Source organism: Cucumis melo, chromosome 10 (assembly GCF_025177605.1).
Source record: "Cucumis melo cultivar AY chromosome 10, USDA_Cmelo_AY_1.0, whole genome shotgun sequence".
NCBI lineage: Eukaryota > Viridiplantae > Streptophyta > Magnoliopsida > Cucurbitales > Cucurbitaceae > Cucumis > Cucumis melo.
In genome coordinates, this window is record NC_066866.1 from 26,534,614 (window position 1) to 26,678,792 (window position 144,179).

A 144,179-nucleotide genomic window follows, 5' to 3' on the forward strand; every position below is an offset into this window, starting at 1 on the left:
AGTCAATGAAGACATTCATGGAATCATAAATGTGTAAGTGTATTCACTTTATTACTTCTTATTTAACTTTCTTGTCTTCTAATGTTTCAAACTATTTAGAGGGTTGAAGACATGGCAAGCGAAACACGATCTACAACGCTATCGATCAACTCCAAAATGGAGACCTGTAAAGGTAATCTGCATTTACATGTAATTATTTTTTATGAAACATAAGATTAATTTGTTTCAATTTATATACATGCAGTGCCCTCGTCAATTGGATTCTGTAGGGTGTGGGTACTACGTGCAAAAGTACATACATGAGATTGTGCATAATTCTAGTACTTCTATAACTAACCTTGTAAGTTTCTACTTTAACTTTTTACATATTACAATTTATGATCTAAACTCATACTTTCCATATCTTTCTCTTTGTGTGTAGTTCAATACCAAAAATGCATATAGGCAAGAGGAGATTGATGAGATTCGAACTGAATGGGCAGCTTTTGTTAGCAGATTTGTGTAAGCTTTTAAATGTGTTTTTTGGTCGAGTTAAGTTAGTAGTTGCTTTTTGTAGTAAGGTTAGTAGTTGATTTTTGTAGTTAGGTTAGTAGTTGGTCGAGTTAAGTTTTTGTAGGGACGGGCAGTCCTATAGTTTTTTGAAGGGCAGGTGGTCCCGAACTAATGTCGGTTTGTTAGATAGTTTGTACATATACTTTAGTTAGTGAAGGAACTTTCTATTGTTACATATACATTGTTTATTAATCACGATCTTATATATTATCTTTATATTTTTTAGTTTTCACTTACAGTTGTTGGTTGTTTATTTAAATATGTGATTAGGAGTTAGATAATTTTATTTGTTGTAGTACTATGTAGAAGGGTGGAAAGGTGTGCTGATATTTTAGGTGTTGGATGATCGTATTTGTTGTAGTACTATATGGAAGTGTGGAAAAGTGTGCTTGTATTTTAGTGTTGGATCTTATGCATTGTAGGTGTTTATTATTAGTTTGCCATGGATGGCAGGATGTGTTGTTTGATATGTGTGATTAATGGATATATTGGAGGATTTGGATTAGTTGGACTTATAATGTTGAATATAGTTGTGTTTATTGATATGTGATTATATGTAGGTGTTGGATGATGTGTATTTGTTGTAGTTCTATATGGAAGTGTATGTTGGAATTTTAGGTATTATTGTGTGCATTGCAGGTGAACTAGTTATAAGGCATTGAGTAGTAGGCATTATAGCCAGTGTGTAAGCCATTTTTTTATTTTTTACAATATACGATGACGAACATTTCCGGACGTAATTCGACTCAAATAATATCGATTTTCCCGTCATAAAAACTATTATAAATACGACATTAAATGTATCTTTAACGTGGGTTTAAAAACGACATTAAATGTGTCGTTAATGTCGGTTCAAAAATTAAAGTCCTCTTTAATGTCGGTGGAAAAAAAACATTAAAGATGTAGCATAAGCGACATTAAAGACATCTTTAATGTCGGTCTAAAAACGACATGAAAAACAGCTTTAATGTCGGTTACCAACCGACATTAAAGATGAACCGACATTAAAGACCTTCAATAACACTCTCAAAGATGTCGGTTTATAACCGACATAGAAGGTCTTTAATGTCGGTTATAAACCAACATTAAAGCTCAACCGACATTAAAGGCCTTTAATAACGCTTGCAAAGATGTCGGTCGCCAAGTGACATTAAAGGCCAGATTTCTTGTAGTGATTGCATGCATATCATAGGAAGGCAATCATAACTATTTGACTTTTGTTTTTGCATGACATTTTTTGTTATGCTTATTTTGAAACTTATTAGACCTTTTTTAATGTTACTTAATTTAAACTTTCGTAAACCTCATTCAATTACATGACTAATTATATTTTTTGAATGGTTTGTAATATTCCTAATTATTAAACAATTCATTTAAATGCAACCATAATCAAAATTATTGTTATTGAATATTAAAATTTCTTACTTTTTATTATTGTCATGAAAATCAATAGAATCAAGAAATTGAATTAGAGATACAAAATATGAAAAAAAAATCAATTAAAAATTTAATGGGGGTCTTTTAAAAAAATAACAAAGCGGAAAAATATTTATATTGTATAAAACAATTCCAAAAACAGAAAAAACCAATAGGCTCATAATGAAAAATACAAAAAAAAATATCCCATCAACTATGCCGCCAACAATGCGTGTTATTACACATATAACCACTTGATTTGAAAGAAACAGATCTTTTATATTTGATACATGATCTGGAATCAAATAACAGTATGAAAAAAAAAAAGACAATGGAAAGAAAAAGATCGCATAGGAAGAGAAAAAGACGATAAAAAGGAATGACAAACCTGAAATATTTAAAAAAATACCAACTTAATGCGCTTTTTCATTTTGTTACACGAGCCATAAATATTTTACCCATTTGTTATATTTATGAAAAAATTTCAAATTTAATACATGATAAATTGGGATGTACAATTCAAAAAAAAACTAAACAAATTAGATAAACCCAAGAATTCAAAACCAGCACCCCAAACATAGGCATCAGAAATCCAGATTTCCAAATTTTGCATCCCAAACACTGGCATTTGTGATTCTCAAGCATTAGAACCTCATCAGATAACCTCATTAAATTCCCAGGCATTAGAGTTTTTTGGTACATGCCCCGCGGGAATTAGGAAAATTTCACAAGATGACCCAAAAGCTAAATACTTTTTTGCTAATTTATAAAAAAGACCCTCAACTTTATATATACTTTGTATAAAAAATGTTTCTAAAGTTTAAAAAATTTTAAAAATGCCACTAAAATTTCAAAAAGAGTTAAAAAATACTCTAAAAAGAAACTTCCAAAATGAGTTAGAAAATATACCATGTTCGCACGAGGTTTCAGATAAACGTGTTTTGTGGAGTTTAATTTGTATACATATTAAGTTTATGTTGATTTGATGTGATGTGTGCCACACTCCCCCAAGACCTTCTTATTTTAGCCCAAGAGATGGTGTGAGACCAATAACTATCATTCTACTTTTTGACACCTACTGACTATTTACCTTGTCGTATAACCTTCCTCGCTTGCTCTTAGTTGCATATCTCACCTTCATTGCTCCTTTTAGCTTGTCTCGACGCTTAGCACGCCTTGTTCTCAAAGCCTAGCCTTCTCACTTATGTGTGTTTTGGCCGTCGAGGACATGTCTTATGAGGTTCTCACGCACAACATATACTACACCTTGCCTTGGCGCCTAACATTTTCCAAAACATCTAGTCCTCTAACACTTGGCCAAAAACCATTAGTCTTCCTTTCTCTCCTTCACTTGGTCGACAACCTCTCAACTCCTCAATGCTTAAATTGTTGGAATAAAACCATCAGAGAAACATACAGCGGAAGACAAGGATCATGCTTTACTCTATATGCATCTAAACGATTTAGAAATTAACATGCTGTAACTAAATGATAGACCTAAACGAAGAAAATAGAAGGTAAACAATGAGCTTACCTTTGTAGTTCTCAACTTCTACTTCGTTCCAAAACTTCTTCTCTGCCTGAAGATCACGAGCAAAGGACAACCACTATGTTGACCTACTAATCTCAGGACTAAGAATCGAGTTGTGGGACTCGTTTTTATGAAGAAAATCTTTGAGAGATTGAAGGAGGAAGGTGTATCGTTTAGAGATTTTTCATAAAAATCATCATTCTCTTCTCATTCTGTAAATGGAAGTTTATAAAGAAAATTACATGTAAAATGCATGCAATTTATTTCATGAAATCTCAACATCTAATTAATCCATTAACTATTAATGGAATTAGTGGCTTCTAATTGCATTATAAGCTGTCATATTTCCCACTAACATTTAGTAATAAATATATTAGTCAAAGGACAATTTGGTCATTTGACCAATTAAGTCAAAGTCAAACTTAAACTTTGACTTTTCTTAGTCAAAAGTTAACGTTTTGAATTTTTGTTATTTTATCCCGTCTTGACTAATTTCAACCTTTCGAGTATGAATCTGCATTCATTATTCTTATATTCAAATCATATTTGAATATAAATCCGGTCAAAGTTTTGTTTTTCAAAGTCAAAAATCAACATCTTGACTTTTACAATTTTTTACCGTTTCAACTTTCCAAGCTTCTAAATATGAATCTATATTCATATTTATTTAGATCATATTTAAACATAAATATATACTTGTCAGTATCTCTCTCTTTTTCTAATTCGAACAATTTGAGTTACTTCAACATATCGTTCTTAGTTGAATCCATATGAGCTAGTAGGGAAACCTAATGGACCTATAGATCATGGGCTCCAACGATTCGAGATTAACTGGCTAAACTCTTTTAGACCAAGCTTAATCGACATTCGTTAACTAATGAGTCATTTTACTAAAGACTCAAAGTTGTACTCCCCTCACTATAGATATATTTCTGTCCAGCTAATATAACCATGATGAGTAAGTTGATCCTTCACATGTTGTTCGTAATCTTGATTGGGTCAAAATACCGTTTTACCCTCGAGATTACATCTTGCTCCTTAAAACCCATTGATCCACTATTGAACAATTGGTTTTAAGGTCCAACCTATAAACCTGAATCCTTCTCGGACCAATGAGAAGGTTGGGCCTCTTGTTCAAGACTTGGATTCAATCCTTAAGGGAACAATCTATCTACTATCTCAGAAGTGGGTAGGAGTGAATTCCGTCTTGCACCCTATGTCCCTAGCTATCCACTCGGTCTTATCCCTGAAATGGGAGGCTTATTAGGCCAGCGATGATGAGCTGCCATCACCTATGCAGATCTAAAGATACTACTGAATGAACAGAAGTCCATAGTTAGCTCAGGATTAAGATTAAGTTACCTAGGTCATTTAAAATAAAATAGTCAGTTTATAGTTTATGGCGTTATAACTAAAAGTGACTATTTCGTGGTTCCAGTCTTATACAAACCATTTACATAGGACATCCCCACTCCCATGTCTCTACATGAACGATTCAGGATTACATCGTTTGTACTAACTACGGAGCAGGCTGCATCCATAGTATTTTTCCAGAATAAGGCGCCCAACCTTATTCATACACTATAGACTATTTAAGCTATTAACTCGAACTTAATCCATGTTTATGTCTTTATATAAAGTTCAAGTGTATCGACAAACTTAGTAAAATAACCTCGAGACCTTAATTTATTGGTTTTAAGATTATAGCATTCAATAATAAATTTTATTGAATCAAATAACAAAGTCCAAGTTTTAGGACATAAATTCCGACATAAATTTTCCTTCAACACTTTCTTCAAAAGGGTAACCTAAACAACACATACAACAAATCAACACTAAACTTTGACACTCCTTTAACACTTAGAAATTCTTAAGGAAGGTTAGGTTTAAGGTTTACATTAAGTGTTGAGAACTTGAGAGGTTGGCAGCCAAGTGAAGGAGGGAAGGAAGACTATGTGGTTTTTGGCTAAGTGTTGAAGGACTAGGCATTTTGGACATGTTAGGGGGTCAAGAGGTGTTGAGAACCTTTACGAGCACGTCTAGGCACTAAGGCAAGACGTTCTGTGATGTCGCGCGTGAGAACCTCTCAATGTCAAGGTATAGATAACGGTGACACATGATTTGCATCAATATAAGGGTTTTGATGACAATATATTGGTGTCAGGTTATAGATAACGATGACATATTTATTGCGTCAAGGTAAAGGTATTAATGACATAATTTTTGTGTCATCTAAGCATATTTAATGACACGTTTTTCAAAGTGTCGTTAAATAGCCTTTCTTGACAGTGGCTTCAATGACGCAAAAATTGTGTCGTTGAAAGTCTTTATGACGCAAAACTTGCGTCGTTAAAACCCAAATTTGTAGTAGTGCAAGAGTTTAAGGATGAGTAAGCTTGCTTGGAGAATAGTATAAATAGGGGTTGAAGCCAAACTATAAGTTGTTATGTTGCACAATTCAAGAGGAAACCTAAAGAGCTGAAGTGCTGCCAAAGTGCCTAAGCGAGAAGAGGAGGAAGAAGAGTATTTTGGGTTTAAGGCTAAGTTTGTGAGTGTTTTCTTTAAAATGTTTAAATAAATTCCAGTTTCTTATTTATGCGTTGATGATTTTCATTGCAAATGTTTCTAAAGAGATTTATATAAAAAGCTATTATGTTTTAAAATGAAATGGTGTTCAAACCATTAGTTACATCTTTTTAAATGAGCAAACTATTATGTGCACATAAGGAGTCAAGGCCAACATGGGGTGAAAGGGGCTACATGGTAAATTGAGGCAAGATAATGTATAAAAGATGTCCATTGCATCTTAGCCTGAGCAAAAAGGACGAATCTGTGTATTCTCGAATGTTGTTATTACAATAGTCTAAACGCAAAGTTATGTGTCCTAGCGTAGAGAATGATTCAAGATCCTTGGCGAAAGGAATGTTTGGTAACTAATGTGTGTTATGCAAAATGAAATGTTATTAGAAATTGATGTTTTTACTTTATGTATATGAAATGGTATTTACAAAGGTATTGCGAAAAGGATTTCCTAAAACCTCACTAAGTCTCTTAGACTTATGTTTTAAATCTCATCTTCCAGGAATCAAGCGTTAAGGCCAAGTAAGAGGAGTTTGAAGGGCATGCTAGGTAAGAAGGCTACCAAGGCATTTTAGCTTAAGCTTTAAGAGTTATATTTATGTTTATGATTGTAAAGCTATTGTAAAACGCTTAGTGAAGTTTAATAAATTGTTAGTTTGGTTTACTTCTCTGTGTTAAGTATTTATATCGACTAAAAGTATTTGTAAAGTTATAAGTTAAGACAAAAGAAAATCTTTAGGCGATTAAGAAAAGCTTAAGGAACTCCAGACTGAGTGTCTTTGGCATTTAAACATGTCAAGGATGCTCAAGTCACGTCGCATCTCGTATACCAAGAAAGGGTGTGTATGGGACGGGGTGTGATAGGTCAAAAGTGCAAGAATAACCTTTAAATGACACTCATTAGGCAGTCAAATGGTGGTTGAAAAACCTCAAAGCTCTTGGAGGATGAGCTAGGTAGCCAAACCATGAGAATAACCTCCAAATGACATGTCATAGCGCTTAGTAGATAAAGGATGCTAGGCAAGAAGACTCTAAGAGGTTAGCATGACGCGTGTTGATGGTTAGACGAGAAAGCTAGTAGTTATGGAGGATAGTAGGCAAGACAATTGACAAGGCTATGTGAGAAAGGGCATGGAGGTTACTAGGTCAGAAGCAAGGAAACGATAGGACTAGGCATTTAAGGATGGTATGGAAAGAAGCCATGGAGTAATGCTTGACATTTTGGACAAGTTACGTGGCAAACTAATGGCTATCGGTTAAAAGTTTATCCAAGTGTCTTAAGCTAATCACATGCATTCTTGCGGCCAAGTAGGAGGTGAATTAGAAGCAGAAGGTAAATTAGAAGCAGGAAGTGGGTTAAGGAGATTTAAAATTGGATTAAGTAAGGTGGATGTGTCATTCTATTTTCATGCAAGGCTTCACTCTATTTTCATTCTATTTTCAAAATGTTTTCCCTCTTTCCAGGTACAAATTGTGAGGCTCTGCATGCCAGACATACTGTTGCCAGGTCAATCGATTTTCAGTCGTAGAAGGAAATGATTTACTAGAAATGTTGTCATGTTTGTAAAAATTATTCTTATTGCACTTTTATTGTTTACATAGTATTTATAAAAGATCATTTCGAAATGGGTTACACCATGCTTTTAAGTTTTATCAAGTTTAAAGATTTTCGCTCGCAATTGTTATGTTTTCATCTCGAGGGTTAACTGAAATTGTTCCAAAGGTGTATAGTTTTAGTTGACATCACATCACTTTTTAGGTTGAAGCAGTGATTCAGGAGGGGGTGTGACAGGTGACCGTTAAACACTTTAGTCATGAAGGACTTTGTAAAAAAAACCATAATTTGCTCAACAAGTATCGGGGTTACTCCAACATCACCACGATGCATAATTACCCGGATAAGATATTACAATTCAACTTTATACTTCTTCACACCACTGCTTCACTTAGAGTGAATATTGATTTTGATGTAGACTTTATAGCATCTTTATCGGTATAGAAATTAGAATTAGTGTATCCAGTAAGAATCAGATCTTTAGCAACATACACGAGCATGTAGTCTTTTGTTTTCTTAAAAAAATAGAATATTTTTAATTGCAATCCATCCCTTTTAAGTAGCCAATGTCAAGTCTCATACATAACATTTCATGTTTATAAGTCGATTGATCCTCGATGCTATAATCAGATATGACGACTTGAGTTTCTAGTAAACCAAGTAATGGCCAGGCTGATGAACAACTCTCCCACTACTTCGAGACACTCTCAACAGTTGAGAAGAGTGTGGCATAGCCAAGGCCATGCAGCCAACCATTCGTGTGGCATAGGCCAAGACCACGCGGCTAGCCATGCACGTGAAGCGACATGGCAAAGGGCTAAGGGGCACGCGACATGCACAAGTGCATGAGGTTAGCACGTGGCCAGGCCCCAAGACCCTGCATGACACATTATAAATCTGCTATCTAAGCTTGTGTGCTAGCCATGCCAAAATGCCATTTTGGGGCATTTTTTACATTTTTTAAACTTTTGAGTAAAGTTTGGATAGTTTTTGGATCCAAGGAATTATTTTGGATTTAATTATCATTATTTCAGGTTAAGAGAAAATTGGGCAAATTTATAAGTCAAGGACTTATCTCGTATCTGTGAGTGACAAAATAAATTTCAAATAGAGATTTCTATATGTATTTGCTAGCCAAAAGTTTTAGCTTGCTTTAGTTAAATCCGATTTATAAGTTATTTCTAAAGCATGTAAGGTATTTATAGCTATTTGACAAACATGTATTTACTGAGATATATTTCTAGACTAGTAAAAGGAATTTGATATGAATTCTGGATTTACGAGTTTGCAAATGTTTTAAAAGCATGAGTTATGGTTTGAAATTTGCTAAGTGCAAGAGGATCCTTAACATGTTGAGCTATTGTTTGAAAAGTTCATAATTTTAAGCATACTTTAGTCAATACCAAGTTATTTTGTTATTTTTATAGCCCTGCAGGATAGGTCATTATGCATAGAGGAATTTTAAGGTAGGGGCACATATCTCTAAGGATTTGAGTGGGGATGCCTATCCTTGAGGATGAGTTAGGGATGCCCCATCTCTGAGGTTAGTTCAATAGTATTGATATTACTCTGCTATTGTGGCTGAGGTTTGGATTTGGTATTTATTTAGCTCTGCCATCTCTTGAGGATTTGATTCTTAGGTTATAAACAAGGAAAAGCTAGTGTTTAAGAAATTATTTAAAAATGTTTGTTGAGTTGAATTATTAAGATATTTGCTAAGCTTATGGCTTAAACAGTTTATAGAACGCTTGTTTTAACACTGATCACTCGATGGGGTTTTCAGCTCACCCTTTCAAGTTGTTTTTCCACTTTCATGGTAGAGATTGTATTCTCAAGCCTGAGACACTACAATCACTCTACTAGAGAAGCTTGTCTTTTCTTCAGTATGTTTTCCAATCGCTTCGTACTTAAGTGTATATATGGTCTTCTGAATATGTCTAGGATATAGTTAACTTTGAGTTGTGGGTAGAGAGAGTTGGTTTTTGTAAGTAAGAGAAACTATGGTCTATGTAAGACTATCTTAATGTTCGTTACAATATGGGTTGTGTTCACACGAGATTTCTGATCTTGGTTAACTAGTTTTGAAGATGAACTTTGTAAGCTATTGTCTGATTATTTGACCCATTCTTGTATTGCAGGCTTCGTGAATTGAAACAGCTTGATGAGTACTTTTGTATGTTTATTCATTTTTGTGAATGATGTTCTGTATTCAATTGTTAGTTCTTGAATTTGAGGTCGTTACATTCACAAATATGAATATGTATTTAGTGGAGGAACCTTCTGTTGTACATATACACGTTGGTTATTAATCACGATCTTATATATTATCTTTATACTTTTGAGTTTTCACTTACAATTGTTGGTTGTTTATTTAATTGTATTTTATTATATATAATTCAAGCCAAATAATGTCAGTTTTGCCATCATAAAAACTAGTGTAAATACGACATTAAATGTGTCTTTAATGTCGGTTTAAAAACGACATTAAAGACATCTTTAATGTCGGTTAAAAAACAATTAAAGACATCTTTAATGTCGGTGGAAAAACGACATTAAAGATATCTCATAAACGACATTAAAGATCAACTGACATTAAAGGTCTTCAATAGCACCTTCTAAAATGTCGGTTTATAACCGACATTGAAGGCCTTTAATGTCGGTGTGTAACCAACATTAAAGATGCCTTTAATGTCGGTTATAAACCGACATTAAAGCCCAACCGACATTAAAGACCTTTAATAACGCTCGCAAAGATGTCGGTCGCCAAGTGACATTAAAGGCCTTTAATGTCGGTTTTAAACCGACATTAAAGGCCAGATTTCTTGTAGTGTGAAGAAATTTGGTTTGTGGAGTTGAACTTGTGTTGATGTTGTATTTATGTTGATTTGATGCGATGTGGTTCGATATCTAGGATTTGATCATCTGATTCTCTCTCGGCTGGATGCTTACGCTTGATTTGAGGAAGCGAAACACGTGATGTTCTTGAAGTTGGAGTCTTGGAATAAAGCTTGTATCTTCAAAGGAGCTTCAATCTTCGAGGGTGGTCGACTTCAGGAGTTTGGAAGTTTTCTTGCTCTTGGGAGAATTCTCTCTAAACCTTTTGAATTCAAAAATTTCCAACTCCTCTATTTATAGAGTTCCCTCGTGGGTTTTTATAGACTTGGGCTTGATCTGGTTCATGGACCATAGCCACGGGCTCAATCACATGGATTTGACTCATATTAAATTTTGGGCTAAATTAAGCTTATTTTTTGGCTCAATTGAATTTTAGCCCAAGTAAATAATATTTAATTGAACAAACGTAATTAATTTGATCCAACTGTCATAATAAAGACATGTGACATCATTAGAATCGTCCAACTTGTCTTTAGATTTAATTTGGGACACATGCCAATTTTTAGTTAATCCTAAATATAATTATTTTAGTGAATGACGTGACAATTTGTAATTGGTTTCAAAATTTCTTATTCAATAGGTTGCACTCGAGTTGTTTTAATACTTATTTTTTAGAATTTTGTTATTTTGCTTCTACGAGTTATTCAAGTAAAGATATTAGAAGTAGGGTTAGCATATATTGTTGAGTAGAGAACAATTTTTGTTGGCTTGACACCGTCTCTCGAACTAAGAGAGGAGGCGGTATGGAAAGGGGTGTGACATAGCATCTTTATATTGTATATGCATATGTAGATGTAGAGATGTATATATTTTATTATTTCAAACATCTCATCTACGATCAGACATATATAGTAGTCTTAAGTTATTATAATTTGATTAGAATAGTTTGTGTTTGAGGTGTAGATTATTTTAGTTTGGGTTATAATAATATGTGTTTAGTGGGTAAATTATTTTAGTTTGATAAGAACATAGTAAACATTATAGCAAAAAAAATTAATCGTATTTATCTTTAACAATATATGATTGTTATAGTTCTAGATAATCTTTCACCCAAATGTCACCCTAATAACTAAATAGCTAAATAGAAGAGATAAACTTATCCTCTCCTTAAACTAAATAGCACCGAGTTGAAAGCATATTGGAAAGAAAGGGTAATAAAGTAATTTTAGTGTAGTTGAGGAGAAGGCTGAAAACTGGGAAGAGTGGAAAGGGAAAGTCGGGAGTGGACAATTTGGATCTCTATACTCGAAGAAGGAAAAGGAAATCAGAGCAAGCAATCTTCAATGGCGAATAAGCCTTTGGGATCGACGGGAGAGTTCTTCAGGAGGAGAGATGAATGGAGGAAGCATCCCATGCTTACCAATCAGTTCCGTCATGCCACCCCTGGCCTCGGCATCGCCCTCGTTGCTTTCGGCATCTACCTTGTCGGCGAGCAAGTTTACAACAGGATCAATTCTCCCTCGTCTTCTCACCACCACCATTCCGATGCATCCTCCGCCACCCATTAACTCCTACCGGTGATTTCTCCATCTCCTCGCTTCCATTTCCATTCTAATACTTTCTTTCCCATGCCGTCACATGAAACTTTTTTCGTGTTTGAATTGAATCGTACATATTCATTTTCCTCTTATCTGTGTGTTTTAATTATAAATTTTGTCACAATGCCATCTTAATGAATGAAGAGAACAAATCTGTTCTTTTCCTTCATCTTCCTAGGTCAAGTTTGTCCATTATGTCGGGATGCTCTAAAAATTTGTGCCTCCTTCATACATTGCGATGTGTGATTATTATTTTTTTAAAACTATTGTTTGGAGCATTTTGTCTTTTTTTACAATCTTTGTATGTGGAGTGGAACTTCTTGGATAAAGTCCTAGAGGTAATGGGATTTGGGAATATGTGGAGGCTTAGATTTGAAATTGTATTAGGTTAGTAAAATTTCCGTTTTTATCGGTGGAAATCTCTGAGGCGAAATCTTTTCTTCAAGGGGTCTTAAGCAACGGATTCCTCTATCACCCTTTCTCTTTATCTTAGTGCTAGATGTTCTAACCATGTTCATGCTGTTATGCGTGGAGAATATGGTGGTAAAGGAGTTTAAGGTGGGAAATGATTTAATTCATCTATCACAATGGACAGGGGAAGATCTTTTTTTTTTTTTTGTTGATCTTATTGGTTTGATGTCTTTTTGAAGTTATTTCTGACCTTGGGATGGGCAATAGCTCCAGTGGCTTAAACTGTTGTCTTTCTAAGTTGAGTTCTTAGGCTTTTTGGAAATGAGTGGGGTGAGTCAGTTCCCTTCCTCTTATCTAGGACTTCTTTTGGGTGGTAATTCGAAGAATCAAACTTTCTTCAATCTTCTTATGGAAACAAATTCAGGAACAGTTTGCAGGGAAAATAACATTATCGTCTAAGACTCTAAAGGAGGAAAACTTACTCTTGTCCAGTTGGTTTTGAGTGGGATTCTCGATTTTTTTTTATCTTTTGTTTAGAATTCTGGTATTAGTTACCTAAAATATTGAGAGAGAGATGAATATTTTCTTGTAGGAAGGTGTCAGTGAGGGGTGAGGGTCCCCTTTGGTTAGGTGGGAGGTTGTGGTGAAGATGGTGGAACTAGGAGGTTAGAGATTGGAGCTTGAGATTACATAAGGACCATCTAGTAAAATGGTTATGGAAGTTCTTGGTGGAGCTTAATGCTTTGTGGTACAGAAGCCATTTTCAGTAGTTATGGTCCATACACCCTCTAAATGGGTTTCAATTGGTGGGTTTTTTTAAGGAAACAATACTTTTCATTGAAAATATGTCATGTACCGTTGCTTGTCTTGAAAAATTCATTGATTCTTTGAAAAACAGTACCCAGGGATAAGATATTGAAACCTTTCAATAACCACCAAACAAAGATAACAAAATGTGGGAGACTATAAGTGAGATGGAAGCTTTCACAAGACTTAATAGAGAAGTATATCCATTGGAGGAGAGGCAACCAAATGCTTGTAGTGAGAGTTATGGAAAACAGACTTCAGGTGCACAAAACATGGTGATCAACCAGTCTTTTACCCTCTTATGAACTCAATGAATGCTGAAAATCCAGTGCTTGATCATCCTTCAAATACCGTCTAGAAAGAGAGAAATTGCGACCCAATGGGCTGTTTCCAAGGCCAAGCTTAAACCAAAAAAAAAAAAAAAGAGATTCAACTTGCCATGGATGCTTTTTGCCATTTTGCACAAAAAATAATTATCTTTTGAAATATCCAGCCCCAACTGGCCTGTAATGCCAAATTAGTATTTTCCAAACCATTGAAACCGAGGCCTCAGCATATTCAAACTAAGACTTCCATCACGAACATTTGGATCTTATCCATCGATCCAATTTCTCCTAAATTAACTCTAAAACCAGATTTTGATTTTGAAGGAACTTTTTCAAAGAAATATGCTAGGAAAAGTCACCTATCCCTTAAAGGTAACACAAAATGAAAGTCGCGATGAGAATATCCAAAAATTTCATCGCAGAGTCAACAGGGAAGAAACTTTACACAATTGGAGCCCACAAGCTTCCACTATGGAGCAAAGATCAAATGGAATTTGAGAAGGTGACAGGAGAGAAAAACTTACTTTTGATTTGTGGACATCGAGTTTTTTAACTGATTTTTGAAATAGTTCACTTAAGCTTCCCCATATTGTTCTTCTGAGAACCATGCTTTTGTCACTGGTGTCAAAGAATGAAATTCATATTCCTCACTGCTCACACGAACAATTGAACCGTCATCAGACACAATGGGAGATGGAAGGAGTACCACGATCAAATTGAATAGATGAATTCATAAAAGAAATGGTTGAATGTCTAAATCTTTGAGAGGAGTGAAGCAATTTTTGCAGCTTGAATGAAGATTGTTACACTTTTATGTGTGAAACCTGAGCGCAAATGCAAAAAAACTTCTATTGAGTTATTATTGATCTCTCATGGTTTGGAGAAATGGTGAGAAGTTTGTTTACATGAGTAATGAAGTGGAAGAGCTGAAATGAACTTTTTATCTTTTTCAGTTTTGGTGCCCAAAAAATAAAATTACACAGATGTTCCTCTTCCAAGCGATGTGATAAAATGGATTGGTTATCTTTGAGTAAGTGAGGAGAGATAGGGTTTAACTGAAGTCTGTTGGCTTATAAATTAATGACCACAATTTTTTCGGAAGAGAGGAGAGGGAATAGTTTTTTCTTTGAAACTGGAGAGAAAAAATATTAGTGATAACAAAGTATTAGCAACAACCTTGGCCATCTGTGTTCATTGTTTCTTTTTGTGGTTATGCACTCTTCATGCATCAAAGAGACGGTTGGACTATCCTTCTAATATTAGACAATCATCTTCACGGACCAATATGCTATTTTCAACTAAGATTTCTTCATCTTTCAGTGTTCTTGGTAGTGAGGAAGTGGATCAATTGGATAGGTCAACAGGGCTCGAGAGAGAAAAATTTTGACCCTTTAGAAACAGATCTCAATGCCTTGTTTCATTGTGAGAAAGAGCCAAAATCTGTCAATTTGCCTTCTACAACTCGCTCTTATCCCCAGGTCTTGCGAAATTCCAGATCATTTAAAGTCAATAATAGCTGCTTATGGAATTATTCTAATGTGATTCTTCAGCCGAGGACGAGCCTCTTTTGGTTTTTGGACTACTATGGCATGATAGCTATGAGGCTGCCGGTTGCATCTTCTTGCAAGTCTTTAAATTCGAATGGGTTCCTTATGAGAGAGATCTTTTTGTTTTGATTTGTATTTAGATTACTTTGGTCTGGTTCTGTTTAGCTAAAAAACATCTGGAAAGCTATTACTTCTAATTCCCTTCTTTGTGATCACCATCTATGTTCATTGTTTCTTTTTGTGGTTTTAACGTCGCATGAACAATAGATTGCATCCATTGGCCTTGATACTTCCTTCCTCCAAATCTTTAGTCTTTGATTTTCTCTTTCTGATAGAGACAACACAAGTGGCTGTTCTTTTTTCCCTCTTTCCTAGTCAACACCCATCTCCTTGGTTGCACATGTATAACCATTCCTACAAGTAAGTTCAAATCTTGGGTTCTCTTTCCATTATTTTTCCACGCTGGCTACCCCTTTCTCTTCTCCATTCTTTGGAACATTAGAGTGGAACGTTAAAATTTGTTAGAAAGTCAGACTTTTGTGTGGCGTGTACTTTATATTGCATTGCTATGGCTGATTCTTTGTAGCCGACAGGAGGAGGACCTTTACCATATGCTGTGGGGTTGCGAGTTTGTGCAATCTATCTGGAATGATTGACAAGCTTGTTTGTTTTATGTTTGACCCGGATTAGAGCTGATTACTTTAAGTTGGAGGAGGTGAATCTTAGTTCTCTATTTCGAGAGAAGGGCAAAGTTTTCGTGGTATGCTAGTTTCTTTGTAGGCATTTGACTAGAGAGGAATAACACGATCTTTAGGGAGGTGGAGAAATCGTGTGAGGAAGTTTAAGAAGCTCTCAATAAAAAGCTTGGTTTCGTCAAAAAAAAAAAAAAAAAGTAGAAGTAAAATAAAATGAAATAAAGAAAATGGGAATTATATATAAAATAACATTTTACACTTAACTTCGATTGTAATTTGTCAATTGGATGGATTTTTATAATGATATAGAACTTTTTCTTGATATGTTAAGAGTTATATTCATAAGATGCTTCCTTCTTAATACGACTTTGCAGATGCATTCCTGTTAGGTGAATCCAAGCTTGGAGTTCTACAGCACTCGTTCTCTTTTACCTCTTTTTTTTTTTTTTTAATGTGCAATAAAAGTAAAACTTTTGCTGGACAAAACACTTGGAGCTTGTGAATGTTCTTGATGAGGTTGGGATTGAAATTTCCATCACAACTGAAATGTTTAATTTTATAATCTAGTGGTTCTGGCAATTCATGTTGCTCATGGTCGGTGATGAGGTTTTCTTTTTATTCCATTAAATATGTGATTTTTAACATATGTTTCCTGAGTTAATATCTACCAAAATGGTGAAACGTAGTTGAAATAGTTGCCAGGAAGCTTATTAGTAGTAGTACGTAGTTGAAACTTAGTTGGAAGGTCTAGTGTTTTTCACTTTCTTAACCCCATTTGGTCCAGCAGGACGAAAATATTAGTTCGTGTATTGATGTATCCGTAAATGGAAAGTTTTGATATCGATAATAAAATTATAAAATAAATGCTTCCAAACTTTTCCCTTTCTATAAAAATGTCTCTCAGATTTTGGAACTCATTCAAGATTAGTAAAAAGATACTCTTGCCATTAATTTAGATGGAAACTAGTAACGTTTTATTTCAAGTTTCAAAGTTTCAAATATTTTTGTTAACTATTTGATATTTAAAACTACGTAGTACTTGTTTATCTAAACCTTAATAGTATTGGAGCATTTGCTCATCTTTCTATATCTTTCTTTCTCTCTTAATGGAGTAAACTCCTCTTCTGTATTCGGAAAGGATGATAGTTAATTTTTAATAATATTTTTTAGTTCTTTCTCTAGTTCTAATTTTTTTCTTTATCAAAATTCTTTATCATGATTATCTCTCTAATTTGCGAAATCTTTTCATTATAATTTCTTAATGTTTATATTCATATCATTCTTTTGGATACGAGTGTGGCTTGGTTAACCCGTGAATTTTGAATGAGATGAACATAAATTTAAGGAAGTAATTTTGATTATGATTTCTTAAATTAGATCAATTGATATAAATGATTTTGAACCATGATAAAAGGAAAAAGATTAACATAGACAAAGAATTTTTAGAATTATATTAGAATGAGACTATTAGAACTTTTGGATTATTCCTCTCTTCCCATGATGTCTAAACTAAAAAAGAAATTGTCCCCTAATCCGTCCGTAATTGAAACTTTCTCTTCTTCTTTCGCAAACAATACTAGATTTAATTCTGAGAATTTGGAAGAAACTCTATCCAAAAATAATAGTGTAGAAAATTAGCAAGCCTAGCAAGCAAATGAGTCCAAACGCCCACCTAAAGTCCATGAAAATTTTCATCATCTTGCCATTCATTTAAGCGTTGCTCAAATATAGGTTTTCAGCCCAAAATAATTAAGGATATAGCAAAAAGTTAAAAAAAATTACAATAAATTTTCTCATTAAAAGACAAAAATGCCCCTACAAGCCCAAAATAATAGTCCAACGCTTAAGTTCCACACTTCAACGCTTCGTCTTTTCCATTTCAACACTTCAACGTTCCGTCTTCTCATTTCTTCTCGCTTACGCTTCGTCTTCTCGTTTCTTCCTGTTTCGTTTGGTCTTTTGGTGTATGATTGAATGTATTACATCGTTTTTTATTTCTCAATTTCATCATTTACGATCTCTTTGCTTTTCATGTAAGTTATTTCTATTACTCATAAACTTTAGTTAATGTGTAATTTTTGTTTCTCATCTGCCATTGAAATCGATTTCTTTTTTTTTTTTTTTTTTGAAATGGTGTTCTTCGTCATGCTCTGTTTTAGGTTCGTGTGTTATTACTTAGGGTTAAGGTCTATCAGTGATATGATGGTAAATTGTTAGGGTTTAGTTCATTGGGTTGATGTATTATTTTTGTTTCTCATTTGGTCGTAACTCCATTGAAATATGTTTCTTCCTTTTATGTGATATGTTTCTATCAGTAATATGTTCTTCATCATGCATTGTTTTAGGCTTGTGAATCATTACTTAGAGTTAGGGTCTATTAGTAATATGTTTGTATTACTGATGGATTGTTAATTAGTGTTTAGTTCATTGATTTAACGTGTTTATTGTAATTTTAACGAATGGATGACAAAAAAGACATCATGGAAAATGAACCAAAAGAAACAAGGGTAAAAAGAGCCTCAAAACATGAAGGTTCATCAAGCAAAATAAAAAAAAAGGAAAAAATAGAAGTTATCCCTGATATATATGACATTGTTTCTAAGTTGTTATGTTGTATAGTTGTAACAATTCTTCTGCATTAAACAGAAAAAAGAATAATTAATTATTTCCAAAGAAATGTGGAAGCCTACCTTGAGAATCACTCTCTACTTTAATCTACAAACTATAGACCATATTATTGAAACTTTATCATCTAATTGTCTATGTTTATTTAAAGAATGGCCATCTGGACACTTATTAAATCTGAAAATGACTAAAATACCTTTACAGCTACTTCACACTTGATTAGAAGACAGTTGTCTCGACGGACAAAATGTGCTTTAAAAAATTGAAGATAACACTGTGGAGTTTTGCTTGCAAGATTTTTGTTTGATTACAAGATTAAATTGTGGTGAATACCCTATTGAGAATGTTTTACATGCAACATAAGAAAATGAGTTGATGGTTAAACAATTATTTTTTTAGAAATAATACTTCCATTAGTAGACAAAAGCTGAAGACTGCTTTTATTATCACTGTAAATCCTGCAGCGATACACAAGAAACTAGTAAAATTAGCCGATCTTTACTTTCTATACAATGTTTTGATTCTTATGAAAAATCACAATATTTTAGATTTGAAACATGTGAAAATGTTGGATGATAAACAAGAGTTTAAGAATTATCCTTGGAGAAGGTTGTGCTACAATCTTACAAAGCAATTCATTCAGAATGCTGTAAAATCCAAATGAAAAACTAAAAACTAAAAATCAGAATCTAAATCGTGCACCTTTCTACAAGGCTTCCCTATAGTTCTAGCTTATTGGGTATACGAAATACTTCGTTAACTTGTTGGTGGATATGTGACAAGAATAGGAAAAGGATGCCCAATAATATTGAATCGAAAATTCAGTGTACAACTAGATTGGCAAGATCTTGAATGTAATGTGTTTCTGGAAAAAGATATGTAAGTTTCTAATTCTTTTTTTTCTTTCTATATTTGTTTTTAATAAAAGTTATCAATGATAGTTGTCAGTCTATCACTTGTAGACTGATATCAAGTGATAAATTCACATCAGTGACAGATTCATATTGACCACGAGTGTGGTTGATTAATCGCATGTTGCTCATTGTGGGCTTTTTCCGTCTTCAAAATTGCTCTATACAGCGTAAGTATTTTATCAGTTTTTTATATTTTTTAAAAAAACCATAAAAAAAACTTGTTGGAATTTAAACAATAAAAAATTCTCTTTGATATGAGTATCCGAAATCAAACAGAGTGAGGGAGAGAGAGAAGATGACACTTTCTTAAAAAAAAATGACATTCTCTAATTTGTTGGAATACAATTGAAACTATATTCCAAATTTTAAATCAGAGTTAGAGGTTTCAAACCAAATTTCATCTTGATGTCAAAACTTTGACATTATTCAATTGTTGTCTCAAGTCAAATTATGGACATACTCCAAGCTTCACTAAATCAAAATTGAAGGTAAGAGAAATCTCGGAGAGGTCAAATTTCTACTCTAGATCAAAGTGGAAGTAAAGACAACAATGAACTCAAAATTATAATTAAAATATGCATGAAGATGCTACTCAAAATTCAATTTACAATTAAAGTGGAGAATAAATTCTGCTATAGGTCAGATTAAAATCCATGTTAAAATTCATCTTTTCTTTGCTTGGGTTAAATGTGTCAAGCAAACAAAAAATTGGGTCAAGAAATAATGAGTATAAACCTGCTAAGCAAGTGGGCTTAAACCCAAGTCCACCGAACAAATAGGCTCAAGTCCACTTGAAGCCCATAAAAATTTTCTATAAATAGAGACGTAGCCATTCATTTTGGGCATCTTTGGTTAAAGGAATAAATGAAGCAAACTTTGAAGAATTGAAGTTTCAAACTTCTAAAATCTCTCAAAATGTGCAAGTTTTCATCAACCCATAAATTACTATCTTTTGAAAGATCATTGAATACCTGAAAGATTAAACTTTCCTTAAATTCTAAAAAATGAAAGCTCAAATTGACTTGCAAGTACAAATTCCTAAAGATTGAGGAACAAGAGTAAAAATTAGAGACTGTATCTACTAAATAAATTAATATACAGAGTTCAATTATACAAATTATATTTATGGGAAAATCTCGCCTAAACTGTGTGTAAATGTTGTGTCGATGATATTTTATTTAGAACAATGTAGAAAAATATAAGATGAAAGACATATATATATATAATCTTATTAAACATGCCTTTTACTTGAAAATGAAAAATACTTTGTATAAGTTGAAATAAGAGACTTGAGAATATAGAAAGCAATAAAGTAAACTTCAGAACATAATGTGCGAAGAATTTGTATCTTTTATAGAAAGAGAAGTAGGTATACGTTTATTACAAAATAATTTATTTGTAAACAATAGTTTTTGTGAAACCACCTATATATTGTCATGATCATTATCTGATCCAATTAATACTTTGGTTGATTTCATAAAAGTACCTATAGACAATATCTGTGCAATTGTCCATGTGAGAAAACATGGTGTGATAGATATGTTCCAACACGTGGCACTATTTGTCATTATGCATTGTTAATTGTCATAGCAAAATATAATCTAACGGGAAATTGTTTTCTTCTAAACTAAAATGGATATTCTTTGTCATTTATTGCGCTTAAGGGAACCCTTGGTAAGAAAACATGTCTTTTAACATGTTGGCCACTGCATGTATGACATGTTTTCTAGCATGTACATGTATGACATGTCTTCCAAATGCACGACATAACACTCTTGCTCCATTACACAATTCATTAGATGTGTTTAAATTTTGCAGCAACATAATAGATAGTTCACCTTCAAAGTTAACTCACGGGGAGGTACTCCATTTGGTAGTAATGTATTCAACAACTCCTCTTGGTAAGAATTATTTGTATCGTCTATTGCTTAATCAAAACTAAAAGATGCAATGCTTTCTCCTAAAATATCTCATGGTTTCTTCATAAAAAATGTATGTGATCAGGCTTGATTTTGTAATTTGGGACAAATATTTTTTATTAACTCTATTCCATCATTTTTTACGTTGTGTATCAGCATCTCATTTGGAAATTGTATGAAGTTAAAATTAAAACCTTTAATTAGGAATGTGTGTATTTATGAATTGTATGACGTTGTGTATCAATATCTCATTCGAAAAAGCATTACATCTTTTTAGAAGAAAGCATGATCATACCTTCTGAACCTTTAATTAAAATTTAGCGAAGCATATAACTCAATTTTAGAGAAAGAAAATTCAAGTGCAATCTATTTTATTTAAAAACTTTTAGATGATTCTTACAAAGACTAACAAGACCAAACTTTAAAATAAGTTCTCCGTACCCACACTGACTATATGTTCTAATACACTACCTCAAACATGATCACTTTACAAACTCCTATTTGTGTTATAGATGTCATGATTACTTTACAAACTTCCCTATTTGGTTTATAGATATTTGAATTTATAGATGTGTGTATTCATGGATATGACAAGTACAACAATTTTAAATTTAATAAACATTAGGAATGAAAAAAAAAACAATATAACCCAGCAATCGGTTGAGTTTTGAATACCACTTGGGTTGCCAACCCAACCAGTTTGAAAATTAAGGTTGTTCTCAAAATGTCTACCAATCCAATCGTTAACACTTCTATATTTCACAAATTCGACAACTTTATCTGTAATCGGAAAGGATCACGTATCCAAAATTAGGGACAAAATTGAAATATCAGAAAAGTTGGGGGTCATACTTTTTGCCAAAAATATTATTCTCCCTGAAATTTTTTTGTAAATTTCCAAATGCCACATTTTGTTTTTGCCATTCCAACACATTTATCGTATATTTATTTATATGATAAGATACAATTTGCTTACGGTGATATTTTGGTAATTTGGAAGTCATTTTAAAAGTTAATCTCTCTTTTTATTCCAAAGGAGGAATGCGCGGAGGGCAGTGTTGAGTTCTAGTCCTCTGCAAGAGCAGTCTGTTTTCTTGGGAGCTTTTCTCTTTTAAGTCCGGTGCCATGGATGAACCCATTTCATCCAACGCCGAAACTCCACTTCCGACCAACTCAGACCAAGGAAACTCCGTAAATGGAGACGAACCCATGCCCGACCTTCCTCAGAACCCCTCCGATTCTTCTTCCTCCGACTCTGATTCTGAAGACGACGAATCCAACCAAAACCTTCAACTCCACTCCCTTCAATCTCAGCTCTCCTCCAATGCCTCCGACTATGATGCTCATGTTCAAGTAATTTTCCTCTTCTCTCTTTAATGCCTTTCTTCCCCATCATTTCTTCACCCATTTCTGCATTTACTAACTTTTACTTTGTTTTTGACGCCCTTTCCTGGTTCTTCTACTCTGTCTTTCTCATTCTCACTACTTCAGTACATAAAGCTTTTGAGGAAAGTTGGTGACATTGACAACCTCAGGAAAGCAAGGGAAGCAATGAGTGAGATATTTCCCTTGTCCCCTTCAATGTGGCAGGAATGGGCCAAGGACGAAGCATCTATTAATACTGGGTAATCTCGTCCATTTGTTTCCTCTCTTGGTTGTTATACTGTTGCTCTCCAAATTCATTTCTGTTTCTGTGCCATTCTTAACGTCTTCTGGGTTGGATTTGTTCCTTAAAGAACTGTTAATTTCGAAGTACTAACAAGCTCTTGAAATTTTATGGAAAAGAAAAAAGGATTTCGGATTTCTCTTAATCCTTCTCTTGTTGGCAGTTGGCTATTTAACACTGGTTAATTCTGCTCTCTATGCTTTTGCAGACCTGAGGCTCTTGCTGCAATTGAGAGACTATATGAGCGAGGGGTGTTTGATTATCTGGTTTGTATTGTCGTGTCATTTGGAGATTAGCCCTTGGTCTTACGAGGCATGTTACATGTTAGACTGAAGAATGTTAGCATATTACCAATTTTACTTTTGCTGAGTATCAATAGTTTCTCCACATATGTCCTTTTATTCTTGAACGTAATGTGAAAATTTGGAACCTCATATTATAAATCTATAAACTTCATCTATTGTCGAATTTAACCAATTGGATTTTGGGCTTTTACGTCCAAACAGTTGTTTTCTTATTTATGTTTATTTTTATTTTCAACAGCTAATTAGTTGCTTTGGGAATAAATATGGTTGTCTTTGAAACTCAGTTTTCTGCCTGAGTTTCTACTTTTAATGCATATAACGAATCCTTTTAGAGGACAATGGTTTGCTTTGTAATTATGGCTGTTTTATGAGAATGATGATATTTTGAACTTTGGTTGTAGAGGGTGTCATGATGTTTTCAGTTTTATCTTGTTGATCATGATCACATGAGATGGTTAACTTTTCACTATGTTATGCAGTCAGTTTCTCTTTGGCTTGACTACTTAAATTTCATTCGAGAATATGATCCATTGGTGCAAGATTGTGCAACTTCTGGAATTAAAAAGGTTAGAGATTTATTTGAACGTGCTCTCACAGCTGCTGGTTTGCACTTCACTGAGGCTGAAAAATTATGGGAAGCATATAGAGATTTTGAGAAAGCCATATATCAAACCATTGCTGAAACTGATGCTCAGGTTTGAATCGCTTTCCTAATTTCTTTTAATGTTTATGGCATCTTCCAGTGTTTTACAAATCCCTCTTGGGTGTGCCTAGGCTCAAGGTGCCAAGGCGAGGCTCACAAAATAAGGCATGTGCCTTTTGTGAAGCCCCAAGGCTCAAAACCCTGGGCCTTGGAGGCTTTTTCATTATTAAAAAAAATAGTAATAATTAATGGTTTTCCTTCTTTATTAAGTAATCAAATGTACTAAGCCTAAATGCAAATTTCTTGTGTTTGGGATCTTTATTTTCTATATTTCCACTTCAATGATGCTTTCTCTTTTTAAAGTAATATTTTTTATATGTAGTGCACCTTACAAAATAAGAGTGCGTTTTATGTGCGCCTTGTGCCTAGGCTCTAGAGGGCTATTGCGCCTTAGTGCGCCTTGGGCATTTAAAAACACTAGTATCTTCTATGAGGTCTCATTTACGATGTAACTTAGTTATAGACTCAAAGCTAATATTGCCTAGAGCTATGTATGCATGTCATATGCTACATTTTGTGTAATAAATGATGTAGAGATTTGAATTCTTGAAATGCATTTGAATTTACCACCGAACAAAAGATATTCTGAAATATGGTGTTTCTTTTTTGATAGAAACAACTTTCATTGAAAATAGAATGAGAGAGTACAGGGACATCCAAAGTGACAAGCCCCAAAAAACAACCCCACTATATGAAGGTTTCCAACTAGGTAAAATTCTGCCTAAAAAGTAATAATAAAAAGAGTAATAATAAAACACCTTTGAAACGAAAGCCCAAAGAGAAACATGAAATTTCACTAAGGACCAAACCTCATAAGGGTCCCTCTTCATCCCCTTGGAAATCCCATTGTTTCTCTCACCCCACAAATCCCAGATAACAACACCCATTGAACAAACCAAAGGAAATAACCTTTCTCTTTGAAAGGTGACTGAAGAAGGAATTCCCCAATCATTAGACGAACATTCCTCTGACAAGCAAGTGAAACATCAAACTACAGAAAGAAGAAAAACCATAAAGATCTCGCGTACTGACACTTCTAGAGAAGATGATCCAGTTTGTCCTTTGCCTTTCGACAAAGAATGCCACAAAAAGGGCCCATTAATGAAGGAAATTTTCTCGAAACATTATCCATTGTGTTCACATGGCTAAAGAAAACTTGCTAGATGAAGAACCCAACTTTCTTAGGAATCTTGATCCTCCGAAGAACATCGAGAAGACCGATTTGACGACGGGAGAAAGGTCAACTAAAGCCTTAAAGAAAGACTTACAAGAGAAATCCTCCACCAGATTAGACTCTAAACAAGAACATCCCTGAGAACTTTGCTCGAATAACCTTTGAATTTTTCATCACCCATTGGCTCTGTTTTGCTATCTTCAAAAGAGAGGAAACCTGAGAACTTTCTCCTTCGTCATTGGTGATAGACTGATAATCAACTTTAATGGCACTTTGTTTTTTTTTCATGGGCTAAGTTACCATCCGATTAAAAAATTTATCTGCGAAGGTTGTTCTTTTAGCTTGTGTTGGATTAAAAGACGTGGCAATTTTACGTGAATACCAACTTATATACTCTACTTTTGAAGAAAATTCTCCAGCATTTTGTGAAATGCTAACCACCCTTGTTTGCCTTTCACACTCGAATGATGGAGTGTCCACCTGACTATGGCCAAAGGTCACAACATAACACCCATCCCTTCTTTGCCCTAGACTTCGAGAACTTCAGTCTTCCTTTGTCTAACTTCCCCTGTTTCTTTCCTGTTTCTAGAAGAAACGATCTTTCAAACCTCTTAATTACTCCGATAATGCCGATAAAGATCTTTGAGCTTCCACTTCTTCCACAAGGAAGCAAGCTACTGTCTTCTGAATAAGGCCCACATTATTCGTGAATCCTTTTTGTAGCCCGTGGATTTTTGGGGATAACTCATCTCCCTATTTTGTAAATGGCTTCTTCATTTAAATATATATTTTATTTACTATATACAATAAAGAAAGGATCAATTCCTAATTCTAGCTCAATAACACGATCATGGTATCAACCTAGGGGTAGAGAAAAATGGAGCAAAAAAATTATTGCAGAACACTGCAGTACCCGTTCTATTTCTAGTAGGAGCATCTCAAATTCTCGGACAATAGCCCTCCTTACTTGTTGGTCGTCTTAGCCTCCATTACATTTACTTCAATGAGCTTACCTGATCTTCGTTTGTTGTTGCTCTCATCGTATGCTCGATCAATATTTGGGTTTTTTCTACACTACGATCCAAAAAGTCCAGATAAGAGAGCTAACCTACACCAAAGGGGTCTGATTGAGGAAAAGAAGATTATTGGAGTTTAGATTATTTTTTGTTGGTTGTTTGCTTCCTCTCCCATACCATATGTCGTACTTCTTCTGTCTTTCTCCTTTTTCCTACCCTGGAAAACATGCCTTTTCGCGGCTAGGGCCTAAGACACCCGAAGATATCAGTGAAATCTGGCTTGGTGCCCCTCCTCCATCTGTGCGCTGTGGATATGAGTCGAAGGAAAGGCCATTTGTTTAATGGGAATCCAAGATTTTCATAGGATGGACATCTAGATTATCGTGTTTGTTTTGCGGTAACGTTGGATGCCCATTTTCGAGATTCCCATGTTGAGGGCATACTCTTTTACATTTTTGTCCTTTTTGTCTTCTCTTGTATATATAACAAAATCACTCATCTTTATTTGCATTTCATAACTAAAATCAATACTTTCAACCATATATACCCCTTTTTTGGTTATATTGTAATTATTTTTAAGAAAGATATTCAAATGCCAATTGATTTTTGTTTTATAAAAAATCTTAAATTAATATAGATTATTTTGTTTGAGAGTAGATATCATAATGAATAGGCATACGAGCATTCATAGAACATTATAGAAATCCAAGACATTCTCGAGTAGAAATCCTACAAAACAAGCACATGTATCTAAATATTCTCAGTTATTTGAAAAAATATTCATACATAACAAACATGGTTATCCAAAGATACCAAATTGTTGTGATTCTTTGTGTCTATACTTTTGGGGATCTAAAGATTTCAATTGTCTCCCCCCCAAAAAAAAAAAGTTTTAAGAGTATAATTACAAGAGGTCTTGGTCTCAAACATCTCTCAATGGCCTCGCTGGATCCCTACAGATTCTATCATTTCTCTTCGTCGCTGTTTCTTTGTATTTCTTTCACTTTTCTTTTTGTTTACTCCTTTTGGAGTTTGTATCTTTTGAGCATTGTCTTTTCATCTCTTCAACTTGTTGGAAAAAAATAGAAGTAATAACCAAATGAATGCAAAAGAGCACATATTTTAGTAGATCCGTATGGTAGGTTTATTATCTTTTTCATAAATATTTCAAGTTATATTCAAGAGCTGCATATTTTTCTGTAGGCAAAGGAAAAACAAATCCAGCTAATTCGAAGCATTTTCCATCGTCAATTGTCACTTCCTTTATCTAATATGAGTTCAACACTTGAGACCTATAAAGCATGGGAGTTGGAAGTGAAACAAGGATGCGCTCTTGATACGGAATCTAATTATTCTGATGGGGTTCCCACTCTAGTGGCCTCAACTTATCGAAGAGCATTGGATATGTATAATGCCCGTGTTCAATTGGAAGACCAAATATCAAAACAGGATTTAACTGATACTGAAAGACTTCACCAGTACATCGTATAACACTTGCAATTTATTATGCATACCATACTTTTTTGGATTTGATTCATCATAAAGCTTTTCCTTGCCAGTTTTGAATAGAACTTCTTAATTTCTATTTTTCCTCCAGATTTATCTAAAATTTGAACAATCTGCTGGAGATCCAGCAAGGGTCCAAGTTCTGTTTGAGCGTGCAATCGCCGATTTTCCAGTATCGGTTGATCTTTGGCTAGATTATACCTGTTACATAGACAAAACTTTGAAGGTTTCTTCTTCCAGTTTCCTTTCAACTATGGATATATCTTAAGATATAATTACAATTTATACATGGCATTTGGGTTTTCAGGTCGGCAATATTGTGAGGAACGTTTACTCCAGGGCGACTAGGAATTGTCCATGGATAGGTGATCTTTGGGTTCGATATTTGCTTGCTCTGGAACGTTCTCATGCTTCTGAAGGTGAAATTGCTTCAGTAAGCATCGACGACCATGCCCTTTATCTGGAGCTGTTTAATTAAGTACAATTTGGTCTGACTTCATTTGACATGATGATTATTTTACATTTGTCACAAGCAAATCCTCCCTATTTGGTCTTGGCTAACGTTGATTTACTTAATGCTGCTGTCATGTTTCTTACTGAAGCTTCAGAAGTTTGCCTTGCTTTTATTGGAAAAGTAATTGAGAGCAGTGAAAAAAATTGAAGTAAATAAGGGAAATTTGAGTGCTTTATTCAAGAAGTAATTTTATCTTTTTGGCTTTTGCCTGATGTTTGGTTCCTCTCCTCTTAGTTTGATCTGATTTGTTTTACATCATAAATGAAATTGTAGTTGTTAGGTGGATGACATCTTGCTGCTGGAGTTTGTACCTTCTTTTTTGTATTTATTTATTTCTATTTTCAGTGTGTGAATAGCTGTATAATAAGTTCTACTCCTACATGATTTGAGATCAGAATCATGTTAGGCCTCCGATATTGCTGAAGTATTTCCAAAATGGTAGAAAGGGGAGTGCAGGGTGAAAGTAGAATGTGGGAAGGGGTTGTTTCCTTTTGTTCCTTATTGTCTTGTTTTATTTGGTTCATTATTTTGTACTTCGAGCCTTAGTCTCACTCGTTGCTCATTATATCAACAAAGAGGATTGTTTCTGTTTGGAAAAAAATGTGGGAAGGAGACTGCTGAGATAATATATGGAGTAAGAGTGGTCAGTATATATTTAGTTGTCAGTAGGGTTATGCTGTTTGTAATAGGAAAGTAGTCGTGAGGAGGGAGAGAACCAGCTCTCTGCTATCGGCTGGAGTGTAAGCCTTAGGGCTATCTTTTGATTATCGAATATTAGTAATAGTAAGGGAATACCTTACGAATTATTTTTCTTGATGCACTGTACAGGTCTTTGAGAAGTCTTTGCAGTGCTCATTCTCAACCTTGGATGAGGTATGTAGTTATTTTTCTGGATATATGCCTAATTATTCTTGTTGTCCTAATGCAATCTATGGGGGTTCCTATATAGTAGGTCTGCAGTACTCCCTCTAAAGGATGGGCTTTTAGTTTTAGGAGGATGAACTTATATTATCATTATCTTTTATATGATAAGAAATGATTACATTGAATAAGTTGAATACATCAAGAAAATGGCAACTTCTATCATGATTTACTTGGCATTTTCATAAATGTTACGCTTGAGACAAATTCACAATCAAGAAGTAAGATTTTAAATTATCATTTCAGTTTGATGATATTGCATGCTTTACCTTGTTGTAGTACTTGGATTTGTTTCTTACACGAATTGATGGCTTGAGGCGAAGAATCTCATCTGGAGTTCAGCTAGAGGATGCATTGGAATATTCATTGATTAAAGAGACCTTTCAGGTTTTCCATATGTTTCTCCATGTTCTTGGATTTCATTTGCTGTGTAAACTGTTGATTACCAATCTGCTTATATTGAATGTCTCCTGTTCTTTCTTCATAGATGGGGATATGGAGATTTATTTTCAATTTGTCTCAATTCTTCTTCGTCTTCTACTTTTCTAATGACTTTTGTTTTCTTAAAAAAAAAAAGTGGGAAGAATGGTAAAGATGATGAAGGGTAGTTCTGCTTTTATTTGTTTCTTATTAAAAATTTCCTTCTTATTTAGTTGGACATTCACATGAACTTATACCTGATGATTTTATTTGTAGCGTGCATCAGATTACTTATCACCGCAGCTAAAGAATTCAGAAGTTTTGGTGCGTTTGTATGCTTATTGGGCCCGTTTAGAGATAAACTTGGGGAAAGATCTAGATTCTGCCCGTGGAGTTTGGGAAAGTTTGCTTAAGATCTGGTTTTCCTCACTGTCCTTTTATGATCTTTCTTGCTTCTATGTTACCCCATTATGAAACACTTTTCTTCTTTGTTTACCGTCTCTGGAAGTCATTTGTTTTTCTGTTGCTTCTCCGTCGGCAGTGGCTCATTATTGGCAGCATGGGAGGGTTATATAGCAATGGAAGTTGAGTTGAACCATATAAATAATGCCAGGTCTATATATAAGAGATGTTACAGCAAAAGATTTACAGGGAGTGGTTCAGAGGTAAAATTACTTTGAGTTGCTGACATCTCCATAGCCATTCTTTTTCCTTTACTAGTTTTGTTGCAAGGTTTATACCTGCTGTCAGTTGGGTAGCTAGTAGTACCTCTGGGGCTTCCCTCTAAAAACAATTGGCGTATTTAGTATTTTTAACATGCCTATATTGCTCCTTTTTAAATTTTTATTATATAAATGTCAAAAACACTATTTACCAACTTAAATTTGAGAGAGTGAATTGGTTTTCCTTATTATTAAATATATGCAAAGTTGGTCTTCTTTTATAGGAGAAAGACCTTTTACAAATAAGGAAAGAATAAAAGCAATAATGGATAAACATATGAACAATAATAAGTATATGCAAATATAGAAATTTCAACACTCCCCCTCAAGCTAAATTTTTATGGGAAGGTAATAATTGGAGAAAGCTGAACCACTTAGCTAAATGGTCTAAAATTACCAAAAGCCGAGGAGAACAAGAAATATGGCTCTTTTTATCAAAATGGGGATGGAGATTCATGTCAGAACAGAAGGCCTTGTGGTGCAAAGTAGTTAAAAGTATTCACGGTATCCACCCCTTCCTTTAGCACACTAGCGGGAACGAGAATTTGAGTTTGAGAAGCCCATGGATTAGTATTTCAAGAGAATAGAATTGCACAAGATTAAAGCACTAGCCACCTTCATAATTGGTAATGGTAGCAAAGTGTATTTCTAGACTGATCCATGGTTGGATAATATTTCCCTAAACAGCAAGTTCCCTAGATTATCTCATATTGCCCTCTTGCCTAAATGGTCAATTTCCGAGCACTGGGATAGCCAAACTAACTTTTGAGCGGTTTACTTTAGAAGATTATTGAAAGAGGAGGTGATTGTTATCTTTCAATCACGGATGATTTCTTTAAATGGGAAAATGGTAAACTCTATCCCAGATAAGAAAGTTTGGTCCCTAGATCGAAGTGGCTTCTTCACTATTAAATTCTTGGTTACTCATCTATCACTTGCTTCTCCCTTTGATATTTCTTTATACAAGGGGCTTTGGGAAACTAACAGTCCTAAAAGAGTCGACATATCTGTTTGGAATATGCTCCAAGGGAATTTAAATTGTGCCTCTTCACTGCAGAAAAAGCTTCCCCCTCATTGTCTATCTCCTCATATGTGCCATCTATGTTGTATGAATCAAGGAGACCTTCAACACCTTTTCTGTTAATAAGGGCAATGGGAACATCGAGGTCAGACACAACATGTAAAGTACTTTGGATAGTTGAAGGATTACCAGTTTCATTTGTCGAAGTCTCACATTAGCTATGCGAAGGATCAACTATCTTGTGATTAAAAAACAATCTAATTAGGTTTTCTTTCTTCTCTTTCCCTCTTTTCTCTGTCCTCTGTCCTTCCCCGTCTCCTTTTTTCGGTCACCCTTCCTCACCCTTTCCATCCTTCCCTAAGCTCCTTTCCTTCTCGACCACTAAAATTTAGCATCCTCCACCAATCTAGCCGTCAGAAACAAGTCTTCTTTTGTCCCCTCAGTATTTAAGTTTATTATTGAAGTCAAGAGTTGCAAAGTTAATGGTTCTTATTTCTGCACTTGGTTGGAAGACTGTAAGTATTTTGTGGAGGATGTAGAAAATAAAAAATCCTTGCCACTTGTCAAATCTCATTTAGATTGGTTTGTGGATCGAATTTTGGAGCCTCGACAAATTCAGGTTACCTCCTTCTTCACTTGAAGAGCCAAGGACGATGCAGGGGTTATCAAAATCTCCAAACTTGTTGCCTCTTATGGATGGGTGTTGAGATGTACTGTATGGCTTGAATCTGGAGGACATTTTTACTTGCATGTTCCGGTGGGTCTGAATAAACAGGGGTGGATATCTTTTGTCAACATGATTAAGGGATTCTGTTTCAGATTAACAAGCAAGGAAGATGCGTAGATGAAGGGAGTTGATATGTTAGAATTGCCGTCATTTCCTTAAAAAGGTTGCTTCAAGGTATGGCGGTATTTAATTAAATCATCATTCCCCTACCTCAGCTCTGACAATAGAGAGCACATTTCCAAAGTAGGGTAAGTCATCCTTTTGGGTTCATAAGAACAGTGAGGTGCCCAGAGAAGATTTTAAAAGTCTGTGGATCGTTACTCGTCTGTTTGAGTTTAATGATTGGAAGGATGTTAAAATAGTGCTGGAGGATCATTTCCATTCCATAATTACCATTCCATAATTACCATTAATCCTTTATCTGCAAATAAAGCTATAACTAAATCTCCCTTATGCAATCTTGAAGACAAGGTTGAGTTCCTGGGAAAATGGCAGGGATATGGTCTCTTCCATATATTATTTGAAAAGTGGAACGGCTCAAAACATAGTAGACCCGATGTGGTGAAAGGTTATGGTGGTTGGATCTCTATTAAAACTTACCATTGGATTATTGGAGCATAGACGTTTTTAAAGCCGTTGGAGGATACTTTGGAGTTCTTGAAAGCATCTCTTTAGAAACCATGAATCGTATTAACTGTTCGAAGGCCAAAGTAAAGGTCAGTCGAAATCTTTGTGGTTTTCTGCTAACTATAGTTGAATTATGAGATGCATTTGAAGGCAATATTTTATTAAATTTTGGGAACATAAAAAGCATTACAAGCTCCAAAGGCCATTAAAGAAGCTTTGTTCATTAGCATCTTCAACAATTTGATCGATCTACTTAGGATAAATCAAGCTCTTTTAGAGGAAGGAGAAACTCCAGATACGTTGAAACTGAAATGGACCTTTCTTTCCTTAAACTGAAATGGACCTTTCTTTCCTTAAAGTACTTGAATGAACCCAAAGTGGCAGGTCTGCGTGTTCTCTTTCAGAGCGTATAAGAGCCGGCATAGATAAAAAGATCGCTAAAATCTCTTTAAAATCCCAGTGTATTGAAGTTCTCACGAAACCTAAGAAGCACAGACACTTCAGTTTGGATAGCGTGTTCGTGTCTGACACGTGTCAGACACTTGAACACTCTGACACTTGGTGGACACCTATTGGACGCTTGCTAGTGCAACAAATATATTAGACATGCATAGAACACTCGTTGAGTAGACTAAAAAGACACATATATTAGACATGCATAGAACACTCGTTGAGTAGACTAAAAAGACACATATATGACAATAATAATAACTTTTGAGCATGGAATACATTAAATTAAGTCTTTTAAGCATATAAATATAACAATTCATTAACTATGAATTTTCTTTTACTATAAAAATAATATATATATATATATATATATATAGATGTATTTATTTATTTATTTATTTTAAAAATGAGTATTTTAATAAACGTATCCTTGTCGCGTCGTGTCCTAGATTTTAAAATATGGTGTGTCGTCGTGTCCGTGTTGTGTCTCGTATCCGTGTCCGTGCTTCTTAGCATGAAACCAATGGTAGAAGACTGCAGTATCATTTTTGCTTAACTTTCAGCTTTACTCTTTGTTCAAAGTAGGGGACCTTAGTATGAAAATTGTTACGTGGAATACGAGAGAATTAAGAGATCCAAAGAAGGAGAGATTCTTGAAAACACATAGTCCAGAGATTGTTTTAATCCAAGATTAAAAAAAAGATGAATTTGACATAGGTTTTATCAAATCAATCTAGAGCTCCAATTAAGTAGGCTGGGATTTTGTGTAAACAGACGGATATTCAGGAGGATTGCTCACCATTTGGGACATGAACAGATTAATTGTTTTAGAATCTTTAAAGGAGGTTACTCTCTGACTGTCAAATGCCTCACTCTGTGTAGAAAAGTTTGCTGGATCACTAAGCTGTTGGCCCCAACGACTATAGGGAGAGAGTTTTTATGGCCAGAAGCACTCTCTCTGTCCGGTTATTGCTCACAAGCCCGATGAGTTGGTGGGGATTTCAACATCACAAGATGGGCTCGCGAGAGGTTCTGTATTGGAAGGGCTACCAGAGGTATGAGAAAGTTTAATAATTTATCGATAAAGCTAACCCTTCGGAAGCTCCTCTTAGTAATGGCAGGTTCACATGGTCCCTCAAAGGTAGCTTAGTTGCGAGTTCTATAATAGACAGATTTTTCATCTCTAAAGACTGGGACGATGCTTTTGAGAATTCAAAGGTCAATAGACAGTCTCGATTTTTCTCTGAGCACTTCCCCTTCATTCTTGAAGCTGGTTCAATTAGTTGGGTGCTCCCTTTAGATTCTCCAACATTTGGTTGATGGATAAAGCTTGTGTAACTGTGATCGAAAGATCTTGGAGGCAAAGTGCTGTTGTAGGGTGGGCAGGATTTGTTCTAAGTGTCAAGCTCAGAAAAGCGAAAGAGGCAGTGAAAGCCTGGTTTGCTCAATTCCAGGAGAATCAGAAAAGAAAAGAAAAGGAGCTGCTTCTTGAAATTGAAAGGTGGGATCTGCTGGCAGAAGAGGGGCATCTCACAGACGGTGAAAGTGATTTAAGATCTTCCTTGAAAACAGATTTAATGTTCTTGTATCGGATTGAAGAGACAAGTTTAATCCAGAAAAGTAAGCTTAATTGGCTGAAATTGGGAGATGAAAATACAAATTTCATCTATAGATTTTTGGGCGGCAAGAAAAAGAAAGAATCTGATCACAGAATTGATTGATGATCATGGTGTGTTAAGTAATTCGTTCAAGGAAATTGAAGGCTTAATTTTGAATTTTTATGAACTTTATTCAAAAAGCTCAGGCTTGAGTTGAAAATGTGCAACTCCAAGGTAGAATTCAACACTCACAGCTACTTTTCAGAAGTGGAGATAAAGGCAATCATCAAGATGCTTGGCAAGAATAAAGTACCTGTCCCAGATGATTTTACAGCAGAGTTTCTTTCGATACTTTTGGGGGACTATGAAGCCAAATATCCTAGTTCTCTTCAATGACTTCATTTGTTTACTTCAGAAAAAGGAGCTAGCAGTCGCTGTGAAAGACTATAGGCCCATTGGTTTAACTACATTGACATACATGGTTATTGCCAAGGTCTTAGCGGAGAGACTAAAGAAGGTTATGCCTTCCATCACTGCCGAGACTCAGAGTGCCTTCGTAGGAGGAAGGCGATTCTTGGACCCCATTCTTGTCACTAATTAGGTAGTGGGGGAATATCAGGTTACAAAAAAGAAAGGATGGATCCTTAAACTTGACCTTGAGGAAGCATTCGATAGTATTGATTGGGACATTTCAGAAAACATTTTGCAGAATACAAAGTTTGAGCCAACTTGGTTAAATGGATTATGGGATGTGTAAAGAGCCCAAGATATTCCATCTTCATCAGTGAAAGACCAAGAGGAAGAATATTGGCTACTAGGGGGATTCGACAAGGTGATCCTCTCTAACCTTTTCTTTCCCATTGTTGAGTGAAGTTTCGGGGGTGCTTGTTGATAGAATTTACCTAAATGGTCAATACGAAGGCTTCATGTTGGGAAAGTAAAAAGTCCATGTTTCTATCGTCAAGTATGTGGATGACACCCTCTTGTTTTGCAAATATGACAACAAATGTTATATAAGCTAAAACAGGTGATGGAGTTTTTCAAATGGTGTTCGGGGCAAAAGGAACTGGAATACATGGCTGTAAAACTGAAGTGTAAGGTGGAACATACTCCTTTCTTATATCTGGGTCTCCTGTTGAGGGGTTATGCAAAACAATCTTGTAAGTCGGTACTTTCCAGCATTTCAACTCACTTCATGTCTTCCTTTCTGATACCCGAAGGGTTATATCTTGACCAGATTGAATATTGAGGAATTTCTTTTGGGAAGGGTATAGCAGCAGCAAAGTTAGCCACTTAGTCAAGTGGGAATCAATCAATAATTCAGCTAAGGATGAAGGCCTCGGGCTGGGGGGTTTCAAAGCTAAAAACGTGGCCCTCTTTGCCAAGTGGGGCTGGTGGTATTTTGAGGAAGAAGAGGCTTTATGGCACAAGGTAGTGCGTAGTGTCATGAGCATGCTTGTCCAATGCGTTGTTTACCACATACCCAAACATCCTCAAACCACCTTATCTTTATGTTTTGTACTTAGTTTAGTCTATTATTTTCCTTTTTTTGTCACTGACCTTAGGTGTGACGTTTCTCACTTTTCATATGCAAGTCTGTCAAAGTTAAAAAAGTCTAAGATGTACTATAGGGAAGACATACTAGTTGAATCCTCGACCAAGCCTTGTTGTACTCTTTGCAATCTAAGCTTTCTTTGCAATTGACAATCTTCAATGCTTTCTTTAATGATGTTTTCAATGCTTTTCTCTCACTCATGTTTTATAGAACCAATTTGTCTCAAAACATGAAGGGAGGCTACATCATACCGTGAGTTTGCCTGCGACTTTTGGATTTAATACGTGTTTGATAAGCTGTGATTGTGACACGTAGCATTCATGGAGAGGACTTGTTTAATTGGCACCGGTTGGAAAGGAGGATAAAAGCTTGAGAAGCCGTTGGGTTAGTTTTCTCGCGCTTGGTTAAATGTGGAAGCTTTCACTAAATTCAAACTTGGGAATGGTAGGCGGATCGCCTTTTGGTTAGTCACATGGGAGGGAGATACCTCTTTTAATAGTCGTTTTCAAAACTGTTCAGAATTACATCACTTTCGAAAGGATCGATTATGGAGCATTGGGATCTAGAGTTGAACTCTTTGTCTATTAATTTTCGTCAATTACTAAAGGAAGATGAGATTGTGGAATTTCAAGAGTTGATTGGTATAATTTCAGCAAGAAGAGTACTCGAGACACTTGTTAAAAGAATTTGGTCTCTAGAGAGAAACGGTTTATTCTCAATTAAATCTCTAACCTCTCATCTTTCACCCTCTTCCCCATTACATATAGTGATGTACATGGCTATATGGAAGACTAAAAGCCCGAGAAGGGTGAATATTTTGGTTTGGGTGATGGTGGCTGGTCAATTGAAAGTGTCTACAGTTTTGCAAAGACAATTACAAATAGTTGTCTTTCACCCTCAATCTGCCCGTCTTGTCTCCAGCATGAAGAAGCTTACCTCTTTTTTCTTTGCTCATATGCACCCAATTGCTGGGTAAAGCTTTTCTCCATCTTTAAAATGTCTTGGGGTGTCTCACTTCGAGAGTAGAGAATCGGGCTAGACAGCTTTTAGGAGGGCCTCATTTTAACAAGACTGCATAGATCCTTGGTGAAATGCAGTCAGGGTCTTATTGGCTGATTTTTGGTTTGAAAAAAACCCAAGGACTTTCCTCAACAAATCTCTTCATTGGTTCGATCGTTTTGAAAATGCTTATCGAAATGCTTCCTTGTGGTACATTCTTTCTGAGGAATTTGACATTTACTGCATCCCTGAATTAAATCTGAATTGGGGTGCTTTCATTTCAGCAATCTAATCAAGGCTCAGAGTTTGTTGGTCTTTGGTCTCATTCCTTACTTACTTACTGGTGCTTTGGGTCAGTCTAGTTTTGGTGTATTAGATCTTGGTTCTTGGTTTTTTGACTTGCTTTTATATTTTCTTGTGCTGTAGAGGCCTTCATTTTGTCCTCATTTTATATGTTCGAGGAAGTTAAGGGGGTGTCAACCTTGTTGAGATGTTCGGGTGCATCTACTGATCCCTAGGTTCTTGTACTTTGAGCTTTTGCCTCATTATTAATATAAATAAAAGACCCGTTTCCTTTTAAAAAAAAAGGATCAACAATCCTGTCTTGGCTCCTTTGATTGAATTTTCTTCTAGTATAAAACTTAAACTCAGGAACTTGATCAATATGATCATTTTGTAGTATCTCTCCCCGTGATTGAAAATTTTCTGTGTTTGACATCATAGAACTAGTGACATCTGGATAGGAAACTGGACGGGAAAGAGGAATACAAATTACGCAAAAGTTTTCTTCCAAATTTGGTTTCTCCCCTAAGAGAATTTTGGGAAAAATAGGGTTGCTTTTCTAGAAAAGTCACATCCATACTCCTCGAAACATTTATAACCTTTTTGATTTGAAGAGTAACCCACGAAAATGCATTTAACATCCCTATGATCAAGTTTAGACCGAAAATGACTAGGAATATGAACATAAATAGTACACCCAATAATTTTGGGAGGTAATTTAGAAGATGTGCAAGATGTTGGAAAAACAAGTTTAAGACAGTCGATGAGAGTTTTAAAGTTCAAGATCTTACTTGCCATTCTATTTTATTTATCTGATAGGTAGTTGTGAGAATTGCTTTCTCCCATAAATATTTAGGAACATGCATGGAAAACATTATAGCACGTGCCACTTCAACAACTAAATGTCTATTTTCTCTTTCGGCCATCCCATTTGGTTGGGAGTATCTTGACATGGAGATGGATGAATAATTCCTTTGTCTTTCAAAAATTCACCAAAAGAGTCATTAAAGTACTCAATTTCATTATCAGTGTAAAATGCAAATTTTGGTTTGAAACTGGGTTTCTGTCATGTTGTAAATATGTTTAAAATTTTCTTTCACCTTAGATCTTTTTTGCATTAAATAAACTCAAGGTAAATGAGTATGATCATCAATAAAAGTATTAAACTATCTTTTTCCATTGTGAGTTACAATTTTAGATAGACCCCAAACATCACTATGAATTAAATAAAAAGACTTTGAAGCTTTGTAAGGTTTTGGAACATACGTGGATGGATGATTTTTGCAAAAGTATAACTTTCACTATATAAAGATGAACAATCAACCCCCTAAATAAATTTGGAAACAAATGTTTGAGATAAGAAAAACTGGGATGTTCTATTCTATGATGCTAAAGTGTAATTTGTTCTTTAACAAAAAGAGAATTGATACTACTTAGACCTTGAGTTATTTTATTGCTAAAAGAACTTTCATCAAAGTAGTACAGACCATCATGCATGCTAGTACTTTCAATCGTCTTCTCTGATTCCTAATCCTGAGAAATACAATGTGTTTCAAAGAATACGACACGATAATTAGAATCTTTCGAGAGTTTAGAAACAGATAAAAGATTACAGGCTAATTTTTGAACATGAAGAACAGCCTGTAAAAAGATGTTTTCAATCAATTTAATGGTTCCTTTTCCTGCAGTAGAAGAAAAACTCCCATCTGCAATTGTGATTTTCTCATTGCAATATGATGGAGAATATGAATCAAAGACAAAAGAAGGACTGGTCATATGATTTGAAGCTCCAGGATCGATAATCCACGGAGAAAAATTATCATAAGAGAAGGCTTTAGGATACTCACAGTGTGAGTCAAAGAAACACAAGAATTATTAGATGACAAATTGGTGGGTGGCAATCTAAGGATTTGATGAGCCTTCTCTGCCAATTTGCCTTCTACGACTCGCTCCTGTCCAGTCTTGTGAAATTTCAGATCATTTAAAGCCAATAGTGGCTGCTTGTGGTATTATTATAATATGATTCTTAGCCGTAAAATGTATTCTTCCAAATTTTGGTACAACTTCAGTCTTTCTGGGTTTTCTCTTCTTTTGGGTGACAAGTAAAGCTTCTTTGCTGATGTTGATATTTTGAAAGTCTTTTTTGAGCCTTCTCTAGTTTTTGGACAACTATGGAATACTACAAGGCTGTGGTTGCATCTTCTTGGAAGCCTTTAGATTCGAATGGGTTCCTTAGGAGAGAGATCTTTCGTTTTGCTTTATATTTAGATTACCTTGGTCTGGTTCTGTTTAGCTTAAATTATTCGGTTGGTATTTAGCTTATTAGCTTGTCATCTCTTTTCTTTTGCCTAAGTTTAGCTTTCGTTGTACTGGTCGACTGAATTCTTCTCCATTCTCTTGCTTTTCGTATAACACTCTTGTACTTTGAGCTTAAGTGTCATTTATTAATAATTAATAAAAAGACTTGGTCTTCATTTTAAAAAAAAAGTTTAAGGATTTGATGAATTTGCTCCTATGACATGACGGACTGAAGATTAACCAAACCAAACCAAAAGTAGTTGAGCCAAACTAGATAAGTAGACCGAACCGAGTTGGAGTAACTGAACAGAACTGTTACTCCAACTCTCGGGGGGCAGAGCATGTGGGCAGTGGAAGGCTGAAAGAGTTTTAGGGTTTTCTTGGTTTTCAAAAAACTGATCTTTTTAGGGTTTCAACAACCTGCTTTGATAACAACTTGAGAGTTAAATTGTCTTTCCTTACTATTAAGTATATGCAAAGCTGGTCTTCTTATATAGGAGAAAGACCTTTTTCAAATAAGGAAAGAATAAAAGCAATGAAGGATAAATATATGATGTAGAACATCATAGATTCTTCATGTTTCTTTAAGTTCTCGATGCTTCTTAGCTATTTCTTAAGTTTATTGATTTTAGTTTAGGCTTATTATTCTTGTATAACTAACTCATGATAAAGTTAGTTCACAAAATAACTAACTCGTACTAATTCTCGTTAAACTTTTAGCCTACTCTCATATTCATTAATAAAATCATATCTTGAGGTATTATCACACAACTTTCCATGCTTTGCATCAATATATGAACAATAATAAGTATATTACAAATATAGAAATTTCAACATAATTTTTAACAAGAATTAAACTGTTCATTGATAAATGAAAAGATTATAGAAATTTCGACATAATTTTTAACAAGAAATAAACTGTTCATTGATAAATGAAAAGATTAGAAAAATACACTTCTACTGAGGACAAGAACACGATTATATTGTTCCAATATTAGAACTTTTTTCTTTTACTGGTAAAATGTAGAAAGCTTTCGTTTGGGATCAATCCCCTACAGATTATTCAATACATTTTGGCCTATTCAATTTTTATACCTTCAATTTCTAATTGGAAAAAATTGTTCAGGATATTTGCCATTCCTGGTTGCGTTTTGAGAGAGAATTTGGTAGCCTTGAAGATTTTGACCATGCTGTTCGAAAGGTACAGTTTTTTAGCAATTTACCAGTATGTTTATATCTGTTCCATGGAAATTACTGCATGTATCGCCAATCAAAACAGAAAATTTCTGTTTCTATTTGGGAGAAAATTTATTATTTTGGATCTATTTGGGAGAAAATTTATTATTTTGGATTTTGGTCCACCATGTTCTTGGGGTAGAATCATTTTTTCTCTCTGTTGATATGGAAAGTACTCAGAAGTTTAGCACACAAGTACTATGCCTAGTAACCAACTGCATTATTTAGATGAAAATTACTTTATCTAGAGGAGTAAAGTATTTACCCAACTGGTCCCATTATTATGAGTTTTTCACAGCATACAGATTGAATCTATTTCTTTTTGATTGAACTACAGTGCAATAAATTGGAGCTTTAATTAAGGATTGGAAGATTTTTCCAAAAAATATTTATAGAATTTAATGATGATAAAATGTCAGTTCAAAGAAGGTTTTCCCGGCAGTGTCCACCTGACAATTCCTAGTAAATTTATCTTTCTTATTAAGTTTGTGGTCTTCAAATGTGTGGAATTCCATCTTCTTCCTCTTCGATAAAATATTAGCTTTTCTATACAATTATCTGTTCAATGTCATGGAATCCTAAAGGTCTTGGGTTTTCTTTAATGGTTGGTTTGGTTGTCCGTTAGTTTTGTGGAGGGTGTCAAAGGGTTGTTGTGGGTTTCATTTGGTCTTGATATACTGAGATTGTGACCACATCTGCAAGAAATTTTCTTTATTTAGAGCTTGCCTAGTGCTGATAATTCCATAAACACCATACGCGTTAATTACTAGGTTAACACCATATTGGCATCTTTTCAGCTTTGATTTTTTAAATTTAATCTAAATGGGTTTTCAAAAAAAAAAAAAAAAAAAAAAAAAAAAAAAAAAAAAAATATATATTTTAGAAATTTCTTATTTATTTTTTGATCTAGTCATCTTCATTGGTGGTACCAATATTTAGTGTTTTAGGTAAAGCATATGAGAATAATGCTTTTTGCAGATTAAGAATGGGATATTTTTAGTAAAAGGGGAACTGATTTTCTGAAAACCTGTAGTTTCTTTTTAATTTATTATCGTGTCTATCATGTTTGACCTGGGGCCATTTCTTTTAATCTCAGTATGATCTCTTTAGATGGGGTTGTTTTCGCTGCCTTTGTGACTTTCTTAACAGGTAAGAAGCACCGACACTCCTACAATGGCCAAGTGTCATTGTTGGGTAGGGATACATGTCCGACGCCGGCACGCCTCCAACACCTGTCCGACACGCCAGCTGGCATGTCAATTATTTTATTATTATTTTTTAAATTTCAGACACGGCTGGGACACTCCTGGGATATGAAACCGACCGATTTGGGAAGAAGAAATTTAATAAAACGAACATTTTAAAAGCCCTAATGGCCAGCCCAAAGACAGACCATCAACCCCACATTTTAGGCTTATTATTATTGTCTCTGTCCTCTTTTCCTAAAAAATATCTCCCACAGCCACGATATCCCTCCTTTCTCCACGCCCAAACGTCCACGTCCAAGCCTTCATGTATAAATTTATGAATTCTATGGCGTTTAACTTATTATTTTGATGTTTTTAAGTGGAATATTTCACGATATTATTTATATGCATGACCCATTTTTTAATTTTTATTAATAAAAAAATAACGTGTCCCCAACATCACCGTGTCGGTGTTGGTTTTTGTGCTTCCTAGCCTAATAGCATCTCCTCAATCTCCTTGGATAGCGGGTGCAAGTTCTTTTTGTTAATCTGGTGGCTCCTGAATGTAGTGTTTGTGGAATAAATACATGGGTATTAAATTGAGCATTAAGTTGATAGGAATGTCCCCAGCGTAGCTTGTTTGTCTCCAGCAAAATTTGCCCATCTCCGGCGAAATCTGTCCTTTCCTTGCGAACATCCATCTCTCCTCTTTCCTCTCTTCTCTCTTCTCTCTTCTCCCTCCTTTCCTGAATGTAGTGTTTGCATTCATCAATGTTTTTATGATCTTCTAGAATTTGAGCCCTCATAGGCTTCAGTAATTCATTGCATTATTCTCGTTTCTATCTTATAGTTATTTCTCTCTCCATAGTACTGTTTTAGATTGTACGTTGTAGCAACATCATGGGTGACGTTCTCTTTTAGACTATCCTTAGCCATACTGAGCTGCCTTTCATATCCATAAAGGGATCTGTATGCTTTGGTCGGAACTGCTATTTCCACTGTAAACGGCTGACATACCCTACTGGTGTCCATTGATGTTAGTTTCATTCTTCAGAGAAGAGTTAGAAGTAGACATCTTTATACTTGTAATGCCTCGACCTTATATAACTTGCAAAATTCTGAAGACATCTTTAGATTCCTTGTTACTTTACAGTCCATTGTTCATGGGAATCAAGTTTCAAAACAACTTTATTTCTGTCTCATTAGTATTATAAATCAGTTCTAGAAATTTGAATGCTGTCACTGTGACTTGGGCAATTGGAGATGAAAATACCATTGATTTTTTTACAAATGAGCAGTATTTCTGTATGCCAAGACAGAAGATCAAATGATACATTTTGCAGAAATTTCTGTAACGGTCATTTCATTCGCAGAAAACCTTATCCTATATTTATCATTATTTTTGGAACTACCAATTCTGTAGTTTGTTTTCTTTAATGAACTAATACATTTTAGTGGATGATTTCTTTATCTCAGGTTAACCCTCGTCTGGAGGAGTTAAAGTCGTATAAGTTACAGATTGATGACTCAGAAAATCCTGTAAAGCAGAGTGATCATAGTAAGCGAAAATTGGGTGGAGATGCACCCAATGTAGAGTCTCCTGCTAAGAAACTGAAAGATTCTGCCCATGGGCCGAAGAAGGTTACTGAAAAGGGTAAAGCTCAATTACAAAACTTAGATGATCAAACCGGAGACATCAGAGGAAGAGTTAAAAAACCTGATGACTCAAGTGACCAACAAATGAACGATTCTGTTCAAGGAAAGGGAAAAGTATATAATGACCAATGCACTGCATTCATCTCCAACCTCAATCTCAAGGCAAGTTATTACCAAAGTGCCTTCTACTTTAATTCACTCTCTGGAGTCTGCATTTTCGTGGATGAGCACATAGCTTATGCTGCCTCATCACAACTCTGGCAGGTTACCTATGACCACTTGCGGGACTTCTTCCAAGATGTTGGTGGAGTAGTTGCAATTCGAATATTGCATGATAAGTTCACTGGAAAATCACGGGTCCATTCTCTTCTTTTCTCCCCATATTTTGTTTCCTCTGTTGTTTTGTTATTTTTGTATCTGTGTGTGTATTTAGTTTAACGTGAAATTACGTTAGGAACCAAGGTAGGATGCCTTTATCCTTCGTTGGTTAGAACGAGATGATCAATGTGGTACTTAAGTGGCTTGACTCTCCCATCCCAACAACATGATTTTGGGGTGTGGTTTCTCCAAGGTGCTTAAGTACCTAACAAAGTATTGTCTTTGTATATATATATCTTTTGAATTGCATACTGATGTAATTTTTATCAATCGATGTAATTCTTATCAATTGAAAAGAAAAATATATTACTTGATGTATAGTTCTTATCAATTGCAGACTGCAATACTTTTGGTGTTTCAGAATGCCTGCTTATAATTCTGATAAAAAATTGTCAAGAATTGGTTGCTGTATGCTTGAAACGATAGGTGTCTTTGTTTTTCTTTTGAAACGGAGACAAGTCTTTTAAATTATTATTAATAAAAGAGCCTTAAAACTCAAAGTACAAGAGTATTATAGTAAGAGAAAATTCAGTCTACGCTACGACAAAAGCTAAAAACAAAATTCCAAACAAAAGAGATTAGGCTAAACAAAACCATAATCGTAGAAATTTAAATACAAAGCATAATGGAAAATTCTCTCATAAAGAACTCATTTGAAACTAAAATCTTGCAAGAAGATGCAACCGACTGCCTCGAATCTGCCTTGCCATATTATTCCAAAATCTAGAGGAATCTTGAAAAAGTCTTCCACTATTTCAGCATCGGCGTGAAGGATTTACATGCCACCCATATGAACGGAAATCCAAGAGAGACTGAGTTGGTCCAACATTGAGGAGGAATACATTAAATGGCTGAAGAATCAAATTAGAATAATTCCACAATTAGCAACTATTGATATTAAATGATCTGGTATTTCGCAAAACTGGGGACAAGAATGTGTAGCAGAAGACAAATTTGCGGATCTTGGCTTTTCCTCGCATTGAAATAGGGCATGATCTGTTTCTAGAGGCTTAAAATGTTTTTGATTTCAAGCTTGGCTGACCTATCAAAATGCTAGGAAGCACAGATACCGACACGACAAGACTGACACGACGACACCATTTTTCAAAAAAATAGGACACGACATGTCGGGGACACGTCAATTTTTAAGTAAAAAAAAATTAATATATGTCTTGCATTTAAACAAATTACATAGCAAGGATTCCAATTAAAAACATAAAAATAACAAGTTTAGAGCCAGAAAACATAACAAGATTAGAAAGGGTTGGTGGCTTGGTGGGGAGAATCGAAAAAGAGAGCGTGAAGAAACCTAATAATAATAAAAAAAGAAACCTAATAATTATTGCCATTGGGTCGGATAATGGGCCCTTTCTATGGGCTTTTTTTCTCCAGTCGTGTTTTGGCTGTGTTGGAGCCATGTCTGAAATTAAAAAAAAAAAAAATCGACACGCCAGCTAGCTTGTCGAAGATGTGCCGGTGTTGGAAACGTGTCCGACATTGATACTTCACCATCTTAGGAGTGTTAGTGCTTCTTAGTCTAGATGCTTAAATTCCTCACTACTAATGCTAAAAGGGGAGTCGAAAAAAGGCTCACTCTTCTTGTTGGATTGATTGAAAGGGATTTTGCTCGAAGTGGCCATTAGAAATTTTACCTTGGAGTTGGGCAAGGAGAACTCAGAGTACTTAGAAATTGGGTAGAGTGAGGGTGATGAGAAATTGACTTAGAAGAACGGGCTGGGGATTGAATTTGGGTGCAACTGATTTCCAAAGGTTAGCCTCTAAAAACAACTTGGAGCTGTTGGAATAAGCTGATGAAAGAGGATGAGCACTATATTCTTCAAGCAAATTGGGTACTTGATCTTAAAAAATCTAGGCTTTTATGGAACATTTTGCCAAACTCTTCTTTGATTTTTCTTCCGGATAAAGTGCTTTGAAAAGGGCTTAAGGTAATGTGGGAAGATCTTAGCATATTTCTTTCTTTTCAAATTTACGAAAAGGGAAATCGAAGATGAAGGGTAAAAAGGAGGGGCATCCGTTGAAATGGGAACCACATTGTCTTTCTTTAGGAAAATATCAGTTGAATTAATTTGAGATTTTAACTTCTTATTCAAAGGATTGGAGGAAAGAGGATTACTAAAAGGTGGGCTGATGACTGGTTGAGGTGACTTTCCAGCTGTAAAAGAAGGCACAACTTGCATTTTCTCTCCCTTCATTAAAAGTGTCTCTTCAACTTCCTTTGTCTTGTTCCTTTCAAAACTAAAGTTCTTATTCTCTCTCCTTAAGTGTGGCTCTTTGAATCCAACAGTGTTCACACTGCTTTCCCTTGAGTCCAAATTTAATTTCACCGTCGCTTCAAGGGAGGCAGCGTCGATGAGGCTAAATTCTGGCGAGCTCCCTGTTCCAAAGCTTCAAAAGGATTTTTGTATATGAAGGAAAGTTCTGGATTGATCGTAGATATTCCACCCCTTTCAGGAAGAATGAATCATCAACAACTCCTTTATCTTTCAATGCCTGGTTTAATCTCTGCAAGTCAAATGAGTGAAAACTCCTCAAATGATAAACGACCCTTGGTTAATGGAGGAGGCTTAATCAATTCAAAATCCCTAAAGTGTAAGATAAAGTTCTCTCGGTTGAAGTATACTATTTCTAATGTAGCTGATACAAAACCACAATGGTTTCTTTTTACTTGAATCTTTCCTTTGGAAACATTTAGTAGGTTAAGCGTTTCAGAAGCGACATTTTCCAAGCCTCCAAAATGATCTTCTATAACTTTGAACGTTTGATTGCTCCAATAATCAAGAGGGAGGTTTTTAATTTTAATCCATCCATAGCTTTCAATAACTGATGGTTTGCTATGTTTCTTTTGATCCATTTCTCAAACTTTAATTGAAAAGGACCCATTACTTGCCATAACTCTTCTCTTCCAACAAACTCTTTTAGAGATCCTTCAGCCAATTTAATCAAAGCATTCTTTGCAAACAATGGATTAATGATTATTTTTTATTGGAAAAGATTCTCCAAGGTTTTTCTAATTTCCTTCCAATCATCAAATGCAGATAATCTTAAAATAATTCATAGATTATCAAAGTCTTCTTTTAAAACTTTCGGATTTTTAATTACCCAGTGATGAGTTGCATTTTGAATTTCTAAGGTCAGAACATGAGAAGAAGTGCTTTGTTTTACCAATTCCAGAATAGAGGATCCATCAAGCATTACCTTTTCGGTATAAATTTCCCATAGTGACTTGGAAGGAAGCTGCAAGGAGGTATAGAGATGTTCTCTGTACCAAATCGAATAATCGTGCTTCATTAAGAATCTTTCCAACATTTTGTGAAAGGATTTCCAACCCTGTCGGGAGACACTACAACAAATGTGGAAGAAGGATAGTTTTTTTGGGCCTCTTCCAAGCGACACACCTCATAACCCAACCTACTTTTGACCTAAATTTTAAGAGCCTTGTAATCCCAAAATCATCAAAGCTGTTTCGAAGAAGAAAACCATTCTCAGGGCCACGCAAGAATTTTGAAATCTCCTTCAAGAACCATCTGAATTGAGTGCTTGATAATGTCAAGATCTTCCGAGCTTCCACGTCTTCTATATGGAAGTATTCTTTGTCGAACCAAATACAGTAAAGGGCGCTTGCTACTTTGCATTTTTCTACTTCCATTATCACAAACTAGACTGCCACTTAAACAGGGATGGACAAGAAGAAGAGGCTCTAGTGGACTTGCCAGAGAAGAAGAATGAGAAACGCCAGAGGAGAAAAAGGGGCCGGAGTGTGGTTAGGGACGAAAGGAATGAAGGGAGGGGAGAGGAGAGAGGAAAGATCATCTTTTGATGTCAATCGTAGTAAAGATAAACTATGACAGGTGTCTTTATGAATTCCCAAAATGCATTTGTCTTAATCATAATGCTTTTATCTTTTCTTTCTAGTTTGCATTCTTTTGTACTTCTTTGAGCTTTGTCTTTTTTCGTTTTATCGACGAAAAGTTTTTCTTTTCATAAAAGAAGAAAATTCCAAAATGCTGATACTTCGGCAGAACATTGGAAGTAGATACTTGGGGTTCAGTTTGGTGGGGTTTTTGATTTCTTAATTTCCTCTTGGCCTACTTTGAGTCATATTGTTAATTTTCCTGGAGCAATAAATTAATTTCTTTTAGCATTAGGCCCTTTTTATTTTTTATCAATGAAAAATCTTTTTTCCTTTTCAAAAAATAAATAGGGCTGTTTTCAAATATGGCAAGTTAGGGCATATTGTACTTTCAGGGGAATCAAGTGTTCATATGCCGTAAAATTCCTTATCTTTTTTAAGTTTGATGTTTTTTGTTTACTTCCTGGTTATATATTTATCTTCGTTGTGTTGTTTTGGTTATGTTTTTGGAACTTCTAATGTCTCTAAGGTTTGCATCTATTTCTATTGGATTTCTTGTACGTTTGAGTGTTAGTCTCTTTCTATTTATTTAATAAAACGTCTCAGTGTCCTTTCCGAAAAAGAAAAGTTGGTGTATCATTGTTTTTTCTTATTGAATTATTTTTTTATGTAACCGTTGGTGCATTATGAGATGTTATGAACTGATAATTACCATTTACCACCTAAACAGTGTCATTTTAAGTTCAAAGGGATATAACTTTATGTAGTTTGTACACCACCAAGAGGCCCTTATTCTGCACAAAAGCCGAAAAGAATGAAAAGAGCTGAACTTATCATCGAACACCCTAGTATTTCTTCATCCAGAGATGCCACAACAGAGCACGGGTTCAACAACTCCATAAAATTTTTCCTTTTTCCAGAAAAGCTGCCTCCATACAAACCTTCCATCATTCATTCATCGACCTGCAATGGGAGACAACCATCCAACCCAAAGGTCTCAAAAGTCCTATTTCCACCCTTTGCACACGAACTCAGCAGTGTAAAAAAAGGTGATCTAAAGCCTCAGGCTCCTGTGGCAAAGCGGGCACATGGAAGGGGAAAGATTCCAATTAAGAAACTTCCTTTCAAGCTTTTCCTAGGTGTTAGAGACTTTTATAGGCAAGGGACCAAAGGAAAAATTGTTTTTCTAGGAATTTTCGGTTTCCAAATAAGATTGACCAAAGAAAGATTAACGTTAGCAGACCCTTTGGTCAACTTTAGGAAAGTAGACTTGGTAGAAAACTGGTCCGAAGCTTCCAACTTCACTGTAAGCTGTCTCTTGCTCTATTCAGTATTTGCCTCCCAACCAGTCTGCAGATGAGCAAGAGCAATATAATGGTCAATTTCTCTATCAAACAATCTTCTTCTCAACCCCAGATCCCAAGCTTGATTAGAATCAACCCAACAATCTGCCACCATAACATTCTTTTTTGAGGAAATCACGAGATGTCACAGTACAAGGAAGCAAGAGGCTGGACTGCACACCACCTATCCTCCCAAAACTTTATGCGTCTCCCATCACCCACCACAAAATGAACAAAGGTAAAAAAAAATGCTCTTTTTGTTTTAAAATGCCATTCCATAATCTGAAGCTACCTCTGTCTTTAGGCTTTATAGAATTCCACCCGTGCTCCTCCATGCCGTAAATAGCTCGAATTACTTTCCTCTACAAGGCGTTTTCTTCATGACAAAACCTCCAAAGCCACTTCATCAAGAGAGCAGATTTCCTGCAAGCACTTGGAACAAATTGAAGATAGACAGCGGGGACAAATCTCGAAGGGTGGTTGTGGCAGATTGATTTAGTAAAATGACTCATTCCTTGGCTTGGGACAAATCTCGAAGGGTGGTTAACTTTGAAAAGGGAACCTTGTAATAATTCATATATGCAAAGCTAGATTTCCTGCAAGCCCTTGCAACAAATTGAAAATAGACAGTGGGGGCTTTTCAAAGTGTTACACAAGTGATTCTGTAAGACTTTGTACTCACATTTTCTTAGAAATACAACACTTTTTCTCTCATTTAGGAAGGATAATCATTTGCTAAAAAATTAGACTTTTTGGTTTACACCACTTCCTAATTTTGGACTTGAGCCTATGTATTCTATTCCTTTGTTAAAGTGTATTCACATGTTCATGTGCCTTTCTTAGGAGTATATGAGTTGAGCTGTAGCCTGTAGCACCCTCACAGTAAACTGATAGCATGATTTTTTGTATTAATTATGGATTTCAACCATACTGATTGATTGAGTTCTTTATTTGTAGGGACTAGCGTACGTTGATTTCTCTGATGATGCTCATCTTGAGGCTGGAGTTGCAAAAAACAAGCAGTTGTTGCTTGGGAAAAAGATAAGCATTGCGCGGTCAGATCCTAAGAGAGGTATAATATAACAAAGAATGGTTGAAGATGAAAATTAGATAAAATCCAATCGTGTGCTTTTAGCACAATATAACCAAATGTGGTATTGTTGGTACATAAGTAAAAAATATAAATATCGATGTCTTAGACTTCTTAAAGGGCAGGAGTAGCAGTAGCAGTAGCAGTTTTTTCAAGGAAAAGTAAAAAACACACACAAGTTATTAGGAAGTATGCATGTTTACCACCTTTTAGCTAATGGAAATGTTCGATCTATTTTAACGAGTGAATGTGTGAGGATTCTCACTTCTTTCTTATATTCCCTTACTAACTCAAGGGCAAAAACAGAGGCAGCACTCTGTGTTTATATATTTATATTGCCAAAAACAGTAGATACAAGATAGATGATAGAAATAACTAGGAAATAAAACAAGGAAAACAGTAAAGAACCAACCAACCTATTCTCCTAGGCTAAGGTAGGGTTCCCCAGCCGCCAATCTCTATTCTTTCTCAAAACATTCTTTATAAATCTCTCATACCTAGAATGCTACCCTCCCCTTGCTATTTATAAGACATTTGGCCGAATAAGACAAACAACATGATCCTGTAGGGCCCACTTGCTGCTCCACTAATCCACTATTTCATTTCCATTCTCTCTTTCCTCCTTGCTGTCCTGTAACTTTCCTTTCTTACCCCTCCTCTTATACACATTAATAATAGGAGGTCTTACAATACCCCGGGGTTCCAAAATCACCTTGTCCTCAAGGTGGAATGAAGGAAACTGTTGATTCATTGAGTAAACTGATTCCCAGGTGGCTTCACTGTCTGGCAGTCCTTTCCATTTCACCAGCCATTCATTGGCTCCCAATTCAGGACTCCAACGTATGCCTAAAACTGTCTCCGGCCAAAGTTGTAATTCGAACTCTGCTGTGAGCTGTGGTTGTTGGATTTGGACGTTGTGTTGGTTGCCTAGTTTCAGTTTGAGCTGTGATATGTGGAAAACATTATGAATTGATGCTTCGGGTGGTAAATCAAGTCGGTATGCCACTTCTCCTATAGTTTCAATGATGCGATATGGGCCATAATATTTAGGAGCTAGCTTTTCTGCCCTTTTTCTTGCTAAGGAGCGCTGCCGGTAGGGTCTTAACTTTAGATAGACTTCATCTCCTACTTTAAACTTAAGTTCTCTTCTCTTTGAGTCTGCAAATTTCTTCATTCTATTTTGAGCGATCGTGAGGTTCTCCTTGAGCGCACTAATAGCCAAATCTCTTTCCTTCAGCAATGCTTCAACTTCATCATTAGGTGTCTTCTTGTCTCCATAGGATATCAGGGGTGGTGGGGGTCTACCATACACAGTCTGAAAAGGAGTTGTGCGTGTTGACGAATGGAATGTGGTGTTGTACCATAACTCTGCCCATGGAATGAACTGATGCCATTTGTTTGGTTGCTCATTACAAAAGCACCGTAAGTAGGTTTCTAAACATTGATTGACTCGTTCTGTTTGGCCATCCGTTTGAGGATGAAAGGCAGTGCTTCGTTTAAGGATGGTATTCATGGCATAAAATAGTTCTTTCCAAAAGTTGCTTACAAATATTTTGTCCCTATCTGATATAATTGACTTAGGGATGCCGTGTCTTCGAACTATCTTATCAATGAATTCCATGGCAACTTGCTTTGCTGAAAACGGATGCTTCATGGTGACAAAATAAGCATATTTACTCAGCCGGTCGACAACCACCATAATCACGTTCATACCTCCTGCTTTAGGCAATCCTTCGATGAAGTCCATAGTCCAATCTTCCAATATGCGGTCGGGTATGGGTAATGGTTGTAGAACCCCTGCCGGTTTGGTTGCTTCACTCTTATTTCTTTGGCAGATTTCACACTGTTCCACATACTTCTTGATGTCTTCTTTCATACCTTTCCAAAATAGCTCACCACTCATTCGCTTGTAAGTCCTCAAAAACCCTGAATGGCCCCCCAAAATCGAATCATGGAAGGTGTGTAAAAGGCTGGGTATAATTGACGATGATTTGGACAGCACCACCCTTCCTTTATACATTAGCGTGCCATTTGTTAAAGAGTAATTGCCCTCCAATGCTGGGTTATTCTGTAACTGTTGGATTAAGAGTTGAAGTTCTTCATCTTTCTCGATTTCCTTTGTAACTACTGCCATGTCTACAATCCCTGTTGTTGACAATGCCTTCAATTCTATTGAATGATCCATCCTTGAAAGTGCATCTGCTGCCTTATTTTGAAGTCCCGGTTGGTACAAAATTTCAAAGTCATATCCCAATAACTTGGTTAACCACTTTTGGAATTGTGGTTGTACCTCTCTCTGCTCCAATAAAAACTTTAGAGCTTTTTGGTCTGACATAATGGTGAATCTCCTTCCTAAAAGATAATGCCGCCACTTTTGCACGGATAATACTACAGCCATCAATTCTCTCTCGTATATGGACTTGGCTTGAGCCCTTGTAGACAATTTCTGACTGAAGAATGCTATGGGATGGCTGTTCTGGGATAGTACTGCTCCTAATCCACTACCTGAGGCATCAGTTTCTATCATAAAGGGTAGAGACCAATCGGGTAAAGCCAGTACTGGTATGGTAGACATTGCAGATTTCAGATTTTCAAATGCTAGGGTGGCATTCTCATCCCATTTGAAAGCGTTCTTCTGCAGTAGTTTAGTCAGTGGTGCTGCAATCTCACCATAACCTTTGACAAAACGCCTATAGTAGCCCGTCAGCCCCAAAAAACCCCTTAAACCTGTCACATCCTTGGGTTTCGGCCACTGTAGCATACTTTTAACTTTATCCTGATCTGCCTCCACTCCATGTTTGGAGATAACATGGCCTAAGTAATGTATTTGTGAGTGAGCAAAAACGCATTTCTTGCGATTAGCATACAACTGGTTGTCTCTTAGTGTTGCAAACACCATTCCTAAGTGTTTCTCGTGTTCTGTTATGTCCGAACTATAGACTAGTATATCATCAAAGAAAACCAAAACACAACGGCGGAGAAAAGGCTTAAATACCTGATTCATTAGGGCTTGAAAAGTGGCAGGAGCGTTGGTTAAACCAAATGGCATTACCACGAATTCGTAATGGCCTTCATGCGTCCTAAACGCAGTCTTCTCGATATCTTCTTCTCTCATTCGTATTTGATGGTAACCTGACTTTAAATCTAATTTGGAAAACACCGTGGCCCCATGTAACTCATCCAAGAGTTCTTCAATAACCGGAATGGGAAACTTATCAGCTATTGTAATTGTATTTAGCTTCCTGTAATCGACACAAAACCTCCAGCCCCCATCTTTTTTCTTGACTAACAGCACTGGACTTGAGAAAGGGCTGTGACTTGGTCTAATGATTCCGGTCTGCAGCATTTCCATGACTAGCTTTTCTATCTCTTCTTTCTGTTGATGGCCGTACTTATAAGGACGGACATTGATTGGCTTCTGCCCCGGTAAAGTGAGTATGCGGTGATCAATGCTTCTCTTGGGTGGTAGAGTGGTCGGACTTTCAAACACATCAGAGTATTGATGGAGTAAGAACTGGATCATTGGTAATCCCTCTTCATCTCCTGTATGGCTCGTGTTTCTGCAATCAGCATCCTCATTTTCGATCTCATATCTTTGCCAATCAAGCAAAAAACCTTGATCTTCCGCTTCCCATGTTTTCTCTAAGGTCTTGAGTGAACATTCTGCCCTTATCAAAGCCGGGTCTCCTTTTAAAACCACCTTATTCCCTTCCTTCCAAAAGACCATTGTCAACGATGGCCAATGAATCTTCATGGTGCCTGTTGTATCCAACCATTGCATTCCCAGCACCACGTCTATTGTCCCCAATCCCACAACCAACAGATCAGTTACTACTCTTAGCCCTTCAAGCTGGATTTCTACTTTGCTACAAATGCCTTCTCCTTTACAGCTTGTGCCATCGCCAATAGTAATCCCAAACTGAGTGTTTCTATTGATGGGGATTTTCCTTTCCTTGACCAGCTCATGATGAATGAAATTGTGGGTTGCCCCACTGTCAATCAATACAATAACCTCTTTTCCTTTGACTATTCCTCTCAGCTTCATAGTTCCTTTAGTTGTCAAACTGGTGATGGCCCGGTATTCGATCATAGTTTCTTCTGGTTCTTCCAACTGATTGATCTCTACTGGTTCTGTGTTTGGTGCCTCTGACCCTTCCCCTTCCTCGGTGCTTTCTTCTTCATTCAAGATAAAAAGCATGAGCTCCCTTTTTTCTTTGATTTTGCATCGATGTCCATGAGAATATTTCTCATTACACCTAAAACAGAGACCCTTGTCTAAACGTGCTCTAAATTCGGCATCAGACAGTCTTTTAACGGGGGGCTCTCCTTTTTGATAACTTCCCTTGAGGGGTATAGTTATTTGCTTCATTTGGAACTCATTTTTCCTCAACATCCCTTTTTCGTTGTTCCATTGCACCTTATTACCAACTGATTCGCTTCTTTTTGGCTCGATAATACCCATCTCTGCTTGAGCCAATTTGAGTGCTAAGTTACGGTCATTCACCAACTGGGCTGCCATCATACAATCTTCTAGTGTTTGAGGGTGTCGACTCATCACCTCAGCTTGAAGGGCAGGTTCTAAGCCAGTTAAGAAGGCATCACGGAGCACGCTTTCAGCCATGTGTGGGAGAGGTGCCGAGTAGTTTACGAACTTCTTAACATAATCACTGTAGGAGCCTTCTTGTTGAATGCGTATTAGCCTAGCCCCCAAGCTTTTCTGTCCAGTATCCCTGAAGAATTCAAACATTCTGGTCTTCAGATCTTCCCACGATTCCACCTTTCTCCTATTGTGGCTCCACCTGTACCAGTCCACTTCATCTTGTCCAAAGCTCACCACTGCCACCTTGACCTTTTCTGCTTCTGGTAAGTTGTTGATCTCAAAAAATTGCTCTGCCCGGTAAACCCAGGATTCTGGATTTTCTCCCAGAAACATGGGCATTTCCAGCTTCTTATATTTGCTTCGATCGATCTGGTGGTTATGTATTTCTCCAGTTACATCTGTCTCTTCCATTTTTCCTTTCATTTTCATAATGGACCCGTCGGATGTACCAGATTCTTCTTTTTTCTTATAAGACTGGTCTCTCAACTCATCGGCCAATCGGTCCATACTCTTCTTCATCTCCAGCATCATTTCCTTGAGGCTCAACACCTCTTTTTCCGTTCCCTCCAGCCTTTCTTCCATTTGTCGTTGTGCCATCAGTCTTGTAATCACTCCCAGTTTGACAAAGCTCTGATACCAATTGTGAGGATTCTCACTTCTTTCTTATATTCCCTTACTAACTCAAGGGCAAAAACAGAGGCAGCACTCTGTGTTTATATATTTATATTGCCAAAAACAGTAGATACAAGATAGATGATAGAAATAACTAGGAAATAAAACAAGGAAAACAGTAAAGAACCAACCAACCTATTCTCCTAGGCTAAGGTAGGGTTCCCCAGCCGCCAATCTCTATTCTTTCTCAAAACATTCTTTATAAATCTCTCATACCTAGAATGCTACCCTCCCCTTGCTATTTATAAGACATTTGGCCGAATAAGACAAACAACATGATCCTGTAGGGCCCACTTGCTGCTCCACTAATCCACTATTTCATTTCCATTCTCTCTTTCCTCCTTGCTGTCCTGTAACTTTCCTTTCTTACCCCTCCTCTTATACACATTAATAATAGGAGGTCTTACAGAATGCTGGTCAGTAGTTGTGTAGAAAATCAAGCTGCAGTAAATTAGGGATTGTTAAGATCGTTTCCTTGTACATTCTTTTTCCATTTGTATTTAGATTGATTATTTAATTCTACGTCTCTGATTAAGGAATCTCTTGTGTATATGTGTGGGCTTTTTCTCACTAAGAAATAAGAAAACATTTCTCCTATACAAGGCATCATGGTATCAGAGCTTTGAATTTCTTTTGCTTAGTCCCATAACTCTAGCGGCCCTAACCGTCGCTGTCGTCGGACTTCTTTTCTTCCACAGACAAGCTTGCCGTAATTGGGTGCTCTTCTCAATGCCATAAATGACGTAAAAAACATTAGCACACTCGATTCTGTCTCTTGCAAGCAAAATTGTCACCACCCACGGACAAAGGCGTCGTCGTCGCAGCCATTGTCAAATGAAGTCGCCATCACCTCCCACAGGCAAAGTCATTGTCACCAGCGCATTATGAGACGAAGTCACCTCATATCTGACACATCGTCGCAATCGCTCACCTTAGAAACCCTAAGTTTCAATTTTAGGGTTTTAGTCAAAACGTTGCTACCCACTGCTAATACTCTTATTCACCGTTGTCGTTGCTATCATCGGTCATCTTTCCTTCTTTCGTTGTCGTTGGCCGTCGCCGACTATTAACATAAAACTATTATTTTTCTACTTCCCACTCATTTGCTTTAACATGTTAGGATCAGAACTACAAACTACCAAGTCCTTAACAAGGGATGTACAAATGCATATACTTCTACTATCAAATGTTTCTTTAATGAAATGCCGATCAATCTCAACATGTTCGGTTCTATCATGTTGAACTGGGTTGTTAGCAATACTAATAGCGATTTTACTATCACAAAAGAGCTTCACTGGAGTCTCACATTTCTGATAAAGATTAGATAGGACTTTCTGGAGCTAGATTTCCTCACATATTCCCAAACTCATAGCTCTGTATTCGGTCTTAGTGTTGCTCTTGGTCACAACACTTTGCTTCTTACTCCAAGTTACAAGATTGTCCCAAACAAAGGTATAATACTCAGACGTAGACTTTTTGTCAACAACAGATTCTACCCTGTCTATATGCCCCAATGGTCTTCCTGTCTGTCTTTCTAAACATCAACCCTTTACCAGGTGTCGTTTTCAAGTATCTCAAAATTCTGTTGACAACTTCCATGTGTTTCTCATTGGGAGCTTGCATAAACTGACTTACATTACTCATAGCAAAGGAAATATTAGGACGGGTATCGGATAAGTAAATCTATTTACCCACGAGGCATTGATATTGTTCTTTATCAACTAGAACTTGATCATTAGAGTTTCCTAGTTTACTGTTGGATTCAATAGGAGTGTCAGCAGGACAACATTCCAACATACCTATCTCGGTTAGCAAATCAAGGGTGTATTTTCTTTGACACACATAGATGACTTCTTTAGATTTGGCCACCTCCATTCCAAGAAAAATATTTTAGATTTCCCAAATCATTGATTTCAAAGTCATCACTCATTCTCTGCTGGAGTTGATTGATTTCTACCTGATCATCTCTAGACAAAACAATGTCATCCATATAAACTATTAGAAAGACAATTTTCCTGTCTTGAAAACTTTTGTAAATAAAGTACGATTAGAGTGTTCCTAACTGTCCCTTTAGGACTTGACAAAGGTAGTGAATTTGTCAAACCATGCTTTGGGTGACTGTTTCAGGCCAGGGGATTTCTGGAGTTTACAAACCCAAACTGGGCTTAGAATCTAGGTGGGGGGATTATATAGACTTCCTCCCCTAGGTATCCGTTTAGAAATGCATTCTTAACATCCAGCTGGTATAAATGCCAAGTTTTATTCACAGCAACAGATTGCAGGACTCCCAACGATATTCATCTTAGCAACAGGAGAAAAGGTTTCTGAATAATCAACACCATAGGTTTGAGTGAATCCTTTTGCAACTAACCTTACTTTGTGTCTGTCAAGAGTTTCATCAGCTTTGTATTTGAGAGAGAACACCCATTTGCATTCCATAGTTTTGTGTGCCTTGGGTAGAGCACAAATCTCTCAAGTTTTATTCTTTTCAAGAGCCTTCATCTCTTACAGGACAACGTTCTTCCATTTAGGACACTTTAAAGCAGTGTAGATATTTTTCGATATTATGGTAGAGTCAAGGCTTGCTGTAAAAGCTATGAATTGTGGAGAGAGATTATCATAGGAAACATAGTTGCAAATGAGATGTTTAGTAGACCTGGTACCTTTTCTCAGAGCAATGGGAATGTCAAAAGAGGGATCATACTCATCAATTTTCCCTGTATGACCCTATTTAGCTTCATTGTTACTGGTTCTTGCTCTAACCTCAATCTCATCACCATTGTTCTTTTTTTCCACATTTTCAACAACAGCAACATCAGACTTGTCATTCTCACTCATCTTATTACTAGTACAAGATTCAGTAGAATTTTCCATACCTTGATCTCGAGGAGGTTTAGAGTCTTGAACTAGAGCTAGTGGTTGAAGACTAGAAGGGTAAGCTGGTTGGACAGACGACGGTGCATAAAGAAGGCTGAGTTGGGTGGTGAAATGAAATAGTGGTGGCTCGTGGGCCCACTCGCCTGGCAGGGGCGTTGCGTGAGATGCTTCCTGGCTGGAGGGTTGCGCGGATGGCAGCGAGGCTACTTCTATTGGGTAGATCGGCGGTCTCTAAAGCTTTTGGAGCAATTTTTCCATGGTGGCGGTGGTGGCTTTAGGTTTGATCTAGGTTTCTCTTAGGGTTGGTTTCTAGGATTTCATTATTGCTTTGCTCTGATACCATATTGAAAGCAATTAACACCAACACGAGGCTTATGTGGAAATCTGAGAACCAGGGGAAAAACCACGATATCTTTAGTTTTATTATTTTCTGATGATTTACAAAGATACAGTAAGGGAGATTAAATAGAATACACAGAGGCCTAAGCAAAAAGAAAAAGAAAGATTTATGGTGAACTTTCCGTAAATAACCTAAGGGCCAAGCCCACAAAATCTAACAAATACAAAGATAAAAGCTTTATGTCTTGAGGATTAGAAGTAGAATAACTACCAACTAAAACACATTAACCAGCAAATTATTAAACTAAAATGTACTAGGAATATTGTTCTGTAATAGTCTATGAGTATCCTCCTTAAATAAAACATGGTCTTGGGTTTAAAAGTGATGCAGTCAGAATGTTCCAACTAAAAATTTATGATAGACAATACTGTTTTGATCCCATGTAATTTACAATATAATAGAATTCTAAGAAACAAAACTTCTCAATGATGAAGTAAAAAATTATATAAGCAAAAAATTATATGACTACTAAAATAATACCATAGTATACAATTTGGAAAAGATTACGCAATCTGTAAACCCAACAAGTGAAAAGACAACTAAAAAGCTACTAGTTTGCATATCCACCCAAGCATAGCTCAACTAGTTGAGACATTATACTTCTAATTTGATTCTTCAGCCGTTAAGTACATCTTCAAGCTTTCTCTGGTTGTTGGATTATTTTGGTAAGCAGATTTGAAGCATCTGGTTGGACCTCCTTGGCATCTTTCTTTCTCCTGTCATTTTGAAGACTTGGGCAAGAAAGTTTTAGTTTCGAATGGGTTCCTTATGTGAGGGATTTTATATTTTTGCTTGGCTTTTAGTCTTTATTTTTTGTCTTTATCTTCGATGGTTTTGTTTAGTTTTTTTATAGATTGCCATCTCCTCAAGTATAATACTTTGGTACTCTGAGCTTAAGTCTCAATTATTATCCTCTTTTTTTTGGAAACGTATTGTAATAAATGCAAGGGTGGGGATTTGAACCTGGGACCTCTTGTTCACAGGTACATATAGGTGCCAGTTGAGCTAAGCTCATGTTGGCAATTATTATCTCTAATAAAGAGGCTTGTTTCCGTTTAAGAAAAAAAAAGTCCAAACATTATATCATTTACCAAAATGTCAAAAGTTTGAATCCCTATTTTTGATTGAGCTAAAAAGGCTATCATACACATTCAATCAAAAATAGGCTATCATACACATTTACAGATAAGTGAACCAAACTTGAAAGATTTACAAAGCGTCTCCATCTAAGCAAGAAAAATATCCTGCTTGCAGGTTCATACCAACCCAAAATGTAACAGCGACTTAAAAGATAAAAAACTTCAAACATGGTTCTTGCACTGTAAATTTTCCTTCTTGAAAGTCATGTGTAAAAATGTCCCCACAACAACAAAGCCCAACACTTTGACGAACTCCCTACCCATGTTCTGTCACCACATATTTATCCCCTTTGCCTCAACAATCAGGAGGACATCCGGCATCTTTTATTTGACTGTGTTTGCAACAAATTCTTGGTTCATCGCTCCACCAAATCTTTTATATCTGTTGGGTCTTTGATAAAGATTTTAAGAAGAATGTGGTCCAAATCATTGCTGGTCCAGCCTTGAAGAAGAAGACTGCTTCCTTGCTGTGGATTAATGCAGTGAAAGCACTATTAGCTGAAGTTGGTTTGAAAGAAATTAGAGGGTTTTTCATGACAAGATTTCTACATGGATGGACCGTTTTGAATCCGCTAGCCTGAGTGCAACATTGTGGTGCTTCTTATATAAAAACTAGGTCGACACCCTCTTAGCACTCTCATCATATCCGAACTAAGACCAAAAACTGACTGAGAAAACGAGAATAGATCTAACCCATACAAACAACCCAAAACTATGAAGCAAAGAAGTTAAGACCACTGACTAAGAATCCGGAAGGAAAATAAATATGATTACAATAATTGACTAAGAATTAAAAATAAAAGCCTGCCAACCCAATTAAGGCTCATGTCTTGAATGGAGAAATCTTCGAAGTCTTCTCATAGCGAGCACCTAGTAGAAGCATTGATTCTAGCAACTTCAACCCGAGTTGTCCAAGAAGAAGCATTATTCTGGAAGATATGCTGATTACATTCAGACCAAATTTCTGATAAAATGGCCTTCACTACATTTAACCAAATCAATCTCGGCTTCTTCTTGAAATTGGGGTCGGAAATAAGCTGGACCACATTCTCCTGAAATCTATAGTAAAAAACCCAACTCATATGAAAACAGCCAAATAAGTCAAGCCAGCAGTTCTTAGCATATGAGCATGAGAAGAAAAAATGCTGTAGATCTTTTGAAGCCTGCAAATAAGGGATAAACACGAGGAGATAAGTGAGGAGAAGTAGTTTCATTTGCAATAATGCCGCACAAATCAACAACCCATTCAACATTATCCAAAGTGTAATATTCACTCTTCAAGGTCTTTTTGTCTTCCAAATTGCCGAGTATAATTGCTTTTCAATAGGGGAGGCAGTGGAGCGATGGTTCACTTGTGATCGAACCGAAAACTCCCCATTTGATTCTAACTTCTAGATTCTTTTATCAGCTATTTTTTCATCTTTTAAAAGTCTCCTGAAATTTAGAGCCCACAAGCAGTAGAAGAATCTCAAAAGTCCTTTTCAACCCCATTAGGATTCAAAGACAATCTAAACAGCCTTGGAAAAGAATTTCTTAAAGGAATAACATCCGCCAAGAATGATTCAATTTGCCTCCATAAGGTCCTTCCAAAAGAAGTTTCTTAATAAGGGCTCCACTTTTTGAATCAGCTTTTCTAGCATTGAGAATATAGACATATAATATGTAGGTATATGTGAAAAAACCGACTTTATGAAGTGTGGCCCAACCTCCTCTAGAGAGATTATATCTCTTCAACTTATCCAGTTTACCTTGGATTTTATCAATGACTGAAGAAACTTGTTTGGGATATCCTCCAAGTGAGAGTCCAAGGTAATGGAAGGGAAGATAATTAACTTTGCAATTGAGTTTGGTAGCCTCTTCAACAACCTTGTTTTCTAAAACATTGATGCCACCAAAAGCTGATTTCTTCTAATTAACCTATTGCCCGGAGCACCACTCGAAAAATTCAATTGTCTTCCTTTAATTTTCCAGCATAACATCTTCATGTTTTCAGAATATTGAAGTATCATCTGCGAATTGCAGTATATGAACACAAATTTTATCTCTTCCCTCCAGCAGCCCTTCAAACTTTCCTTTCTCATGAAGCCTGTTCAATAGGGAACTTAATAGCTCACTGATTAGTAAGAAAAGAAAGGGGGACAGCGGGTCCTCTTGTCTAATCCCCCTTGAAGCTTTGATCCTCCCCCTTGGCTCCCATTTATAAATATTGAGAAGTTTGGGCTAGACACTCAACCCAAGATCCATGAAATCCATCGAGTATCGTAGCCTTTCTTAGTAAGGATTTTTTCAAGAAACTCCCAATCTACTCGATCGAAAGCCTTTTCCAAATCCAATTTTAGGATACACCCTTTCTTCTTTTTCGACCGGTACTGCTCCACAACTTTGTTTTCTATAAAGATTGAGTTCAATATTTGTCTTCCTTCAATAAACACACTTTGTGTAGGGCAATTATACTTGACATGACTCTTTTAAGATACTCAGCTAACACCTTTGCAATTAGCTTATAAGTAAGAGTAGTTAAACTAATCGGTCTAAAATCTCAAACTTGGACTGCATCTTCTTTTTTCTGGATTAAGCATATGAATTTTTTTTCAACATATGAATTTTTTTTAACATAAAAATTCAGTCTCCCATTCGTCTAAATTTCCTCAAACAAATTTTCGAAGTTTTCCTTGAAATAATCCCAAAACTTCAGTAGGAATTCCATCATGAAACTGTCAGGTCCTGGAGCCTTGTTTCTTCCAAATAAGTTTAGAGCATTTTTAATCTCCTCAAGCTTATAATGCGCTGTTAGAAACTAGTTTTGATGTCGATTAACTGCAAGTTGAGGGGAATTACTCTATAGCCCGGTACCTTAGTGTTTAATGATCTATAGAATTCCAGAATAAGGTCTTCAATCTCTTGAATGATTTTGTAGGTGATCCTTGATCGCCAACCAACTCCTTGATCAAGTTTTTCCTCTTCTTTGCTGCCAAGAATCGATGGAAAAATCTGGAATTTTCATCTCCCAAACTAAGCCAATTAAGTTTACTTTTTTGCCTCAAATTCCTCTCCTCAGTGCGGTAGAGTGAAAAAAGTTCGGCTTTCAATGACATTCTTTCGAGATCCATGATGAAATTGTCATATGATTCCATTTTGAGTATCTATTTCCTTAGCAATTCTTCTCATTTTCTTCTTTTTCTTCTTGAAATCCACATTGCTGCTTCAATGCTGTCTTGATGCTTCTCAGTTTGCTGGAAATGATAAAACCAGCCCAGCCTTGCTGGTCATTAATGCTCAATGATCTTTCAATGACCCGACAACTTTCTTTAATATGCAGCCAGCTGTTGCAGAATCTGAATGGAGGTAGACCCTACTCAAAGGATCCAGCTTTAAGCAAAATACGGAAATGGTCTGACACTGTCCTTGCTTGGCTAGAGACTTGTATTAGCAAATAGATCATCCCAAGTGCTGGAAATTAAGAATCTATCAAGGAGCGAGTGCGAAACAGTAGTCCCTTTTCTGGACCAAGTGAAACGGCCATTGCTAAGTGGAGTGTTCATCAGATTGGCTGCTGCAGTGAAATTATTGAATCTCCTCATGCCCCTTGTAACTCTCCCAATTGGAAATCTTTCCTGGACTCTTGTAATATTAAAATCTCCTCCAATTCACCAAGGGTCTTCACAATAATCAACTAATGATTGCAATTCTGGCCAAAGACGCTTTCTTTCTCTATAATTTGTAGGGCCATATATATTTGATATCTAGCTCACTTTCTTACAAGAAATCTGACATTTAATAGATAAAGAATATCCACCTTTCAACACCTCATTAACTGAAATTTTGCTCTCATCCCACAATGATAAAATGCCTCTAGACTTGCCGATTGCTTTGAGGAATGCTCATCCTATGTCGTTTGAACTCCATAGCTCCTTGATTAAGGTAGAATGAAAAGAATCCCTTTTTGTTTCTTGTATTAGGACCAGATCAGGATTCAACTTCTTCAAACTTCTTCTCAAAGCCAATCATTTAGACTCACCTAGCCCTCTTAAATTCCACGACAAAATCTTCATGCTAATGTGGTATGATATCAATCTTCAGAATCAACCAAGGATCTATTCGCAATCATCTACCATCAAAATTAAGTGTGGAGGAATATTCTGTTTAAGGAGAATCTGAGATGCTCAACCTTCCAAATCCATCTTTTGGAAGAGATCCCTCTGCTTAAAATAATCGATTAATGCCATGTCATCAAAATCAATTATGTCCTTTTCCTCCTGAATACTATCGGCTTCAAACAACTCCAGTTCATCACTGCTAGCACTGACTAGAGATTCTCCTTCTAAATCATATTTAATAAATGGCTCCCTTCAACTTTAGAATACAAAGTAACTCACACAAATGGTACATTTGAATTATTATTTTTGGAATCGGAGTAAATGAATGAAAGCTTTAGGCTTAGAGATATCCGATCTGTTTGGCTGAAAATCAGGGAGTTGGGCCTTAATGCTACATCCTTTGAGGAAGTCTGAATTCAATATTGCAGGCCAAGCATTTTTAAACGTAGTCTTGGATGGAGTAGCTTTCTTTTTAGAGTTTCATAGACCCTTAAAATTGTAGATGTTACAGTTTTAATTCTCTTTTGACCAACTGGAGATGTCTTTTGTAACTCCTTTGATCTGGGGACTCTTTCCCCCCATCTTTTGTAATTTTATTCATCAATGAAATTGTCTCTTGTCCAAAAAAAAGGGTCTTTCGTACTTTTGTTTATTTATTTCTTCAGAAGAGGTAACTCTCTAAGATGTATCACCATGTTCATTAATATGTGCTGTTGCATATTGAGTATAGGATTGTGAAGCTTCCTCTTGTGATGTGTCAACAAGAATTTTTCATCTACTCGGCCTAGGCATATTTTGGACCTGGACGGATTGGTCTGACACTGAACTGGTGCAACCTAAACACTCTCTAAAAATCCTCAAAAGGAAATATTTTTCACAAATGAAATTGATATTAATGATGTGTGAATACAAACTCAAATCTCTATCTATAGAGGATTGTAAAAACTACCCACTAAAATTCTGATACCACCAAAATATTCAACTAAACTCAAATTCCAGTATTGTTTTATAATGCCCTCAATTGGTCTTTGAAATCATCAAAGGTTTTGAGATCACTTTATTTTAAAGTAATGGTTGCAATGACAACTTCAGTTCTTAAATTAGACTTTGTCATTTGCTACTAGTGCTTCGTTTACTTTAGAATCTTTTAGAATTCGATGAGGATGTAAGAACCTTTCTACAAGTAAACCATGAACATATTCAATGGAGTAATGCATTTGAGCTGTATTATATTTTGTATAACTGGTTCTATTTGCTATCTGTTGATCGAACTTCTAGCTTCTGAAAATGGGGTCTTACAGCTGCACATTATTGAGTCTTAGTTGCATTATGAGTTGTATGTCTCAGTTATTTGATTGATAGAGTATGTTCTGTCAGTGTCATCAAACTAACTAAAAAGTTGAATTGGACACAACCTTTGGCTGGTTTTATGATCATTAGTCATAACTTTTCTACTTAGAAAAAGAATACGTTCTTTATTCATTTTTCTGGAATAATTAGTTTGGATGTTTTCTGCTATGAATGGGGATTGATTTCTCACTACATAAATACATCTACCAGTTGCATGGTCAGAACTCATTTTTATGCCAACTAGATTCTTTTGCTACGTTTAGAATTTTGTCATCAGATTCTGAATGTTACCTCCTTTTTTATAATCTAATTTGTATATACCGTTTGTGGGAATCATAGGGAGTGCCATGTTGATAACTTTAAACATATTAGTTTGTAGTTCTAAAATGTTTGCTCACAGCTCAACGAAAAAGGCTTGAATCAATTGACACAGTTATATTGTAATATTATGTTCATCTCTCAGAATAAGACAAAAGCTAAGAACTGTTTTATTATTTTCACTTTTAGGGGGCCATGGTATGGATCGAGCTGGTGGAGGCAAGAGATTTGAGTCGAGAAGTTCTTCAAAGGAGCCTCATAAAGTTAATGAGCAACCATCTGGGTTGAGGAAACATGGAGGGAACAGTGTTGAGCTTAAGGGAAAGAACACGTTTGCAGTGCCTAGAAATGTTAGAGCACTTGGTTGGACTGCAGATAAACCTAAAACCTTGGAACAAGATGATGAGAATCCAAAAAGCAATGATGAATTCAGGAAACTGTATTTTAAAGGCTGAAGCTGTGTTTGTTGTAACAATTATTTATGGACTCATAGATTCTGATGTAGATTAGAGTTTATCCCTAGACACACCATACCAGAAAGGAAATTTGATTTTTGTAATCTCTTACAATTAGAGTTCTGTTTAGGCATTTACTATGGTATCCTGATGTTTGGATACCTGAATTGGCTATGTTGTATATATAGTTCAATCGAGATTTTAGGCCTATTTATAAAAACTAGTAGTTAACTATATGATTGTGCTTTTGATTATTCATGCTTGAAGATATTTGTAAAGAGAAGTTATATCAGTAGCTTCATTATTTTCTTGACAATAAGGAAATATCTTAACAAACAAAATTTATTTGTCTTGCATTTAAAGTTAAGATTTTTTGATATTCTTTATATTTTAAAACACGTTTCCACATCCAAATTCATTCCCTAATTATGGGAAAGATCAGGATCTTGTTTCTGTTCAAATTTGGACTGACCTTCAATATGTTTTCTAACTTCAAAATGTATTCGTACAAAACCAAAACAGTAATTTAATATGAAGATAACATTATGTATTTTGTTTTTACTTGTAAAATGGATGTTTTGGTTGTTGAGAGGAGCTGCAAATCAATTGTTATACGTACTTAAAATATGTTTAGGATTGACTATATAAACTATTTCTAGATAAAAGCAAATACTCCTTCCAATGCAATTGGGTGTTTGGGGTAAAGAGTAGAATAGTAAAGAATAAAGAGATGAACTAAGAAAATGGTAAGGTATGAAATTGATGATTTTTCTAGTGGTGGTCTCACTAACTCTTTGTGTCTATTAGGTCAAACAAAGAGTAGAATTCATGACTCCATTCCCAAAATCCTTAAGCTAAACATATTCTAAAGCACTTCTCAAGAATCTACAAATAATACTTGATTAGTGATCAAATGGCTTAACAATTTCAAAATGAATTAAAACGGGGTGATTGTTGAATTCTTCATTCGGGAGTTGGTAACATGGATATACAAAACATCAATGGAGTTTGTTACATACACAAAGCTTGAATGTTGTTGCATATCAAGAAAAAGGGCAAAAGAGAGAGAGATTGAGAATATATACTAAAGGGAAAATGGGTAAAAAGGAAAGTAAAGGTAGCATTTTTAGCTTTAGAAACGAGTAATAATATAATATAATGTGTGGATTTGCATCCTCTTTGAATCTCAAAGAATGGAATTGAGTTTTTTTATTTAAGAAACCCTTTAAAATCCCATTTCCTCTTTTATTTTGAAAAAGGCCAACAGAATGTTCCTCAATGCCTTATGCATATGCAAATGCATTTCCTCTCTCTCTTTCTTTTCATGCTTTCACAAATCCAATGGGAATAATATGTCTACCCATTTGCCTTTTTTTTTTTTTTTTTTTTTTTTTTCTTTTTTTTTTTAATACTACTTAAAAAGCACATTCTATTCCTTTCTCCCTTTCACTAAAATCATTTCTACTAATTCATTTCTTTCTCTTTTTTGTTTACTCAACTTTCAAATCCATCTCCTCTACATATACGTTTGAGATCTACTTAGCTTTCTACTGATTTATCATAAAAAAGTTTTTCTTTTTTGGTATCATTCACTTTGTACTAGTTTTCATCTAAAACCATTTGGCACATATTGGATGAAAATATATACCGGTTCTAACTAGTAAGATTTTTTACGTAGGAAAAACGTCAAGAATCACACAGAAGACATCAATACATGACTTAACATGAATACGGTGAGACATCATATTTTAACAAATCAAGGACACAAACATGACATAGTCTGTCTTATTTCTAGTCCAATAGAAAATTAAAGTCAATAAAGTTATGCATTCATTATTTATATGCTTATAAAGAATTTGATATCTTTCCCTTTCATGTGTATAAAGTATTTGATGTGTATTAAGTGTCAACTTTTGTTAGAACGTGTTAACTAAACTCATTTAAAGTGTTATTTCTAATTAGTGCCTAATGCAAAATATAATAGGTTTGTTTCGATTATGGTCTGATTTCCATTATAATATGGTTAATATCCAACATCAAAGTAAAACTTTTTTTGAATGAGGTAATGGAAACAGTTTTGAGCATCTATACTCAAAGTAGATAATATCATATACGAATAAGAAGTACCACATACGTTTCGGTATAATTAGATTGGAAGATTTGAATTCTAAAAGAGAGGGAGTTTTGATGAAGTTAGGAATATGGTGGACCACAAGATGCCTAGATTGGTTTAATTTGAACCACATATTTGTACTTTGTTCAAGGCATGCAAGCTAGCCTTAATATTTGTGTATAAAAGAGAAAAAGGGAAAAAGTGGGGTTTGAAAACATTTTGAAATGATCAAAAACAAAATAAATAGAAAAATGAGTTTGTGTTTAATAATAGTCAGCAGCAATCTCTGGTCCTTCCCACCAAACTTTAGCTGTAAAAAAAAGAAAAGAAAAAAAAATGGCAGATCAATCAATTATTCCTTTCTCTGAACATTTCAATCTTAAGGAACCAAATGGCAACAAATTATAACACTTCAAAGGAAAAAAAAAAAAAAAAGAAGAAAGAAAAAGGTAAAAGATAAAGTGCATATGCTGCAAGTTTGAGTATGGAATTAGCAAGAATGATATTTTTGTACTATTGAACTAAAAACCAAAGGCATGCACTTGATCTATTCTGTATCACCAATACTTACATTATAATTATATCTATGGTGTTCTTGAGTATTTCTCAAGCAAATCAATTCTTACCACCACTTCAATCATATTATATATTAGAATATGAATACAAAATGGAAAGTAAAGATATTTGTACCTAGGGTTTGCTTCAAGATTGTTTCAAACCCTCTTAAACTATGGAAGTTTTTACAATTATACCCTTCTACACCTTTGGATTAATTCTAAAACTATAAGATTATATTGTTACAATTGACCTCAAATTTCAATTGGATTGTGACAATCAATGATTTTAGTATGCTTATAGATAGGCCATTTTAAAATATTTAAGTTGTTTGACCGATAAAATTGAAACTTGAATGATATATTCGTAATCACAACTTCTATAGTATGGAGATTACTTTTGCAATTTATCAAAAGTGAAAGATTATATATCTACTTGTGTTAATATATAATAATATACAATTTTGTTGGAAGAGGAAAAGATTATATGTAGATTGTATTTTTGAATGAAGAGAGAAGATTATTTGTGTTGTTGATGAAACTAAAAATAAAGAATAATGATGAAACACACATGTGATTAGATGGTGTTTTAATTTTAGAACTTGGAAGAAAGTAATAATATGTGATTTCCTTAAAAGAGAATTTGGTGATAGAGAGAGATTATAATGGAGATCAAAGTTGGTATCTTTAAAAGTAAAATGTGGAATGTGAGAAAGATACACACATCATCTTGATTATTATGAAAGAAAGAATAAGATTCAATACACCCAACCAAACAAAAATATATTATATATATAAAGGATAATCTATCTATCTATCTATCTATATATATATAAATATATAAATATATATGTTTGTTTGTTTCTATATTATAAAGTTGGTTTGAATAATATATATTCCTTTAGGCTTTTACAAAAATTATGACTCCACACTTACTAGAGGAGAGAATCACCTTTTGTATCAACTGATCTTTACTTCTCATACCCTTTGTAGAATTAATTGATCTAAGAGATACAAAAAGGATCAACGTCAGAAAGGCACAACTAAATGATCTTAATCATTTATTTGCATCTCAAATGTTAAATCGAACTTTTCAACTTTTGTTTTCTTAAATCATTATTATATTTCTCTCCTCTTCAAATAATCATATGTAAAAGTATGCAATGTGTTGTCTCTAAAAAAGAAAATAAAATAATTAAGACATAATAAATCTATTTTGCTTAAATCAAAAAAGGACCCACATGCAATGAGATTAAATTTATTGTGCTTATTGAGTGTATATATATATATATATATTCAAATTCATGGTTTCTCAAAAGACTCACATTTCATGGACCTTTATGCCACTTTGATTTGAAATGGCAGCATTTGTTTCCTAACTTAATATTAATGTTTAATAACCACAACTTTATAAGATGATAGAAAAAGAAATTGCACACTTTTGTTTTTGGGTATAGACTATCCAACTTTATAGTTTTAAACAAAATTAAGGGCATTTTAGATTTTTACCTTATTTTATTTCAATGATGCAATTGACAAAAAGCAATTGACTTTTAATTTTTGTGTTTTCATGTATTATGTTAGTGTTTCTGTAGTTTATTTGGGTAATTAATATGTTACTCCTCACTTCCCTATTCTTTCATTTATCACATTGAATGGGACTAAGGCTATCACGCATTGTGCAACATTCATCACATAGAAAGACGATAGCTCATCACCTAAACAAATTTAAAAATTAAAATCAAAATGACAACAAACATATTTGCGATTTGCTCGGTCCTCAGTTGCTCTTCCACTTCAAAACTACTTAGAATTCATTCAATCGATCGTTCTTCAACCACTATGGCTTATATAAAGATATGAAGTGCTTCATTCTTCATCATCTTCAGAATTTAGTCACATACTAAAGAGAAATCAGTCACATACTAAAAAACTTTTCAAGAACGAACATTCCAATTCTAGAGAACCTTAGAGGTATGGCCTCCTAATTACTTTGTGAGAATGTGTAGAGGTAGAGGATTCATCTTGATAAAGTTGAATATGAAGTAGAGAGCTTGAAAGCGTGAGAGATTGTTTAAAGAAGTATTTGATAGGCCACCAAGTTTTACATCATTATGTTCATGGATTAAAAATGGGCAAGGAAGTGGTTACTAGGGAGTTGGGTGAGTCATGCAATTGCTAGGATGATCATCTTGGGTAGTTTTTGGTGGTTAGATGTTGGTTATGGAATGAGTTATTTTTCTGTTATTAAGTTTTGTGTTACAGTTATTAAATTATGTATTTAAATAAGAAGTTGTTTTGTATAGAAGAATAGGTAATCATTGAGTTAGAAGTGTGAGGGTTCCTCTAATGTGAGAGGAAATGTCTATATAATATATAATCAAACATTTTGTGCTAAAGGAAGTTTGTTTCGATACCTATCATATTCGTATCAGAGCCTTCAACTTGGAAAAATTGGGAAGATGACACAAAAGAAGTTTGAAGAATGGTTAGAAACGACCAATCAAGAAATTGCTTGCATTCAAGTTAATATTCAGAAATTGTCACAAAATCGAGAAAACATTACTGTCTCTTGCCAAAACTGTTGACAAGTTAATGACGTGATCCGAACAACAATGAAAAAACAAAGATGATACACTTACATTGTTGGCTTCTTTGGTTCAAGTGATGTGGCTAGAGATCAGCACTCTACTTCGATGGCTTAACGATTCAGATGTAGTGAGTGGATGATGGCAATCATGATCTAAATTTTAAAAAGTTGAAACGACAAATGATAATGGAAGAATATCATAACTATTTTGATCGATTGGTAGCTCATTTGTCCTAATTATCGGCGGAAGTTCTGGAGAATATATTTTAAAGTGGGATTAAACCATGTTTAAACCCTGGATCCTAAGAACTTCCAAGTCTTTTAAGGAACTTAAGAGATGAAAACAGGTTGAGTTTGGTGGTTTAAGATTTATAATAAAAGAAAAAATTGGAAAGAATTCTCACTAAGGTCGATGGTTGTTAAACTTGGACCATAGAACCCTTAAAACCATTGAAAAACAACTATAATAGCATTAGTTAAGAAGGAAATCTATTTCAAGGATTAGTTATAATCGACATTTGGGTATCGTGGTTTAAGTGACCTAGTAAGTGCGCCATCAATTGAGTGTTACAATTTAAGTGTCATGGTAGCCTTAAACTAAGAAATGGAATGAAGGTTAACAAGAAAAAGGGTAGGCAACAAAGAGGGAACAAGTCAAGACAAGAAAATTTTGTTTGTTTTAAGCATGAGGTGAATAGCATGCAAGACATTTGATTCATACAAGTAGAAGGTGTAGGATGACTAACTAAGCCATGCAAGCATGAGGTGGAAAGTAAGGTGTCATCACCAAAGCATGCAAGGAACTCTATAAATAGGAAACTTTGAAGAAGGAATGCTTGAAAACTGCTTGTGCCATTTGTTTCATTCCAGTTGCAAAATCTCAGAAAATTAGTCTAGTTTATTGGGTAGTGTTGCAAGATCAAAAGAAGTTGAGAAAGAAGGCCAACATCGGAGTTGAAGCATAAAAGGTAATTTTTTTTGGTAACTTTGAGCAATGCTGAGTTTTCTAAGACTACAAAACACATCACTTGGAGGAGCGGATGACACTTGAAGGTAAAATACTTAAGACAATTCTAAGCAACTTTGCAGAATGAAGTTTTGTCATTTGAGTTTTGGATTTTGAGTTATTAACCTTCAAAGTTGAAATTAAGATTCTGGTCGAAAACCCAGTTTTTAGGCATTGTAGAAGGTGGCTATGCATCAAGAAGGTGCTGCGCACAAAGGGCATTGGATGTGTTAAGAGAAGACCATGCACACAGTGTCACAATCGCAACCTTTCAAATATGGGACAGATGATTGTGCGACACTTGTTCTAACTCAGTGAACAAGTCAACCGTATAAAATCCAAAAGTTACGTACAAAATCCCGGTATAATTTAGCCTCCCTTCACGTTTTGAGATAAATTGGTCTTATAAAACATGAGAGAGAAAGAAAAGCATTGAAAATATTGTTAAAGAAAACATTGAATACTGTTAATTGCAAAGAAAGCTTAGATTGCAAAGAGTACGTGGATTCAACTACTATATCTCCCCTATAGTACATTTCAAACTCTTTTTAGCTTCGATAAACTTGCATATGAAAAGTGTGAAATGTCACACCCTAGGTTAGTGACAACTAAAGAAAAGCTATAGTCTAAACTAAATACAAAATATAAAGATAAGGTGGTTTGAGGATGTTCGAACATGCCGCCATAGACAAACAACGCCTTGGACAAGCATGCTTGTGACATGCGGCAAGCAACGCATGCGACATGCGGCAAGCAACGCATGCGACATGTCATGTGAGCGTGAAGCGTACAGACACTAGGCGTGCGACACCACATTGCTCTGGATGTACGAGACACGCGAGGTTAGCAAGCAACCTAGGGCCCTTGTGCACGTGCACGCCAGACTTGTCGTCCATGCCTGCACGACATCCTACGTCAAAAGGCATTTTTTTAGCCATTTTGGATGTTTTTTCCATTTCTATGTAAAGCTTTGATATTTTCTTGGTCAAGGGGACTAAATTCAACCAAATTACGATTATTTCAGGTCAAGAAGAAATTGGGCAAATCTACAGGCCAAGGATCTAGCTTGTATTTGTGGGTGACAAAATGAATTTCTAAAGTGGTTTCTAATTATGTGTTACTAGTTGATGTTTAAATGAATTCTTTGAGGTAAATGTTTGAGTTATATTGGTTTACATTGAGATTTACAAAGCATATCTTTGAAATGTTTAATATGTTTTGAGTCATCTGATTTACAAATTATTTCTAAAGCATGTGATTTGTCTAAAGTATTTAATGAGCATTAATTGTTGAGGAATATTATTTATGGCTAGCAAGAAGAAATGAGTTTATAAAAGATTGATAAGACATGGTTATGGTTTGAGATTTTCTTATTACAAAAGGATTTTTAACGTATTGAAACATTGTTTACAAGGCTTATGATTTTACACATATTTTGTCTAATCCAAGTTATCTTAATATCCCTACGGGGTAGGATATTAGGTACCGATGAATTTGATATAAGAACACTTATCACTAAGGAACAGAGTTAGGGATGCCTATCTCAAAGGTAGAGATTTGGTATTGAGCTGGCTCTACCATATCTTGAGGAGTAGATTCTTGGATCCTAGACAAGGAAAAACCAATATTTGAGATACTGTTTTCTAAGCATTTGCCAAGTTAACGTATTAAAGATGTTTGTTATGGTTATTGACTAAATGTTTATGAAATGTTGTTTTAAAAACCTAGTTACTCATTGGGCTCTTTTAGCTCACAATTTAAAAAATGTTTTCCCACATTCCAGGTATAGGTCGTGTTCCCTAAGCTTGATACGCTGTTATCTATCTGCTAAGGGTCCCATCTTCTTCCCGTTTGTTGTCTAGTTGTTTTGAATTTTTGTACATATTGTCTTGTACTTTATACTAAAGAGGAATTAGGGTTGGTTATGGGCAGAGTTTGTATTTAAGTTAATAAGTGTTGCATTAAATGTCTGTATAACACTTATTTTGGAGTTTGCTAATGAATGAGTTGCATTAAAGTTTTCATTTACATATAAGTTTTGTTATTTGCTGTCACATGTGTTTCATATAGTGGGTTAGAGATTAAGAGTCAGCTGGTATCATTGAGAAAGGAGCGATATCGGTTGACTTCACGCTGTCTCTCTAGTCAAGAGAAGGTGGTCTGGGCAGGGGTGTGACACCATGGATTCATGATGAAGATAATTTTTGGGAGCTCGATGACCTATTTAATATCATGAAAGTCGATTAGTTTGTGGAAAATTATGAATTAAGTTGGACTGAGTTCGACGTCCGGGCTTCCTTCTTTCTTAAGTCACACATACATGATGATACCTTCCACCGATAACACGAAATGACAACAAAAAAAATATTATGATAAGTCCCTAATGCAACAATTACTTTGAGTGGTGTTTCCAATGGTGGATCTTCACTTGAAGGATCATACAAATGTTTATTCGATGCAGATTTTCAAGCTATGCACGAGAAAGGTTTATGTTTTCTTTGGGATGAGAAGTTCATAGTTGGTCATTGGTGCAAAGCTCGTGATTTGTGTGAATTATGTAGTTTAATGGTACATTCTGTTGACAAGGAGTTTGATCTTTTGGATGATGGGGAGGAAGATTCTGTAAGTGATTTACATTAAGCCTCAATAGAGCAAGTGATTAAAAATTCACGGTAGTATTTATGGATTGATGTTGTCCAAATTTTTTATGGAGTCACCCATAACTTAGCAATAAGTTCGTGAAGAAATTGAATTTGTCTGTTGTGGAAACTTTATGGTATCGTTTGATTATGGGCATCAGTAATGTTGTCAAGGGTAAGGAAATTTGTGAGATAGTAGATGTAAAATCCATGCTAGAATAGAAAGGTCAATTGTGGAAAATAAGTATTTTAATATGAATTTTGAAGTAGGCTTAAAAGTTTTGTTGGAACGCATAAAGCTAGGTGATGTGAAGAAGGAAGATGCATTTTGAAGTTGGACGGTAACTAGGCGATGCGAGGAGAATGAGAAGGTGAACAAAAACTGGCTACGTAGTAAGCTATTCATGCTTGATTAACGGGCTACGTGTCAAGATTAGGATTAAGCGCGCCTGTGCATGAGAAAAATTAAGCTTACACGTGTACCACTATAATTAGGAGTTGGCAAGTTAATAAGGACCTAAATGATGACTAATTTATTTTGGATATTAGTATAAATAAAGGAGAAGCGACAGTAAAAGGATTATTATGCAAGAAAATCCTTGGTGTTACAAGTTGCTCTGCTAAAAAAAAAAAAAAAAAAAAGAAGAAGTTAGGCAAGAAGAAACTTGAAGCCAAGACGTTATGAGCTAAAAGGAAACTTAGGATTAGTGGGCAATCTTCCAAAATGGTTAATATTTTTAAAGCTTTCAAAATGATTAATATTTTTAAAGCTTTCTTATGCTCTTCTTGTTCAAATATAAAGTTGTTTTTATATGTTTAACGTGTATGAAAGGGATGGTTATTCTAAAGAAAGTTTCTATTCTAAGTGAAGTTTTATACACGATGATTGCTTTGTATTGTACATTGTGTTTATTGAAAACTATTAGTCTTATTTCTATCAAAGAAGCTAACTATTAGGTGCACATAAGGAGTAAAAGCAGCCATGTAGAAAAGGACTACATGATGAAGTGAAATTGGCTAATGCATAAAAGTAGTGTATTGAGCTCAACAACCTAAGTAACGAGGAAAGAATAAAGGAAATTTCTGGATGCTATTGATGAAAAGGACATCGCAGTAGTCTAAATGCAAGATGTTGAGTCTTGGAATAGAGAATGGTTCATGTTCTTGGTGGAAAGGAATATGTGAGACTAATATGTGTTTAGCAATTTGATGATTTATTGAAATGAGGCGTTGAAGCTTGTTATATTATGAAAATGAATTTATTGGTTGAATTGTATTTCCCAAAAAATGTTTTCAAAACTATCACTCACAAAGTCTTTGACTTATGTTTTAAAGTTACGTTTCAGATGTTAAGGCCATGTAAGGAAGGATAAGATGAGTTTCTACGTGTGGAAGCTGAGCAAACAATATAAGTTCTTTTCCTTTGTATTACTTGTATTTGAAAAATTATTTTATTTTTAGAAGCCTTGTATGAAAAGAGCTACATCTCAATTTTGTGAGAGCCAGACAATGCGTTCAAGTCTAAGATTTATCTTTGTACTAAGAAATTAAGGAAATTGTAATTGTAAAATGCTTGGTTCAAGTAATAAGAATGGTTGATTTACAGTTATATAGTAGTCTTTTATGTTTTTTTCCGCTGCGTGTTAAAATTGAAGTGTAAGATTTAAATGAGTGTTCTTGAGTTTCACATTAGAGGTGCCAGGATTGCTCAAGTTGGATTGCGTGCCACACAGCGAACAACACGTTCGGGGTGGGGCGTGACAATAGAATTACAATAAGGTGAATCAAAGGTGGTTGATAGTTTTCTTCTTTTGGATTTGGCTGGAATTTATGCCATATTAGGAATACAATGGTTATTTACATTAGGAGTTATTGATGTGGATTGGCAAATTTGTTGATGACGATCACTCAGAATTCGAAGTCAATCATTTTAAAGAAAGATTCGAGTCTAACAAGTTAGTCTTAAACACATGGCCAAGTCATGGACTTACAATGACCAAGGATTTCTAGTCGAAAGTCGAGTTTTAGAGGGTGGTGTTTCTTTGGTCGAACAAACTGGAGTTGAAAAGATGCTCACTTTATTTGAATCCATCTCTATTTTATTGCAGAAATTGTTGATGTTTTTCAGTGATCGAGTGAACTTCCACCACGCAATGACATTGGACATCACATTTATAAACACTAAACCTCATTGTTCTTAACTTTTCTAAGTATTTAAGGAAGCCAAAGTTTAGTGTTGTTTGTTGCTTGTGTTAAATAGGTAATCTTGTTGAAGGAAGTCTAAGTGTTGAAGAGATAAGAGGTTGGCAACCAAGTGAAGGAAAGAAGAGAAGACTTGAGGTTTTTGGTTAAGTGCTCGAAAATTAGGTATTTTGGGACTTGTTAGGCACCAAGGCAAGATGTGATGCTTGTGGCCTAAGAACCTCACAATGCATGTCCTAAGTGACCAAAGCACACCTAGGCAAGGAGACTAGATGTTGAACGTAGGCGTGCTAAGTGTTGAATCAAGTCGAGGAGAATCCGTAGTAAGCTATGCAACCAAGACCATGCATGAAGGACTTTACGATCAAGGCGACATGGTTTGGTTGGGAAGATTCTTAGACGTTCAATGCAGTCGGTTTTTTGTAGGATAATTGCCCACAACATGCAAAGCTTGGTTTTGAGACAAGCAGAATGTGAAAAAGTTGCCATATAGAGAGCATTATTTTAAGGTCTGTTTATTTGAAGAGTACTCACACTTCACTAGTGCGTTTTCTCTGAAACCAATTTCAAAAGCTTGCTAAAAGAGTCTATTTGGTAAGTTGAGTCTGTCGAACAAAAAAACGTGGGGTCTGTAAAGACTATAGATCGTACTACTTTGCATTGGAAGCTAAAGCTTTTAGGTAAGATAGTTAAGAAAATTCTAAGCAAGTTTGAAGAAGGAACTTTTTCATTTTAATGGCTAAATCAAAAGTTATGAGTGCTTGAAATTGAAAGAGAATTTTTGAAAATTCACAGATTCTAGGTAAGTTTCAAAGTGGTCGGAGCATCAAGTTGCAAGTTGCTACCCGTGCGGGCTTTGAAAGGTAAATAGGTTTTCTGGCTTAGAAGTAGGAGCGCGACATGGCCAACACATAGTCAGGCAATATGGGGTATGCACTCAAGCCATTCAGAAGGCCATGTGCCGAGAATGCGAACATGCGGAAGGAGAGGGATGGAGAGATGTGAGGTAGTGTCATGTGGCCAAGGCGCATATAATTCTGAGCACAAGGTAAGCACGAATCCAAGCTTCTTGAGGGCCTGTGAGTGTGCATGCTTCTTGCTGCCCATTTCCATCGGCCAGCCGTACCATGACACTCATTTTGGATAGTTTTTGCATTTTTTAGATTTTTAAGGCAAGTCTCGATATTTTGATTTTTTAAGTTTAAAATAGCCTAATTTTAGGGCAAGAAGAGATTGAAAAAATCTATAGGTCAAAGGATTAGCTACCATCTGTGAGTGATATCTAATTTTAGGACAAGAAGGAATTACCTACCATCTGCGAGTGATAAAAATGAATTTAAAAGTGATTTCTAAGCATAATTTACTAAGTATATGTTTAAATCATGCTTTTAGTTAACTTATTTTAGAACCTTACATGATTTACATCAATGATTTCTAAAGCATGAGTTTGACTAATGAATTTACAAATATTACTTATTTATACATTGATTTATGAGCAAGCATGTAAATGTTGAGATTATGAGATATTTAGTTAAAATGTTGTTTAAAGCAAAGCTTGTTTAGATATTTATGATTTTCTGAATGCAAGAGTTATTTATAGCATGCTACTTAAATTTGAGATAATGATTTTATTATGAGTTCGTTTTGAGCATGTTTTAGTCTATATCTGAGAGTTAACTAGATATTTATGGCAACCCTATTGGGAAGTTATTCATGTGCACAAAGGTCCTCTAATGAGGGTATTCAATAGATGTCTAGAGTTTCCATCACTGTGACTAGGTAGAGATGAGAGTGTCCACAGACGCCTAAATTTTCCATCACATTGTAGCCATCACGAGATAGAACACAACTAATGTCTAGACTTTTGTCTTGTAGATTACAGAGATTTAGGGTATAAACAATGAAAGAGAAATGTTTGAGACAATTTTTAAAGTTTGATAACCATATATTTGCTTTGCTTTTCCTCAAATATATTTGTTTAAGCTGTTTACTATTCAATGATTTATTAAGCATGTTTGGTTTTAAATCTAGTTACATTTGAGCTTTAGCTCATGCTTTCCAAAAATATTTTCTTACTTTTTAGGTAAAAATTGTGGACCCAGTTCTGATTTCATCTGCCTATCTGTTAGTGTTTTCCTTGAGTTACATAACTAGTATGTGTTTACGGTTGTATTTCTCTGGTCTATATATGAGTTTGTTTGAGTAGTGTTAGATGTGGGTTGGTCAGTGTTTATCTTTGAGTTGTATAAAATTTGGTATTTGATTACTTTGTGTATGTGTCTAATTCAGACTTGTGGTTTTGTTGTAAGTTTGGGCTTCATTATGTGATTATATATAAAGTTTGTTTTAATTTTTGATGTGTTGTATATTTAAAGTTTAGTTTAGTTTTAGTTTTAGCAGGATCAGCGAATATTGTTAGAATGAGAACAATATCTGTTTGCTTCATGTCGTATCTTGGATTAAGAGTAAGTGGTTTGGGAGGGGGTTTGACAACATTCATCTTCAACCAAACACTAATCTAGTTAATGTTCAACCTTCTCGCTATGCTTACCATTGAAAAACTTAGTACATGATATGTTGACTTCTGCTGTCATTAAGCCTAATTCTAGCTCTTACTCTAGTCCAATATTACTTGTGAAGAAGAAAGGAGGATGAAGATTTTGTGTGGATTACCGTGCTCTTAACAATGTTACTATTCCACATAAATTTTTTATTCCTTAGGTTGATGAGTTGAATGGAGCAGCACTATTCTCTTAAATAGATCTTAAATTGAGGTATCATCAATATGTATGAATCTGATCGATATTGAGAAGACATCTTTCTACACACATAAAGGGCATTATGAGTTCCTTGTTATGCCATTCGATCTGACCAGTGTCACGAGCATACCTGTCCAAGGTGTTGTTTGCCTATGGCCATATGCCCTAATACCCCTAAAGCGCTTTGTCTTTATGTCTTATAAGTAGTTTAGTCTATTTCTTTCATTCTTATGTCGTCGAGTAACAGGGTGACTTTTCGACTCTTTCATATGCAAGCTTGCCAAGGCCAAAAATCTCAATATGTACTATAGGGGGTAGCACACTACTTGAACCCCTGCCCAAACCTTGTCGCACTCTTTGCAATCTAAGCTATTTTCTTTGCAATTGGCAGTCTTCAATGCTTTCTTTTATGATGTTTTCAACAATTTATTTTCTCACTCTCGTTCTATAAAAATATTTTCCCAGGAACATGGAGGGAGGCTACATCATACCTCGAGTTTTTTCGTGGATTTCGAATATTGAACGGCTGATTTGTTGACCGAGCAGAACAAGTGCCGCACAATCATGTTTGAAAGGTTACGATTGTGACAAGTGGTATCAGAGCCACGTTCGGCTAATTTACAATAAGACCGAAATATGTCGTCGGCGAATCCATCGGGCAAGGCCTAGAGAGACCAACTGGTAGAGCTGGAGGAGCAGATGCTCTACCTAGTTAAAGTTCCTGACTCCATCCGCTTCTTGGAGACCCGTCTCGAAGAGATTGCTGAGAAAACTGAGACGATCGATGCGATAGCTGGCCGTGTCAAAGGATTACCGATACAAGAGTTGTTAGCAAGAGTTGACACTCTAGAAGGAAACGTTGGAAGAACTGGTAGCCACGAACGTGGGGACAGTTCGATGGGCTATATTTCCCATATTGAGGAGCGTGTCTAGGAGCTAGATAGCTCTCAAAAGACACTTTTGGAGATGATAAACGACATGTCAGAGGATTTTTGAGTTACCCTCGATATCGTCAGAAATGGTGTGAACGCGAGACTAAATCTCACTGTGCGAGCAATGTCAAACCAAGCTCCGACTGAAGAGGCAATTTCGGTTAGCAGAGTAAAGATCTCAGAACCAAAGCCCTTCTATGGGGCAAGAGATGCAAAGGCCTTAGAGAACTATATTTTTGACCTCGAACAGTACTTTAGGGCCACGAACACGGTTACTGAGGAAGCCAAAGTTACACTGGCGATGATGCATTCGTCAGAGGATGCCAAGTTATGGTGGAGGTCCCGGTATGTTGACATGCAAGAGGGATGTTGTACGATAGATACTTGGGATGCTTTGAAGAAAGAACTCCGCTCACAATTCTTTCCTGAAAATATTGAGATTTTGGCTCGACGAAATTTATGTGAGCTGAAACACACCGATAGTATTCGGGAATACGTGAAATAGTTCGCGGGGTTGATGTTAGACATTTGCGATATGTCAGAGAAAGACAAAGTTTTTTGTTTTGTCAAAGGGGTGAAACCGTGGGCCAAGACCTCAGGTCAGTGTATGCAGCGGTCGAACGGTTGTCTGATTTGGCCAGTGCCTCTCAAGATGCGAGACATCATCAAAGTTCCTCACTTGGAAAGGAATAGGAATAGTCGCTCGAGTTCTCCCAAAGCTGTCGGGGGAGACAAATGTTCTGGTAAAGACCGTAGGCCTTACCAATCAAACATAGAGAAAACATGGTGAAGGTCGAATAATCGAAGCCCACCCAAGCATCCCCTCAGTTGTTTCATATGTGAGGGGCACATCTGACAAGAGTCCCACCCAGGAGGAACCATCATTCATAACGATCCTGCTTGCGGTGTTGGGAAAACTGGGAGAGACAGTCCCCAAAGACACTTTGTGTGTCCTAGAGAAGTGTCATGTTGTGATGCCAAATAGTTGGCCCAAATCCTTGTCGATGCAAAGGATGATTAACCATGGGATAGAATTGCTGCCAGAGGCAAAAGCGCCTGCGAAGAATGCTTATTGCATGGCACCACCGGAGTTACCCAATCTTCAGAAACCGTCGAAGAAGTTGTTGAGTATAGGATTCAGTAGACCTGTACAAGCTCTGTATGAGCCCCGATCCTTTCCCTTAAGAAGAAGGACAGAAACCCACAACGGTGTATCAAGCGTCGTATCCTGAATAAGCTCACAGCTATCCGCAAATATCCATTTCCCATACTCCCCAACCTGTTTGATCGCTCATGTGGGGTGAAGTATTTCTCGAAGTCATACATTTGACCAAGGTATTGTCGAGTAAGAGCAACGAAGGTAGTGGGACTCGAGACAACTTGTGTCACTGGATTTAGAGCATACGAGTTTCTCGTGGTGCCATTTAGTCTTACCGATGCCAAGGGAGGAAAGTGTTGTTCTATGCAGAGACAAATAAACGTGTTGGATCATGTGGTGGAGTTTCACCAAATTGAGGTGGGAAAGAGGAAGATTGTCACAACGTGTGATGAGAGAATACCAAAATCAGTCGCAGAGTTATGCTCATGACCCGGACTGGCTAATAGTAATGGGCAGTTCATGGAGGGATTTTTAAAAAGAGCAAGCTCGTTGACTGAGTTGTTGAAAGAAGAAGACATTTAGTGGGGTGGGAACCTCGAGCGTTAGGCCGTCTTCGATGGTCTGAAGCAAGCCACGATTGAGGGGCCAAGTTTTGGGGTCACCGATGCGACCAAGCCTCCCAAAGTTGAGGCTGAGCAATTCAATTATATGCTCGAAGAATATCTGCATCATTTTGTTGATGGCAGACAAAGGAATTCGGTTCGGATGTTGAATGAAGTCCAATTCGGTCACGATGCTCAAACAGATTCGCTGATCAGGAGAAGTTAGTTTGAGATTGACGATAGTAGGCATTCTGTATTGCTGCCGGTCACCGATGACCCTTATGTAGGGAATAGCCCCCAAGTTTATAGAGTTGAAAAGGAATGGGAACAGATGGCTGACATCGCTCGAGCGTGTCTAGAAGAAGCCTCAAGGCCGATGGAGGAGAGGGTGGATCAAAAGCGATGCCTCCTTGAGTTTGGTGGATGACCAAGCTTCCGATCTACGGTGCCACAATGCCGTATGTTTATCTATCAACCTGGAACATGAAGAAGATAAAGAAAGTCAAGGAAGTCCTTACTGACAGAGTAAGGAAAGGTAGAAGGCACACGAGGGAGGTACATATAAATTCCTAGTGAAGTGGAAGAACCCCCTCTTAGAGGTAACAAGCGGAGAGCATGTCAAAGATCTTGAAGCGTGAAAGCAGAAGACCGAAGAGCTCCATCTTCACCGATTGATAGGGACGTCAACTGTTTAGGTGGGGGAGAATGTCACGGGCATACTTGCCCAAGGTGTTGTTTGCCTATGGCCATATGCCTGAATACCCCTAAATTGCTTTGTCTTTATGTCTTATAAGTAGTTTAATCTATTTCTTTCATTTTCGCGTCGCCGAGCCATAGTGTGACATTTTGGCTTTTTCATATGCAAGCCTGGCAAGGCCAAAAATCTCAATATGTACTATAGGAGGTAGCACACTACTTGAACGCCGCCCTTGCCTTGTCGCACTCTTTGCAATCTAAGCTATTTTCTTTGCAATTGACAGTCTTCAATGCTTTCTTTTATGATGTTTTCAACAATTTATTTTCTCTCTCCCATTTTATAAAAACATTTTTCCAAAAACGTGGAGGGAGGCTACATCATATCGCGAGTTTGTCCGCAGATTTTGAATATTGAACGACTGACTTGTTGACCGAGCAGAACAAGTGTCGCACAATCGTGTTTTAAAGGTTACGATTGTGACAACCAGCGCCCCTTCTAGGTTTCAAATTTTGATGTATAAGGTTTTTCACCCGTTATGAAAGTTTGTCCTTGTCCTTTTCAATGATATTCTGGTTTGTAGTCGTACATTAGATGCTCGAGTCCATCATTTATTCATACTATTGAAGGTGTTGAGGGATAATGAATTAATGTAAGTTTGCTCGAGTGAAACTTGAATAATTTAGGCATTTGATGTCTGAAGGAGCTAAGGAAGCTAATCTCGATAAAATTCTAGCCATGCTTGAATAGAAAATTCCTAGTTCCATCAAAGTGGTTTGCGCGGTTTTGGGACTCATCGAATATTATAGATGCTTTATACACGATTATGGTCGTATTGTCATGCTTTTGAGTAATTTGTTGAAGAATGGTGCTTATGATTGGAATGCAACTGTCTAACATGCCTTTGATACTTTGAGGCAAGCTATGGTAACTTTTTCAGTGTTGGCTATTCCTGATTTTTCACAACCTTTTGAAATTGAATTTGATGCAATAAGCAACTTATTGCTTATTTCAACCATATTTTACCCATGTGTGATTAGACTAAACCAATGTTGGAACTTATGGCAATCATATTGGCAGTCCAACGCTGGTGACATTATCTATTGGGTCATAAATAACGTGCTCTCAAATTTTTGCTCGAACAATGTGTAATACAACCTCGACACCAACGTTAGATTTTCAAGTTATTGGGATATGTTTTTGAAGTTCAATATAAACTTGGACTCAACAACAAAATGGTTGATGCATTATCTTAGATGCCTCCAACAATTCATTTGGATCATATTTCAATTCTAGCTTTAATTGATCTTCATACCATGCAGAAAGAGGTAGACAACGATCCTAAGTTGGCTACAATCATACAACAACTTCAAACATATAGTAATACAATTCCACAGTTTTCTCTCCATCATGGTATTCTCAAATATAAAGGTTGGTTGGTTATATCCAAAGCATTTTCTCTGCTTCCTACTATTTTGCGCACTTATCAAGATTTAGTGTTTGGTGGACATTTTGGGTTTCTGCATACTTATGAACGGTTGATTGTTGGATTAAATTAGGAAGGTATGAAGGGAGATATAAGAACATATGTGGAACAATGCTTAATTTGTCAAAAGAATAGAACTTTCACCATGAGTCCTATTGGTTTATTGTTGTTGTTGGCAATACCTACTATTGCTTAGGAGGATATTTCTATGGATTTTATTAAAGGATTCCTAAAGCTCGAGGGTAAGATTTTATTTTCATTGTTTTTTTTTATCGTTTTAGTAAAGCTGCACATTTTCTTCCTAAAAAACATCCATCTAATGCTAAGAAGTAGTTCGAGATTAGAGTTTTCCTTGGTCTATTATTTCAAATCGAGATAAAGTTTTCTTAGTCATTTTCTGAAGGAACTTTTTCAGTATACTGGTACGAAATTGCACCATAGTTCGACTTATCATCCTCAGTCTGACGACCAAACTAAGGTCATAAATCGGTGTATAGAAACTTATCTTCGTTGTTCTTGTTTTGGGCGACCAAAGGAATGGATTGATCATTGAGTGGTTGCACTAGGCAGAATATTGGTATAAAACCACATATCACATATTTACCGGGGTTACTCCTTTCCAGGCCGTGTTTTGATGTTCTCCACCTCATTTACTTTTTTATGGAGAACCCTCTAATCTGAACTTGACCTTGGATTAGCAACTTTGTGATCAAGATAAGGCTCTTGATGCTTTAAAAACTCATTTCCGTTTGGCTGAAGATCGAATGAAGAGTTGGGCTAATCGTAAGCAACAAGATGTGAAATTCTAAGTTGGGGGTTGGGTTTTTCCAAAGTTATGACCTTATCGACAAACTTCCTTATATCGACGATCTAATAAAAAACTCTCTCCTAAATTTTGTGGTCCTCATCAAACTCTTGCTAATGTAGGATCTTTGGCTTATAAATTGCAAATGTCAGATGATTGCAACCTATATCGTGTCTTTCGTGTTTCACAATTGAGGAAAATTATTGGTCAAAATTACATTCTATAGCCTATAACCCTTGACTTTTTTTATTTATTTGATTGGTTGACCAAACATGCAACTGTTCAGGGTTACTGAAAAAATCTAGCAACTAATTCATTGGAGGTGTTGATTGCTTGAAAGGATTTGCCACTTCATGAAGCTACTTGGGAATTAGTTGTTGATTTCTGCTATCAATTTCTTGAATTTCAACTTAAGGACAAGTTGCCTTTAGAAGGGGAGAGTAATGATAGGCCGTCAGTTTTACATCATTATGTTCGTGAGGAAAAATGAGCAAGGAAATGTTACTATGAGTTGGGTGAGTCATCGAATGGCTAGGATGATCATCATGGGTAGTTTCTAGTGGTTAGATGTTGGTTATGCAATGAGTTATTTTATAGCTATTAAGTAATATGTTACATTTATTAAATTATGTGTTTGAATAAGAAGTTGTTTTGTATTGAATGGTAGGAAATATTTAAGTTAGAAGTGTGTAGGTTTCTCTCATGTGAGCAGAAAAGTCTACGTAATAGTCAAATACTTTATAACAAAGGAAGTTTGTTTATCAATCAATATTCTTTTGTATTTTCCAACATTTTTTGTACTTCTTTTATTACCATCTTTTTCCATTCTTTGAAATAAGAAATATTGTAATCGTGATTTTTTATTTAATGAATAAAAAATTATCGTCATTTACAACTGCTGATTACAAATGAGTCTCTCTTGGGGTATTTATACAGGTAGCCTACCAACCTTGGGGCTTTTAAACTGCCTCAGGAGGTTGGTGATAATCTTTTCTAAAGCCTATTTAACTCTTCTATGTACATTTAAGCCTTCTATAAAACATTCCATACTCGTCTAGGCACTACTGAACTTATACAAAAGCTTCCAACCTTGTTCACCATGTTCTTAGTGTCTTCTAAGCGAGAATGGGGGTTTCCAAGAGCATTCTAGGGCTATTTAGCATTGTCTAAAGCCTTGTTGGGCCTTTTTAGGCCACTCGCGTGTATTCCATAAGCTTCTAGAACCATCAAACATCTTCTCGCATATCAGACAAGGGGTGTACGTTATTTGGTAACAACGTTAGCATTGCTAAGTTTCACGCGCACATGGCCATGTTGTGCACACTTTGATGGGCATGTTCATATGTTTGCACACTTAGTCATGCCTTGTGCTGCTTGTGGGTGCTTAGTATGGCACAGGCAGACTGTGCCTGGTAGTTTTGGACATTGTAGGATGTTCATGATTCACTTTGTTACATCCTACTCCGCAACACGTCTTGGCCCATGCATTGTGAGACACAAACATGACTTGAGCAATCCTAACACCTCTAAGCGAAATGCCAGAATGCTAAGCCTTAACCTTTCAACCTTAGCATTTAAACTTAGCTCGAACTTAAAATCATAAACTACTAGGCGATAAGAACCATAATGCGTGATAACAAAATCAAACTTCTTTTATTTACTTAACAAAATGTGTTCAATACATAATACGAGCTTTTTTATTAACAATAACTAAAACCAAGACTTTAGGGCTCCAACACCTAGTGTTGTATTCTCAGAATCCAAAAATTAGAACATCTGGCTTAATGCCTTAAAGTCTAGTTGCTCGCCTTATCCTTCTTAACTCAACCTCAAAGACTTGATACCTAGAGAAGGAAAACTTAAAACGTAAGTCAAATACTTAGTGAGTGACGTTTTAGAAATCCTTTCTAGGCATACAATCAAGTAAATTTGATTTCCAAAATCATCTTCCACAATGTCTCATTCAAAACATAAAACACACGTTAGCATCTTCTTATTACTTTCGCCAAGAACAAAAACTATTCCCACGCATAGACTACTGCGACGACCGTATCATCATCAACGTCCCTTGTAGAACTTCCAAGTTCACTTCTTGTTGCTCAGGTTGTTAACTCAAATATGCTCCTTTCAATGTATTGGTCAATTCTTACCGCCATGTGGTTATATACTCCATGGTTGCCTTGACTCATTATGTACACATAATAGCTAGCTTATTATAGGAATAGAGCTAATGGTTTAGTCCAATACATGAAATTCATACAAACATAAAACTTTAACTTAGAAGCTTCCTTTCAAACAATCATGTTTTCTCATAAACATTAACAAAATTAAACATGTGCTAAAACATTGTAGAACAATACAAGACTTAGAAAGAATGCTTCAAAACTTCGTCCATCCTTTTAGAAAAGTCACTCACTTAAGTTTCTCACGAAAACTAAGTTTCCTTCTTCTGAACACTTAACTCCATGTCTCCTTGTCTTCTCGCCTAATGACTTCTTAGCAGAATAACACTTAGTAATTTCAAAATAGCATTCCTTCCTCAATCGAATTAGTCACTCTTAAGTTCTTCCTATCTTTCCAGCTTCTACTTGATACTTTACACGTGTAAGTTCAATATCTTCCCTAACCATACTTTAGTTGTAAACCCAACACGTAATCTGCCAACTAACCAAGATTAGGAAACTTTCCTAACTCCTTTCGCCAACCTTTCCCGTGTTGCTACACCCAAAACACCTATCTTCCTCACATTATTGAGCTTGAACGCATACTTTCCCCATCATGTTTGCCTATAGCTTTAATGCGATGTGACCTTCAAAACGCCTACTACTCTAAAATGCCTTCTTTAAAAAACATAACTCTTCTATTCAGAATGCGGGTCTTACACACTTGTTTGTGCAAGAGAGACTTTTTATGAAAATCTCTAGGGACTTTTACGGGACATAATTTTAGGCGTGACAAAGGTCTCTCAAATTTTTGATGTGGAATTTTCAGTAACTTTTGTGATGATAAACAATAAAAATAACAAAAATTTGTATAAAATTTGAAAATTATGGAAAAAAATAAATTAACTTCATCATACAATATTATCTATGTAGTTATCCCTACATATAATTATTGTACGAATATCATCTTAACCAATTTCTCACATGTGGGATCTAGCTAGTGAAAACGAATACCAAGCGAGAAGAGAATGACATTACTCAAGTTCAAATACATGATAATCTCTTACTCTGATACTATGTTAAACCATCAATGAAGTTTAAAATTTAAACTTAGCGGTGTTGAAGCGATGAGTTTCTTATTATAGTCTCTATGTTAGTGGTGTAGTTGCTTTAGTTTGAGTAAGAAATAGTAAACAATACTATAATTATAATAAAAGAGAGGAAAAAAATAAGTAGAAAATAATAAATATAAATATAATATTAAACAAGGTAAGAAAGAGGATGAATAAGAAGTTGTAAATAGGCAACAAAGAAAGGTTTAGGAATAGGCAATACTTTAATGGGTGAATTATAGACAATAATAATTGAAAACATAACGACAATTATAAATTGGAACTTCCAACACGAATGAAGTAAGTGATAATAAATAGAATGGAAATGGGAAAGAGATGATGATAGTGAAGTGAAGAAGGAGATATCAAAGGTTTTGTCTTGTGGAAAAGGAAAAGAAGAGAGAAGAAAAGGGAGAGAGTTTGTGAAAGACATCTTGAAAAGTGTGATTGGTTGTGGGTTAGATTACATGAAATTGTCATCTACACCATTTATTCCTGTGGCCCATAGCACATTAAGTTAGAACAGCAGCAAGTTTTTAATATAATATATATAAAGCAAGAAAAAGAGAGGAAAAAAACAAAAATTGAAAAGAATATATAAAGAAAAGACACAGATCGATAATAAAAACAAAAGGCTTTCAAAAAAGGGGCTGCCCTAACTATACTTATTAAACACTCATACTATGGAGCTGGAATATTTAAAAGCCAACACCAACAACAACACCAACACCATGGATAATAAAAGAATAAAGTCTTTTTGAATCTAAATCTGGATAATCTCCTCCCAAATTATATCTATATATATATATTTCCCTCTTTTTTCTTTACACATAACCCAAAAAAGTTAAGTTAAAAAGACAAAAAAAAAAAAAAAAAAAAAAAAATCAAATCGTCTTCAGGTATATACTTACCTGCAACTTGAGTATCCCTCATCATTATCAATAATTAATATAAAGCCACCACCCCAAATTGCTTTATATAAATGAATTACCTTCTTAATTTCTTGGAACTTTTTTACTTCTGATGATCATGATCATGTACCAAGCTATTGTCTTTTATATGTGTGTAAGAATGCTAATGCTCTTCTAACTTTCTTTTAAAATTTTGGTATTAACATCAACAATAGCGTTCCCTTTTTTAAATTATTGTAATTATTAACTTTATATGTTTTCACCTTTTCTCTTAACCATACAATTGAATTATTATCATTATTATTATTATTATTATAATATAATTTTAAAAACAAAAACTACTTTTTTTTTTATTATTCCTAAGTATAGTTGAATCAAAGAGGTGCACTATTATTTATTATGTTTGGCATGAGTTTAAATACGTGTCTAATGGTGCTCCTTTGTGGTCTCCTCATGTGATTTGTCTTGAAATTTTTATGTATTAGTTCTTAGTTGTTGGGTTTGGGAACCAGTGGACTCTTCCCTTGGGACCTTTTTAATTTCCTTAAGTTGTGTGATGTATTGTTTCCTTTTTAGGTTCATTTGTTTGTTGCTTTTGTATTTTGTGTTTTATTTGTGCCTTAACCTCGAGTAGTTGTAAGGTTCATCTCTCTCTTAACAATACAATACTATGGATACGGCGACATTTTTGCCGACGCAAAAAAAATGCTTCGACATAACTTAGAGTGACGTTTTTTGAATTTTGGTCGACGTTTTTTTTCGTCGATAAAAGTGAAAATTCTTGTACCTTTGTAAAAAAAATGTAGCAGAATTGAACACAAAATAGATACCCTCAAGTAGGATGAAAATAAAAGAAAAAAAAAAATACTTTTAAATTTTTAAAACAACTCAGTTTAGATTTTGAAAAGAAAAACTCTTAATCTAAAAGAAAAAATAGGGTTAGAAAATAAGAATATTTTCAAATATACCAAATGAGCAAACTTATTTACGGTAGAACAAATTTTTACGTGATATACTTAAGAAAATAGACTTTTATCAATTTAGTGGTAAACACTGATACATATCTATATGGGATTATTACAGTCTATCACTAATAGAAAATAAAATTTTGATATATTTTTAAGCATTTTCAACGGTTATTATTTAAAACAATTAATTTTCTATTTAACGGAAGGATTTTAAATTTAAATTTAATATTTAAGGGTAGTTACAAATGTTAGTGCCTTGCGTAATTAGCTAAATATATTTGGTTAGTTCCCTAGTTTGCTATTGAGTTGTTTTCATGGCTGTCTCAGAATACGTTTTAGAGTTTTCTTGTCTCAACGGTTGTGATGAAAGTTGTGTATCCGAAAAATATTTATTTTTGAATTTTGTTTTGGTGGGATGTTTGGTTTTTTTGAAAATCTATGGGAATTGATTATATTTAGAAATTTGTAGGAAGGTTAGTATAAACTAATTAGGTATTATATATGAATTACAATGAGCCTACTGTTTAAATGGAAACCTATAATAAGTTTTCTAAAAAAAGAGAAAGAAAGAGAAAAAGAGTGGAGTTTTGAATTAGATATTTGAAATTGAAATGGAAAAAGAGAAAAGGGGCATTAAATGCAGTGGTGGAAGACATGGTTGTCTCATTTTTTTTTTTACTTCCAACTCATATTTACATTACATTATATTATATTATATTATATAATATAATTATATTGAATATATGTTATGAATATGTAATATGTTTATGTTATGTTTTGTCTGACAAAAACATCGGCCTCTCTAAAGCAATAGAGTAGCGTAAACTTCATCTCTCTCTTTCCAATCCAACCAATAACCTAACCAATACCCACATAACCCCACCCTCTTCTTTCCTCTTTATAATTTTATTATAAACATATATTCCTATATTTCTTTTTCAATCTCTTTCACTTTTCTCCATCTACATTTACATTTACTCCTCCAAATTAATCAATCAAATAATAATATTTTCAATTAATACACTACCTAGTAATTAGTATATTTTTAAAATAAATAATAACTTTTTAGAAAAAGAATTAACTAATTAAAGTAAAAGTTAAAAAAAAAAAAAAAAAAAAAGGTATATGCAGTAATAATTAAACGAAAAACAGTGTGTAGTAGCTAATGTCGTGTCTCCAATTCTGTCGGTTAAAAGATCCTTTTTTTTTTTTTTTTTTTTTTAATTAAAGAAAAAAGAAAAGAAAAGAAAAGAAAAGAAAAGAAAAGAAAAGAGAAAATTGTAAGATGATAGAGCCCTAAAATAGAGCTGCCTGTTTTTTTGTGTATAACTATATACTCTTTACTTATTATTATATTGTTACTGTTGTGTGTCTTCGCATTTCACACTCACCAATATGAAATCAAACTCTCTCTTCACTTCTTTCTTCTTCTTCTTCTTCTTCTTCTTCTTCTTCTTCTTCTTCTTCATATAAAACACTATACATATATTATGAATATCCACTAATTCCCTTCTTCCCTTCTTCCTCTTAACTCTCTCTTTAATCCAATTATATATAATAACCCCAAACCCCTATACCCCAAATATATTAAATTTCTCTTTCTTTCTTTCCTCTCTTCAACTCCTTCGTAATAATGGAGCTGACTACTCATGATCCTCCTATCCCCATCCCTATTCCTATCCCCTTAAATAGTCGTTACGCCGGCCACAACCACGACCACGACCATATCATCCACCACCATGACCCTTCTTCCACCCGTAACCATATCATTTCCGCTACCGTTAATGGTAGCAACAACCAAATGGAAGTGGATCTTCATCATCATAACAATAACAACAACAACAACAAGAAGCATATCAAGTACAAAGAGTGTCTCAAAAACCATGCAGCTTCCATGGGAGGCAATGCCACAGACGGTTGCGGTGAGTTCATGCCGAGTGGAGAAGAAGGCTCCATTGAAGCCCTCACATGCTCGGCTTGCAATTGTCACAGAAACTTCCATCGAAAAGAGATCGAAGGAGAACCCTATGATTGGCTCCACCACTCCCGCCTTGGGCGGAAGCTTCTCGTAGGTGGGAAAAACATGATTGGCCCACCAGAGCCTGCAGCATTCGCATACCCGACTGCAGGAGGGGCGACGTTCATATCATCTAGAGCAGCAACAACACAACCTCACCACATGATTATGTCGTACAACATGCTGGGTGGGGGCGGTGGGCACTCGGAGTCAGAGGAGCAGGAGGAAGGAATAGGAGCAGGAGTTGGGGGAAGGGTCTATTCGGGGGCGATGATGAATAAGAAACGATTTCGAACGAAGTTCACGACGGAGCAAAAGGAGAAGATGCTGAGGTTTGCAGAGAAAGTTGGATGGAAGATTCAAAAGCAAGAGGAGAGTGTGGTGCAACAATTCTGTCAAGAGATTGGAGTGAAGAGAAGAGTTCTTAAAGTTTGGATGCATAACAACAAGCACAATCTTGCCAAGAAGGAAACAATGTCACCTTCTCATTCTCCTAATAATCCCTTAAATTAAATTAAATTTCTTTCATTTCTTTTTTTTTTCTTCTTTTTTTCCCTCTTTTTAAGTCATCAGATTGAATTATATAATTAATTACTATTATGATATAATTACTGTTATTGTTGTTGTTGTTAATTATTGGGTAATGATGATGATCAATATGTGTTGGTACATGTTTAAAAATTCTACGTTATTGCACTGAATCCAAAGGCACTTTGATAATTGGTTGATTATTAATTAGTTATATAGGTTTTAGTGGATGAAATCTCTCCAACCTTTGGAATAATGAAATGCTCTACACTTGGGGAGTTGGATAGATGGGGGTATTGGTATGACATTTATAAATATGATTATATATAATTATATCTGTTTTTGTTTTTGTTTCTGGTAGTTGCATGCCTAATGCCTAACTCTCTTTCTACCCTTCTCTACCTTTTGTCCTTTGACTTCCTTTTTCTCCCTTTCCAAAAACCCTAATACCCAAACTTCCTCCTTCATATTTATAACCCCATTTATTTCACTTTTTCTTTCTTCAATTCACTTCAACTTTTACAATAAATATTTCATTCTTCTTTCTTTTTTTTTCCTTTTCAAAACCCTAAAGTTTTCTATCTCCCTCCTTTATTTATTTATTTATTTATTCTTTCAAACCTAACTCACACCTTATATGTATTTGCAAAGGTTTGACCACTATGTTTTCGGCCATAATGCTGTGTTTCACACCCTTTTTTCTTTTTGACGATATCCATTATTGAACTTTTAATTTCAAAATTGATAATATATCTTTGACATCGGTTTAAGAAAATAAATTATTTTAATCGTCAAAATTTTAGAATGCAACAATTTAATCTTTATACTTCAAACATTAAAACATTAAAAGTATTAGCTTCTAAATTTTAATATATAACAATTTAATGTTTATATATATTTAAAATTTGTAAAAAAATCATCACTATGAAAAACTCATTCGAATATGATAAAATTAAATGTTATCTTTTATTATCGAAAGATAGTGTCTTTAAACACATTGGCTCTTTAATCAATACATTAATAAATCTCACTAAATCTTAACAATTGGATTAATTTTTTGTGTATTAAAGTCTAGGACTATATTATTATATAATTGAAATTAGAGAGAGAAGCTAAAGTTTGTGGATAATTAAATCGCTTTTGTTTTGTTTTGTTCTTTTATTAATGGAAATTTAATGCTTAGTAAGAACCACATATATTTTAACAAAATTATTTTAAATAACAAAGTTACTACAAATATAGAAAAAATTCAGATTTATTAGTGATAGATTGATACATCCATGTCACTTATAAAAAACACTGATAAAGTCTCTCAATGTCTAATAGTTATGAAATTTTGATATATTTATAAATGTTTTGGTTAGTTTTGTTATATTTGAAAACAACCGTTTTTTTATAATGTGAACAATAATAGTAAATCCCAAAATATAGAATTGAAACCAACCTAAATCAAATGAAATTTATATAATGTAGGCTTATATTTCAATTTACATCCAAAATATATATATGTCACTCCATGGTTTTTCAAATCATAAAATTTTATATATTTGATTTAGAAATATAAATATATAGAATTGAAGAAGGGATGTTATTTTTAATTCATTTTTGAAATTTTTATTGCATCAAACATTTATATATATATTATGCATATGGAACATAAAGTAAATGGGTACAGGTAATTAAAGATATATAATTTAAAAAGAAGTGCAGATAGCATATAGTTTTGGATTTTTGGTCTTCAATTCATATAAACTTTTTTTATATATATATATGTGTGTGTGTGTGTGTGTGTGTGGACTAAAATAAAAAAAATTATAAGTGAAAGAAAAATAATGATTTTGCAAAAGTAGTATATTTATAAAATGCCTAAAATATTGGAAAAAGGGTTGATGTCAATAAAGAGAAAGAGTTAAAAAGAGAAAAAAAAACCTTTTTCTTTTTTGTTTGTTGGGTTTGGGACATAGAAATAAAAAAATAAAAGTAAAAATATATACTGAGAGAATGTTGTTTTGTTATCAAAAGGAAGAACGCACACAGAGATGGCAACGTCAAAGAATAATTATATCAAATTCTCTTCTTTTATTCTAATACTTCTTCTTAGTTCTGCCAAAAACAAATTAGCACTTTAAAACTCTGAATAAAAATGCAATAATTTTCATCTTTATACATTAATTTAACTTTGTTCAATTTTATTCTAAAAATCAAATAAGATCTTAAATTTCTTGTCAGATTAAAAAAAAAAAAAAAACATTTTTCTTATCAATTAGTATTATTTTTTGCATATTTTCTTTTCTTATATGAAAATTATTATTGTTATTTAGTCAATTTCAATAAATAAATAAAAACAAATAATCTTTATGGGCTGAGTTTAAGATTTATATTATAACAAAACTTTGTTTGTGCCCATATATTTGTATCTTTAAATTTACATTTTTTCAAAGTAATGTATATTTTGTATACTTACAAAGTCCGTTTCATAATGGGGGAATTCATTTTTCTTTTACCCATTTTCAATTAAACAGAAAATGCATTTATGCTTTTTGTTTTGTTTGGAACTTTAAGACGCCGATGAATTTCAATTCATCACCGATTTCGTTGTTTGTTAGCGCAGGAAAGAATGGTTTTATAATTCAAAATGCCTTCAAATCTTATATTTTCTTAAAATCTTTCTTTGCCCAAAATGGATCTCCTATAATTTCATACCATTTCAAAACAATTCACCTCATCATTCTTTTTTTTTTTTTTTTTTTTTTTTAATCCCCACATTCATTCATTCGTAAAATCCTAAATCCTCCATTTTTTTCCTTTTCAATTATATCATCAAAACTTGAAATCTTAAATACATTCGTTTCAAATCTTTCTTCCTTCAAAGAAAATAAATAATTTAAAACCATTCTTAGATTTCTTCATATTTATGGAATCTAAACAAAGAGTTAGTATAATTTTTCATTTTCATTTCAAGAGAGAAAATATCATTTAATAAGTTTTTTATTTTTCATTTTGTTTTTTTATGTTTATTTTTTATATTATGTGCTATATTACATAGTTTATTTGAAAATGTTCTAACAAACATATAAAATATATTGGTAAATATATATCTAATCCATTTGCCTACGTAATACCATAGATCTCTTTTTTCTGATCCAAACTGCTCAAACAACAGGGACAAACTTTTCCAGAAAAGGATCCCAAGTGATAATGGCTTCTATAGGGAGATGATATAGTCAGTCCTTGGCATCGTCCTTAGAGAGAAGAGAAAGACTCTGAACTTTAGTTGTTTCTCAGTCACTCCATGTGGCTTCATGCAACAGCCCTCAACATGGAATTCCTTGATGTGTTTATGCGGTTCCTCACTCCATAAAAAATAGCCAATAAGTGAATTAACCATGTTTTTAGCTCAAAATTATATGTCTTCTCATGATAGGTGCGATTGTTGGGGTTGATGCCCTAAATCTCGTGGTCTTGTAGTTTGTAATTGTATATATAATACAAACTTTTTATTTATCTAATAAAATAAAGTGTTTTATTTTATTTGATATTTAGTTGCATTAACTCACAAAACCAATAAACTAACATCTAAGGTTATCTTCTGTAACCTAAACATGTATGTGGAGACATACAAGTGGATCATGTTTAAGTGATAACCTAAATGGTCTGTAGTAAATGGATAAGGCTGGATACCTTATCCTGGTGACACTACGAATACGGTCTGCTTTGTAGTTGTTACAATTGTTCTAAAGTGCTACAAATGATTTGATCCTAATCATTTATGTCGAGACATTAGAGCGGGGGTATTCTATACAAAGAGTTTGTATAAGACCGGACCATGAAATGAATAGTCTCTCTTATTAACACCGTTACTAGTTGAGACTACATTTCACCAGGATGACTATAGGTGACTTGACCTGAATCTTGAGTGAGTTGTGAACTCCTGCCTATGTAGGCGATCCTTTGATTTGTATGGGTGAGAGTGACCTATGTAGCCGACTCAATATGCCTGCCATTTTGGGGATTCGTCTGATTGGGGAGCTGGAAACTCAACTACACAAGAAGGAATTCACTCCTTCTCTATAGATATAGTAAGTAGAGAACTTGCTCTCTTAAGGGTTGATTTCAGGGCTTGAACAATGTGGCGCCACACCCTCTCTTGGCCTGAGAGGAGTTCAGTTATAGTAGGACTATAATTATTGTTCATTAGAGGAATCAATGGTACTTAAGGAGTTAGATGTAACTACAGGGGCAAAACGGTAATTTTTGGCCTAGCTGTACTTACGAGCAATTTGTGAAGGGTCATTGCACTGTTGATTGGTTATATCTAATGGACACAAAAATATATCTACAGTTAGAAGAGTGCAACTATTAGTCTTTAGTGGAATGACTAATAGTTAATGAATAAAGATTAAATTTAATTAAAGAGTTTAATTAATTAATCTCATTTCATTAGAGCTTCAATCTGTAGGTCCATAAGATCCCCTTGTTAGCTCAATAAGGATAAATGAGAATCAAATTTATTTTGGTTTAATTTGAATTGTTCAAATTGATTAAAGGGAATAAATTGTATATGATACAATTAATATAATGTATTTGATACATTATAATGTAAAGTTTTTTTTTTTTTTTTTTGAGAGAAGTTAATATTTGAATATGATTCAAATAATAATAATAATATGAATGAGATTCATAAATAAACTATAGGTTAAAATTGAATTCGATTCATATTAGAACTATAGATTATATGAGAGATCTAAATCATTGGTTATATTATATATGATATAATATAAAGTTTATATTATATGAGATATAATATATTTGTAATTAAATTTATATTAATTTTATATTATATGAGATATGATATATATTAATTAAATTTATATTGATTTTATTTAATTTAATTAATACACACACACACACACACACACACACACACACACATATATAAATAGAATAGAATAACTCCCTTGGGAGTTATTCTACGTGGGAAGGATGGGGAAGTTATTTGATAACTTCCCCCTCCATTGTTGAGATTTGTTTTAAAAGAAAAAAAAAGGAAAGGTTTTTTTTTTTAGAACAACACAACACAATTTTACGATCTCTCTCTGTATCCCAACAAAACAAAATTCTCTCAAAAGCTTCTTCCCTCACCAAAATTACAGAAGCCCACAACTCTCTGTGATTCTTTACTTGGAGAATAACGAGGAAGATTTTGTGGTGCCACGAAGCTTGGAAGAAGAATTGGTTCTACAAAGGTCAGTTTATTTTCACCTTTTCCATGAAAAGCATGTTTATTATTTTTCTTTGAATTTATTGGTTTCATAAATTGAATTTCACTCGCACGGGCGTTCATAAGCTTTCGCTTTAGGAATTCCATTCCTTCAAGGTGCATGTAGAGTGGGTCCTAAGTCAGGTTAGAAGCAGCAAGGCCCCTCAAAGTATGCTTTGGCTCAAGCTCCGCCATGTTATTAACTTCTTGCTCTAGATGCTCGTCCTTTAGTGTGCCTTATGCACTGATTTTCTCTTGTGAAGCTCTTCACTCTTTAACTTCTCTCTTTCGTTCAAGCTCTTCAAAATACAACAACGAGTTTTGGTTCTAGGATAATCAGGTCATATAAAGAAAGAAAAATAAAGAATGATTAAAGGGTAGAAACTCTTTGACAAGAGAAATTAAGGCATTACATAACTTATAAATAAAACTTCAATGCAGCCCATCTATTAACAAACTTCAAAATAAGTCTTTATACAGACATTTAACACAACTCTGACTTTATCTGAAAACAAAATCTATCCAACATCATACTTTAATCTAGAGTTTTTACATGTCTGTATGTACCAAGTTCACAACAATAAAACAACATATGAAAAGAACATGAGACCCTTCTACAGATAGACAATAACGTATCAAGCTTCGGGATCAACATAACCTCTACCTAAAAAGTGGAGAAAACAATTCGAAAAGTATGAGCTAAAAGAGCCCAGTGAGTGATAGAGCTAAATATATTTCATAAACATTCAAACAAAAACCATAACGATATCATAAATACATTAACTTGGCAAACACTTAGAAAACAGTATTTCAAGTGCTAATTTTTCCTCGTTTAGAACCCAAGAATCTATTCCTTAAGAGATGCCGGAGCTAAATCAATACCAAATCCAAATCCTAGAGATGGGCATCCCCAACTCTGTTCCTCAGAGATAGGCATCCTTAACTCTGTTCCTCATAGATAAGTGTCCTTACCTCAAATTCTTTGGTACCCCATAACGTACCCTATGTGCTATTTGAAATATCTTGGATTAGATAAACCATATGTAAAATCATAAGCTTGAAACCAATGCCTTAATACTTTAAAGAACCTTTTGCAATAAGCAAAACTTAAACCATAACCATGTCTAAACTCATTTTGTCTTGCTAGCCATAATTATTCCTCAACAGATCATATGCTTTAGAAATAATGCATAAATCAGATAACTTAAACATTTAGATCAAAGCATTCTTTAAATAATAGCTTGTAAAACATGATTAGAAACCACTTTAGAAATTCGTTTGTCACTCACACATACAAGCTTAGATCATTGACCTATAGATTTTTCTAATTTCTCCTTGACTTGAAATAATGGTAATTAAGTCAAATTTAATCCCGTTGATCATGAAAATACGACAAATTTACTTATAAATGGCAAAAATATTCAAAATGGCTAAAAAATACCTTTTAACATAGGCTAGCACGCAGGCATAGACAACAGGGAGGTTGGCATGCATGCAGGGTTCCACACACCTTGCTACATGCTAACCTCAAGCACAGGGCTTGCCATGCGACCTACTCGACCACATGCTTGAAGCATTTTGTGCATCCTTGCGCGCATGCTTGCCACGCACGCCTTGGCGTTGCGTGTCTTCGTGCGTAAGGCATGTAGTGTGTCCCTTGGTCGTGTGCCTAGAACTGGACCCTGTCGCACGTTCCTACCCGCACTATCCTCTTTTGTTTAAAACTTACGCCCAATTGCCCAAAAACTACTTTTTTGTCTAGAACTTAAACTCAACTTTGACGATTAAGAACTAAAAATCCATAACTCCAACAAGAAAATTTCCTTCTACAAAGTTGTTTAGAAGTGCCTTAGCTAGAATAACTCAAACTTTTCAGCTTCAAGTTTGAAGGAAACCGATTTGTAGCCTCCAAAGACTTTACACTGCTTATATTTCGTAAAAAATATGAACTTTCTCTCTTTTTTGAAGCCAAACTCAAACCTCATCACTTTTTTTTTGTTTGGCAGTCCTACTCTAAAAACTAAACTCAATTTGTAAACTGTTACAAATGGTTTGAAGGAAAACGCACGGCGGTTTGTGAGCTCTTCTCGTCTGAAGTGACCTTTATATAATGCACTCTACATGCCAATCCTTTGACACCTCCTGCTTGTTGTAAAATTGGACTTGGCTTGCTGTGGGCACTTGTCCTCCATTTAACCGACATTCTTAGAATGCCTACAAGTCTTACCACCTCGCTATCTTAAGGTTCCACGCCCACAAGCCTTCTACCAAAATGCCTTGCTAACCCAACTCAAATGGCCACATAAGCCTTTCTAGTGCACGTGGCTTCCTTTTTCTCAATGATTAGGCCTTCATTTCATCCACACTTAGCCTGCTCGTCCCTTCATGCCTTACTCTCTTCTTGCCTAGATGCATTTGCCCACCTAGGACAACCTTTTAGAGGTTCTTTCGGCCATTACAACATAACTCATGCTTTGGCCGCCTAGCTACCTCTTTAGAGGTTCTAATCCTTTCCTTTGGCTGCCTACCATGTCCCTCTTGCCTAGCACTTGGACTTAGCCAAAAATTCCATCATGAAAACCCTTGCCACAACCACTTGGCCAACAACCTCATTTTTCTTTAACTTTCCATCACTCTATTTCCTTTAATCATGCAACCCTAAATAATAAGAACAACTTACCTTAACACAGATTTCTTTCTTCCACCAATCATGACACTCTTACAATGACCCACCAATAATGCTAATACACCAAGATGACACTTGGGCTAATATTAGAAAACTTCAACTTAACCCTTCTTCGAGTTACTTCCTCAACTTAACTCTAGCCTAAACTTATCATTCCAAGCTCTTAAAAGACTTAAGTGTCCTTAGATATAGGGTTTACAATACGAAAATATGACAAAGATTATTCATTGAATAATAGAATTGAAACCAATGATGTGAAAGAATTAAATCCAATCCTCACAATTACAATGAAATAGGAAAGAAAGCCTAGATATCCAAAGCTAGCTAGAAACAAGTACCGAAGCCTTTCATCTACATATCGGATGATGAGAAGAGTTAGAAGACATAAACCAACAAAAAAAAAAGCTCAGAAAATTGAGAGAAAACATGTTATGACTAAAGGAATTTGAAGCTACCTCAAACCTAGTGGTGGAAAAAATATATAAAGAAATGATATGGCATTTGACGCTAGGGGCAACGCCGTGGCACTGACGGCCAATGCATGTGAGCATCATGGTCAGAGCGTCACAACATTGTGCACTTTTCAATAATAAGTCATCTACTACCTTACAACATTGTCACATCGTCATAGAGCGTCGTGATATGCTGCAAGACAAAAGCCAATATTTTGACTTATATTTTCTTCATATTCTACCCTGGTAGGTGATTCTTGACTCCGTTTTCCCTCATTTTAGCTCTAAGACGATATCGACACCAAATCTACCTTCATTGCTCGAAATCTATAAAATAGCCAAATAAAAACATAAAATCATGAAACGATCCCAAATTAAGAAGGATTAGATAACACATTTTCGACACTATCATTATACTTAATTGTTTTGAATGATATGTACTATATTTAATTATAAGTTATAAATAATCATACACACAACTATTATACTTAGTGTCCCATAGATTGAGATACTCACTCCACCACCACCACCACCACCACCACCTTACATTTCTGTTAAACATTTTAACAAATGAAAAAATAAATTGGTAATAGTGGTTTTTATTTTCTACTTTTATAAAGAGAGACTAAAATAGAAAGTTTGAATACAATAAAGTTAAATAAAACCAATCCATGAAGAAGGGAGCAATATTATTATATTATAATTTGAGCATTAAATATTAGAAGTATGATAATTTGAAGAAAAAAGGGTTTAAGTATATTTATAATTAATTAAGAAGAGGAAGAGAGCATATGACATTAATTAGAATAGGGCACAAGTAAAGAATGATTGGTTTGAATTAATACCTATTATTTGAAGGTTTCAAAAGTGAAATTCATGCCAATGTCGTCACACTTTTGAAGCATTAAAATTATGATCAGTGGCTTTTAATTTTGGTGTTTATTTTTCAAAATTAAATTTCATGCTCCTCTTGTGCCTTCTTCATTCACCACCTTTAACCAAATTAATTTCTAACCCACAACTAATTATTAATTCAAATAATTTAATTTCTTAATTCCATTTTCTTCTTAAAACAACAAATTTCAAATATAATTATATTTGTGTGTTTGTGTGAGAGAGATCCATAGGTGTTGTACATATACATAATGAACATTATTACATGACCATTAATTAATTTAATAATAATACATGCATCCAATTATCAGTACTCCCAAGGTAAGTCGTCCATTATTATTTCAAGTGGCACTAATTACTTTATTAGAAAATTGAACCCACTTAAAACTAATTAAGCTAAATATCAACAAAAATCAAATTGGATATATAGCTAGGGACAATAAATAAAAATTTATAACTTAGCTTTAACTATAAAGGAGAGGAAGTTAGAAAATATTAAAAAACAATAATATATTATTGATGAAATTTGAAGTTATATAGAGAAACGAAGTTGATAATTAATTAATTGTGAATTGAATGTTGTGTAGTGATATTATTTGAGAAGAAAGGTAATGTAATTCACGTGAAAAGAATTATTACTATAATTACATTTATATTGTAAAAAAAATAAAAAGAAAAAAAGCAAAAGATATGGATTGAGGGTCCTAATAGCATTAAAGAGGGGCAGAAGAAAACATTATATTTGTTTTGTGGATTGCTTTTAATTTATATTAATTCCTTTTATCTACCTATCTCAGCCCTCATACAACACTCTCTTTCATTTATTATTCACTTTCCTCATTTACTACACCCATCTAATTTCCCTTTCAACCTCTTCCCCACTCTATATTCTTTCTCTTTTAACATTTATGAACTTCTTAAGTATTCTTTTTTAATAAAACTATTCCCACCCATGAATCCAACCACATTCATAATTCAAAGTATTATATCATCTCACTGAGTTGATATTAAACAAAACTCTACTTCTATAATTTATATTATGAAAGTTTACATGTATATCGAGAAATTTTGTCTTTTTATTTTTCTCTATTTTGTACCTTTATCAAAAATATCTTTCCCCGTAGTTAATTTTGCGAGAAAATTTCTAGTATTATAGTAGTATGTAAAATATTTTATATCATCTCCATTTATTGTTTGTTGCCTAAATAGCTATTAAGAATTCTATGGGACCCACACAATAAATATTTAATAAATTAGTAGATCATTTGATGACGTATTATTAAATAATCAATGAAGGTAATATATACTATAATTTAACACTAGACATTTTTCCCAACTTAGCACATTGAAAACAAACTTCCAAACTCTAATTCAAGTACAAACTAATTAGAGTTTTCTATTTGTTTCTTTTTTAAGTTTTTTTTGTTTGTTTTTTTTTTTTCCGAAAATTGTATTGGTCGTTAGAGATTGTTTTAAATAACAAAATTATTAAAAATATTTGCAAATAATATTGCAAAATTTTACTTTTTATTAGGTGATAGATTGCAATGGATCCTAACAACTTATTAGTCTCTATCACTAAAGTGATAGGTGTCTATTTGGGTATAACACATTCTATAATTGATAGAAAGTACAATTTTGGTGTATTTACGTTATACAGCTGAGTCATTTTGTTATTTGAAAACATGTCTTATTATTATTGGTATTTTATGGATTAAATATCAGATTGATTGTTCGTGAGAATTATTTATGTTATGTGTATGATATAATGGAAGGGCGTGTGGAAAAAAGGCCTATGAGTTATATATTCTTTATACAAATATATCTAACATCAAATTTAAAAGCTAAAGCCAACTTGTAAGCTCATCATCTTTCATCTAGGAGTAGTAGCCTTGAATCTCCCAACTTCTATGTTGTATTCTAAAAACATAAAATTAAAAATATCTTATGTATGTATGTCATTATTTATTTATATTACTACATTTAAGAGAATCTATCTTATTGTTTCACGAGAGTATCAATCTTATTATTCCATGAGAAATTTTGGCCAATTACATACCACCACGTCATCACAACAAAAGTTAAGCCTATTGTGGAAATTATTTTTTGGGTCGGGTTGAGTAAAATTTATCGAGTTGAATCCAATTCAAGCCCATGGTGAAAAATTCAGCCAAAAAAGATATTAGGTCCAAGCCTAACAAGCAATTGGACCCAAACCCATTTAGAGCTCTCGAGAAACCTTTATAAATAAAGGACCTTACCTTTTCATTTTGGAGAAGAAGAAGAGGAGGTTGGAAGAAATCAAGACTAAAAGCTCTTTGAAAGACTGAAAGAGTATTAACTCTTTTCAAGCTTTAGAAACCGAAGCTTTCAAGCACTCAAATTATGAAGAAAGAAGCACGGAAGATATGAAGAATATAACTTCTTTCAAGTTTCTAAAGATTTTGAAATTATGAAGTTCTTAAATTATGAAGACCAAAACTCTAAACCTCTGATGATCATAATACATCTTAAAACTCTGAAGATTCAAGCTCACAAGATCCAATAACTGATGCTCTTAAGGTCAAAGTACTTAATGTAACGTCCCAAAATTTGAGGTAATTTAGTTTTGATCATCTTGAGTTTAATTTAGAATTTTGGGTGTTACTTAAACTTTTTCTTGAAGTAATTGGTTTGAGGGAAGTAGAAATTTTAGATATTTTGGAGAAATATCTAATTGGTTAACTAAGGTGGGCTGATTTAATTATGTTTAGGTGTATTATTGGATTTAAGGATTTAATAATTGTATTATGAAAATAATATAATTATTTATGAAAAGATATTTGAAGGAGTTAAAGGTGATTGGATTGGTTGAAGAGAGATAAGATTGTTTTGGGTGGATTAAAATAGGAAAAGGAAAGGGAAATAAAGTTTTTTATTTATTTAAATAGGGTATTGGAATGTCATCATTTAATGCTCCATTATCTTCTTCACAAAGGAAGAGAAGAGAGGAAAACCCTAACCATACTCCACCCCGCCGCCACCGTAGCCACCGCTCCGTTGCCGCCAACATCTCTGTCACTCGTTGCCGCCAACGAACGCCACAATGTGAGCAGCCGTTGAGTCAATTTGTGCGTCGTTCTCCATTGCGTCGTACCAGTCGGTTCGTCTATCGTTCGGCCGCCGCTTCTTCCGTTGCCGTCCATCGTTCGCAGCATCCGAGCCCAAGCGACGCCGTCTGAGCCGTCTTCGTCGCCGACGGTAGCCAACCGTGAGCAGTTCCACTATCGTCGAGTTCGTCTCTATCCGTCGTCGGGGCTCCGCCCAACTGCGTCAGAGAACGTCGTAAACCCGAGCTGTGCCAGTCGTCGCGTGAAGTCGAACCGTGCACAAGGAGTCGCCAGTCATCGCGTGAAGTCGAGTCGGGTTTCCTCCAAGCTGTGCACGCCCGCTGAGCCGAGCCGTGCCAGTCGCATTTTCGAGCCACCCGCACTCCAGCCGAGTCGCCTTGCACGCGCCTGGAGCCGCCTGCCTCAGCCGTCCGAGCCATCTCCCTCCCAGCCAAGCTGCCAAGCTTTTTGCGAGCCACAAGCCTGTTTTGGATCCTTTTTCATTTGTTTTAGACCATTTGGACCAGCTGAAGTTGGAGTATGGGGTTTCTCCAATTAAGGGCTAACTTGTTGCAACCTCGACCTTGGGACCTTGTTGCATGGGAAGCGTGATATTTTGTTGTAGATTTCGACTGAGCTAATCTCCAGGTAAGAGATTCTTCTACTAGACCTATGAGTGATATTAAGAGATTGCATGTATTTATAGTTATGCCTGGATGTTAGCTAAATTGCGTAACGCCATGATATTGATGATGAGCGACGCTATGTTGATTACTGATGCTGAGAATTGATGTTATGTTATTACTAGTAGTATATTGATGAGGATGATTGCATTGTGTTCATGTTTACGATATGGGTTAAGTATGTTATGATTGTTATGATATGCCATGTTTACGGTGATGTTATGACATGTTACATGCTATGGATATGGTGTATGTTAGCTTTAGCTATTAGAGTCGTACTCGCATGGGTGTCCTTCGGGATCACCACTCTTTTTGATGACTATGTAGTCCGACGGGATCACCAGTCTGACATTGACATTGACATTGACATTGACATGATTTGAGAGATCCGACGGGATCGCTCACATTTATGACTGCGTAGTCCGACAGGACCACCAATCTGACATTGACATTGACATGATTCGAGTGATTCGACGGTATCACTCGCAGTCCGGTTGTCTTAGTGTTTCCTTCGGATACACTAAAGACCAGTTTGTCCTAGGTGCTCCTTTAGGTTCATCGAAGACCAGATTGTTCCTGCGGGATCACAGATTGCACGTGTTCTGGAACGTGCCAGTTCAGGGGTACCACTTTTCAGGACTCTAATAGGAAGTTAACAAGCACCTAGTGGGACTAGTAGTGGGTCCCTTACTAAGTATATTTTTATATTCACTCTTTCTATTTCTTTTTTTCAGGCAGAGGCAGAGGTAAGAGCAAAGGCAAGCTGACGAATGACCAGAAGTGACCGTGGCGAGCCATAGGGACCCGTTTGCTTCCGCTTTATGTCATAGTTCGAATTTCAGTATTTGCATTTTTTTATTCTTTATTTGCTATTTTATTTCTTTAAAATTAGATAAGACACGAGTTATGATTTTATTTTTACACTTATTTCTAAATACATTTGTTTATGCTTTTAATGAAAAATTCGAGGTTTTGTTTTATTTTTCTATTTTAATTTTACAAATTTTATTGATATTTTAAATTAGTAATGACTTCGGCTTGGTATAAGGAGTTAGGTCGTTACACTCAACCACCCAAGTCTTGAAAACCAACGTTCTCAAGCTCTCAAGTGTTGAAGACGGAGTTTTTCAAGTTGCAAAGATCGAAGCACTCAAACTCCAAAGAACTGAAGATCTAAACTATCTGAAGCTTTAAAGATTAGAAAACTTCAACAAATTAGTCGTACCTTCACAGCTTACAAGTTGAATATTCAATCTCCTCAAACTTAAGAAAAGACTCACAAGTCGATCAAGAAGCAAGAGGCCGATCCAAGTTTATTAACAAGCTAGATGCCAATCCAAGTTCATCAACAAGCCAAAGAACGACCAAAGCTAATCAACAAACCAAAGAATGATCCAAGAAGATCAACAAGTCCAAAGGTCGATTACCTAAGAAGATCAACAAGTCCAAAGGATAATTACCTAAGAAGATCAACAAACTCGAAGGTTGATCATCGAAAAAAACCAACAAGCTTAAAAATTAAAGTTCATTTTTCTAGAGAAAGCCACAAATGATCATGTATTAAAGATTGTATCGAGTATACTATACTGAAATTAAGACAAATGCAAAGTTCAAAATCCATAAATTAAATTTCTCTAAAAATGTCGTCCAACACTTATATTGTCACACCCTGTTCTAGGTTTTTTCCTCTAACCTAGATCATGGTGTGAAACTACTCTTAGCAAACATCCATTTCAAATTTAAGATTTATAAAATAGTTTTCAACAAATTCTGTAAAAATTTTCGCAGCATCTCCCTTAAAATATGAGTTAGCCAAACCAGAAATTTCACTTCTAAACATCTATGCAATCCTCAGACCCAAAATCACATTAAGGGTGTCTCACCACACACTTATCCAGACAATTCCAGTCTCAATTAGAGTTTATATTCAAATTAGATGCTAGTTATGAAATAACTACAGTCCAAAAGGATCTCAAAACACGTGACCTTGGCATGCCCTCGTTACTTCCAACCACTCCATTATACAATATAAAAATTGAAGTAAAAACATACAAAAATAATGAGAATCTACAATCAATAATGGGGAGCTCAATGATAGCTTGATCCTTGACCGCTACCTAGGGGGAAGAAAACATGGAAAACGTAAGTTGAAAACTCACTGAGTGGCAAGTTTCTTAGAAGTAAACACTCGTAAAAGCATGCTTAAAAGAAAATTTGTAATTATGCATCAATCATGAAATAATAGTTAAAATGTCATTATCACATAGTCACCAATCAAATCAACAAATTTGTACTCAATCCAACCATGACAAGGCGTTAAATATACGGTCAAAGGTAGCTCGCACATGACAAACGAATCATGCGACCAAAACTAGCTCACACATATTTAGTACCCGCCACGATAGAAACTTCCATCCAATCCAACCATGCTAGAATATTAAATATACAGCTCGAAATATCTCACATGTAGTTCATATCCACAAGGAAACACGCAGCTAAATGGAAGTCACACATTTAGTACCTACCACAGTAACAATCTCCACCCAATTTTAGGAAGTATGAGTCGCAGACTTTTGATGGATTTTTGGAGGACCCCACCAAGGCGGAATTATGGTTAACTTCTATAGAGATCATATTCTGTTACATGAGAAGCCCTGACAACTAGAAACTTCAGTGTGCTGTGTTCCTGTTCAAGGAGAGAGGTACTATTTAGTGGCAGACTACAGAGATAATGCTTGGTGGAGATGGGAGCTAGATCACTTAGGGACAGTTCAAGGAAAGCTTCTATGCCCAGTTTTTCTCTGTCACCCTCAAAGATGCCAAGCATTAGGATTTCTTAGAATTGAAGTAGGGCTAAATGAATGTAGAGCAGTATGACCAGGAGTTTGACATGGTCTATTTTGCCCATGAGTTAGTTAGAATCGAGGCTGCCAGAGCTAAGAGATTTGTCAAAGGCCTATGAAAGGATCTTTAAGGTTTTGTTCGAGCCTTCAAGTCGCGATCCTAGTTGAAGCATTTCGTCTAGTAGTGGATATGAGTGCCCATGAGGATGATGACCTACCAAAGACTTCAGGGAAGGGAGCATCCACAAGATAGAAGAGAAAGGCTAAGCAGCAGCTTGCTGATATTCTGCAAAGGGATCTAAGTTCAAGTGGCAACTTTTGTCATTACCAGTAGGAGATCGCTGAGGTAGGAGGGACCACGAAAGAGTTGCCTACTAGTCGTATTGTGGGAAACATTATTTAGGTCGTTATTTGGCTGATAAAAGAATTTTCTTTAGATGCAAACAAGGACACTTAGCTGACAAATGCCCTCAAAGATCGTGCGAGTCTGTTTCGAACCAAGGTTCTACATCACAATAGGGGAGAGTTTTTGTCGTTAATCGATAGGAGGCTGAGATCCAGGGAAAGCGTCAACCCCTTCCCTTCGGGTAGGGAATTCTGAGATTCCATTCCGTCTAGAGATCCGTTGCTGGATGTTTTCGGAGTCTGACTTTGAATTCTCTCTGTGGGAAAATGATTGTCTTAGGGTTGAATCAATCCGTGGTGAGATCGATCCTCACATTGCCTGATTTATGGCGGAAAGTCGTCTACTGTATTTGGAAATGGGGATGTCTCTGGCTGGATCTCTTTCTGCCTCAGAGAATGGATATGGGGCTGTCCCAGGAGATCAACTAGTTATCTCAGTAGCTTTTGCTTGAGCTTTCTAATATGGAGCTTTCACAGCAGAGGGAGAAGGATCATATAGAACGAAAGAGACTTGAAGCAATGTATTTGAGTACGATATCGAAAGGAAGATCGACTTCCTTCTTCTAACTTCTCATAAGAGAATCAATGAAAGTCAAGTGGTCCTTCTGATACAATAATCCAAGCTCCGGTTTTCTACTTAGATTTTTGCATTTGGCATAGTAGTGACATATGCACTAGTATTATTTAACTCTTGAGCTTAGCATCCTTTTATATCTTCAGTTTTTATTCAACATGTGTGTCTAGAAGTAGAGCCTCTGGGTTATGTGTTTTCTACATCTACTCCATCTGAAGAACTTCTGTTATCGAAAGAAAAGATAAAAAAATGTCAGATAGATATAGCAGATTGTGTTTTAGATGTAGCTCTGTTAGTTCTAGGCATGCGTGACTTTGATTTAATTTTAGGCATGGATTAGTTATAAGCTAACCATGCAAGTGTAGACTGTATCCACAAGAAGGTAGTTTTTAATCTTTTTGCAGAGGCTAGTTTCAAGTACAAGGAGGCTGAGACTGTGGTCCTACCCACATTCATCTCAGCCATGAAGGACAGTAAGTTGCTCGATCAGGGTAATTAGAGTATCTTGGCTAGTGTTGTAAACAGCCGTAGAGGTAAAAGTTTCTTTAACATATGAATCAATGGTGAGAGATTATCTCGATGTTTTTCCAAAAGAGCTTTCAAGTTTGTCGTCTCATAAAAGATTGGCTTTACCATTGAGTTAAGTGGACATTGTGGTATTTGACGTAGATAGTGAAACTGCATGGAGTGCCCGTCTCCATTGTTTCTGACCAAGATGCCCATTTCACTTCAAAGTCTGGACTTCAAGCCACCTTAGGCATGATATTGGATTTCAGTACAACCTTTCATCCTCAGATCGATGGTCAAACTAAGCGTTTGAACTAAATTTGAGTCCTTATTTTGTACGGCCATTTGAGATGCTTAAGCCGATCAGCCTCGTATATTGCTACAAATTTGGGTTTTAACAACGCAAATTTTGCATCATAAATACTTTCAACGATACAATTTTCACATCATTGAAGCCACTGTCAAGAAAGGCTATTTAATGACACTTTGGAAAATGTGTTATTAAATATGCTTAGATGACACCAAAATTGTGTCAGTAATACATTTACATTGATGCAATAAATATGTCACCATTATCTATAACTCGACACCAATATATTGTCATCAATACCCTTAAATTGACGTAAATCATGTGTTATTGTTAACTATACTTTAACATTAATATATTATCTTTACTAGTCTTACATTGACTCTTTAAATGTGTCACCGTTATCGATTACTCGACACGAATATATTGTCATTAATAACCTTATATGGACGCTTTAAAAGTGTCACCGTTATCTATACCTTGACACGAATATATTGTCATTAATACCGTTACATTGAAACTTTAAATGTGTCACCGTAATCTATCACTCGACACAAATATATTGCCATTAATACCGTTACATTGAAAATTTAAATGTGTAACCGTTATCTATCACATTCCTAAGTACATGTTACCATGATTTCTAAAACAAAATAGTTAAGTTACGCTTGCAAAACATAAATCACGCTTACCTCTTTCTTCTACTAAATCCCCCACCCCTCATATGTTTTGCCCACAATATCGCCTTGCTTCGGACACTATCCATCAGAAAAAAAAGAACAAAATAGTTAAGTTACATTACAAAACAAAAAATAGAAATAAATAAAAGAAACTCTCAAACAAATTGAATACCCATTGTTATTTTATCTTTATAGTTACGTGAACGCGATGCAGAGCGGCCGACATCCTTGATTATTTAATCTTAATAAATAGTGACTCGGAGTTGCTACCAACCTTATTAAGTTGTGATTGGCCACAAAAAAACAATGGTCTACGTAAATTCAGATTTAAGGTTCGGGAGTCAGTTGTCTGTAGGGAAGGTGTTAGTACCCTACAACACCTATAAAAATTGTTACCAAAGTGTATCTTTTAAACTAAATTACAAAGGTTCACAAAACAAGTTTTTATTTGGTTTTTTTAAATGTCCCATAGTTATCAATTCATATCTAAGAAAAAAACTAAGCATGAATTGATAATTATATGGGTGATATGATAACCTTTAGAAAAATGAAATTTATTTTTTTGTTTCAAAAGATGATTTTTTTTATTCACCTCAAGAATACTAAAATATCGAACTTTAATGTTTTTGATCTTCATCATAGGCGTTTAATGGGAAATTTCATGTATCTAAAGAATTAATAAGTTTCAAAGAAAATACTACTGAGTCTCATTTTAAAATATAAAATTGTTGATATATTTTGTTTATAAAAAATTTATTGATTAATTTTTCAAAATGAAAAGTTTCATATATTTATAGAATTTAAGTCATAAAATCCGTAAATGAACATTACTTCTTTCCTATCTCAAATTGTTATATCCATATGGTAAAAATAAATGAATTTTTTCATACATTTTGCAATTATAGAAATTGAAAAATAAATAATAATAATAATAATAATAATATTAGCAAAACAATGTGAAATATTACAAATACAGGTTGGAAAATAATATAGCTTGACATATAAAATAGTTGGCAAATGATTTGGCAAATAATACAGTAAATAATGTAGGTGGCAAATAATACAACAAATAATGCAGTTGACAAATAATACAGGTTGGAAATATTAATATATTGGAAATAATATAAAGAATACAGGTTAAGGAAATAAATACAAAGTGTAATATGCATGTTGTGAAATAAATATCAAACCTAACAAACTATTCTACCTTTCACAAGTCTAATAAATTAATTTCAAATGTGTAACATATTTAATAAACAGTAAACAAAAAATATAACAGCCAAATGAAGCCATAAATCTAACAAATTTAAATCAATTGGCTTAAACCTCACAAATTTAAAAAACAGCAGAATAAACTCAAGTGACCTAAATCTAACAAATTTGAAGCACGTTTGAAATGAATTGGCTTAAATCTGCTAAATTTGAAGCAACGATAAATTCAATTGACATATACCTAACAAAATTAACAAAATTTAAGCAAGTAAAGCAGATGCAATAAACTCAAATGATCTAAATCTAACAATTTCAAGCACATTGAAATCAATTGGTGCTAAATTTGAATCAACAATAAAAGCACAGTACACCCAATTGGCTTAAACCTAACAAAAACAAATTTGAAAAAAATACACTATTATAATTGATCACAGTCTCAAAAGGGAAAGGAAAAAGAGAAAATTAAAAAAAAAAATACCAATTTGACAAAATAGTTTCATTACCTTTTTTTCAACCCTTCCAATTAATCTCAATCTAACGTACCTTCTCAAAAAGAAATCTTTCTAACGTAAACTCTCAAAAAACGTAAACTCTCAAAAAGAAATTCTCCTTTGTTTTTATAAGAAATGTCAAGATCGTGTTTTGAGAGTGGAGAAAGTGGGAGAGTAAATAGGGAGGAGACAAGCATATTCACTTCTTTTTTTTTTTTTAAAAAAAAGTTAAATTCAAATTCAAATTGAACTTTCAAAATAAAATCAAATTAAAGTAAATAAATAAAATATAAATAAATAAAAGACAAAATGTTGTATCTACAACCTCTTAGAAGATTACCCCTCCATTAGATAAAAAAATGCTAGAGTTTTTGGAAGAAAAATGGAGGGAAGATTAAAGAAAATTTCTAAAGTTTTTTTGGGAGAAAAATGACAAAATGAAAAGGGAAGAGTTCTGCCAAAATGAAATTTAGAGAGAGTTTTGGTGAAAATTGGAGTTGAATTGATGAATTTTGAAAGGAAAGTGGTTAGCAGAAAAAGGAAAACATAAAAGATTATGTAGGGAATATCAAGAGAATCAAAACAAGTTGTTTTTTAGATCCAAATTTAATTCACAAACAAAAAGTAGAAATAAAAGGAAGAAACTGTCAAACAAATTGAATACCCATTACCCTCTTACCTCTTAGAAAATTACCCTTCAATTAGATAAAAAAAAGATTGCTAGAGTTTTTGAGAGAAAAATGACAAAATAGAGAGGGAATAATAAAGAAGATTGATGGAGTTTTTGGGAGAAAAACGGCAGAATGGAGATGGAAGAGTTGTGTCAAAATGAAATTTAGAGAGAATTTTAGTGAAAATTAGAGTTGAATTGATGAATTGATGAGAAATTAGGAAAAAATACATATTTATAGAAAAGAAATCAAAATAACCGTCAAAGAGGTTTTAAACCATGATCTGGAGCTCGCACACGTGAAATTGAAGAAAAAACAAAGGAATTTCAAAAAGTTGATAATTATTTACGAAATTACTACTCGAAATATATGACAAAAACTTATTTGCAGCTGTTGAGATTTGAACTTGGTACGCCTGGGGGCGCGTAGATGAGGAGACAATGACACATGGCTGTAACTGAGAGGCAAACAGTGAAGAAAGGCATGCGCGTGAAGAGATTCAAAAAATTTTGAAATTAATTTGCGCTTGGTGAGTTTCAATCGTTTGACCTTGGAGTGGTGCACGTGGTTTTGACATCGACATGTGTCAAGAATTTTCAACTTATTTACCAAAATGCCCTTGATCTTCTAATTACCCGTTCTTTTTCGTTTAAACTCCGTTCTTGTTGATTTTTTTTTTTTTTTGTGTTTCCTTCGTAATGGAGTCTTTTATAATATTCTGAATAAAAATATAAGAAAAGTAAATATATGCATGCTATAGTTGAGAAATTAATATTCAAGAAACCAGTATTAATTTTACAAACAAACGTTTTTGTTGAATTCTGTTGCCTTAACTTCTAAGGGAGTCTAGTTTCTTAAATCGACACATAAAAATATCAAAATAACGAGTATAAACATACTGTGGAATATAACATAGACAGAAACTATGGGTCAAATATTGTCCCATCATGTACTAAGGAAGGCGAAGAATTATGGAGAGTAAAAGATTGGTTAGGGAAATTACAAAGTGAGGGAAAAATTTGTTAAATTTTGGAATAAAGTATTTTTTCATTAGAAATTATTTTGATGACACAAAAATTATGTTACGAAAAATTAAATTGTGTCGAAAATAATCCGTATATTTATTTTCAATGACACAATTTACCTCATCCCACCCATTTTTTTATTTTTAATGACACAATGTCTTGATTAATAGTGTCACTAAAACCCATTTTTCTAGTAGTGGTAGCATATCATTTGACATTGCCTCTATTGTTTTCTGAGTTCATGATGCGTTCCAGGTCTCTATCTAAGAAAATAGGTAGCAGACGCAACACATATAGTTGATTATGAGCCATTGCAAATAAATGAAAATTTGAGTTATAAGGAGCAACCAATTGAGATTTTGGCAAGAGAAGTCAAGCTACTCCATAATAGAGGAATTGCACTAGTAAAAGTTCTATGGCGTAATCACAGAGTTGAAGAGGCCATATGAAAACAAGAGGTTGGCATGAGAGCCCAGTACCCCAAGCTGTTTGAGGATTAGAGCTTTGAAGGATGAAAGTTTCTTAAGGAGAGAAGATTGTAACGCCCAAAAAAATAAGGTACTTTTGGGTGTTATTTCGATAAAATTGAATGAGGGTTATTTTGTTTTGTGAAAATAGAAATTAATTAAATATTTGATTGGATGAATATTTAATTAATTAGAGGATTTGGATTTTTAGTGTTTTATTGTGAATTAAATTAATTTGTATATGAGGTTTTAATTAAAGATGTGGATTTAAAAAACAATTGGGTAATTATATGTATTTATATATATAGTTATTACGAGAGAAGTGAAAATAATTATATTTGTGGAAAAATTTAATTATTTTGGGAGAAGAGAAAAGTTGATTGGATGGGAGGAATTAAATGAAGAGTTATGGTTGGATTTATTTTTAGAGAAAAGAATAAAAGGAAAATGAATTAATAATAATATTTACTACAAGCTTAGCTTTGAAGGTCTCTACCTTCCTAGCTGAATCTCTGTTTCTTTTACAGATCTATTTGCACCCTATAGGTTCAATCCCTGCAAGTAGATCTACAAAATCCCACACTAAATTGAATTACATAGACTCCATTCCAAGGTCTATGGTTTTGACCCATTGGTCATTGTCTACATCTTTCATTGCCTATTTGTAGGACAATAGATCCTTAACACCATCATCTCGTATGACAACCTGAGTTTCAGTTAGTAACTATTAGGTTGTGACATAATCCTCCCACTACATCGAGGCATTCTCAACGGTTGAGAATGACAAGATTGACCTGATGTGTTTATTTCATCAACTCTTGATGAGAGACCAACTTCAACAACAATCCTTGTTGATTCATCATTAACTTCATTTAATACTAATTTGCTTCGTGATTTATGATCTCTCATGTGGTCTTATTCCAAGAAAGTAGCGTTTGTCTATACAAACACTCGACAATATATCCGTTATTTAAGGTAACCAACAAATTTGTATAACCTTGAATGAGGTTCCAACTTCTTGGGATTTGTCATTAACACATGTGTTGGACAACCCTAGATTCTGAAGTGACTTAAAGGTTTACGTCCTCTCCATAACTCGAAAAGTGTTTCAGAAACACTCTTCGAGGGAATATTGTTCAAGATATGAACTGCAGTCTCTACTACATACTCTTAAAACATGCTAGGCAATTGAGCATAGCTCATCATTGAATGAACCATGTCTAATAAGGTTCCATTTCTCTTTTTTGATACACCATTTTGGAGACGTGTACTAGGTGCAGAGAGTTGAGATTGAATTCCATATTCTATCACATAATCCTGGAATCTCAAATCCATGTACTCTCCACCTTGATTAGATTAAAGTATTTCAATCTTTTTACTTAATAATTTTCAAATTTAACCTTATACTTTTTGAACTTTTCTAGAGCTTCAGACTTATGCTTCATTAAGTATAAATAACCATACCTTAAATAATCATCTATAAAAAAGATGAAGTATTCAAAACCTCCTAGAACTTTTACATTCAATGGATCACAGAGGTTTGAATGTACAAGTTCTAAAGGCTCTTTAGCCCTATAACATTTTCTAGTAAAAGGTCTTTTATTCATTTATCCTTCAAAACAAGTTCACATGGAGGTAATGAATTATCTTCTAACTAATTTAGAAGTCCATTCTTTACCAATCTTCTAATCCGATTGAGATTAATGTGACATAATCTTAAATGCCAAAGATAAGTATTGTTATTTGAAGAATGTTTTTGCTTTTTATTTTGTGTGTTAGCAGTTTTAAATATCTCATGATTTAAAATTGTTTTTAGTTCATTAGGTCTTAATACATATAAGATGTTTTCAAGCTTAGCCGAACAAATATGTACACCATTCTTAGAAATGAACGCTTCATTCATAGAAAAAATTAATTGATTACAGATGTTCAATAAGACAAGAAATAGAAATTAAGTTCCTCTTAATCTTAAGAACTTTGTACAAGTTTTCTAAAAATAGGAATCTATTTCTAAAAAACAACTTGGCATCTCCCACTACACGACCTAAAATGACATCTTCTGTTTTAACTCTAAGCATCATCTCACCTTCATCGAGCTGCTTGAAGGAACTAGTTTCCTGTATAGAAGAACAAACATGGTTAGTGGCTTCTGAATCAAAAATTTAAGAATTTTGGTCAATTTTCAATAAACACGTAAATTATATTTACCTTCCTTTTCCTTCTTACTCAGTAACGTACTTGGGGCAGCTCCTCTTCTAGTGATCATCGATATTGCAGTGGAAGCACTTCCTCATCTCTCCTTTCTTCTTTTGGATTTTCTTAGACTCAGAGGATGAATGTGCAGACTTAGTTCCAGACGATGAACCCTTCTGAAACCTCTTGGAATGGGCAACGTTTGTCTCACATTCTTTCTGTCCCTTATTTTTCATAAGAGAGTGAAAAGTCTTCAATTTATTTAGGAAGGTAGTCATGTTGTACTCTATTCGCATTTCTACAGAATTGAAAAAAGCTTTTCGGAAGAGGTTTCAAGATAAAGGACACTTGACTCAACTCATCAAAGATGTTCCATTCATTTCTACTACGATGAAGTGGACTATCATATCAAGAACATGTTCTCTAAAAGATTTGTCCTCATTCATCGTGTACTATAAAGGTGTTTAATAGTCTCTTGTCAAATTTGAATGGATGGTTGCCCAAACATGTGACACCCCGCCCCAATTGTCACTTTAGGTGACCAAGTGGAGACGTGCCACTTAGACACTCGATGCACATCTCCCCGCGAGATGAGACACTGAAATCCTAATAAGTGAAATTAATGAGACTACCAAAATTTAAACGCAGAATGTAAACTTAAATGAAACGATGGGATTTTATTGATATTCCAAATAACATAGCACATTCAGTACTTAATACAAAGTCTCTTTTGAAAGAACAACATACAACTCAAACAAAATTTAGACTCTTCATGTCTAGCTTCTATATGCTATACGAGCTGACAATGGCCAATTTCAAATTAATGTGTTTAAAGGCACAGAAGGTAATTAAGGCTGCAAGTTTAATATTGGATGTCCTTCGCTACCTAGGAAAGGAATAAAACAAAAGATTTGAAGGGTTAGACAGAAACGCCTAGTGAGTGGGGTCTTTACTAAATTTCTTTTATAAATCAAGTTTTCCTTAACACGTTAAGTCTATTTCGCTAAACCATATGATATGAATAATGCATAATACCATTAATAAAATCTCATGAATTTGGCGATTCATTATATCTTTGTTTCATCAACCATTTTGCAAATCAAATGGAAATTATTCATTTTAATTTATTCACCGCAACCCATATCACTTTGTGGACATTTCGTGTATAATATTAATTACATCTTTATACCCCTTTCCTCAGGTTCAAATGTTTAACACATTCTTTTGCTAAGTTGCAGCTATGCAGAGTAGTCTTAACGCATTTAGCAAGTTCTACCAATTTCACTACAGATAACACGTCTTCCAATGCTAGATCACACAACAAGCAAAGGGCATTTCATACCAGATCACACAACAAGTATGAGGCATCCTATTTAAGATCACAAACATGACTAGGGCAATATATTTCAAATCACACAGCAAAAATAGAGCATGATATCCTAGATCACACAACAAGGATAAGGCAGTACGTCGTATAGGGTAGAAAGATCATCTTACTTTGTTATTTCAACTTTATAAAATCTCATGCATTCTCTAGAATACACTATCCCAATTCGTAATAATTCTAAGCTATGTGTAAGTCATATGCATTTTAAGGATTAGAAAACATAACAAAAATCGTCTAGTTCCTAGCCTCAATAGAAGTATATTTAAGGATTCAAACACATTTTAGAAATCTCTTCCCATTTTGAAAACATTTTATAAGCAGTATCACTCACAATCCACAATTGGCTAGTTCCTTCGTCCAGCTCTCGAGACAAAGACTTTCTTGAACTTCTTGTCGGATTTGAGCCTCTGAAAGTTTTTAAACATCTTGAAAATTAAAATTTCCTTAGTTCTTTCTTAGTTCAACACATGATAAAAAGTGGCTTCGAAATGGTTGGACTTCATTTATTTATAGGCCCCTCCAGTGACACTTTCCAATGTAGAAATGATGACTTCTGCTGACGGCAAGAAGGATCCAATCTCAACACGCCACGTGTCTTTGTCAAATCCTTATCTTGTTTTGAGTTTGGTGACAAGTTCAAATCAGTTGTCGACCTACTAACGTAAAGGCTATTACACTACTTCAAGGTGGAGTAACCTTTATCACCTACTATGTAAAGGCTATGTCTAACAGTTTACTGCATCGCAACTTCCTAATACACTTCCTTCATAACCTCTGTAATGCCCCAAAAATTAAGATAATTTATTGGACGTTATTTTGAGTTCATTTAATGAAAATTATTTGAGTTATGTGGGAATTGAAATTAATTAAATATTTCTTGGATGAATATTTAATTAATTAGAGGCTTTGGCATGTGGTGTTTGTTGAGTTTTTGATTAAATTGTAGGTTAAGAGAATTGAGTAAAGTTGTGGATTTTTAGTGTTGTTGAAGTTGAATTTAATTAAATAATTATGGACGTTATTTAATTAAATTGTGGGGTGAAAAGTTTGTGGAGATTTAATAATTATATGTATATATGGAAATATATATATATAATTATTATGTGAAAGGAAAAGATAATTATATTTGTTAAAATATAATTATTTAAGGAAAAGATAATTATTTTGGAGAAAGATAATTAATAATTAATTATTGTAGAAGATAATTAATTATTTTGGAGAAAGATAAATAATAATTAATTATTGTGTGAAATAATTAATTATTCTGCAGAATGATAAATATTAATTATGGAGTGGAGTTGTTATGGTTGGGTTAAGATAATTCATGTTGGAAGTTATAAGTGATTTATTGGAAAATATTTGATTGATTAAATTGATTGAATATTTAAGTTAATTTGAGATTTTGGAGGGAAAAGTTGGTTTTGGTGGAATTGGATTTAATTGAGTATATATATATGGATATATATATATATATATATATATATATATATATATATATATATATAATAAAATTTTTTTTTAGGAACCCTAACGCGCGAACGCACACCCCCAGCCCAGCCGCCGCACCTTCTTCCTCTCCTTCACCGTCTTCAACATTTCACAGCCGCCGCCGCGTCTCCCCGTTTTTCTCTTCCGCCTTCGTCTCCGCCACCATCACCCATCCTCTCCGTCCTCTGTCCCTATCTCCATCTCCGTCGGCGTGCGTAGCTTCACCGGTCGTCGCCGCAGCCACCATCTGCACGTCGCGGCCGCCTCCATCTCCGATCTCCCTTCGGTCTTAAGCAGCTACGGGTCCGCCGGCAGCCTCTCCGTTCTCATCTCGTGTTTCCGACGCCGGCAGAACACAGAGGGGAGCGCCGTCGCCGCCATCGCCGTGTTGTTTTTGTCCGTCGTCGCGCGCAGCCAAGGTGATCGTGAAGCCGTACCCGAGCCGCGAGCCGTATCCGAGCCGCGAGCCGTATCCGAGCCGCGAGCCGTACCCGAGCCGCGAGCCGTACCTGAGCCGAGCCGCGAGCCGAGCCGCGAGCCGAGTCAAGCCGATGACCTAGCCGAGCCGTCGAGCCGCGAGCAGAGCCGCGAGCCGAGTCAAGCCGAAGCCGAGCCGAGCTGAGTTGAGCCACAAGCCGAGCCGAGACCAAGTCGAGCCGAGCTGAGTTGAGCCGAGCTGAGCCGAGGCCAAGCCGAGCCGAGCCGAGTTGAGTCGAGCCGAGCCGAGAGTGAGCCGAGCCGAGCCGAGCCACCTAAGCCTTCCTTCCTCCACTTCGGGTCGCGGTGAGTCTTCGGTAAGGATTGTTTTCATGAATTCCCTAATGTTACTACATCCAATTCGAGTTTGAATATTGGAATAAGATATGGCCCTACTTTTCTCCCTTGAAGGTAGTAAGGAATTGACGTTTAAGCCCTCGGGTTCTGTGGCAGGCTTGTTTGGAGATAGCTTTCCTTTCCTTGGGTAAGTCAACGGGTGTCGTTTCGGACCTTTCAAAACGACTTCTAGTAGAGTCATCAACTAAAACCTTTGTGTTTTCGTTTAGGTTGATCCGTCGAGCGTGGATTCGATCGAGGGGCATAACCGAGTATCAGGTAAGGGTTTTCCTACTACTGGACCCCGAATCCAGGCTGAAAACGTAGTAATCCACAGGGGATTACACGTTAGTGACTGTACTGAATAACTGTATGCGTGTTGACTGTTAAGCACTGTTATTATATTTTGTCTGATGTAAAGATACTGTGACTGCTAATTGTAGATTGAGATTTTATGTTGATGGACCTTGAAGTTACGGTTCAGTATGTAGTAAAGCATTGGTTTGGATGTTGATCATGGAGTTTGGATGAGGAAGGACAGTGAATCCGGTTTTGGTTGGATTAGTTGATTGGGTCTAGGGTTTTCCCTAATGGTGTGCGAATTGGTGATGCGTATAGCAACTGAGGGCGTAGTTGTTTAAACCTATACTATCTGACTGACAAAGCCTATGGCGGAACTGTAATATGAATGCCGTTGGGGTATGACTGATGTAGACGGTTTAGTATGGACTGAGGGGTAACGGTTAGCTTCATCTATGGGGTAGTGTGCCTTACGGATAAGTGCATCCTTCGGGAGCACTGGACTGATAGGTGCATCCTTCGGGAGCACTAGACTGATGTGCGCATCCTTCGGGAGCACTAGACTGATACGTGCATCCTTCGGGAGCACCAGACTGATATGTGTAACCTTCGGGAGCACTAGACTGATATGTGCATCCTTCGGGAGCACTAGACTGATGTGCGCATCCTTCGGGAGCACTAGACTGATACGTGCATCCTTCGGGAGCACCAGACTGATATGTGCAACCTTCGAGAGCACTAGATTGATGTGTGCATCTTTCGGGAGCACTAGACTGATGTGTGCATCCTTCGGGAGCACTGGACTGATGTGTGCATCCTTCGGGAGCACTCGACTGATGTGTGCATCCTTCGGGAGCACTAGACTGATATGTGCGTTCTACGGAACCACTAGACTGTTATGTAGGGCACCCCCGAATAGGAAGTAAACTGTTGTCCCCTAACGGGCCCAGTAGTGGGTCCCTTACTGGGTATGTTTATACTCACCCTTTTCTCTTCTTTAACTTTTCAGGTAAGGGCACAGCGAGGGGCAGACCGACGAGAGGCAGGAAGGACGCGTGAAGGCCATATGGACGCGTCTGGTTTTCTTATCGCTTCCGCTATGTATTTTGTCAAAATATTTGACTTGTGATTTTGAACTGGTGACTTAAGTTTTTTATTTGTGACTTTTTTGATTGATTTAAAATAGGGCCCGAAACTGTCTTTTTGTAAAGGTTTCTAATGTTTTAATGAATCGTAACTGGTCCGTTTTAAATTTTATGTTGAATGGTCGAGTTTTGGTATTTGGTAGCGACCTCAGCTTAGTCCGGAAAGTTGGGTCGTTACAGTTGGTATCAGAGCCTAAGTTTTAGGTTCTGTAGACTGGCTTATAATGTGAGTCTGTGTTTTGTGTCCTCATGGCTGCAACGATCCTTGCCACTCGTCAGGTACGCTCCCATGAAAGTATATGTATAACTCTACATGCATTACCTTACCTAAGTTAAACTGCAAATTCAATTACCATTTATGACTAAAGAGATCGTTGGTGGTTGTTAGGGAAATGCCGCCAAGGAGAGGTGCACGTAGGGGTGGCCGAGGAGGCCGAGGAAGGGGAGCAGGACGCGTTCAGCCTGAGGTGCAGCCTGTAGCCCAAGCCCCTGATCTGGCTGCGCCAGTTACTCATGCGGACCTAGCCGCCATGGAGCAGAGGTTTAGAGATTTGATTATGCAGATGCGGGAGCAGCAGAAGCCTGCCTCGCCAACTCCGGCGCCAGCTCCAGCGCCAGCTCCAGCACCAGCTCCTGCTCCAGCTCCGGCTCCAGTACCAGTTGCGCCCCAGTTTGTGCCGGATCAGTTGTCAGCAGAGGCTAAGCACCTGAGGGATTTCAGGAAGTATAATCCCACGACGTTCGATGGGTCTTTGGAGGACCCCACCAGGGCTCAGATGTGGTTATCGTCCTTGGAGACCATATTCCGTTACATGAAATGCCCTGAGGATCAGAAAGTTCAGTGTGCTGTTTTTATGTTGACTGACAGAGGTACTGCATGGTGGGAGACTACAGAGAGAATGCTAGGTGGTGATGTGAGTCAGATCACGTGGCAGCAGTTTAAGGAGAGTTTCTATGCGAAATTCTTCTCTGCTAGTTTGAGAGACGCCAAGCGGCAGGAGTTCCTGAACTTAGAGCAGGGTGACATGACTGTGGAGCAGTATGATGCGGAGTTTGACATGTTATCCCGCTTCGCTCCCGAGATGATAGCGACCGAGGCGGCCAGAGCTGATAAGTTTGTTAGAGGCCTCCGACTGGACATTCAGGGTTTGGTCCGAGCTTTCCGACCCGCTACTCATGCCGATGCACTGCGCCTGGCAGTGGATCTCAGTTTACAGGAGAGGGCTAACTCGTCTAAGACCGCTGGTAGAGGTTCGACATCGGGACAGAAGAGGAAGGCTGAGCAGCAGCCTGTTCCAGTGCCACAGCGGAATTTCAGATCAGGTGGTGAGTTTCGCCGCTTCCAGCAGAAACCTTTTGAGGCAGGGGAGGCTGCCAGAGGGAAGCCGTTGTGTACCACTTGTGGGAAGCACCATCTGGGCCGTTGCTTATTCGGGACCAGGACCTGCTTTAAGTGTAGACAAGAGGGTCATACAGCTGATAGATGCCCGTTGAGACTTACGGGAAACGCGCAGAATCAGGGAGCAGGTGCTCCACATCAGGGTAGAGTCTTTGCTACCAACAAGACTGAGGCTGAGAAGGCAGGCACGGTAGTGACAGGTACGCTCCCAGTGTTGGGGCACTACGCCTTAGTTTTGTTTGATTCGGGTTCGTCACATTCTTTTATCTCTTTCGCATTTGTGTTGCATGCCCGCTTAGAGGTAGAACCCTTACACCATGTTCTATCAGTATCTACTCCTTCCGGGGAATGTATGTTGTCGAAGGAAAAGGTGAAAGCATGCCAGATTGAGATAGCAGGCCATGTGATTGAAGTAACGCTGATAGTCCTGGATATGCTGGACTTTGATGTAATCCTGGGTATGGATTGGTTGGCCGCTAACCACGCCAGCATAGATTGTTCACGTAAGGAGGTAACGTTTAACCCTCCCTCGATGGCCAGTTTTAAATTTAAGGGAGGAGGGTTAAAGTCGTTGCCTCAGGTAATCTCAGCCATCAGGGCCAGTAAACTGCTCAGTCAGGGTACTTGGGGTATCTTAGCGAGCGTGGTGGATACTAGAGAGGTCGATGTATCCCTGTCGTCGGAACCGGTGGTGAGGGACTATCCGGATGTCTTTCCTGAAGAACTTCCGGGGTTACCTCCGCACAGAGAGGTTGAGTTTGCCATAGAGTTGGAGCCGGGCACGGTTCCTATATCCAGAGCCCCTTACAGAATGGCCCCCGCAGAACTGAAAGAACTGAAGGTACAGTTACAGGAATTGCTTGATAAGGGATTCATTCGACCGAGCGTGTCACCTTGGGGTGCGCCAGTTTTATTTGTTAAGAAGAAGGATGGATCGATGCGTCTATGCATTGACTATAGGGAGTTGAACAAGGTAACCGTAAAGAACAGATATCCCTTGCCCAGGATTGACGATCTATTCGACCAGTTACAGGGAGCCACAGTGTTCTCTAAGATTGATCTTCGGTCGGGATACCATCAGCTGAGGATTAAGGATGGTGATGTACCAAAGACAACATTTCGTTCCAGGTATGGACACTACGAGTTTATTGTGATGTCTTTTGGTTTGACGAATGCTCCGGCAGTGTTTATGGACTTGATGAACAGAGTGTTTAGGGAGTTCCTAGATACTTTTGTGATTGTGTTTATCAACGATATCTTGATATACTCCAAGACGGAGGCCGAACACGAGGAGCATTTACGTATGGTTTTGCAAACACTTCGGGATAATAAGTTGTACGCAAAGTTCTCGAAGTGCGAGTTTTGGTTGAAGCAGGTGTCCTTTCTGGGCCACGTGGTTTCTAAGGCTGGAGTCTCTGTGGATCCAGCTAAGATAGAGGCAGTCACCGGTTGGGCCCGACCTTCCACAGTCAGTGAGGTTCGTAGCTTTCTGGGTTTAGCAGGCTATTATCGACGGTTTGTGGAGAACTTTTCTCGTATAGCTACTCCTCTTACTCAGTTGACCAGAAAGGGAGCTCCTTTTGTTTGGAGCAAGGCATGTGAGGACAGTTTCCAGAACCTTAAACAGAAGCTAGTTACCGCACCGGTTCTTACTGTACCTGATGGTTCTGGCAGTTTTGTGATTTATAGTGATGCTTCCAAGAAGGGTTTGGGTTGTGTTTTGATGCAGCAGGGTAAGGTGGTCACTTATGCGTCTCGTCAGTTGAAGAGTCATGAGCAGAACTACCCTACACATGATTTAGAGTTGGCAGCAGTGGTCTTTGCTTTGAAAATATGGAGGCATTACTTATATGGTGAAAAGATACAGATATTCACGGATCATAAGAGCTTGAAATACTTCTTTACTCAGAAAGAATTGAATATGAGACAGCGAAGGTGGCTTGAGTTAGTGAAGGATTACGATTGTGAGATACTGTATCATCCAGGCAAGGCGAATGTGGTAGCGGATGCTCTTAGTAGAAAGGTATCACATTCGGCAGCACTTATTACCCGACAGGCCCCATTGCATCGGGATCTCGAGCGGGCTGAGATTGCAGTGTCAGTGGGGGCAGTCACTATGCAGTTAGCCCAGTTGACGGTACAGCCGACTTTGAGGCAAAGGATCATTGATGCTCAGAGTAACGATCCTTATCTGGTTGAGAAACGTGGCCTAGCAGAGGCAGGTCAAGCGGTTGAGTTCTCATTATCCTCTGATGGTGGACTTTTGTTCGAGAGACGCCTCTGTGTGCCGTCGGATAGTGCGGTTAAGACAGAATTATTATCTGAGGCTCACAGTTCCCCATTTTCCATGCACCCAGGTAGTACGAAGATGTATCAGGACCTGAAGCGGGTTTATTGGTGGCGTAACATGAAGAGGGAAGTAGCAGAATTTGTTAGTAGATGCTTGGTGTGTCAGCAGGTTAAGGCACCAAGGCAGAAACCAGCAGGTTTGTTACAACCCTTGAGCATACCGGAATGGAAGTGGGAAAACATGTCCATGGATTTCATTACAGGGCTGCCGAGGACTCTGAGGGGTTTTACAGTGATTTGGGTTGTGGTGGACAGACTTACTAAATCAGCGCACTTCGTTCCGGGTAAATCCACCTATACTGCTAGTAAGTGGGCACAGTTGTACATGTCTGAGATAGTGAGATTGCACGGAGTGCCAGTGTCGATTGTTTCTGATAGAGATGCCCGTTTCACTTCCAAATTCTGGAAGGGTTTGCAGACTGCTATGGGCACGAGGTTAGACTTTAGTACAGCTTTCCATCCACAGACTGACGGTCAAACTGAGCGTCTGAACCAAGTTTTAGAGGATATGTTACGAGCGTGTGCATTGGAATTTCCAGGTAGCTGGGACTCCCACTTACATTTGATGGAATTTGCTTATAATAACAGTTATCAGGCTACTATTGGCATGACACCGTTTGAGGCCCTGTACGGCAAATGTGGTATAATAATAATATGGTATTAACTATATTATTAATATTATTTATTGTGATTATAATTCATTATTGTTATTATTACTATTACTTAATATTATTATTATTATTATTATTTAATATTATTAATTCATTATTATTAATTAATATTATTACTAATATTATTATTATTATTATTAAATATTATTAATTCATTTTTTTATTAATTAATATTATTATTAATATTATTGTTATTATTAAATATTATTATTATAATTATAATTTAATTTAATATTTATGTATATATATATATATAAAATAAATTTTTTTTTTAGGAACCCTAACGCGCGAACGCACACCCCCAGCCCAGCCGCCGCACCTTCTTCCTCTCCTTCACCGTCTTCAACATTTCACAGCCGCCGCCGCGTCTCCCCGTTTTTCTCTTCCGCCTTCGTCTCCGCCACCATCACCCATCCTCTCCGTCTCCGTCCTCTGTCCCTATCTCCATCTCCGTCGGCGTGCGTAGCTTCACCGGTCGTCGCCGCAACCACCATCCGCACGTCGCGGCCGCCTCCATCTCCGATCTCCCTTCGGTCTTAAGCAGCTACGGATCCGCCGGCAGCCTCTCCGTTCTCATCTCGTGTTTCCGACGCCGGCAGAACACAGAGGGGAGCGCCGTCGCCGCCATCGCCGTGTTGTTTTTGTCCGTCGTCGCGCGCAGCCAAGGTGATCGTGAAGCCGTACCCGAGCCGCGAGCCGTATCCGAGCCGCGAGCCGTACCTGAGCCGAGCCGCGAGCCGAGTCAAGCCGAAGCCGAGCCGAGACCAAGCCGAGCCGAGCTGAGTTGAGCCACAAGCCGAGCCGAGACCAAGCCGAGCCGAGCTGAGTTGAGCCGAGCTGAGCCGAGCCGAGCCGAGTTGAGCCGAGTCGAGCCGAGAGTGAGCCGAGCCGAGCCGAGCCACCTAAGCCTTCCTTCCTCCACTTCGGGTCGCGGTGAGTCTTCGGTAAGGATTGTTTTCATGAATTCCCTAATGTTACTACATCCAATTCGAGTTTGAATATTGGAATAAGATATGGCCCTACTTTTCTCCCTTGAAGGTAGTAAGGAATTGACGTTTAAGCCCTCGGGTTCTGCGGCAGGCTTGTTTGGAGATAGCTTTCCTTTCCTTGGGTAAGTCAACGGGTGTCGTTTCGGACCTTTCAAAACGACTTCTAGTAGATTCATCAACTAAAACCTTTGTGTTTTCGTTTAGGTTGATCCGTTGAGCGTGGATTCGATCGAGGGGCATAACCGAGTATCAGGTAAGGGTTTTCCTACTACTGGACCCCGAATCCAGGCTGAAAACGTAGTAATCCACAGGGGATTACACGTTAGTGACTGTACTGAATAACTGTATGCGTGTTGACTGTTAAGCACTGTTATTATATTTTGTCTGATGTAAAGATACTGTGACTGCTAATTGTAGATTGAGATTTTATGTTGATGGACCTTGAAGTTACGGTTCAGTATGTAGTAAAGCATTGGTCTGGATGTTGATCATGAAGTTTGGACGGGGAAGGACAGTGAGTCCGGTTTTGGTTGGATTAGTTGATTGGGTCTAGGGTTTTCCCTAATGGTGTGCGAATTGGTGATGCGTATAGCAACTGAGGGCGTAGTTGTTTAAACCTATACTATCTGACTGACAAAGCCTATGGCGGAACTGTAATATGAATGCCGTTGGGGTATGACTGATGTAGACGGTTTAGTATGGACTGAGGGGTAACGGTTAGCTTCATCTATGGGGTAGTGTGCCTTACGGATAGGTGCATCCTTCGGGAGCACTGGACTGATAGGTGCATCCTTCGGGAGCACTAGACTGATACGTGCATCCTTCGGGAGTACTAGACTGATGTACGTATCCTTCGGGAGCACTAGACTGATACGTGCATCCTTCGGGAGCACTAGACTGATATGTGCAACTTTTGGGAGCACTAGACTGATATGTGCATCCTTCGGGAGCACTCGACTGATGTGTGCATCCTTCGGGAACACTCGACTGATATGTGCATCCTTCGGGAGCACTAGACTGATATGTGCGTTCTACGGAACCACTAGACTGTTATGTAGGGCACCCCCGAATAGGAAGTAAACTGTTGTCCCCTAACGGGCCCAGTAGTGGGTCCCTTACTGGGTATGTTTATACTCACCCTTTTCTCTTCTTTAACTTTTCAGGTAAGGGCACAGCGAGGGGCAGACCGACGAGAGGCAGGAAGGACGCGTGAAGGCCATATGGACGCGTCTGGTTTTCTTATCGCTTCCGCTATATATTTTGTCAGAATATTTGACTTGTGATTTTGAACTGGTGACTTAAGTTTTTTATTTGTGACTTTTTTGATTGATTTAAAATAGGGCCCGAAACTGTCTTTTTGTAAAGGTTTCTAATGTTTTAATGAATCGTAACTGGTCCGTTTTAAATTTTATGTTGAATGGTCGAGTTTTGGTATTTGGTAGCGACCTCAGCTTAGTCCGGAAAGTTGGGTCGTTACAACCAGATTGTCCTAGGTGTTCCGTTGGGTTCACCGAAGACCAGATATGTTTCTACGGGATCACAGATTGCACGTATTCTTGAACGTGCCAGTTCTTGGGTACCACTTTTCAGGACTCTAATGGGAAGTTAACAGACACCTAGCGGGACTAGTAGTAGGCCCCTTACTGAGTACGTGTTTATACTCACTCTTTCTATGTTTAATATTTCACGTGAAGGTAAAGGTAGAGGAAAGCTGGCGAGCGACAAAGAAGGATCCATGACATGCCATATGGGGACTCAATTTTGCTTCCGCGTTTATGTTTCTGTGTTTCAGCATTATGTTTTTAATGAAAATTTAGTCTTCCCTCGTTTCAAAAAGTGTCTCTTGTCATTGTTTCTTTTTAGTAATGACCTCAGCTTAGTATAAAGAGTTGGGTCGTTACAACCTCGCCTTCTCGTAACATGCGAGTTATTTCTAAATGACAGTTTCATCGCATAGAGCAAATTACAATTGGGTTCTCACAAAACATCTCCTAGAGGGAGTCCATAATTTGAGTTGTAGTGACCATGGACTCGTACTTCGTGCTTAATACATTAGACATACTAGCCAAGATGTAGATGCGGACCTTATCATTGGCCTTTGCCCAACAATCATATGCACTCTTAACAGTCTGGGATGCATTTCAAGCAGGAAGAGGAGAACATTCCTCCATTAAGACAAAGCGTTGATTATCGATTATCATAATCAGATTCAGGTTTGACTTCCACATCGCATAATTTTCGTAGGTTAATTTTTCCTTTTTAACTAGTGCAATTATTGAGAAAGACATGTTGAAATAACAAACGGTCTTATTAGTTATCTTTATCTTAACCCATTACAAAAAATCCAATCAATTCAACAAAAACAAACAATAAAAAAAATCATAATTAAATAAATATATGATTTAGTTTTTGCAACGATACATTCGAAGTTTAGAGCAACAATCATTGAAGGGTGATCAACTACTTCTTTCCTAAATTGAGACAATCTTAACTAATTACTAATATCAGAATAACCCTTATTCCTATAGTTCTTAGCTATTTTTATTCGATCAAGGATTCTTTAGCTAACTTAATTCATCCTATAAATGTGACTCTTCCATTTTTAGATCCCAGAGGTATTCTTCAATAGGCTACCATTAGGAAAAACAACTGTTTAAGATTAACCAAAGAAAGCATACCCATTTTTGGAGTTTATGTTGTTCCAACTTCTATGACCAGGCCCTTCGAAGGGATGGTTGCTTCAGGATGACACTCAGGCATATCATAAAAATCTTATGGTGCAACCTAATGGAGGAGATCGTAGAATACGTTGACACGCGTCCTTCTCCCACTTATTATAAACATTTTCCTTATTCACCTTGTTATTGACTCATACAAACACTTTTTGAATGCAGGTCGCGCTAGGGCGACGCGAAGCCAAGTATGGATCTCACATGTGACTCTTAGGGACGTGAGCTAAAAATTGCTAGCTATATCATATATACCATTTTTCTCCCGCTAAAATGTTCTATTAATTTTAGGGTTTGTTAGACTTAGCTAAATTCCAGCTAAATAAATCTAAGTTTATTCCTATTATAATTCTTATAATAAAACTTTACTCTAAAGATTCTAGGTGTATTAAATCATTTAATATACCTAGTGACATCTTATGCTTATAGGAATAAGGTTAATTCAACGTCGGTTTCGGGTCAGTTCTCAAGTAGGAGGTGTTCCGTAAACCGTCAACTTAAGTACCCCCAGCCTTAGATAGAACTTTACCTGTGGAGTTCTCTTATAACCTTAAATCCTATTTGTCCTACTTTGTTTTACTAAAATAAACAAGACTTAATTCTAATCTTATTAGAATTAATGTGATCTTAGGTCTATTTGATTTAAACAATTTAAAACTAAATCAAATTTATCATAAGATCCTATGTTTTCATGCAACTCTTTATTATAGGTTGACATTTTCTAATTATAAGATTTTATAACTATTATAAAATTAGTTAGCCCTATAAACATGCTTACTATGGTTTAATTAATTAAAATCAAATTATAATTAAATAATAAACCATATTGCATGCAAAACATTACATTAATATTAACAATTATATTAAACTATGGATGTAATATGTTCAATGCAAATTGATTTTCATTTTAATTAATATAAAACTTATATTAAAAATATTTCATGAAATTCAATCAAGCATTATACAAGACATTAATTAAATATAACAAATTATATTTAACTAAATAAAGTCATGCATCATGCCTATCCAATTTCATATATTTAACATATCAACATATATTAAATAACTCATGAAATTAATAATCATGCATTAATACCATACATTATAACAATTATAATATATAAAAATGCATGAACAAGTTTAATCTAAAATAGGATTTATCTAAATGACATACATAAAGCATTTAAATAACAATTGAACCTGTAAAATTGTCCTTAGGATAAAATAAAGCAAAAATTACATTAGCTAAGCTTTAAAAATATCCTAAAACAACTTCTAAAGCTCCAAAACCAGGCCCAAAAACCTTAAACCAACCCAATAAAGCTTGAACTAACACAAAAAAGGAAGAACGAACTCAAGACCAAGCTGAATCGCACATCCCAAACACTACATCGAGTTAAATCGAAGCCGGCTACAACAAACCAAGCCGACTACGAGCCAAAATGGGGTCGACCGAGTTCGAGCCACACTCGAGACGTGTACAAGTCATCAACCATCCTTCTCCTTTATGTTTGCTAACATCAGCATGACGTCAACCCTTCTTCTTCTTCGAGTTGCGTGAAGTTTTTTTATCGCCTCGGTTTATGTGTAGTGCCAAAAAGGAGGACTTTCGGTGGTTCGTTTATGACAAATCTGGTATCGAAATTCTCATAAAAACAACATGAATCCAAAATTGGACTTTAAATTAAATTACATGATTCACAATATAAAACACCCAAAAAACATAGGGACCTTTACAATTGATCGAATAAAAAACTGTAAATTTATGGTCATATTTTACAAAAAACATTCAATTGCAGAATCACATTCATTATGCAGAAATCCCACCAAATCAATACAAATTTCTAAAATTCCCAATTAAAAATTGAGATGTCTCTAATAAAAATTGAAGGGATATAAGCCCTACACGGCAAAAAAATTTAACAAAAACCTAAACTCAAATTTAATTGGAAACTTCGAAATACCAATACATTAGAAAAATAATTATAGAAACTAATTTTCTATGACTAAGCATGCTTTTACAAAAAAAAAAAAAAAAAAAAAGAAATTATAGAGGTTAAAACTTATTTATGTTGACTCAGTATCTGCTAAACACTAATTTTAGGGCACCACTACTTGAAAACCTCCTTAATATCTGAGCTTGAGATTTTGGTATGTGAGGAACCAATTTTGGAATGAGAATTTTTTTAGAAAAAATACTTTTCATTGAGTAAACACAGAGTTCCCAAAAGCACCTTTATTTTTGTCATACTCTTACCTCCCACTTCTTCATACCGAAGAAGAGAGAGTGTTAGAGAGATTTTTGAGTTACGTGGGAGAACCACCCTGTTCCTAATTTAATTTTAATTTAATTTAATTCAATTAATTAATTAATTTAAATTAAGGATAATTTACATAAATGTAACAAAACCCAAAAATAATTACGACTCATGTAACAAAAACCAAAAGCCCATGAAGTCGGCAAAATATTTTATAATTTCCAGATTTGTCCTTAAATATTGCGAACGATCACTTCTCTTTCGTCTTCTTCTTTGCGATTTCACCATCTTCTTTTCTAGATTTCTTCATCTTCTTTTCCATATTTCTTCATCTCCTCTTTCATATTTTCTTACCTATATTTTTAAACAATTTATTCTTCTATTCTAGTTTCCTATTTCATCTTCACCATTTTTGGCAATATTTTTTTAAGCTATTAAAATTTGAGAACATCAATTTTTGACATGATCTTAAACGATTGTTCGAGAGTATGAAAATCATTTAAATAACGTTTTGACATGATCTAAACGATTGTTCATTATTGTCAACATGATCGTTTACCATGATCCACACAATTGTTTAAATTTGAAGTTCATTTTCCATCGTTTATCTAACTATACGATCGCGTTGATATGATTAAAATGATCACTTACCATAATCAACACGATTGTTTAGCATGGTCAACACGATCTTTAGGTTTGAAGTTTTTAACGATTATTTACATTGGACTACAGGATCACTTACCATAATCAACACGATTGTTTGGCATGATCAACACGATAATGTAGAATGACTGTAGTACACGATCATTTAAAAGAGGATTACTCGCGCGCACATATGGTCGATTAATCGCATATTGATTGGAACATTTTTTGTATTTTTCATTATGGGCCTATAGGCTTTTTCGGTTTTCAAAATTGTTCTATTTGGTGTAAATATTTTATTGGTTTCTTATCTTTTTTTAGAAAAACTCCTTAAATTAAATTAAATTAATTAAATCAAATCAAATTAAACGATTAATTAATTGTTAAATTGAATATCTTATATTTAATTTAATCCAAATTCGAATCATATTCAAATATAAATTTCTCTCATAACCTATAGTTTTAATGTGTATCATCTACACATTAAGTTTTAACCTATAGTTTTAATATGAATCTGATTCACATTAAATTAACATTCAAACTCATTCAAATATTTTATTCTCTCATAAATTAATTTTGAATTATATCCAAAATTAAATTTATATTATAAAGTTTAACTAAAATATAAACTTTACATTATAGTATATCACCATACATTATATTAATTCCTAAAGTAAGTTTGAACATTTTAAATTACAACCAATACATATTAATCTTATTACCCTTTACGAGCAAAGAAAGAGACCTAATGAAACTACAAATCAGAAGCTAGAACGATATGAGATTAATTGGTTGAACTCATTAACCACATTAATCAATATTTGTTAACTGTGTGTACTCGCCACTAAAGACTCATAGATGAACTCTTCTCAATGTAGATATGTATTTGTGTTCAGACATATAGATCAATAACAATAAGTTAGTCCTTTACAAGTGTCCGTAACACCAGCTAGGTCAAATTACCATTTTACTCATAGGTTACTTCTGGTCCTTAAATATCAATGATCCTCTAATGAACAACCTGAAAAACAGTGTAAGACAATCAAAAGTCCTTTAGTTGATTCTAAAGTAAATAACAATCAGAATATCTAAGTAAACAGCGGAAGAAAAATAACACAAACAACTTTGGTAACCTAGTTCGACGAATACCACCTATGTTTGGGGAGCTGCACATAGCTCAAATAAGAATTATTATTAAGATTCACAATAGTCAATATAATACAATAAGGAACATTCTTCTTATATATATGACTATCTTTAAGTACAATATAACTTAAAGGATTCAGGCTCTCCCTAAATTTATGGATGAATCTTCTTGAAGATAAACTCAGGCTCCCCTAAATTCATCGATCGTAGTTCAACTATTTCAACCTTCTTTCATATTTCTTATCAACTCGTACATAGTAAGATCACCAGTAGATCTTCAGTAATTTTTCATCACAAAGAAGGTAATTGATGTACCTTCGAAATCTTTCTCACGAAAGAAGGCTTGCAAATTGAATGTTCAGTTATGCCCCCCAAGAATCAAGCATAGAGCTTCAATATATAGCCACTCTATCAAATCTTCGAGATTTTCTTGAATGATATAGATAAAAGATTCTTATTTACAAGGAAGATCTTTTATCTTTTAAAACAAATATCTTTTTAACATCTTTATTAAATAATCCTTAAATAATAAAAAGAATCTCATATTCCTTTTTATGAGGAAGATCTTTTATCTTTCAAAACAAATATATTTTTAACCTATTTTTTAAATAATCCTTAAATAATAAAAAGAATCTCATTAATTATTTTTGACAAAAATCTCAATACAACCTATTAATGGTTCAATTCAACCAATAAACAAAAACTCCTATTGTGTCATAAAGAGGGTAGGACCCTTTGTTCAAGTCCCAAGAACAACATTTTAGAGAGCACCCATCAACTTACCCTAAAGTTAGGAATGAGTGAATTCCATCTTGTGTCATTATGATCCCAACTCCCCACTTGGTATTGTCCCTGCAGAAAGAATAAGCATATTAAGTCTACAATCTGGCCACTCTCACACGTACAAATCATAGGACAATCCCTCACGAATAGAAGTTCATAATATACACTAAGGATTAAGACTAAGTTACCTCGGTCATCCTAATGAAATTAGAAACCTAACTAGTTAGTGAAGTTACATATAGTGGTTACTATTTCATGGTCCGATCTTATGCAAACTCATTGCATAGGATACCCTCACTCGCATGTCATCTACATGAACGTGTTGGATCATTGTGTTTGTATCAAATACAAAGTAAGACGTATCCATAATGCTACCAACCTAGTGTTATCCCTGTACTATAGACCCTTTAAGTTTTATGTTGAATATTGATTCTTATATTTCTCTACATACTATTGAAGACTCATCAAATAGCTTAGGATATTAGTTTATTGAATTTAGGTTATTAAGACAAAACTAATTAATATAATTAATAACGCTTTATTGAAATTATAAAATAACACTTTATTAATAACGATCAACAGACTATATTTACTATCTATGAGTTTAAGGACATAAAATCCAACACTTTCAATATATGGAAAATATTGCAAATTTGATTTAATATAATTGTTATAAATTCAAAATACATTACTCTCAAAATCAACAAAAAAAATACTATTTAGTAATGTAAGAAAAAAATAATTGAAATACCCAGAAATGCATTGTAATAATCATTTCAAAAATAAATTCCATCGTGTGTTTGATAAAAAAAAAAAAATCAACGTTATATGCTGTGAAATTCTTGATATAAAAGAACTATTTCGATAACAAAAAAGTATTGTTGTATAGAATTATCACTGGGCCTACTATAATATATTTCACTGGAAAAATATGAATAAGATGAAACAAATATGCACTCACCGAAAAACTTGAAGGAGATGAACGACAAAGGAATAGCAGATTTGACCAGAATAAGAAAGAATAGACGAAGAGAGAGATTGATTGAAATATTGAAGATGTAATATACTTTACCGAAGATGAACGACAAAAAGTTAAGACATTAATTGACCAAAAGAATAACAAATGGACGGAGAGAGATGAGTGGAAATATTACCATAATTGTATTCAATATATACCAAGTTTACATGGGATCACTAATAAATGACTACAACTAAATTAAATGAAAAGAAAAATATTAAATAATTAATAGTATATATGTGTAAGTTTTAATATAAATAATAAATGTACTCCAAAATATTTATGATAAAAATTATCTCAATTTTCGTTTATATGTATTATTTAAAATTAATAATATGGTCAAATCCGTGATTAAAATTAGCTAAATCTTATCAATGAAATTAATTGAGAAATTAAGACATTTGTGTAAAATTGTATCCTTAGGTCTTTTCATTAAAAACTTTTATTATTAAACTAAATTTAAGTTTTTGAAAATTAAATTTCAAAATTGAAGCTTCAATAGAGACTTTGAAGGACTTAAATTTATTTTTTTAGCATTCTAGAGAGAACATAAAAAGGAAAGATTCTAATTACCACAGTGAAATCATTACAGATATAAACCTCATTCTAAGAAATTTGTTGAAATACAACAACATTTAGCGTAGGTATATACTTGAATAACTATTTTTAAAATACAAATTTAGTTAGTTTACTAATATTTATGAATGTGTCACAAAATATATAAAACATTATTTGCTTAAGTTTATAACTTATAACAAGTGAAAATAGTTCTTCGGTTAAGTCGTGCTAAAGTATATTACATGATAGTTAGACTAATTATAGGTAAAATGTACCTTTGATCCTTAAGGTTTTAGTGTTGATATTGAAGGGATCGAACACTTCAATTCCACAGCAAAAACGATAGAATCAGGTGCTTTGATTTCTTTATATAATTAAAAATATAAAAAAAAATCATGAAAAGGTGTTATGCATCATACCTTGGTCGATACGTAACTACAATAAAAAAATTAAAAAAAAAAAAAACTCTTCTTGAATTGATGCCTCCTCGAGATTTTTCACTTCCACAAGATCTTTCATGTTATAACTCTAACAATGATCTGCTTTGTGGGAACCTTATTTTTCAAAGAACTAAAGGAAAAATAGAAATGAGAATTTTAGAGCACTTTTCTCTAAAGTTGGGAGAGTTGTTTTAGAAAATCTCACCAAATAATTGTAGAGCTTATTGTTGCAAGTTTCATGGTTCCCTAGGCCTTTTTCCATAGGAATCAACTAGATTAACCATAATCCTATTCAAATAACCTATTTAATTATATTTATCGATCTCATTGTAATATCCTATATTTAAAATATTATTATTATTATCCATTCTAATATAAAATGATTATGAATCATATTGGAATTCTTGAGATTTGTTCCCTAATGCCTCATATTTAATTAATTAGTTGTTCAATAATTAACTACAATTTTAGGGACTTAATGATTGAAGGACAGGACAACATGTTTTGGCTATAAAAAATACTTCCTATCCTGACTTAATTCATAGATTTATCATTGGTGTTATAAGTATATGACTTTAGCTAGATGATAAGACATGACTATGCGTTGAAAGATCACTACTAGAAATTTGGATTTTAACGATTCAAAATTTGCGTCATAAAAAGTTTCAACGACACAACTTTTTGCGTCATTGAAACCCCTATCAAGAAACGCTATTTAACGATATTTCTAAAAATGTGTCGTTAAATATGTTTAGATGACACCAAAATTGTGTCATTAATATCTTTACCTTATCACAATAAATATGTCATTGTTATCTATAACTCGACACCAATATATTGTCATAAATACTCATACATTGACACTTTAAATGTGTCACTATTATCTATAACTCGACACCAATATATTGTCAATAATACTCTTATATTGACGTTTTAAATGTTTGTTGTTATCTATCACTCGACGCAAATATATTATCATTAATGTCCTTATATTGACGCTTTAAATGTGTCACCTTTATCTATAACTTGACACCAATATATTGTCATGTTTGAATGTTTCTTTACACATAATTCTTGTCAATGATGACACTGTTTCTGTTTAATAAAGGCTTATATGTCCAGACTTGTTTGGTGTTGTTATTTTTCAATTCGCAACACATATTTTTCTGTCATATATTTCTCTCGTAAAGAAATTAAATACATGATTTAACATTACCCACATATTTTTAGAAAGATTTTTATATTAATAATAAAAAAATGTAAATTACATTATTGGTAAAAGTTTTACAATAATCCAAAAGATAAATTAACTATAATAGTACATGTATGTGTGACCTAATGTAATCAAAATAATGGATAAATGGACTTGATTGATCTCATGGTCCACAAATTCTTCAACTACCTGCAAACTTGTCGAAATGAACCTTAGTCAACATTCATTAAGTACATGCATAAGCATAAGCATAAACATTAAGTACATGCCAAATGGATTTTACCTTCTTAATAAGTAGGCAAATGCAAAAATAAGTCAAGGTTCATACAACCAAGGTTCTTAATAAAAGACCCAAAAGATCATCAACATAAACATAAGCATAGTATATAAGTGTTGCAAATGTAAGTTTCAATTCAATCTTTACAAAACCCAACAATGTTCTAGTTTGCGTTAAGTTGAAACTTAAACATAAACTTACCCTTAGCCCCTCTCCCCCTTCACAATCATTGTTAAACTTAAAAGTAAACTTACCTCTCACTCTCTCATTCCAAGATCATTATTAAACTTAAACTTAGCACTTCCCCCCTTCCCCCTTCCAAAGTCATCATTAAACTTAAACATAAGCTTAGCACTCCCTCCTCCCATCTCAAGCCTCAGCCCTCACCCCTTCTAAAGTCCTTGTTAAACTTAAACATAAACTTACCACTCCCTCCGTCCCCCTTCTAAAGTTATTGTTAAACTTAAACATAAACTAGCACTCCCCCGTCCCCTTCCCCCCCCCCCCCCCCCCCCCCCCCGCGTTTTTCCAAGGTCATTATTAAACTTAAACTTAAAATTACCACCAGTCCCCCTCCTCCCTTTCAAGGTCATTATTAAACTTAAACATAAACTTATCACCCCCTCTCTCTATACCAAAGTTATTATTGGACATCATAAACTTAATATTCCAAGAACAAATAACTTAGCACTCCCCACCCGCCCCTTCCAAAGTCATTAGTAAACTTAAACTTACCACCTCCTACCCTTCTTCCAAAGTCATTATTATAAACTTAAACATAGACTTACCCCCTCCCCCCACAAACACATAAACACACTTAAATCTAAAACTTAGCAAACAAAACACCTACACTCATTATAAAAACACAACATAAAGTATAAGACGAACAAAAAACCTACGGTACAAAAAAAAAAAAACAAAGTCACTTACATGATAAGAGCACAAACCAAAGTATCAAGTTTCTATGTACATGTCAACATGATTCCTAAAACATATGTCTAAGTGGATCGAACAAAATAGCTTTTCAATGAATTTTATAACTATAAGATAGTCAACACAACAAAGTATCAAGTTCCTAAGTACATGTCAACATGATTCCAATAACATTCGCCTAAGTAGATAAAACAAAATAGTTTTGCAATAACTACCCATAATTGCAGGATAGTCAACCCTACTACAAGTTATGTAAATCAAACCTACAAGAAAAAAAATATATAAAGTTGTTTGTTTTATAAATTTTACCTTCCAACAAATTAAACACGTGTTCCAACGAATTCGACCCACTCTGATCTTACAAACATCTAAATCATCTTGAGTATGTCAAGCTCATCCTTCCATTTATTCATCATTTAAAAAGATATTAATATACAACAGTTATAAACAACATAAGTAGTACAAAAAGCTAAAATGAAATACTTACTACTTCCAAGATTGCCCTATTGCTTGATAATGTTATATCACACAAGAATCGCATGACATAATACTTGCACTCTACAATGTTGCCTTGCTTCATACACTATCCATCAGAAGAAGAAAAAGATACTTAGAAGTTAGGTCTTAGTCAAACCTATCTGCAGAAGAAGATACAAGATACTTAAACTCAATTCCTCATGGAACTTAATTTTATTTATCATAACCATATACAAAAGATGAACTAAACTTTATTCCTCATGGAAAAACAAGACATTCTATCAAAACAATATTTACATTCAAACTCCAAGATTAGCATGTTTCAAATAATTTCAATAAACCTCAAGAACTTCAAGAACCCACTTTAATTTTCTAATAAAGATTCAATGCCTTTTACATTAAAGAAATCAGTATTAATTTTGCAAAAAAAAATGTTTACATAATCAAATTCACATTTCCTTGAAGACGATTAAAGAACAACATGCTAATTTTGACAAAAAAAAGTATAAATTTCTCAAAAAGATGCATAACCCATTAATCTTTCATCTCAAATAAGACTTACTCCTCCATGAATTATCAAAATCTTGCTGAAATTGAAGAATTGCATAACCAAATTGAGAGAAAAAATGGAGAGGATTTTATTGAGAGAAAATTTGGTGCTAGGGCTTTTTTACAAGTAATGTGATGAATTGTGAAATTGATTGAGAAATTGGGAGAAATTTAGGTATTTAAAGAAAAAAATTGAAGTAACTACCATAGGGATTCAAAACCATGACCAAAGGCTTGCGCTTGCGCAAAATTTGATGAAAAAATGGAGGTTTTTACAGAAAGATAGAGAATATTTACAAATTTTCCATTCAGAAAATTGGTTAAAAAAATAATTTGCAAATCCAAAGATTCGAAGCTAGGATGTCTGAGGCACGCGCATGAGGAGAAGAGACGACATGTGGAAAATCTTATCAAGATGTTTAAAAATAAGGCATTTTAACAAAAGTTAAAGCAAAGCCAAAAACTGTAAAAATTTTAAAAAATTTGTCATTCTTTTATTTAACTAAAATAACAACTCTTATGTTGCCTCCTCTTACCAAGAATAAGAAGCAAAACTTCAAAAGTAAAAGTAAAGAGTTGAGTAATAAGAGGGTATAAAAGTTATAGTTGAGGAGAGGAACAGACTCATAGAGTGCATATGATTTCCCACTCCATGCCAAACATTCCAGTAAATAAATAAAAAAACATTCTTTTGCTAAATAAAAGGATTCAAAACTCTTTAGGAACTTTAGCCATTTCTGAAAATTGAAAACAAGATTCTTATGTGGAATGAACAAGCGTATTTTGAGTATTAAGCTTTCTGCGTTTTGAACCTAGAAATATTTTCATAGCGAGAAGTACGTGATGAGAGTAGACTATGAATAATGAATAAAATCTGATCGCATTTTGAGAAGTTAAGAAATGCAAAAAGAAAGGTGAGTCTTTTAGGAGGAATTGTGCTTGGGGACAAGCATGATAAGAAGTCATGCTTAAGGACAAACATTATTCTAAATTTGGGGGTGTGATAACTTGTAGTAATACAAGTTATTATAGCCTTTTAGATAAAATAATGAAACCAAGACACAAAAGAAATGTGTCAAAACGCGTAGCTTATGTTGTAAAATCACAAAAACTTGGGAAATACACTTTACATTAGCATTTATGTATGTTTCACCATGTTTTTAGTGTCTTAACGCAGGATTATGAACAAAAGAAGAAGCTAGTGAATTGCAGAGGAACTCGTGCGAAGACTAGGCGAGAAGACCACATTAAAATGCAAGAAGAGGTTCACTACAAGACAAAAGTGGTAGTTGGAGTTGATGTGACTTGACGTAGAGGCAGCACTCGACACTGATATGTTTAGAAGATTAGATTTCCTGCCTATATAAAGAACTTCATCTCCATCAAGAAAAAGAGGCCCAAATAGACCAGAAGGTCGACTGTGTGAAGAGCCAAATTGCTGAACTGACCAAAACCTAGAGAGTGGTGGAAAGGAATAGTCTTTCCACCATCTGTAAAGTTATCCTTCATCTTCTCCAGTCAGTATAAAAGCAAAAGTTTGAAGGTTGAGTGAAGAAGATCTCATTCCCGTCTCCCCCTAACTTGTAATGTCATTTCTATTCTTTCAATTTTTGTATATTTCTTTGTAATGTATTTGTTCATATTGTATAGTGGTCGAAGACCTATATTCTTTAATACATTGCATAGTTATATCTGTTTCAATCTTCCATCTCTTTATTGTTCGTCCATCTATATGTTATTTGTAGTTTAAGCTTTATGATAAGTTCTTGATAAGAATGTTAGCTTATATTTCTTATCACGTTAGCTGAGCTATTTTTATTACCTAGCAGTGTATATCGTTAACTACTTGAAAGGGTAAGTAACAAGGATATGGCTACCGCTTGCTAGGAGGAGTTTAGAGACAAACTCCACCTTGGCAAGATGGCTTCCAACATTTGTGTCCCAAAAGGAGAACAAGTGTGGGTATATGGCACCGAGAGGTTTTCACCCTTAAAAGAGAAGCTCTATAAGTCTTGTAATCGATATAACTTGCTTAATACAACTTGGTCATTTAGATCCCAAGAGTGAGCAAGTGTGGTGTTTAAAGACACTGAGAGGTGCTCGCTTTAATCATAAGCTCGTTAACTAAGCTATATCGCATCAAGGTTCTTTGATTGCTTAATCTTCTGGTAATGCATAGATTTTCCTTTACCCCTTCTTTTATATAAGTTAGTTTACAATTCCATCTCGCATCCATCTTAATTCTCCTTTATAAACTCTCTAGTGTAGATAAGTAGATATAGTTTAAACTTACACTCATTTACACTATATAGTTTATTCTTTTATATTGCCTAAATGCCTATTGAATCCTAGAACTAAGCTTTGGTACCAATTTCCTATGTTCGACTCTGGATCATCCAAATAAACCTATTGTTTCACTTACATTTGGACAAGTGATAGAAAAATTTGTACTCAATGAGGACTTGAGAGTTACATGATGAAGAGATACATAGAGAGCATCTAGTATGCAATGA

General features: G+C 35.3%; 3 protein-coding genes across 7 annotated transcripts; all 3 read left to right on the forward strand.

Moving 5' to 3' along the window:
* The first annotated feature begins 11,713 nt into the window (after positions 1 to 11,713).
* On the forward strand, positions 11,714 to 16,445 carry LOC103499369 (NADH dehydrogenase [ubiquinone] 1 beta subcomplex subunit 3-B). Of its 3 annotated transcripts, XR_539801.3 has the most exons (3): positions 11,714 to 12,046; positions 15,494 to 15,578; positions 15,752 to 16,321. XR_539801.3 is itself a non-coding variant. In XM_008462358.3 (2 exons), exon 1 carries the CDS (start codon positions 11,813 to 11,815, stop codon positions 12,035 to 12,037), a length of 225 nt encoding a protein of 74 aa, XP_008460580.1. In that variant the 5' UTR covers positions 11,714 to 11,812; the 3' UTR covers positions 12,038 to 12,046; positions 15,494 to 16,321. The 3 variants fall into 3 exon arrangements, 2 of the variants coding, with proteins under 2 accessions (XP_008460580.1, XP_008460581.1); XM_008462358.3 differs by having other exon boundaries at positions 15,494 to 16,321; XM_008462359.3 differs by lacking the exon at positions 15,494 to 15,578 and having other exon boundaries at positions 11,720 to 12,046; positions 16,228 to 16,445.
* A 5,882-nt stretch (positions 16,446 to 22,327) lies between these two features.
* Positions 22,328 to 66,718, forward strand: LOC103499370 (uncharacterized). Of its 3 annotated transcripts, none has more exons than XM_051090807.1 (16): positions 22,328 to 22,664; positions 22,803 to 22,936; positions 23,186 to 23,243; positions 23,762 to 23,977; positions 27,379 to 27,660; positions 27,773 to 27,907; positions 27,989 to 28,114; positions 29,024 to 29,068; positions 29,396 to 29,503; positions 29,813 to 29,955; positions 30,078 to 30,201; positions 40,942 to 41,016; positions 43,715 to 44,056; positions 44,159 to 44,251; positions 50,444 to 50,558; positions 63,584 to 64,956. In XM_051090807.1, exons 1-16 carry the CDS (start codon positions 22,437 to 22,439, stop codon positions 63,601 to 63,603), a joined length of 2,244 nt encoding a protein of 747 aa, XP_050946764.1. In that variant the 5' UTR covers positions 22,328 to 22,436; the 3' UTR covers positions 63,604 to 64,956. The 3 variants fall into 3 exon arrangements, with proteins under 3 accessions (XP_050946764.1, XP_008460582.1, XP_050946765.1); XM_008462360.3 differs by lacking the exon at positions 63,584 to 64,956 and adding an exon at positions 66,219 to 66,718 and having other exon boundaries at positions 22,329 to 22,664; XM_051090808.1 differs by lacking the exons at positions 22,328 to 22,664; positions 63,584 to 64,956 and adding an exon at positions 66,219 to 66,718 and having other exon boundaries at positions 23,186 to 23,293; positions 23,766 to 23,977.
* Positions 66,719 to 92,448: 25,730 nt separating this feature from the next.
* Positions 92,449 to 93,763, forward strand: LOC103499371 (zinc-finger homeodomain protein 4). The gene has a single exon (XM_008462363.3). The coding sequence runs from the start codon at positions 92,752 to 92,754 to the stop codon at positions 93,646 to 93,648; it is 897 nt and encodes a 298-aa protein (XP_008460585.1). The 5' UTR covers positions 92,449 to 92,751; the 3' UTR covers positions 93,649 to 93,763.
* Positions 93,764 to 144,179: the final 50,416 nt, after the last annotated feature.

Bases quoted from the DNA above. Each gene is read 5' to 3' on its own strand.
- LOC103499371 (XM_008462363.3), top strand. From the start codon at position 92,752: ATGGAGCTGACTACTCATGATCCTCCTATCCCCATCCCTATTCCTATC.
- LOC103499369 (XM_008462358.3), top strand. From the start codon at position 11,813: ATGGCGAATAAGCCTTTGGGATCGACGGGAGAGTTCTTCAGGAGGAGA.
- LOC103499370 (XM_008462360.3), top strand. From the start codon at position 22,437: ATGGATGAACCCATTTCATCCAACGCCGAAACTCCACTTCCGACCAAC. The intron at 22,937-23,185 runs GTAATCTCGTCC...ATGCTTTTGCAG, and splicing joins GAAGCATCTATTAATACTGG to ACCTGAGGCTCTTGCTGCAA. The intron at 44,252-50,443 runs GTCCATTCTCTT...CTTTATTTGTAG, and splicing joins AGTTCACTGGAAAATCACGG to GGACTAGCGTACGTTGATTT.